This window comes from Strigops habroptila, chromosome W (genome assembly GCF_004027225.2).
Source record: "Strigops habroptila isolate Jane chromosome W, bStrHab1.2.pri, whole genome shotgun sequence".
Lineage (NCBI taxonomy): Eukaryota > Metazoa > Chordata > Aves > Psittaciformes > Psittacidae > Strigops > Strigops habroptila.
The window spans coordinates 28,147,099-28,291,277 of NC_044301.2; the positions used below are offsets into that span (position 1 = coordinate 28,147,099).

Genomic DNA, 144,179 nt, shown 5'->3' on the forward strand with positions numbered 1-144,179 from the left:
TTGGATGTGTTTACATAGGTAACATTTAAACTCTGCTTCTCATTAAACTTGCAGAGTTAACAACAGTTTTATGCATGTCTTTTTTATACTGTATCACAATGCAAAAGACTTGTATTTAACCTGAATCATCACATTAGCACTTAAGAAAATCCCTCATTCCTCTGAAGAGGCCCAACTTTTATTTTAATTTTATCCTTTTAAAAAGATCTCATTTTTGTCTTAGTCATTTATTTCATATAATAAGGAGATACTAGGTTATCTCTTCATGAAGGCCATAATAGCAAAATAGATATCTCTGTCTTATAACTTCTATCCCTTAACAAGAGCAGACATAACTAATTAATTTCTAGCTTTTTTTTTTTTTGCACTAATTAAAACCTTGTAGACCTAATGTTTTATCACATACTCTGAAAATTAAAAAATAAAAAGAAAAATTCCCTTGCTTCTTTATCAGCATCACCGGAAGTAGTTTTTTCTCACACCTGTAATGTATCTCATATTTTTCACAACCCATACCCAATGAGTTTTTTAGTGCATTAAATTACTGTTGAACACTAGGCATAATTCCTTGGTGTTGCTATGGTACCAAATACTTCAAATATTCCTACAAAACTACATTTTCAAAAGCAACCTAAGTTATTTAGGATCTTACATCCCGCTTTCTAAAATGACTAGGTATTTGGCTGCGAAGAAAGTAAAATTGACTTGGGGTCCTATGGCACTTAATCGCTTCATGAAAGCAATTAGATGATGTGGTTATCAGCAAGTCAGATACCAGGACACGGTGACCCTGACACTAAAATGATCTTAATTACAGTCACTTTCATTCTGGAACTCATTTGTACACACAAGAATTTAAAGCAGTTTAACTGTAAATTCACACTTTGAATTAGTATGGTTTAATTTTGCTGAGGCCCCTGGCTAGACAAACCCCTCTGTTCCTTTCAAAAATCCTACCTATAACAACAATTTACGTGTACATTGATACAACCCACACCGTCAGCAATGTAAGAGAAGAGAGTATTTGTCTGCCCCACAGTTCTCTCAACTTCAAACATGCTGTGGTAGTAAGGACAAGGAACAACTCTTTTCCCAGTGACCACATCGCCACTAAGTAAAACAGGGCCAAAAAGCCCTGAGCTTCTGAAGGCCATACAGACTAGGGAGTCTGTACTCCTCAAACTGCTCAGGTCCACACCAGCTGCCAGACAGACCCCGAGCACAGTTTGCACATAGTCAGGTTTAGTGCCCTTCCATCTCTATAGTCTTCCAAAATCACTCTACCAGGCTTTATGCAATCTGCAACCCTCCCGTGCCCATCTGAAACACTTCTGGGCATGCAATGCACATCCTTGCTTTTGTGCAAGGAGAATACTGCTCTGGTGGGTGGCAAGGCAGCCCTCAAATCACTGCAGGCATTTGGAACTGGAAAAGTACTCCATATAAAAGAGTAACTGTGTCTTACAGCTGCAAGGACACTGCATAGGCCCAGAAGAGATCCAGTGTCAATTCTATAACATGTAGATATGGTTCAGACCATAAGCCTTGGTGCCAAGGACTGTTTTATTTCACCATATAGATGTGACCCATGAGGCCGTTGCAGCTACAGGCTGATTCTACGGAGCTCAGTTGAGATCCTCAGCATTGCAACTACGGAGTAAAGACAGCCAGAGCTACACTCTGAGCAACTACAGCCACATATAGAGCAGTGAGGTGGCTAAAGGGACCTCTCCCAACCCTGTAAATCTGACATGCACCACATGTAAGGAGTGGAGATCCTCTGCACAAGCCTCTGTCTGCATTTCTAGGTACTGTCAAGGCTTAAACTGGGGTGCATTGTGCCTCTGCTGAAGACAGACAGCGTCAAATGTGAAAGATTTTCAAGTACTTATTTTAGATCTTAGTCGAACCTTCTGTCAGTGATACCACAGGTTATCTTAGTCTCTAAGACCTCTTAATGCTGATTCCTGTCTTACTTTCACAGCAAACACTGAATTTAGCAGAACAATCACTACAGCTGCAGGCCCTCGCAACTCCACTATCAGGAATAGAAAGACATGCTATGGAATGCCCTACAGAAATGCTCATATGCGATTAGGCAGTTGCATAAAGGTTCTGAATGATGACTATTCGGCCTCCGCCCAGCTAGTGGATTAGGTTATCTTACAATATCAAATAATAACTACTGGTGCAATTCATTTTTGCATTACAGTTGCCAGTTTGCTTATCCCAGTTAATACAACATGTATTAATTGCACAGTTACTCTAGGAGATGAACTGTCAGTTTACATGCTGACAACAAAGTAATTTTATTCCATTAAGGGAAAAGAAGCTACGTGAGAGCGTGGCAAATTTAATTAAGTTTAATTTGTCTCCTGTGATAGCCATACACTTACTTAGAGTCAATAGCCCAAACTAAACCATCTATGGAGCTGTCAGAAGTACTTTGAAAAACAAGCAGCAAGTCGCATGAACTATGTGATCACAGTAAACCATATATTGACTGCATAGGTTTGAATAGAACAACTTGCTAGTGAGTTGCAACATTTATCAGTGGATACTGCCACTCATGTTTGTTTCTATCTATCTATCTATCTCAGCCTTTTAAGCGAATGGAAGTTATAAATTTGCCTTGTTTAAACCAAATCTGAATTCAAGAAAAGACTAAATTTCTTGCACTATGTTGATCCTAGAATCAATTTTACTAAAAGGAGATTAAATGAATGGAATAAAAAAGAAATTTGATACAAAGGAAGTCTCTGATACTGGTGCTTTTTCTATGAACTGCAGGTTAACACTCAGAGAAAGCAGTCCCTATGTAAGTTTCTTTCTCCCCTATTGTAAAAATCACCAGTTTTTCTTTGAGGAAAAAAACCCCAAACACAGCACCTTCCCTTAATTCACTGGTGGTTTCCTTCAGCTTCTTTTGAGAATGATGCATAGGGCAGATGATTTGCAGTTGGACTTGACAATCTTAAAAGTCTTTTCCAACCTAAATGATTCTATGATTTGGCTCATAAGTCGGCTGGAAGTTAAAAAAAATAATAATTTATAGACCCTTTTTTCCCAGTTCAACAATTGAAGCAACAATTTCAAAGAAGAATATAAAGCTTTGCTCCCCACTTCTCTCACCTCCAGTTTACAGAACTCATCACAAACCCAACAGAGATGCCGAGAGTATGAAATTGTACGTGAGTTTTACTAGTTGTGATTTCACAGACAACATTCCATCCTTTCCTCGTGAAAAGGATGTCATGGTTTAAGCCCAGCTGGTAACTCAGAACCACACAGCCATTTGTTCACACACACACACACACACCTCCCCCGGGCAGGATGGGGAGGATAAGGAGAATTGAAAGAATGTAAACCCCACGGGTTGAGATAAGAACAGTCCAATAACTAAGGTATAATACAAAACTACTACTACTACTAATGATAAAGGAAAAAACAAGGGGAGAGAATATAAAACTAAAAAGGGAAAGGAAAAAACCAACAATAAACACAAGCAATGCACAATACAATTGCTCACCACCCGCCGACCGATACCCAGCCTGACCTGAGCAGTGATCTGCCCTTCCGGGTAACTCCCCCCAGTTTATATATTGGGCATGACGTGCTGTGGTATGGAATACCCCTTTGGCTAGTTTGGGTCAGGTGTCCTGTCTCTGCTTCCTCCCAGCTTCCCGTGCCCCTCTTCACTGGCAGAGCATAAGAAACTGATCAGAGTAAGCATTGCTTAGCAACAACTAAAATGCTAGTGTGTTATCAGCATTGTTCTCAGATTAAAGCCGAAACGCAGCACTGCACCAGCTACTAAGAAGGAGAAAAATAAATGTTACAGCTGAACCTAGGACATCGAGACTATGCCTGTGTGCCCTGACACTTTTAGAGAGCTTTTTTTTTCTCACATTGCGAGCTCTATTACACTTTCCCTGATAAGGTACCTAGACTAGAAAAAAAGTAGGACAAGCAGCATGATGTGAAGACATTTAAAATCCAGCTTACCTGAGCCTCCCTCTGTGCTGAACATTAAGCCCAGCACAAATGATTCCTAAAGTGCTGAAGTAGAATTAAACAAGAATGCTAAAATCTCTAGAGAGTACAGAAAGAAGGTGCTACACAATCAGTGTTGTCATGTAATTACATCAGTTATAAATTTCACTGTATTTCCTAAATAAAGCGAACATGTTAATTCTCAGTCGTACACAGTGATCAGATCAAAATTTGTATATTTAGGAAACTATTTTAACTAGCCTCTTAAAATTGAGGCAAATTTAATTTGAATGTATTGACTACATAAAAAAGCATTTGGCTTCAGAGAATGAACCCATATCTTATTTCTATACCTATTCTTACCATAGTGAAGGCCCTGCCCCCCTCTTTTTTTTTCCTTTAGCAAACTACAGAGTTAGATAACTTATTACAAGCATGAAGTGCAATTCAGTTTTAGGGTTTTGGTTTGTTTTGGGTTTTTGTCTGAGATGTTATGTTGTTTAAATAAAATTATTTTCTAATTTCCACTGTGGTTGCAGTCTCCCAGAAGAACAGTTTCCACTAATTTTGAGATGGAACCTTTTGCATTTTGTGACAGGAAGACAGAACATCATTATATCGCAGTGCCACAGAGTAAAATCTGCAAAGGCAAGAACCCTACAACCAAAGTTGTTCACAGTGAATGGACCACTAGTAATGTTACATTATTCTACTTCATTACTGACAAAATTTGATAGCTGTTTGGTGCCACTGTGAAATACTTTGATGCTGCTTATGAATTGCCAGTTGCGCACATCTCACCAAAGTGCTATTCAGCAACTTGAAATCATCTCAGCAGAGCCCCCATTATATGATCAAAACACTGATAAACACAAACTTCTTTCTGCCTGTACTACAAAATGTCAGTGGCATCTACAGTGACATTAAAAGAACTCAAAAGATGTGACACTTTAGGTACAGAAAGCTTCCCTAAAGCATAAAGCTGATGTAAAATTACAGGAAATGTTGATCTCTGGTTAACTGTATTCCCCATTTTATTCTTCAGGCTAACTCTTCCCTCAAAAAGAGAATATATGAAGTACTTCATATTTTTGACAGACAAAATATTCCACTTCTGTGTTTATGTGTACCTGCCCCTAACCTTTACCCATGTCTGCAGGGAGTAGGTCAGTGCTATTTAATTTCCACTGCAAGGGGTGTGCCTACCATAATGCAACAGAAAATAATCAACATGATACAATTATTTTCAATAACACAACTTCTGCAGGTGCATTCAGGCACATTCTGAAATGGCTTACAGTAAAGCAACTTTGGACTTGACTTTATGAGTGAGCTTTTATTCTAGTCTTCTGGGGACTTATGCTATCTGGATAAGAACTTTCACCTGGAGAGCGGGCCAAGTGAATGAAACAGCCCACCAGGGAGCCATGGTAGGGTGACAGCAATGCCAGTGTTGCTTCCATAGAAAACAGGAAGCACAGGATCATAATGTTGTCAGGAGGTACAATTTAAGGAAGGACCTGGTAAAGACAGCTTAGTGGATGAAATCCATCTTCCCCAGGTTTAGATGTTTGAAAGGTAAGAGAAGTAAGTATCCTCAGATGGCACTTCATCTGACCCATCTTGGGTGCCTATCTATCTAGGAAGAAGTGTATCGGGCACTATGGAAGCCCCTCAGGCATAATTTTTTGGCCCCTGTGTCACATGAGTGTGGCAGAATTTGTCAGTTCTCCACCGGAGAACCCAGGCCACAGCATTCTCCAAAGGAATCACTACCTTAACTAGGTTTACTTGTAAATCCTATCTCTAAATAAGGGAGAAATTATCGGCAATCTTAATTCATCTGACAAAAATGACACACTCCAGACTATCATACTAGTAAGAGAGCATAGATCTTTTGGATTAGATCAAGCTTTTTACTTCATGTGAAAATCAAAAGCTACTAGTCCTTGGTCCTACACAGCTACACAGTTTATGAAATTCGGTCAGCTCTATTCCAAATGAATTCTGGGGGAAAAAAAACCCAAACAAACCCTTTGATGAAAGTTATTTTTTCTATAAGGGATTAATTTAAATATGAAACAATTCTTTAAAAAAATATATTAAGTTAGTGCTCGTGCTATGAATTTTCAGTATAGAGTTTTCTAAAATGCTTTTCTGTTCTTTGCCAAACTTCAGCTTTTAAATATACATTCTTTCAAGAAGTGGGTTGTCCTGGGTTTGGCCGTGACAGTTATTTTCCTCCTGCTTAGTAGCTGGTGCAGTGCTGTGTTTTCAGTTCTTTTGAGAATAATGCATAGGGCAGATGATTTGCAGTTGGACTTGACAATCTTAAAAGTCTTTTCCAACCTAAATGATTCTATGATTTGGCTCATAAGTCGGCTGGAAGTTAAAAAAAATAATTTATAGACCCTTTCTTCCCCAATTCAACGCTTAATTGAAGCAACAATTTCAAAGAAGAATATAAAGCTTTGCTGTTGTATGGAATACCCCTTTGGCTATTTTGGGTCAGGTGTCCTGTCTCTGCTTCCTCCTGGCTTCTTGTGCCATTCACGTCATGTTCAGATCCCACATTTTTCAATATATTATCACTTTTTGTCTCATATATGTATACATACACACAAAGAGACAGATATCATTCTTTAGTCCACGTACCATCCCTATAGTTTGCTGAATTCATTCACTCCATGATGGCAGGCTCCATCTCTTGTAACAGTCTTTCAGGGCAGGAGAGACTGTGTGTAGTGTTAATTGTTGCCTGCTGATGACACCGCCGAACTCATCTGGTCACTGCTGAGTTCGTCTGGATTCATCAAAGTTCATTCTTTGTTGGGGTGATGATCGGAGGGAAGTCAGGGTCAGTCGATGGTGACCTGAGGACAGTGCTGCTGATGCTGGCTTTTCCCATGACTTTATTCTCTGCTGATGATCATGACAGCACATATCTTCTTTTCAAAAACCAGAGTGTCAGAGATGGCCATCTAGCTGAAGGGCTATAGAAGTGTTATAGAGCAGGCAACAGCATACAATTGAGTTCATTGGCTGTTTTCCCCCAAAATTAAATCCACTTGAGGTACACACCGGACTTCCCCACCTTCCCTCATTACCCACCAAGTATATCCAGGTCCCTGAGCAAAAGCAACCTCATGAGTGGGTTTGCCTTTACCTGAAGCAGGAATAACCCAGACTGTCTTCCCCAACAAATTCTTTATGTGCACCACAGGAACTTTATCCCCCTCTACAGTATGTAAAAGTTCTGACTGGGCTGGGCCAGCCCTGTTGGCAGATCCCCTACTGTTGACCAACCAGGTGGCTTTTGGTAAATGTGTATCCCAGTGTTTGAAAGTCCCACCACCCATTGCTCTCAGTGGAGTTTTTAAAAGACAGTTGTACCATTTGATTTTCCCAGAGGCTGGTGCCTGATAGGGGATGTGATATACCCTCTCGATGCCATGCTCTTTGGCCCAAGTGTCTATGAGGTTGTTCTGGAAATGAGTCCCATTGTCTGACTCAATTCTCTCTGAGGTGCCGTGTCACCACGAGACTTGTTTCTCAAGGCCCAGGATAGTGTTCCGGGCTGTGGCGTGGGGCACAGCATATGTTTCCAGCCATCCGGTGGTTGCTTCCACCATGGTAAGCACATGGCGCTTGCCTTGGCAGGTCGGTGGGAGTGTGATATAGTCTACTTGGGGTCAGGTGTCCTGTCTCTGCTTCCTCCCATCTTCCCATGCGCCTCCTCACTAGCAGAGCATGAGACTGAAAATGTCCTTGATCAGAGTAAGCATTACTTAGCAAGAACGAAAAACATCAGTGTGTTATCAGCACTGTTCTTGTGTTTTCCCAGGTACAAGACCTTACACTTTTCCTTCTCAATCTTCATGAAGTTCTTGTTAGCTCACTTTTCCAGCCTATCCAGACCATTGTGTAGGGTGGCTTTCCCTTCCAAAGTGTCCACTTCCACACTCCATTTGGTATCATCAGCAAACTTTGTCAGGGTACACTTGATCCTGTCATCCAGATCACTCATGAAGATATTGAACAGTGTTGTGCTCAATATCGATTCCTTGGGGACCCCACTTATGACAGGTCACCAGTTTGAAAAGGAGCTATTCACCACCACCCTCTGGGTGCAGCCTGCCAGCCAGTTCCCCACCCACCACACAGACCATTTGTCTAGACAATAATGCATCGGTTTCTCTAGGAGGAGGCTGTGGGAAACCATATCAAAAGCTTTGGAGAAATCCAGGTTGACAATGTCCACCACTCACCCCACATCAACCAAACAGGTTACTTTGTCGTAGCAGACGATCAGGCTTGTCAAGCACAATTTGCCCCTGGTGAATCTATGCTGGCTTTTCCCAATCATGTACTTCATTTGACTTGTGATAGCCCCAGGAGGATTTACTCCTTAACTTTCTCAGGGACTGAAGTAAGGTCCTACAATTTCCTGGATCCTCCTTTGAGCCCTTCTTGTAGATGGGGGTGAAATTTGCCTTCTTCCAGACTTCTGGGACATCCTCCAATCTCCACAACTTCTCAGAGATTACAGAGAGCAGCCTCACAACGTCAAACAGATCTCTTAACACTCTCGGGTGGATATTCTCAGGGCCCTTTGATTTGTAGGGGTCAAGCTCCTGTAATAGTTCACATACCAACTCTGCTTTCACTGACAGTGGATCTATGTCTGCATCAACCTGGATTTTTGTTCCCATGGCCTGGGGCTCAACAGTGTTGGTAAAGACAGAGGTGAAGAAAAGGTTAAGAACCTCTGCCTTTTCAGTGTTGTTGGTGACTAATTCACCTCTCCTGTTTAACAGCAAGCTGATATTTCCTCCTGTTTCTGCTTGTTTATATACCTGAAGAACCCTTTCTTATAGTTTTTGACATCTCTGGTCAATTTCAATTCAAGCTAAACTTCTGCTTTTGATAACCAATAATCTTCTGTGTTTTCATAAAGAAGCAACAACATATTTATACTTCTTCAGCTGTACTTCAGCTACACAGAATTTCTCAATATTTTTGTACATGGGTTAAAGTGTCCATAAGGAAGGAACTGCTCTTAAAAAAAGTTAATCGTAACTTTTTGTACAAGTTAACTCATAAAGCAGGTAACACAAGAGATTACTAGATCATTGGCAGGAATTAGTTACTATCAGTTTGTCTTGAAACTTCAACAATTAAGGAAATCACTTCAATGTGCATTTTAACACTACTGCTGAACATACATTAAGACGGTTTTTGGCACTTCATCATTATATCAGATTTAGACTTCATTCCTAAAGCAAATAATACATTGTGGCATATAAAAGGCATGGACTCAGAGCATCTTCATGCAGTGAATCACTTTATTGCCTATTGCTATAGCTTTTATACCATTCTAGCAAAAGCTATCTTTAGCCTATTGCTCTAACTCTTATACCAAGCTATTTTATCACATCATGTTTAGTTCCTGGTTTACAGTTTTGTTTTTTCAACATTCTTCGTCATTTCACAAACAGTCCCAAAATAACCAGTTCCTTATCTTTCTGTTCTCCTGCTCCTGTCCAGCTGGGTTGCTCTGCTTAATCACACAGTGTACTTTGCTGCTTCTTTAACTCTTTCTTCTCCAGCCAAGCAGTTACTTCTCTCTGGCAATAATCAAATAGTTTCCATCCTCTCCCACAATACATTACATTTGGCCTATAAGCATGTAGATGTATTAAGCATAGTTTGCAACATATGTGCCACTATACTTTTGTATAACTTTTCAACCTAAAAATCTCTATGCAATATTTTTTTGGATGTGCAGAGCTTAATTTAAAACAGTCGATCAATCTTTTTAATAAAGCATGGTATTAAGCCAATAACCTTTTAATGAAGAATAATATTCTGCAATTTCTACAACAGGCTTTTATTAGATTTTATTCTTGTGAAATAACTACTGGGTAACCAGTCTATATGTTCAAACAAGTACACTCATCGATGTGAAACGTATTTATTCAGCTGAATTTCATGAGGGCTTTGTTTCATTCTCTCTGTTCTCTCAGATTATTTCCCACGCTTCCATAGCAGTGGCCCGTTTTTCCCTTCTGAGCTGTTAGCTATTTTGTACAACCATTTTCAAATGAAATCTGTACTATCTGTTAAACAGTCTCTCATGAAAAAACAAGACTGTTTTCTTAATAAAATATGGTATTGGTAAAAGAAAGCAAGTCCCAGGTGTGTGAAAAACTGCAAGGACCACACACTCAGAACTTTGGCACTGCATCCTACTTTAGGTCCAAGTGATTTCCTGGGACCTCACCATTTGACAGGAGTGTATCCTTAAAAAGAGAAAATGCTATAACCGCAGACTATTAAAAAGGATACAACTGGTGCACTACATGTACTGACTGCATGGTAGCAATTTTCAACCTGCACTCCAAACTGCTTCTAAAGGGCTGCAAAAGATAGCAGAGAAAACCCACATGTATTTATATTGTACAGCAATGTATGCATAAGACTAAGACGATACATTTCCAGTGTAAAACATTTAGGGGGTCCACCAACTAGATTAAAAAAAAAAATCAAAGTCACTCTTGGATAACTTTTTCTTTTTAATGATCCATAGTTTTAAAGAGTATTCTTGCTAAATAATGCAAACAAGATCCCAAAAGAATAAGCCAGGTTTACCAAAACCATAAAGTCAAATCACAAAATTTAAATTTGCTCAGTTATCTAGGAAATGAAAAGATAATAACTTCACTGAGAAAGCTAAGTATGACCAAGGCATGTCATCTGTTTTATAGTTATCACTCGATTTCTGAAGGGCTGTGGTAATGGGAGTTTTCAGTATGCAAATAACAGAAAAAGTTAGATCCAAGTAAAATTATTCTCACTTTGAGTTTCAGTAAGAGTTAAGTACACCTCTACTCCTGGATTTTCAACTCCAAAACTAACAGTATATTTATTATAGAAGGAACTTACCATAATTAAACAGTATTAAATCATTAGTGTGGCCAATGACTAGTTCATGAAGAAATAAATGCAACATTTATTTTCCTTATCTACCTTGACTTCAGCAAGTTTTGTGCAGTTTTTGGGCAGTTTGCGTGGCAGTTCGCGCAGGCAGGGCGAGCGGGCAGCGAGCGGGATGGTGAGCACTCGCCTCAGGACCAGGGCCCGCCCTGGGAGCTCTGCCCCGGCGGTGGCCAGCGTAGGCACCCAGACAGAGATGATGAGAGGGGAGGCTGCGGAGCAGACCTCGGAGTGTAGAAAGTGCCTCGACTGGTCTCTTGAGGCGAGGGTGCACAATGGGCAGGGCTGCACTCAGTGCGCCCTGGTGGAGGTCCTCCTGCAGCAGGTGGCTGAGCTGCGGGAGGCTGTTGGAGAGCTAAAAGATGCCAGGGAAGCTGAGAGGAAGCTGGGCTGCTTGCTCCAGGCCCAAACTGCACAGGGGCTGCAAACGTCTAGCACTGCTCATATAGGAAAGAAGGAGGGCAGCAACCCAGGAAGCTGGGAATTAGTCACAAGAAAAACAAAAAAAGGAGGAAGAGGACAATTAACAACAAGAGGCTTCCTCCTAAATCTGATGTCCCCACCCAGAACCGCTTCGCGGTTCTGCAGGGGGCTAATGAGAAAGCACCCACCACACCTAATGAGCATCCTGCTGATGCACCAGTAAAGAGGATCGCTACTGGTGCCTCCAGGAAAAAGAGGAGGGTCATAGTAGTAGGGGACTCTACTTTGAAAGGCACAGAGGCACTCATCTGCCGGCCTGATCCAGTCTCGAGGGAGGTGTGTTGCCTGCCAGGGGCTCGGATCAGGGATGTTGCTGAGAGGCTGCCTGATGTAGTAAGTCCTGCTGACTATTACCCCCTCCTAGTGGTCCATGTGGGTGCTAGAGATATAGATAGCAGTAGCCTGGAGAACATTAAGAAGGACTACAGAGCCCTGGGAGAGGTGGTTAGGGGCTCTGGAGCTCAGATAGTTTTTTCATCGATTCTCCAGGGCAAAGGGGAGGACCTTAAAAAAGCTAGGCACATTTGGTAGGTTAATAAATGGTTAGAATGCTGGCGCCATAGTCAGGGGTTTGGCTATTTAGAACATGGGGCTCCATTTGGGAGGCCAGATCTACTGGAGGCTGGTGGAGCTGGTCTGACAAAGAAGGGGAAGAGCTGTTTTGGTAGGAGGCTTGCCAGGCTGGTCAGGAAAGCTTTAAACTAGATGTGTTGGGGGAGGGGAGCATTGATCCATCCCAACATTCCTGGTCAGTTGCCAGCACCTGTAATAAGTGCTTGGAGTGATGTAGAGATGTTCCAGCTGCCCCAGCCATTGAGTCGGCTTCATTTGGAGCTCGGCTAAGGTGCCTCTATACAAACGCCCGTAGTATGGGGAACAAGCAAGAGGAATTAGAGATGTGTGCAAGGCTACAGGGATATGATGTCATTGGTATCACAGAAACATGGTGGGATGGCTCCTATGACTGGAATGTTGGAATGGAAGGTTACAGGCTGTTTAGAAAAGACAGGCCAGGCAGACGGGGAGGGGGTGTAGCTATCTATGTCAGTGATAGGCTAGAGAGTATGGAACTCTGTCTGGGGACGGGTGATGAGGTAACAGAGTGTTTGTGGGTCAGGATCAAAGGGAAAACAGCAACAGGGGACATTACAGTGGGGATCTGTTACAGGCCGCCTGATCAAGAGGACTCTGTGGATGAAGCGCTCTACAGACAGATAGGAGCAGCCTCACGCTCGCAGGCCCTGGTCCTCATGGGGGACTTCAACCATCCTGACATCTGTTGGAGGGACGGTACGGCCCGGCACAAGCAATCCAGGAGGTTCCTTGATTGTGTGGAAGACAACTTCCTCTTTCAAGCAATAGAGGAGCCGATGAGGAGAGGTGCCATGCTGGACCTCGTGCTCACCAACAGGGAGGGACTGGTTGGAAATGTAACGCTCCAGGGCAGCCTTGGCTCTAGTGATCACGAGATGGTTGAGTTTGAGATCCTCAGGACAGTGAGAAGAGCGTGCAGCAAGCTCACTGCCCTGGACTTCAAGAAATCAGACTTTGGCCTCTTCAGGAACCTCCTTAGTAAGGTTTCATGGGATACAGTCCTAGAGGGCAGGGGAGCCCAAGACTGCTGGTTGGTATTCAAGGATCACCTGCTACGTGCTCAAGAGTGTTGCATCCCGACTAGAAGAAAGTGCAGCAGGAGGGCCAGGAGACCTCCATGGATGGACAAGGAGCTGCTGAGGAAACTTAGAGGGAAAAAAAAAGCTTATAGAAGGTGGAAGCGAGGACAGGCGGCCTGGGAAGAATATAGGAGCATTGCCCGGGAAGCTAGGGACCAGGTTAGGAAAGCTAAGGCCCAGTTAGAATTAAGTTTGGCAAGGGATGTAAAAGATAACAGGAAAGGATTCTATAGATAGGTAGCAAATAAAAGACAGACTAGGGACAATGTAGGCCCTCTCCAGAAGCTATCAGGAGAACTGGCTGCCATGGATTTGGAGAAGGCTGAGGTTCTTAATGACTTCTTTGCCTCAGTCTTCACCAGCAAATGCTCTGACCACACAACCCAAGTCTTGGAAAGCAAATGCAGGGACTGTGAGAACGAAGACCTTAGGCCCACTATAGGAGAGGATCAGGTTCGAGACCATCTTGAGAACCTGAACATGCACAAGTCCATGGGACCTGATGAAATCCATCCACGGGTCCTGAAGGAGCTGGTGAATGAAGTTGCTAAGCCACTGTCCATCATATTCGAAAAATCCTGGCAGTCAGGTGAAGTTCCCGATGACTGGAAGAAGGGTAATATAACCCCCATTTTCAAGAAGGGGAAGGTGGAAGACCCGGGGAACTACAGACCAGTCAGTCTCACCTCTGTGCCCGGCAAAATCTTGGAACAGTTTCTCCTGGAAAACATGCTAAGGCACGTGAAAAACAACGAGGTGGTTGGTGACAGCCAACATGGCTTCACTAAGGGGAAATCCTGCCTGACCAATCTGGTGGCCTCCTATGATGGAGCCACGGAACTGATGGACAGCGGCAGAGCAGTTGATGTCATCTACCTGGACTTGTGCAAAGCGTTCGACACTGTCCCGCACAACATCCTTGTCTCTAAATTGGAGAGACATCAATTTGATAGGTGGACCACTCGGTGGATAAAGAACTGGCTCGATGGCCGCACGCAAAGAGTTGTGGTAAATGGCTCGATGTCCAGTTGGAAATATGTAATGAGTGGTGTCCCTCAGGGATCGGTGTTGGGACCGGTCCTGTTCAACATCTTTGTCGGCAACATGGACAGTGGGATTGAGTGCGCCCTCAGCAAGTTTGCTGACGACACCAAGCTGTGTGGTTCGGTTGATACGCTGGAGGGAAGGGATGCCATCCAGAGGGACCTTGACACGCTTGTGAGGTGGGCCGATGCCAACCTTATGAGGTTCAACCAAGCCAAGTGCAAGGTCCTACACCTGGGTCGGGGCAATCCCAGGCACTGCTACAGGCTGGGCAGAGAAGAGATTCAGAGCAGCCCTGCAGAGAAGGACTTGGGGGTGTTGGTTGACCAGAAGCTTAACATGAGTCAGCAGTGTGCGCTTGCAGCCCAGAAAGCCAACCGTATCCTGGGCTGCATCAAAAGAAGCGTGACCAGCAGGTCCAAGGAGGTGATCCTGCCCCTCTACTCTGCTCTTGTGAGACCTCACTTGGAGTACTGCGTACAGTTCTGGTGTCCCCAACATAAAAAGGACATGGAGCTGTTGGAGCGAGTCCAGAGGAGGGCCACGAGGATGATAAGAGGGCTGGAGCACCTCCCATATGAAGACAGGCTGAGAGAGTTGGGGCTGTTCAGCCTGGAGAAGAGAAGGCTGCGTGGTGACCTCATAGCAGCCTTCCAGTATCTGAAGGGGGTCTATAAGGATGCTGGGGAGGGACTCTTCCTTAGGGACTGTAGTGGTAGGACAAGGGGTAATGGGTTCAAACTTAAACAGGGGAAGTTTAGATTAGATATAAGGAAGAAGTTCTTTACTGTGAGGGTGGTGAGGCACTGGAACGGGTTGCCCAAGGAATTTGTGAATTCTCCATCCCTGGCAGTTTTCAAGGCCAGGTTGGACAGAGCCTTGAACCACGTGGTTTAGGGCAAGGTGTCCCTGCCTATGGCAGGGGGGTTGGAACTAGATGATCTTAAGGTCGTTTCCAACCCTTACGATTCTATGATTCTATGATTCTATGATTCTAAGGCTTTTGACACTGTCTCCCATAATATCCTTGTAGGTAAGCTTAAGAAATGTGGATCAATAAGAGGCTAAGATGTTGCCTGAAAAAGCTTTTCCTTACTATAAACTTTACATTCGTTTGAAAAGTCAGCAATACTAAATTAATATGTGCATGTTTTACCATGCTGGACATCAGACAGTTTAGTCCCATTTGTACTAAGTCTCCTAGAGTGCATAACCTGAGGCTTAGCAGCGATTGCTATAAAAAAAGTGTTGAAGAATTTTATTTATTTTTTTAGTGTAGGTTAATTACAGGTTAATTTTCCCAGTCTGCACAAGGCAAACTCTCCTCTTCATCCTCTGATTCAGGTGATGCTTCCTTAATTCATCGCAATGCTTCATGGATGCTCCTTGTCAGAGGGTCAGTATTAGGAAGAACTGTAAAGGATTCTCTCAAAACATCTTTCTGCACTTTCTTCAGTTTCACCCCTCTCCTGATCTGTGCCAAGATGTTATTGCTATCATCTTCATTGGGAAAAGGAGGGAGACTTCTCTGCTCAACTTTTCTTAAGTGAAAGCTGCCATGCTTCAAGGAAGCCACCACTTCATCCATTGGGGAACTCACTGCAGAAAAATCAAAAGACCTTCAGTATTATTTTTACTAAATTAATTCAGTCTGGTTTTGTATTTCCCACAGATGAAAAAGTAGCCACATGCAATTAATGTGATACTCCCATACCATAAGTATAAAGGAGACTGTAGTAATTTTAATTTTCTCATTCTATAGCTCTATTATTGTTTTAGCCTCCAAATTTATCTTCCCCATTACCAAGTCAAAACTGGATTATACAGACAATTATAATTTCTGAAACCAAGTAACCTCCTATCAGTCAGGTAGCAGAACTTTTTGCACAAGAAGGCTTTCCTGTTTGCACTCAAGAAAATCAAGACAGCTTCAATGAATCCAGCATAATGAAAGTGTATATTACATTATATTTCTTGACTTTGAAACTCAGGTAATGAGTATGCATCTCAAATATCGGTCTGTGCACTCACAGAAATGCAAGCACAGAGAATACATTCTCCACACTTGCATTTTGTGTCTGATTTTACCTACTGTATTACTATTACTACATGCCAGTGAAGGAAGCAGCAGTACAGTCAATTGCAACAGCATTAATTTCCCTGCTCCTCTGGATTCATGTATCAACACCTAGTCACAGCATGCCTTCCTTTGTAATTAATGAAAACAGAGAAGTAAGAGTTAATTCTTTATCACAAATCCTTCCTTTATCGCCAATTTGAAACTAGTTCTCTGCAGAAATAAAAATCACGCTTTGGCTCTTTGAAGAGCTACAAGTAGGTGAGATCTCTATGTCAGAAAATGCAATGTAATAAAAGCACAACTCGAATAGCTCCCACGCATTAGCACATACAACGTGCAGCACATATCAATCAACAGATGGATATCAATCTCCAGGGTTTTTTGCATATTTAAAAAACCTGTTTTGGATTTTTGAGTAGACTTTGTCAATCAAACTAATGGCCCAGACAGTTTAAATAGACATGAGGAAAAGAGAGAAATGAAAGAGGAGAATAGGACTGCACACTTGAAGGAGGAAGCAAGGATTGTAAAATACTCATCTGTCAGAGACACAAATTTCTGAAGTCACTTAGAGACTTGGAACATCTCAGGGAATACAGAGCAGCAGGTAGTGCTGCTGCAGATATTAACTATACTCTTAAGAGGGAGGATATAATTTGATTTTATATTTGTCATTTTATGATGTATAATCAAATTGCACAAACAATATATGTTTTATATCAAATTGAAAAATAAAATGGGTATCAGAAAAATAAACAATAGGACTACAGAAAAACAATCATGGAGCACGGCAGCATCAAAATTGATAATGAACTTAAGACACTGTACCTGCGACTTGCAATAGTCGTAAGAGCTTAAAGTTCTGTAACTATTCAGTTGCTTCAAGGTTTTTCAGTCATTTAAGGACAATTCTAGAAGAAACACTCTTAGTTTCTCCCTGATAGATGAAAACAGTTCTAATTTTGATTTTATTTGGATGAGGGAAAAACGTCAATTCAGGGATGTTTTCCATAGTTGTAACTGATAAAGCCATATAGAACTTCTAATAAAAGGTTATTACAACCATATTACAGTAGTGTGAACTAAGGCTCACATGAAATACTTTTTTTCTCAGTGATTTCCAGTAAATCAGTTCAGCTGATCTCTTTTGAAAATCCCATCTCTGATTTTCAAATAAAAGCTTTGCTCTAATATAGTATGTTTCATCAAAACATAAAGATTATTTTGGTCAAATGTGGCTGCCATTCTCCCCATTTTATATATGAGATAAGGGATAAACAGTTAAAACCAAGTAGCACAGAATCACAGTGAAATTGTAACATCTCCCAGCTCAGTCCTGTACTCCATTCACTTGCCTCAGTTTCCAAATAAGTTTTTGTTCTTTTAATTATTTATTAACATGCATTGCTGAAAGATAATAGATTTAATTCTCAATTGTACTTAAATGTATATATATTCTTAATCAGCTCTCAAGGGCACTTAAGAGTTTGTGGATTTTTGTATGAAAATTTGAAGAAACCTTGAAGAAAGCAGTCTCAAGGTTTCCTATGTCCCAAGATTTTTACTAGGTCATTTTACTAGGTCATAAATTATGTGAAATTCTGTTATTAAAAAAAACCACTGCACCCTCAAGTGAAGCATATAATATTTGCAGTGCTTGCTGTAAACAAGATAGGAAAAAGATTCTTTTAGGCAACATTTAAATCCATTTTCCAGCTAGTCTAACGCGGTATATCATAGGATCAGTTTCACAAGTGTTTTCTGTCTAACTGAACAAGTATATCATCCGCTGTCATACAGGTCCTAACATTTGAGTTGTCAACATTTGTCAACTGAAAAGGATTTAACAACTTAACAATTATAAATAAATCACAGCATACACTTCTCTAAATAGCAATTTAAAAGAGGAATTGATGTGCATTACAATTAAATACACAGAAATTAAAACTTTACCTCTCCTCCTGTGTAAACCCTCTAGATCACTGGTCTTCTTAAGCTTCTTCTTGGCACTGACTAGCTGAGTGCTGTCAAACAGATGCGCTATTGGGACACTGGAAGAGTGCTGGACTCCCTTCTCCTCACTCTGATGTTTAACAAAGCTGTCACTTTTCTCTAAGGATTTGGTGTCATCTTCCTTGGAGGGCAAAGGTGGAAGCAGAGGTGGAGGTGGTGGAGGCAAAGGGGGTGGAAGTGGTACTATGGTAACTGTCTCTGGCTGAAACTCATTACTGGTGAGTGGAGAAATACTGACATGAGGCAGTTCAGAGGTAATGCCATTGGGAAGTAATGAGATATCTTGAAGTTGTTCTAAGCTTGTGGGTTCCTGCACTTGCAAAGGCTGAACTGCATTTTCCAATTCCACCTCTTCACTTTTCTCTTGGGTTTGTATGGTTGCTGGCAAAGAATAAGGCTGATCTACACAGAACACTGAACTGGTAGCACATTTTCTTCTTGCATGAGCCAGTTGTAGTTTGGTTGATTTAAGCATTACTTGCCCAGGGTACCACTAAAGTGAAGTAGTTAGTTACAATTAGATAAGTACATGCAACACACTATTTCAGATACTAAGTACTTGTCATTAGGGTTTGCCTTTCTGACAAGTAAAATTCATCTACTATTTTCATTCATTATTTATGGGCATAAAACCAAAGCAAATATATCCTCACCTTTATGCAAAAATGTTCCATTTTCTTATTTTTCATTCTTGGTTAAGATATAATTTACATGCGATTGGTCTAGTCAGGGATATACATGTGTTAAAGTTAGGATTTCACAAAGAACCAGATCGTATATTTGAAACTTTTTTCTGAAAACTAAAATTCAAAATTCCCTCTTGCATCCCTCTTCTAAAACTGGTCAGTAGCACACTCTGAAGCAAAGTCCTCTCTGACCTAATATGCTGGACTTAGATGTGAATCATACTGGTCAAAACATATCAAACTTTTTGAGAATTTCCAAAGTGTTTTTAATTTAGTTTTTAAATTTGCTGCTTCAATATCTGTCTTTTTAAATTAGCTTCATCCATAACTATTTCTATGTAAAAGTAAAAAAAGCTTCTGAAATGCAGGTCTAAAACATTTTAGACAATTGTGGCAGGCCTGAAGCAACAGAGGTCATATCAATATAAACATGCTCATACATAAAGTCAGTTCATTAATGGGTGCTGGTTAAAATAAGAAAATGTGCTTTAATTTACAGAAGCTATGCAATTTAAAAGTCTTGCAAACAATAAGGATATGAAAAGTGTATTGCTAAGTAAGACAGCTTTCCTGTAAAGAAACTTCTCATATTTATATATTTTTTTAATGCATTCAGCAAAACAAAACAAAAAAGTCTTCACTTGTTTTCTTGTATTTTCATCCCTCTCCTTATTCTCTCCCCTTCATTCCATCTTTATCCATTTTCTGATACTTATATTGTAATAGGAAGGGGCAGGTATTGGCAGATGTTATTGCAATCAGTGGTAGTGGGGGTATGTCAGATGATAATAGTCTTTGTGGGAAATACCATTTAGAATATACTTCTTTACAGAAAGTTTGCTACGATGTGTCTTGTCACAATGTATAGATGTGACAGCAAAAAGAAGCTTATTACGACAGTGGGAACACAATGGCCAGAGAAATTTGCTATCACCAATGCCAATTTTCCAAAGAACAGTTAACTATACAATCATAGAATCATAGAATAGTTAGGGTTGGAAAGGACCTTAAGATCATCTAGTTCCAACCCCCCTGCCACGGGCATGGAGAATAGCTAATGGTATAGCATAGTCCTAGAATGAGGGAAAATTTCTTTTGTGTCGTGGTTTGAGCCCAGCCGGTAACTCAGAACCACACAGCCGCTCGCTCACTCCCCCCCTTCCTCCCCCCGCTCCCGGAGGGATGGGGAGGAGAATCGGAAGAATGTAACTCCCACGGGTTGAGATAAGAGCAGTCCTGCAACTAAGGTATAATACAAAACCACTACTGCTACCACCAATGATAATAATGATTAGTGAAATAACAAGGGGAGAGGATACAATTGCTCACCACCTGCCGACCGATACCCAGCCCGACCCGAGCAGTGATCTGGGCCTTCCAGGTAATTCCCCCCGTTTTATATACTGGGCATGACATGCTGTGGTATGGAATACCCCTTTGGCTAGTTTGGGTCAGGTGTCCTGTCTCTGCTTCCTCCTGGCTTCCCCTCCTCCCTGGCAAAGCATGAGACCAAGAAAGTCCTTGGTTGGAATAAACATTACTTAGCAACAACTAAAAACATCAGTGTTATCAGCGTTGTTCCCAGGCTGAAAGTTAAAAAACACAGCACTGCACCAGCTACTAAGAAGGAGAAAAAATGACTGCTATAGCTGAACCCAGGACACACATTTATTCCTGAATCTTAATAAGCTTGTTCATTATTTTCCTTTTCTCTACAAAAGAAATCACTTGAATTGTGTTGTGTAAAGTATGTAGTTCCAGCTGTGTGCTCTATGATTCTCTGCACAGTCTTATCACAGAGAATAGGCTAGATAGATAGTCTGACCGTTGTGTTAGATTTTATCTAGTGATAGTTAGACTTTATCTTAAGGAATATTCAAATACTGGGTTTGGTCTTGGGAGCTACTTGTGAAAGACTGCACATGTTGGTATACTCTTTTAGGAAGTTAGAAAAATTGATTCCCCCCCCCTCCGTTCTTACAATAAGGCAAGGGAATTTGTTATGTGGATTGCAGTCTGTTTATCACTCTCTTAAAAATAAGTTGACAAAGCTGAAGGATGTTTTTTTCTGTAGCACTACAGGACTCTTTTTGATTATTTACTTCATGGAGTTGTCTGCTTGCACTTTATAAAAGAACCTTATGCTGAATTTTTTTTTTCTTTCTTTTCTGTTAATAATTTGACTGAAAATTTCTGCTATTATTATAAAATAAGTTTTCAGCCACCGGTTTTCATGAAGAATTTTGAAAAGTTAATCTCAAAGGTGTCTAAACCTGAAACCAAATAAGAATATGCACTGTACATATAGAATCATAGAATCATGCAGGTTGGAAAAGACCTTTAAGATCATCAGGTCCAACTGTTACCCCAGGACTTCCAAGTCCACCACTAAACCATGTCACCAAGGGCCCCATCTACACAGTTTTTGAACACTTCCAGGGACGGTGATTCCACCACTTCCCTGGGAAGCTTGTTCCAATACCTGACTATGCTTTCAGTGAAGAAATTTTTCCTAATACCCAATCTAAACCTCCCCTGGCACAGCTTGAGGCCATTACCTCTTGTCCTATCACTTGCTACTTGGGAGAAGAGACCAACCCCCACCTCACTACAACCTCCTTTCAGGTAGTTGTAGAGAGCAATAAGGTCCCCCCTGAGCCTTCCCTTCTCCAGACTAAACAACCCCAGTTCCCTCAGAAGTTCCTCATGAGACATGTGGTCCAGGCCCTTCACCAGCTTTGTTGCCCTTCTCTGTACCCACTCCAGCAACTCAATATCTCTCTTGTAGTGAGGGTCCCAGAACTGAACACAGTATTCAAAGTGTGTCCTAACCTGTAACTGTTCTATCACTTTTCATGATAACTTCTGAAGTTATAAATCCAAGATACAGCACTGTACCAGCTACTAGGAAGAAAATTAACTCTATCCCAGCCGAAACCACTTCTGAAGTTATATGTACAGTGACTTTTGTCATCTGATAACTAATGTCCACTTTCAATAAATTTGACTGAAGCATAGTGTTTTGTTTAAAGATATAGTAACTGTACCAAAGTTTTGTGAAAAAGGATAACTGTTTAAAGGTGTTGGGTCCAAATGTGTGTTTTCACTGAGGTAACATCCCCAGACAAGAAATATAACAACTGTCTTAACTGCAAGGGAGAGCTTCAAACCTTTATTTAACAATTACAGAAAATCAAGCTGGATTAAATAATGACTGCTTAAGTTAGTTAAATACAAAACTTTAGTTTATTAGTGTAAATTGGAGTGAAAATGTTTACTTAATTTGCTCAATATTGGCTTCAAAACTTTGTGGCACCAAGTTCTGTGATTTCTTGCACTATACAAAATTTATGTGACTTGTTTTAAATGTGCAACCTTGCAATTTGAACTGTCATTTTGCTTTTGGAATGAGAGAAAATGGATACTAGTTTGCTATCTGGCTAACATACAATTTTAAATTTATGGGATTTCTTTTCAGTATAATATACTTTTACATGTCTCATTATTTATCATCTTGCAAGGTAAAAAGTTCCAGTCTTCAAGTGCTCCAGTTCCAGATTGAAATCTTTCTTTATTGAACTTTGCATTTCTTAAAGATTATAAAATATGAAATGCATATTTTTATTATTTTATAAGTGCAAGGTGAAGACAACGTTTTGAAGGTCAGAAATGTGTTCATTTGAGAAGTAGATTGTTAGTTAATTCCTAACAATTAGTAGAAGAGATATTTTAATTCAGTTTGGGGGGTTGGGGTTTTTTTGTTTGTGGTCTTTGTTTGGTTGGTTGGTTTTTATGTTGTTGTTGTTGTTGTTTGGGGGGTTTTATGCTAGCCATAGCATTGGATGTAATATTTACATGTTTTCCATATATTTTCTCAGAAGCGAGATCAACTACAACATGAAGATGAAAGAAAGAGCTCCTGGGTTAGTCAGGAACGACAGAAAACACTGGACAGACTTTGCATGTTTAAACAGGTAACAGAAGAAGAGTTGGTTTTTTTCACCAATTTCTTTTGCAAAATGTCCTGGGTTCAGCCATAGCAGTCATTTTTCTCCTTCTTAGTAGCTGGTGCAGTGCTGTGTTTTTTAACTTTCAGCCTGGGAACAATGCTGATAACACTGATGTTTTTAGTTGTTGCTAAGTAATGTTTATTCCAACCAAGGACTTTCTCAGTCTCATGCTTTGCCAGGGAGGAGGGGAAGCCGGGAGGAAGCAGAGACAGGACACCTGACCCAAACTAGCCAAAGGGGTATTCCATACCACAGCACGTCATGCCCAGTATATAAACCGGGGGGAGTTACCCGGAAGGCCCAGATCACTGCTCGGGTCGGGCTTGGTATCGGTCGGCGGGTGATGAGCAATTGTATCCTCTCCCCTTGTTATTTCACTAATCATTATAATCACTGGTGGTAGCAGTAGTGGTTTTGCATTATACCTTAGTTGCGGGACTGCTCTTATCTCAACCCCTGGGAGTTACATTCTTCCGATTCTCCTCCCCATCCCTCCGGGGAGGGGGGGGGGAAGGGGGGGAGTGAGCGAGCGGCTGTGTGGTTCTGAGTTACCGGCTGGGCTCAAACCACAACAGTTCTTTTTGGTGCCCAACGTGGGGCACAAAAGGTTGAGATAACGACAGATCTGACCAGAGTGTGTTTAATCATATTTGTGATAAGCATTCATTGTTACTACTCATCACAATGGTGATTATTTGGCTCTCAGACTTGTTGCACTTGACCTCAGAGTTTCAGCATGTTGTACCTTACTTACAGCCACTATTTGCTGTTTTAGCGTTTATCGGCTGGGGGGCCTGGGCTAAGGTTCTTGTTTCCCTGTACTTCATGGTAATGACTTGTAATACAATAGACTCATTGATCATGAAACTGGTCTGGTTTGTGCTTCCAGCGTGGCCATCACCTCTGTACATTGGGAGGTATATAATGAAATATTTTAGCAATTGCATATCTTTTTTTTTCTCCTCGGGGGGTAAACTTACGAAGGAAGCATTCTCTTTCACCCCCCGTTCCCCCACCAGCCTATTTGCAACAGCAGTTGAGAGTTCTGAAGGTTTTAGGTGGCCTTTGAGTACCCTTGAAACCTGCCTGCTGATTGTGCTGGGGATCAGCATGTTGGCACACATACGGAGTGTGTTTTACCCACGGCCATCCCGTCGTAGGAACATCCTATTTCGTTTAATCTCAAAAATTCAGCAGTATCAGGTTCGAATCTGGTCTAGGATTAGACGACGATATAGGAGGACCACCAAGAGATTTTCCCTGAGGCTGGACAGTTATGAGTGGCAGGGTGTGTGGGATAGTATGGGCAAGTATCTAGGCCAGTGGGCCCCTCCAGTGCTTTGGAACTTCACCACTGAACAAGTGCAACATCCGGAAAAACTAGTAAAACACTTAAACGAGGTGTGCTGTCGTCCTGGTTATACCAGAGAGGGACAAATCATGGCAACGTGCTGGGGCTTTGCCTACGCCTACAGAGCCCTGCTCAACACTATCCAGCATCTTCAAAGGGAAAAAAATGTCTCTGGATCTGATGGCAAAGCAACAGACAACGCAGCTATGCCAACTACAAGCACAGCAGCTACTCAGACCCTGACCACAACAGACAATGCAACTACTCCAACTTCAAATACAGCAGCTACACCAACCCCAGTGACAAGCACAACAGCTACTCAAACCCCGACAGCAATAGACAATGTGGCTACTCCAAGCACCTCAGCTACACCAACCCCAGTGACAAGCACAACAGCTACTCAAACCCCGACAGCAACAGACAATGCAGCTACTCCAAGCACCGCAGCTACACCAACCCCAGTGACAAGCACAGTAGCTACTCAAACCCCGACAGCAACAGACAATATAGCTACTCCAAGCACCGCAGCTACACCAACCCCAGTGACAAGTACAGTAGCTACTCAAACCCTGACAGCAATAGACAATGCAGCTGTTGGTGTTACTCAACCCCCAAGCACAACAGCTGCACCAACCCCAGCAATAGACATTGCAACCACTGCAATCCTAGTGGCAGACACTGCAGCCACTCCAACCACAGTGACAAACACTGCAGCTAAACCAAATGTCCAGTTTGTGACAATGTCTGCTGCCGCTGTAAGCTAAAGCAGATGAGAGGCACAAAGAGCAACCCGCGAAGCGAAGAAAGATGAAGACCCAATGCCATTACTACACGGAACGGCATCTGAACAAGAGTTACTACTACGTGGATCAGAGGAAGAGGAAGAAGAAGAAGAGGTCACTTCTCGACCCCGGACCTCAACCGAACTGCGGAATATGCGAAAAGATTTCACCCGTCTTCCAGGGGAGCACACTGTCACCTGGTTGCTCCGATGCTGGGACAATGGGGCCGACGGTCACGAACTAGAAGGTAAGGAAGCCAAGCAGCTGGGATCACTTGCTAAGGAAGGAGGAACTGACAAAGCGATTGCAAGAGAGAAGCGAGCCCTCAGTCTCTGGAGGCGGCTCCTGGCAGCTGTGAAGGAAAGGTTTCCCTACAAAGACGATATTAGGAGTCGCTCAGCCAACTGGACCACGATAGAGAAAGGCATCCAGTCCCTGAGGGAATCAGCCATTATAGAGATGATATATCGTAGGCCGGATGCCAGGAACACATCCGTAGATCCAGATGAAGTCGAATGTACACGACCCATGTGGTGGAAACTTACACGGAGTGCGCCATCATCATATGCCCACACATTGGCATCAATGACCTGGAATGACGGAATATCACCAACAGTGGATTGCCTGATTCGTCAACTCCGAGAGTTCGAAGACAATCTCACCCCTTCCATCATTTCAGCTGTGGAAAAACTGTCCCAGGAGTTCAAACAAGTGAGAGACGATTTATCAGATCTATCCAGCTCCCCACGCGTACCAACCCATGTCTCAGCTATTAACAGAAGGCGCCCTACTGCTCGAGAGAGAAAATATAGGAGGTACACGCCACGGGCCACCCTATGGTTTTACCTGCAGGATCACAGAGAAGACATGAGAAAGTGGGATGGAAAACCTACTTCAGCTCTGGAGCAACGGGTGCGTGAACGGAAGAGGAGAACAATGGTCAAGGATGATCCTCCCAGGAAAGCTGCTGCTCCAGTCTCTGGCGAGCAGTTTCCCAGATGGACTGAAAGAGCTGATTTTACTCCCGCTCCTGTGATAAGGAATACTAATCCCTTTCTACAAGACAGAAGTGGAGAATTTTATGATCACTATTAGAGGGGCCCTGCCTCCAGCCAGGTGGAGGAGAAGGATAATCGGGTTTACTGGACTGTGTGGATCAGATGGCCTGGCACATCAGTCCCACAGAAGTATAAGGCTCTAGTAGATGCTGGTGCACAGTGTACTCTGATGCCATCAAAGTATCAAGGGGTGAAACCCATTTATATTTCTGGAGTGACACGAGGATCCCAAGCGTTAACTATACTGGAGGCTGAAATCAGCCTGACTGGGAGGAAGTGGCAAAAGCACCCCATTGTGACTGGTCCAGGGGCTCCATGCATCCTTGGCATAGACTATCTCAGGAGAGGGTTCTTCAAAGACCCAAAAGGGTATAGATGGGCTTTTGGTATCGCTGCCTTGGAGACAGAGGAAATTAAGCAGCTGTCCACCTTACCCGGTCTCTCAGAGGATCCTTCTGTTGTGGGGTTGCTGAAGGTCGAAGAACAACAAGTGCCAATTGTGACCACAACAGTGCACCAGTGGCAATATCGCACCAACCGAGACTCCTTGATTCCCATTCATAAGCTGATCCGCAGACTGGAGAGCCAAGGAGTGATCAGCAGGACCCGCTCACCCTTTAATAGCCCCATATGGCCAGTGCAAAAGTCTAATGGAGAGTGGAGATTAACAGTAGACTATCGTGGCCTGAACGAAGTCACACCACCATTGAGTGCTGCCGTACCGGACATGTTAGAACTTCAATATGAACTGGAGTCAAAGGCAGCCAAGTGGGATGCCACAATTGACATTGCCAATGCATTTTTCTCAATCCCTTTGGCAGCAGAATGCAGGCCACAGTTTGCTTTCACTTGGAGGGGCGTCCAGTACACTTGGAACCGACTGCCCCAGGGGTGGAAACACAGCCCTACCATCTGCCATGGACTGATCCAGACTGCACTGGAACAGGGGCAAGCTCCAGAACACCTGCAATACATTGATGACATCATCGTGTGGGGTGATTGATACAGCGGAAGAAGTTTTTGAGAAAGGGAGGAAGATAATCCAAATCCTGCTGAAGGCCGGTTTTGCCATAAAACGGAATAAGGTCAAGGGACCTGCACAGGAGATTCAATTTTTGGGAATAAAATGGCAAGATGGACGCCGCCAGATCCCCACAGATGTGATCAACAAGATAACAGCAATGTCTCCACCAACTAACAAGAAAGAAACACAAGCTTTCTTAGGTGTTGTGGGGTTCTGGAGAATGCACATCCCAAATTCCAGTCTGATTGTAAGCCCTCTCTACCACGTGACCCGGAAGAAGAATGATTTCAAATGGGGCCCTGAGCAAGAACAAGCCTTTGAACAAATTAAACGAGAAATAATTCATGCAGTAGCCCTTGGACCAGTCCGGGCTGGGCCAGATGTGAAAAATGTTCTCTATAGTACAGCCGGGGAGAATGGTCCTACCTGGAGCCTCTGGCAGAAAGCTCCAGGGGAGACTCGAGGTCAACCCCTCGGCTTTTGGAGTCGGGGATATAAAGGATCTGAGGCCAGCTACACTCCCACTGAAAAAGAGATACTGGCAGCCTATGAAGGGGTTCGAGCTGCCTCAGAAGTGATTGGAACTGAAGCGCAGCTCCTCCTGGCACCCCGGTTGCCTGTGCTGGGCTGGATGTTCAAAGGCAGGGTCTCCTCTACACATCATGCAACTGATGCTACATGGAGTAAGTGGGCCGCACTAATTACACAACGAGCTCGAATGGGAAATCCCAGTCCTCCAGGAATTCTAGAAGTCATCATGGACTGGCCAGAGGGCAAAGATTTTGGGATGTCACCAGAAGAGGAGGTGACGCGTGCTGAAGAGGCCCCACCATATAATGAACTGTCAGAGAGTGAAAAGCGATATGCCTTGTTTACTGATGGGTCCTGCCCCATTGTGGGAAAGCATCAGAGATGGAAGGCAGCTGTGTGGAGTCCCCTGGGACAAGTTGCAGAAACTGCTGAAGGAGAGGGTGAATAGAGTCAGTTTGCAGAGGTGAAAGCCATCCAGCTGGCCTTGGACATTGCTGAACGAGAAAAATGGCCAGTACTTTATCTCTATACTGACTCATGGATGGTGGCAAATGCCCTGTGGGGGTGGTTGCAGCAATGGAAGCAGAGCAACTGGCAACACAGAAGTAAACCCATCTGGGCTGCTGCATTGTGGCAAGATATCTCTGCTCTGGTGCAGAACCTGGTGGTGAAGGTACACCTCGTAGATGCTCATGTACCCAAGAGTCGGGCCACTGAGGAACACCAGAATAACCAGCAAGTGGATAAAGCTGCTAAGATTCAAGTGGCTCAGATGGACTTAGATTGGCAACATAAGGGTGAATTATTTTTAGCCCTGTGGGCCCATGACACCTCAGGCCATCAAGGCAGAGATGCAACATATAGATGGGCTCGTGATTGAGGGGTAGACTTAACGATGGACACTATTGCCCAGGTTATTCATTAATGTGAAACATGTGCTGCAATTAAGCAAGCCCAGTGGTTAAAGCCTCTCTGGTATGGAGGACGATGGCTGAAGCACAAGTATGGGGAGGCCTGGCAGATTGACTATATCACACTCCCACCAACCCACCAAGGCAAGTGCCATGTGCTTACCATGGTGGAAGCAACCACCGGATGGCTGGAAACATATGCTGTGCCCCATGCCACTGCCCGGAACACTATCCTGGGCCTTGAGAAACAAGTCTTGTGGTGACACGGCACCCCAGAGAGAATTGAGTCAGACAATGGGACTCATTTCCGGAACAACCTCATAGACACTTGGGCCAAAGAGCATGGCATTGAGTGGGTATATCACATCCCCTACCATGCACTAGCCTCTGGGAAAATCGAACGGAACAATGGGCTGTTAAAAACTCCACTGAGAGCAATGGGTGGTGGGACTTTCAAACACTGGGATACACATTTACCAAAAGCCACCTGGTTGGTCAACAGTAGGGGATCTGCCAACAGGGCTGGCCCAGCCCCATCAGAACTTTTACGTACTGTAGAGGGGGATAAAGTTCCTGTGGCGCACATAAAGAATTTGTTGGGGAAGACAGTCTGGGTTATTCCTGCTTCAGGTAAAGGCAAACCCACTCGTGGGGTTGCTGTTGCTCAGGGACCTGGATATACTTGGTGGGTAATGCGGGAAGATGGGGAAGTCCGATGTGTACCTCAAGGGGATTTGATTTTGGGGGAAAACAGCCAATGAACTCAATTGTATGCTGTTGCCTGCTCTATAACACTTTTATAGCCCACCAGCTAGATATCTTCAGGTCTCCAGCAACTGACCCTGACTTCCCTCCGATCATCACCTCAACAAAGAATGAATTTTGAGGAAACCAGACGAGCTCAGCAGTGACCAGACGAGTTTGGCGGTATCATCAGCAGGCAACAACCCAACACTACACACCGTCCCTCCTGCCCTGAAAGACTGTTACAAGAGATGGAGCCTGACATCATGGACTGGATGAGTTCAGCAGTTTTACAGGGATTGGTCCATGGACTGGGGAATGATATCTTTCTCTGTGTGCGGGTGTATATATATGTGTATATATGGGACAGGGGTGATGGTGTGTTGAGAGATGTGGGATCTGAGCATGACGTGAATGGTATGGAATAAGGGGTGGATACTGTCCTGGGTTCAGCTATAGCAGTCATTTTTCTCCTTCTTAGTAGCTGGTGCAGTGCTGTGTTTTTTAACTTTCAGCCTGGGAACAACGCTGATAACATCAATGTTTTTAGTTGTTGCTAAGTAATGTTTATTCCGACTAAGGACTTTCTCAGTCTCATGCTTTGCCAGGGAGGAGGGGAAGCCAGGAGGAAACAGAGACAGGACACCTGACCCAAACTAGCCAAAGGGGTATTCCATACCACAGCACGTCATGCCCAGTATATAAAACGGGGGGAGTTACCCGGAAGGCCCAGATCACTGCTTGGGTCGGGCTGGGTATCTGTCGGCAGGTGGTGAGCAATTGTATCCTCTCCCCTTGTTATTTCACTAATCATTATTATCATTGGTGGTAGCAGTAGTGGTTTTGTATTATACCTTAGTTGCGGGACTGCTCTTATCTCAACCCGTGGGAGTTACATTCTTCCGATTCTCCTCCCCATCCCTCCGGGAGCAGGGGGAGGAAGAAGGGGGGGAGTGAGCAAGCGGCTGCGTGGTTCTGAGTTACCGGCTGGGCTCAAACCACGACAATGTGTATGGTTTCTTTACCCATTTCAACATATCTGACACTGTACTCAGAGATGTCCAGAATCATCTGTGTGCACATGATAAACTGCATGCAGCCTAACCTTAGCAGTAATCGCTTAGACTGTGAACCTACTATTAGTAAACTGGTTTATTTGCTTGGGTTTAATGTCATCCTAACAGAGCTATATACTCCCCTTTACCAGCATAATATGATACAGAAATCCATGATCCAAAGGTCAAGGATACACACCATCTTTTTAAAACAGCTATCACTCCAAATGCTCTGCTAATTAATGTATAATGAGGAATGCAAGCTATTAACTAAAGGCTTAACTCAACAGCAGAAAATTCCAACTTACTATCTGAACAGTATGGTACATTTTGTATTCCTCCTCACTCTGGTGATGTTGCTGGCTCTTTTCATTATGCTTTGCAATACAGATCTCCTGTAGAGACATAAAATGTTATCTATAAAATAAAAAATTCAAATATCAATTTACATTGTATAATGTCACATTTAGCAAACAGCACTAAGAATTAGAAAAAAAAAAAATACAAAGCCTATCTCAGACAAGCTAATTTAACTTACAATAAAACTATAAAATGGAAACAAACCCAAGACAAACAAACCCAAACCTATTACTTTTAACTGTCAAAAGAATACATACGAGTAACAGCTGCTTGAAAAGTTTATTCTACAATCACAGTACAAAAGTGGCAAGGTCAAACAAACTCAGTGACTCTGAGCAAACTACTTTCCATAACTGGCTAACAAGAGACATTTCTTTTATAATAATTTATTTACAGTCTTCTTCATATTGTGTTAATCAAAGACAGTGACTGAAGAAATATAAAATCCAAAAATTTAAGATTTTCCAACTACTGTTTTGCTTCAGATTTAGGTATAGAAACAGATATATTACTCATGAAGGAGAGGAAAGATCTGAATGTTTTACCCTCAACCCACTAGAACTGTTTATATAAAGGTGTCATCTCCCTTATCAAGTGACATGACTAGGAACATATAACCATCCCAACCCCTGATCCTAATTTAGGATGAGGTCTCAACTGAGACTTCTACATAGCCTTAACAGTATATAGCATGGGGTGAAAACCTATTTTTTAACAAGTATGAAATTGCTCTCAAAACTTTGATTTATTCTACTCATTAAGCTATCTCATTCTGGAAAAAAGGAATGAACACGTTTACCTACATTTGATACACAATTTCAAAATATTAGCTATATTAAAACAATTTTTTGTACAACATCCCAACCATGTAACACAAAGTGGCCCTAAATTAAGAATATATACTGGATTTTGTGTATATTTCCTGAATATATAGAATCAGTGACACATGACATAAGTTTAAAAGGATGAGGTGAGAGAATGAAAATAGAACTCAGTAAGAAAACACCCTTGATTCTCTTCTGCAAATACTACTCTCTGTGAAAACATGCATTCTAGCACGTGCTTTCCACATGAAAGTATTATGATTAGTTAATAGAAACAAGTTTATTTGTTGACTTCTATGTGATTAAAGGTTCCTTCAAAACTAAAAGGTAAACTGAATCTTAAATATATCAATTTAATAATACATGCTATTGTACTTGGTACTCTGCAAAACAACTTTTAGTAAGTAGTAAATGTAATCCACAAAAATTCCAAGAGACTTAGAAGTTGTAGCTTAAATGAAATCTTTTGAAGTTTTATTGAAGCTGTTAATTATGCTAGAAATTTGCAATTTAGTAATACCTTCTTATTTCTGAGGTAGGCTTTCTTGGCTGAAATGCGTCCATGCCTTGCTTCCAGCTGGCAGATTTTTTGTTGTAACTTTTGCAACTCCTCTTTTTGCAAGTATACAGATGTTGCCATATCCTCTTTTTCAAGCATGGCTTCCATACTTTCGTAAGTGTCATAATATACTACTTCATCTCTCTTCTCTGTTTTAAAAATGTCAGCAATGAAAAAGTCAAATCAATAGTTTGTATTTCGTTAACATTTTGTTTTGTTCAACAACCTACCCCAATGAGTTGCAAGATTTAATGTAGAAGAATGCTATAGTCCTTTCAGAGGAAGAACAAAATCAAAAGGTCAGAGGAAAAGCACTGATGAACAAAGCACTGTACAGCTTTAAAGTTTATATGAAGAGAAATCAATACCAATGAAACACAGCCTGGTATCCAGTTAAGCTCAGAGCATTAAAGAACAAATGCAACTGTAAATGTACACTTGTGTCTGTAGTCTAAAATTGATCACAATGCCCACACATCTCTTTGGGTCTCTTAACTAATACAAGGGACCCACAACATGCAGCAATATCCTCTGGTCTTCACTACAAAGTTCAGAATACAGACTCTCTCAAGTCTTTGGCATGAGATTCTTCTGCCACAACCTACTATTAATTTCATGAAAGGGGAATTAGACAACAAAACACCAACAATCTTTTCAGGAGGTTTTTGACCTCCCAGAGCTCAGAGGCTGCAGTGAGAGGGTAACTTCGAGGCAATCCTTCAAAGCATTACAGGCCTGAAAAGGAGGTCATTAATAGTTCTATCAACACTCATAATTTTTAACCTCCTGACTGAAGCATTCAGTATAACATTGAGCTAATTTCTGAATGCTACCTTCTCATCTCTTGCCAAGAAAGAAAAAGTGATGATTATAAATCCTTGCAGAATGTTGGGATGAAGTGGCAGCAAAGACCTCTTGTTCCTTATTTCACTGTGTCATGGTTTAACCCCAGCTGGCAACTAAGTAGCACACAGCTGCCCACTCACTCACTCACATACCCACCCCCCAGTGTGTGAAGGAGAATCAGGAAAAAGTAAAGCCCATGGGTTGAGATAAGAACAGTTTAATAGGTGGGGGAAAAAAAGTAAAATGTCATAATAACAATAATGAAAAGGGGAGGGAGAGAGAGGAATAAAACCCAAGAAAAACAAGTGATGCACAATACAATTGCTCACTACCCACTGACCCGAGCAGTGATTGGTGACTCCTGGCCGACTCCCCCAGTTTCTATACTGAGCATGACATTCTATGGTATGGAATATCCCTTTGGGTAGTTCGGGTCAGGTGTCCTGGCTATGCTCCCTCCTGGCTTCTTGTGCCCCTCCTCACTGGCAGAGCATGAGAGACTGAAAAATCCTTGATCAGGGTAAGCACTACTTAGCAACAACTAAAACATCGGTGTGTTATCAGCATTATTCTCAGACTAAAGCCAAAACACAGCACTGTACCAGCTACTAGGAAGAAAATTAACTCTATCTCAGCTGAAAACAGGACACACTGGCATACCAAGTAGGATATTTTTGTAATATACCAAGAGGGATATGCATTACTGGTGGCTGAAACAGGTAGATACAGCTGGCATGACTGTTGATTGTCATCTACTCTGCAGCATCACCAAACCTTCTCATTTCACCTTCATCAAATACCATTCAGGAAGACACTAACTTCCTCCTACTTTTGCAACTAGATTATTTGGGGAGAGGGGCAGTGCTTTCTTCGGAATACTGTCCATTTTAAAAGCTGTTATCACTTAGTGTTATTTGTGTGTAAGGTCTCTGCTGCAATCAAAATTCTGATTGTCATGCTAATTTTAGCTCAGCACAGGATATGGCAGAACCAGAAAAGAAAGAACATCACTATATTAACCCTAAAATAAAACCTAATAGAATCAGACCTACTTGAATCTTTACTTTAGTGCTCAGTTTAAAAAAAAAAACACCACATAAAATTCCATCCATTCATAAAACAGGCAAGTCATTAGAACCTAATTTGAGACATCAGTGAGTAAAAACAAAACTCATGGCTAACAACTATATTTTGCTACACACTTATAAAATGGAAGAATATACATGCAAATTTTGTTTTAGAACACTTTCATGCAGAGGTAAATATAAGAATTTATAAGTGAAACCCCAATAGCTCAGCTGCAAATGAGTCAAATCTGTCAGTTCTAAAATATGTTAAATTATGTTTTACTGTTTGAAAATAACTTTGGCAATTCTATTGCAACCTCATCAAACATTCCAAGAGTTTTCTACAAACAGCTTTTGAGCTTTTCAAATGCCTATAAATTTGGTAAGTGCTTAAGCTTCTGACAACTCCATCACTTACAATAAAAAAATTAGAATGATTCCTCTTTAGATACGATCCACATCATTTGCACTTATTCAACCCACCCCCAACTAAAGCAGGAACCAACTATCACATTCTCTGTTGATAACAATACATCCACCACAAAAAAAAAACCAAAACAAAACAAAAACCATCTTACAAGGATGTATGGATAGTTTGTATGGATAAGACCCTTTTTAAAATTCTGACCTAAGAAATTCACATTTTGTGAATTACAATGCAGGTATTTGGTTAATGACAGTAAAAAGCTACTACTGTTGTTTATATGACAATCTATTATCAATTGTTATTTTTACAATGTGCTGAATTTGCAAAAGAAAATGTTTTACTTCTTGCTTATGACCTTGCAAATTCAAACTGGCAGTCAAATCCAATTGTGCCCTCAAAAATGCTCAGTCGGGACTTCATTAGTAGCTCTGACGATGTCCCTCAAATCAGAACAGAATCCAAAACTCTCCAAAATATCTCTGCAGAGCCAATACAGTCAGAGTAAAAAGAATAGCAGCAACAGCCTCTAGAAGTCACTAAGACACATGTATTTCAAATCATACAGATGTGCTCAATTAAAAGGCTGTTACTTTACTGACTATAATTACACTTTGAAAAGGAAGCATAACAGAAGATACAACAGACCATTCTTTTCTAATTGACTCCATAGGAAACAACATGTATTAAAAGATCACTATATTTTGGAGATGCTTTAACTTGGATTAGGTACAGAACAGTCTTGAAGAGATGTAGCCAATTCAGTGTCACAATCTTCACAAGATTGTTCTATTCCCCCTGTCTGAGTAATTCTGAAGAAGTAATTTCATCCCCTGAACAAAATACAATTTGGGAATTGTATTTTTCATTTTCTGTTTTATGGGATATATAACAGAGTTTTTAAAAAACAGCAATTCCTTCTAACATAGACAGCTGTCTGATGAAAAAAAACCAACACAACCTTTTAGATTTTATATTAAAGAATAGTTTAATTTAAATTAACAAATTTAAAAAAAACAAAGGAAGCCAGAACAGTGAACTATTTTGTTGTCATGGGGGAGAGGGTTGTTTGTTCAGCTGACTGAGGGGGTTTACTTTCAGTCAGGCTGGGGTTTTCTTCTGAGATTTCTGGAGAAAACATTAATGACAAGTCATGTTTTTACAGTAAGCTAATTCTCCAAGGCCCCTTAGGTTTTACTATCACTACATCAAAGAGAAAGGATCTTAATACACATTTCTTCTCAGCCTCCTGGTCAAGGGATTTCCTTTGGTCTGCAGGTAAGAAAACCATACAGTGTCCTCAGTACCAAAATTAAATGTCTGATTTCCCAATGACAAACAATTATCTATATCTAAAGCACTAACTAGCTCTCCACAGAGGCAAAGCTGCCACATTTCTTTCAAGTCATTTGCGGAGTTTCCAATCCTTATCCTCAGTACATGCAGTTAATGTTGTTGCCATCACAGGCCTGGGAGGAGGAGATTCACACAACAGTGAGAAGAATCAGTGATACCTGTGTTTTTTTCCAGAGGCAACTCACAATACAACCCAGTTTCAAATTCCTCTTAAGTGACTTTTCTATCCATAGCAAATTTTGCTATGCAAGCCCTATGCACTAAACAATAAAACAGAGCTTGTGTGAATAAAAAATTAAGTATAAAGAAGTCCAAAAGGACAGAACTGGATTCAAAATACTGTATGATTTACCTGTACCATTTCCATAGTTTGTAAGTACACAGGTTATGGTAGGTTCTCAAAACATAAGGTTTGCATCACTGTTCTAAATCAGTGACATGGCAAAAGCTTCAAAGTTTAGATGAAGGACTCTGATTTGCAGGAATACCTTTTGAAAACAAATCAAAGAAATGAATAATGCCAATGCAAATTTTTTTAAGGAGACAAGTCCAGTAACTAAAATTTCCTCCTCCCTAAATTTAGTTTTCCAAACCTTACACAGTATCTTATATGCTTATTTCCAAACAGAGACAATGAGAACCAGACCAAAACTTCTGTATGTGTACACCTTATGAAGAGGTGTAAATTTTAATTTAACAGTACTTATGCTAGAAGATCCAGCTCTTCACACGGTAAAGAAACTGTTCAAGGAAGAGAATTATCTTTTACAGATTATGTCAATTAAAATGCATAAAAAGCACCTGACATCAGCCTTCTCATGCTTTCAAGTTGTGTTGTCACCAGCAGCTCTTCACATTTCAAGATCTCAAACTGCACTTCATATAACTGAAGCTGTATATCATAATAATCAGCTTCTAACGGGTCCAAATGGACTATGGCTTCTGTACCACCTTTCAGACTCTGCATCTAAATGAAAAGAGGAAAAAATAAACACACAACTCCAGGATCATAAAGAGAACAAACCCACAGACTTTATGATTACAGCTAGATACAGTGTGGTATACTAAATATAACATGTTAAAATTGAACACAAAGAGAAGAAGGTTTTGATCAGCCACATATTTTCAGACATTTTTAATACTTGACATTTTTTCTGCATGGCAATAAAAAACCAAATTCATGACACTGGATTACTCTGTGACTGTCAAAGTGACAAGTCATATAGTGAGTAATGTGAAACATCCCTACCACTCTTACACTAACACTTGGTGTTTTGCTGACAGACAGGGTACGCCACAAAGTGACCACACACTAGCTGTATAATATGCAGAGTTTGTTAAACAAGCACACTAAAGCCAATAAGCACATTAAAAGCAAGCACACTAATGTGAATCAGGTAAATATCTCTCTCTATATATAGTGAATAAGTACAATAAGGCAAATCAGAGATATAAGTATATAAGTACTGAAGAAAGTTAGCAATGCATTAGATCATTACTGCATAGAAAGAACAGAGATTAAGAAGAAATGCATCACCGATTACCACTGAATCATCATCCAGGCCCACACTTCCAGCTGGGAAGCCCTGTTGCAGCCGATGCCAGGAGTCTCAGGTGAATTGGGAAAATTCCTATGCAGTGCATCCACCTGTAGGTGAGGCTTCTCTCATGGCCACCAGAGGGTCCTGCTTTCATACACTTATCAAAACAACTGGCTTTATGCCAGATCTCTGATTGTTTACTCGTGGGACCATGCAGTTTCTCATGATCTCACCATTGTCCACTCTGAGAGCATTGGCCAGACGCCCCAGTGTGGCCAAGTATGAAGGTCATAGAACAGCTGCACACCTATGTTTTCCTGCCTCATTTTGACAAACAGTCACGATGAACATAAACATATATACTCTGCCAAATACACTGTGGCAAACAACATCCTTTGTTATGGTTCTCAGTCATGAGAGGGAATCAACTCCCAGCTAGGTTCCTATCCATTACACTTGGTTCTCTAAAAATACATAATAAAATTAGTATTATCTTCAATGCAAAAACTCTAAAAGCTGATTTACTAACAGCATCTAGAAAACTACAGTTAATATTTTCAGTAGAGATTGGCAGAAGGCTTGTGATTTAATTCTTGCAATTTCTATTTTTAAAATTTCTTATACTATATTGCATACTTATTGAATGCATCTTTTATATATCAAATAATAACCTGAAAGAATCAATAAGTCTTTAAGTGAATATCATAAATCTTACAATCAATAACGTATAATTTATGTTTCAGCCCAGTGTGACAGGAAAATGCCTTGTTATGCCAATCTGCATCCATATTAAGTTACTAAATGTGACCAAAACAGTAAGTGACATAATGATAGCATATTTGGAATGAATTAGAGGCTAGTTTTCAAGCCAAAAGGACTGTTCTCTGGAACCTTTCAGCTTCTCATATGAGAGTGATAATGTTCATTTGCCAGGCAAGGTATCGTAGGTTTTGGCATTTTCAATGGATTTTTTCACTGTGTAGAAAAAACAAACAAAAAACACCCCAACCAAAAAACCCCAATCAACAAAAAAAAAAACCTGTCGAGGTTTAAGCACAGCTGGTAACTCAGAACTACACAGCTGATCAATCATTCCCCTACTTCTTCCCCGCTGCGCTGCCAGCGGAATGGGGAGGAGAATTGAAAGAATGTAAATCCCAGGGGTTGAGATAAGAACAGTCCAATAACTGAAGTATAATACAAAACCACTACTACTACCACAAATAATAATGATAAGGGAGAGAATATAAAACTAAAAAGGGAAGGGGGAAAAAAAACCAAACCAACAGTAAAAACAAGTAATGCACAACACAAATGCTCACCACCTGCTGACCAATACCCAGCCTGACCCAAGCAGCAATCTAGGCCTTCCAGGTAATTCCCTCCAGTTTACATATTGAGCACTGACATGCTGTGGTATGGAATACCCCTTTGGCTACTTTGGGTCAGGTGTCCTGTCTCTGCTTCCTCCAGGCTTCCCATGCCCATCCTCACTGGCAGAGCACAACAGACTGTAAGTCCTTGATCAGGGTAAGCATTACTTAGGAACAACTAAAACACTGGTGTGTTATCAGCATTGTTCTCAGACTAAAGCTGAAAACACAGCACTGCACCAGCTACTAGGAAGGAGAAAAAATAACTGTTACAGCTGAACCCAGGACAGTATCCACCCCTTATTCCATACTATTCAAGTCATGCTTAGGTCCCAGATTTTTCAATACATCATCCCATTTTGTCTCTTCATATCTTTTTGATATCATTCCTTGGTCCATGGACCATCCCTATAAAATTGCTGAATTCATTCAGTCCATGACGTCAGGCTCCATCTCTTGTAATAGTCTTTCAGGGCAGGAGGGATGGTGTGTAGTGTTGGATTGTTGCCTACTGACGACATGCCTGAATTCGTCTGGTCACTGCTAAGCTCGTCTGGTCTCAACAAAGTTCATTCTTTGTTGGGGTGATGATCGGAGGAAAGTCAGGATCAGTCAACGGAGAGTATAGGGAGACTCGCGCTGCTGCTGCCAGCTTTTCCCATGACTTTATTCTCTGCTGATAATCATGACAAAGCATATCTTCTTTTCAAAGAGCAGAGTGGCGGAGAAGGGCATCTAGCTGATGGGCTATAGAAGTCTTAGCAAACAGCAGCATATAATGGAGTTCATTGGCTGTTTTCCCCCAAAATTAAATCCCCTTGAGGTACACACCGGACTTCCCCACCTTCCCGCATTACCCACCAAGTATATCCAGGTCCCTGAGCAAAAGCAACCCCATGAGTGGGTTTGCCTTTACCTGAAGCAGGAATAATCCAGACTGTCTTCCCCAACAAATTCTTTATGTGCACCACAGGAACTTTATCCCCCTCTACAGTACGTAAAAGTTCTGATTGGGCTGGGCCAGCCCTGTTGGCAGATCCCCTAGTGTTGACCAACCAGGTGGCTTTTGGTAAATGTGTATCCCAGTGTTTGAAAGTCCCACCACCCATTGCTCTCAGTGTAGTTTTTAACAGCCCATTGTATCGTTTGATTTTCCCACAGGCTGGTGCCTGATAGGGGATGTGATATACCCACTCAATGCCATGCTCTTTGGACCAAGTGTCTATGAGGTTGTTCTGGAAATGAGTCCCATTGTCTGACTCAATTCTCTCTGGGGTGCGTGTCGCCACAAGACTTGTTTCTCAAGGCCCAGGATAGTGTTCCGGGCAGTGGCGTGAGGCACAGCATATATTTCCAGCCATCCGGTGGTTGCTTCCACCATGGTAAGCACATAGCACTTGCCTTGGCGGGTTGGTGGGAGTGAGATATAGTCAATCTGCCAGGCCTCCCCATACTTGTACTTCAGCCATCGTCCTCCATACCAGAGAGGCTTTAACCGCTTGGCTTGCTTAATTGCAGCACGTTTCACATTCAAGAATAACCTGGGCAATAGTGTCCATTGTTAAGTCCACCCCTCGATCATGAGCTCATCTATATGTTGTGTCTCTGCCTTGATGGCCTGAGGTGTCATGGGCCCACCGGGCTAAAAACAATTCACCCTTATGTTGCCAATCTAAGTCCATCTGAGCCACTTCAATCTTAGCAGCTTTATTCACCTTTTGATTATTCTGATACTCCTCAGTGGCCAGACTCCTGGGTACATGGACATCTACGTGGTGTACCTTCACCACCAGGTTCTGCACCCGAGCAGCGATATCTTGCCACAGTGCAGCAGCCCAGATGGTTTACCTCTACGTTGCCAGTTGCTCTGCTTCCATTGCTGCAACCACCCCCACAGGGCATTTGCCACCATCCATGAGTCAGTATAGAGATAAAGTACTGGCCATTTTTCTCATTCAGCAATGTCCAAGGCCAGCTGGATGGCTTTCACCTCTGCAAGTTGACTAGATTCACCCTCTCCTTCAGCAGTTTCTGCAACTTGTCACAGGGGACTCCACACAGCTGCCTTCCATCTCTGATGCTTTCCCACAATAGGGCAGGACCCATCAGTAAACAAGGCATATTGCTTTTCACTCTCTGACAGTTTATTATATGGTGGGGCCTCTTCAGCATGCATCACCTCCTCTTCTGGTGACATCCCAAAATCTTTGCCCTCTGGCCAGTCCATGATGACTTCTAGAATTCCTGGACGACTGGGATTTCCTATTTGAGCTCGTTGTGGAATTAGTGCGGCCCAATTAATTCACGTAGCATCAGTTACATGATGTGTAGAGGAGACCCCGCCTTTGAATATCCAACCCAACACAGGCAACCTGGGTGTCAGGAAGACCTGTGCTTCAGTGCCAATCACTTCTGAAGCAGCTCAAACCCCTTCATAGGCTGCCAGTATCTCTTTTTCAGTGGGAGTATAGCTGGCCTCAGATCCTCTGTATCTCCAACTCCAAAAGCCAAGGGGTCGACCTCGAGTCTCCTCTGGAGCTTTCTGTGAGAGGCTCCAGGTAGGAACATTCTCCACAGCTGCGGTGTAGAGCACATTTTTCACATCTGGCCCATCCCAGCCTGGTCCAAGGGTACTGCATGAACTCTCTCTCCTTTAATATGTTCAAAGGCTTGTTGTTCAAAGCCTAAAACACGTAAGAAAGTTTGTGTTTCTTTCTTATTAGGTGGTGGAGACATTGCTGTTATCTTGTTGATCACATCTGTGGGGATCTGGTGATGTCCATTTTGCCATTTTATTCCCAAAAATTGAATCTCCTGTGCAGGTCCCTTGACCTTATTCCCTTTTATGGCAAAACCGGCCTTCAGCAGGATTTGGACTATTTTCCTCCCTTTCTCAAAAACTTCTTCTGCTGTATCACCCCACACGATGATGTCATCAATGTATTTCAGGAGTTCTGGGGCTTGCCCCTGTTCCAGTGCAGTCTGGATCAGTCCATGGCAGATGCTAGGGCTGTGTTTTCCACCCCCGGGGCAGTGGTTTCCAAGTGTACTGGACGCCCCTCCAAGTAAAAGCCAACTGTGGCTTGCACTCTACTGCTAAAGGAATTGAGAAAAACGCATTAGCAATATCAATTGTGGCATCCCACTTGGCTGCCTTTGACTCCAGTTCATATTGAAGTTCTAGCATGTCCGGTACAGCAGCACTCCATGGTGGTGTGACTTCATTCAGGCCGTGATAGTCTACTCTTAGTCTTCACTCTCCATTAGATTTTTGCACTGGCCATATGGGGCTATTAAAGGGTGAGCGAGTCCTGCTGATCACTCCTTGGCTCTCCAGTCTATGGATCAGCTTATGGATGGGAATCAGGGAGTCTTGGTTGGTGTGATATTGCTGCTGGTGCACTGTTGTGGTCGCGATTGGCACTTGTTCTTCTTTGACCTTTGGCAACCCCACAACAGAAGGATCCTCTGAGAGACCGGGTAAGGTGGACAGCTGCTTAATTTCCTCTGTCTCCAAGGCAGCAATACCAAAACCTCATCAGTACCCTTTTGGGTCTTTGAAGTACCCTCTCCTGAGATAGTGTATGCCAAGGATGCATGGAGCCCCTGGACCAGTCACAATGGGGTGTTTTTGCCACACCTTCCCAGTCAGGCTGATTTCAGCCTCCAGTACAGTCAACTCTTGGGATCCTCTTGTCACTCCAGAAATACAAATGGGTTCTACCCCTTGATACCTTGATGGCATCAGGGTATGCTGTGCACCGGTATGTCCGGTATCTACTAGAGCCATATACTCCTGTGGGACTGATGTGCCAGGCCATCTCATCCACATGGTCCAGTAAACCCAATTGTCCCTCTCCTCCACCTGGTTGGAGGCAAGGCCCCTCTAATAGGGATCATAAGATTGTCCACTTATGTCCTCTTTTGATCCTGCAGGTAAAACCAAAGGGTGGCCCCTGGTGTGTACCTCCTATGTCTTCTCTCTTGGGCATTAGGGCGCCTTCTGTTAATAGTTGAGACATGGGTTGGTACACGTGGGGAGCTGGATAGATTGGATAGATCATCTCTCAATTGTTTGAACTCCTGGGTCAGGAGTTTTTCCACAGTTGATATGATGGAAGGGGTGAGACTGTCTTCGAACTCTCGGAGTTGATGACTCGCTTCATCCACTGTTGGTAGTGCTGCCTCACTCCAGGTCATTGATGCCAATGAGTGGGCATACGATGATGGCGCACTCCGTGTAAGATTCCACCACATGGGTTGTGTACATTTGAGTTTATCTGGATCTCTGGGTGCATTCCTGGCATCCAGTCTACGATAGATCATGTCTAGAATGGCTGATTCCCTCACGTACTGGATGCCTCTATCATGGTCCAGTTGGCTGAGCGACACATTTTACCAAGTTATAAGACAACTATGGCCATTCTCATGTGCTGTCATTTACAAACTAATTCTCAGTAAAAAAAAATAAAAATTATAATACTCTTCCCTAGTGATACATATTAACAGCTATTATTAAATTTTCTATTATCCAGTCTTTTAAGTAATCTGTTATTGTTCAAATAGAATTCAAAGTCATGTTTCAATCCACCTCATGTGAATCCTGACTGTTCTCCAATTCAAATATTCATTTTAATTCATCACTGTTGCTGTCTGAGAAATCTCAGAAAGGGAATAAAATTCTGAAAAAAAGCTAGGGTCTTAAAATGTGAATACGGAAGCTCATCCTCAAAATTAACAGAAAATAATTTAAAGATTTTCTAAAGAATTTTAATGGAAAAAAGGTGCACTTTAACTACTGATAAAAGTCAGGCTCTCACATCTAGCAACTTGTGGAAGAGAACTATTGCTCCAACCAATTAAGCGATTAGTAGGAAGGACTTCACTTCTCAAGCTTAAAGGAGAAATTATATAACTTAATAATTTTTTCCCCTGTCATCTCTTCCTTCCATCTCTTAATGTAATCCCCAAATATTTTCTTTATGATAAAACTGCAACCCTTTGTCCTGGGTTCAGGTGTAGCAGTCATTTTTCTCCTTCTTAGTAGCTGGTGCAGTGCTGTGTTTTCAACTTTAGTCTGGGAACAGTGCTGATAACACACTGATGTTTTTAGTTGTTGCTAAGTAATGTTTACTCTGATCAAGGACTTTTTCAGTCTCATACTCTGCCAGTGAGGAGAGGCACATGAAGCAGACAGGACATCTCACTCAAACTAGCCAAAGGGGTATTCCATACCACAGCACGTCATACCCAGTATATAAAATGGGGGGAGTTACCTGGAAGGCCCAAATCGCAGCTCGGGTCAGGCTGGGTATCAGTCAGCGGGTGGTGAGCAATTGTATTGTGCATCACTTGTGTTTATTGTTTTCTTTTCCTTTTCCCCTTTTAGTTTTATATCCTCTCCCCTTGTTATTTCCCTGTCCTGGGTTCAGCTATAGCAGTCATTTTTCTCCTTCTTAGTAGCTGGTGCAGTGCTGTGTTTTTGACTTTCAGCCTGGGAACAACACTGATAACACCGATGTTTTTAGTTGTTGCTGGGTGATGTTTACTCCGGTCAAGGACTTTCTCAGTCTCATGCTCTGCCAGGGAGGAGGGGAAGCTGGGAGGAAGCAGAGACAGGACACCTGACCCAAACTAGCCAAAGGGGTATTCCATACCACAGCACGTCATGCCCAGTATATAAACTGGGGGGAGTTACCCAGAAGGCCCAGATCGCTGCTCGGGTCGGGCTGGGTATCGGTCGGCGGGTGGTGATCAATTGTATCCTCTCCCCTTGTTATTTCCCTTACCATTATTATTATTGGTGGTAGCAGTAGTAATTTTCTATTGTACCTTAGTTACTGGACTGTTCTTATCTCAACCCATGGGAGTTACATTCTTTCGATTCTCCTCCCCATTCCACCAGCAGTGTGGGGAGGAAGAAGTGGGGGAGTGAGCAAGCAGCTGCGTGGTTCTGAGTTACCGGCTGGGCTTAAACCATGACTCCCTTCTTGTCCAATATGGGATTCACAGTCACTCTTGTGACATCCAACTCTGCATACTTAGGTCTATGACATTTCAGAACAGAAGTTGGTCCTGATATCTCCTCATCAACCATGTTTTGATCCAGAGATGTCTATACCTTGTAACACACTATCCCAAAGCACCATGCCCATGCACACCCATCAGTTGTTCCTCATTCCTCCTTCCCCAAAAGCCCCAATCTCTCAGTCCAGAGCCCTCCATCCTCACTATACTGCAACAAATCTCCTTTCTCTATCTAACCCCTAATGCTTCTGCACATCAATAGAAACAATCATTCATTTGCCATACTGAAATCTCATTCAACAAAAATACATGGGAGGACTTCACTGAGAGAAAAATGTGTTAGCAATGCATGGCTGCCCTAAACATCTGAACATATTAAATATAATATTTCCAATTGGTCCTGCTGGGTTATCTCATCAACTCTTAGCCAAGGCTGGCAGCAGCCTGATAAACTCAGGTTTCCAGACAACTCTTGGCTTTCTAAATAGTAAGAGCACTGAAATGAAGCAAACTTTTTACTTTTCTGCCCTGGGTCTTGCATGTACTCTCTTGCAAATAAAGCTGTCTTCTTGTTGTGGTTTAAATCCAGCCAGCACCAAGTACAATGCAGCAACTCTCTCACACACCCCACCCCCTTTCCCCCTCACCAGACAGAGATGGTAAAAACTGCAGGTTGAGATAAGAACAGTTTAATAATTAAAGTACAATACTACTACTAAGTCCATAGGAAGGAAGACAGATTTTCTTCATATTGCCAGAGCTGGCAAGCTAATTCATGCACCCTTGGTGCCTCTTCATCTTTCCAGTTCATTACTGCCAATGAGTTGGCATACGATGATGGCACACTTCGTACCAATTTCCACCACATGACTTGTGGACACTGGACTCTGGATCTGTGGGTAACTGCGCATTGTTCAGATCAAAATAAACCATCTCTAGTGCAGCTAATTCCCTCAGGTACTGGATACCTGTCTCTATTGTCATCCACTTCCCTGGGCTGCATACAACATCTTCCTTGAAGGGATAGCTTTCCCTCACAGCTGATAGAAGTAGTCTCCAGAGGCTGAGGGCTTGTGCTCCAATCGCCTTGCCAATGCCTGCTTCCCTAGAAAGTGATCCCAGCTGCTTGGCTTCCCTACCCTCTAAGTCCAGGCTACTAGCTCCATTACCCCAGCATCAGAGCAGCCAGATGATAATATGCTCACCCGGACGATGGCCGAAATTTTTTCATATATCTCGCAGCTCACTCAGGGACAGGGATCAAGAGGCTTCTGTTGCGTGAAAGGGTAAAATAATTTGGCAGAAAATAAACCCCCTTGCTTTCCAGCTGGTCCTCATATATTAGAGGGGCTGGGTGCGGCTAGGCTTAGATTCTGAGTGATGCCCAATTTGCCACTATCAGTCCGGTCGCATTCAATATATTGAATAATCACGATTCCAGATGCACTAATAGTGCACTGCACCTTCAGTCTAATCGTGATCACAAACTAGCACGGCCACACTGAGGGAGCTGGTCGCGTTCAATGAGAGATTTACGATTAGCTACTTAAACAGTGCAGTTTATTAAAGCAACAGATGATACAGGTTCTTGTGGATTGCCGGTGATAAATACACTGTCTGCAAAAGCATGTGCAAATAATAAAGTATACAACCACGCAACAAAGTTATGAATAATACAGCCTGGCTTTAAAGTATAAAAGTAAAAAGTAACTCTATATAGAGATTCCTAATTTTCCCGGGGAAGCACTGGATACAGTGCAAGTCTTACCCAAAGGCGTCCCTATGGGGGGGAAGAAAGGTCCAGCCCGTCGACCGGTCCCAGGAGTCGAGAGTAGTCAGCTGATGGGGTCTTCCTCGGCTCGTCCACGATGATGTCTTCCCTAAAGCCCCCCACTTTTTGGGGTCATTTTTATACTATTTTTCACTTTCAAGGTGGAGCTTGAGTGACTCTAGTCATACATACCTTTATTGTTATTGGTGTAAATTTCCTCGCTTCGCTTTTAAAGGTATATGCCACAAAAAATTCAAAGAGCATGCTCAAAGAGGGGTGGTCTCACTTTGGAGGCGGGTAGCATTGGAGGTGGAGGTGTGTTTTCGTATTAAAATGCATTATAATGAAGCAAAGTTCACACAAAGGACAGCATTTTGTCAAAAGATGACAGACTGTTGGCTCAGGGCAGCAAGTATGCAGCTTATCAGTTTTAAGTACCACCTAGTTCCCATCTCTGCTGGTGTTGGGACAGAGTTTGGCTGCAGAATCTCCACTCTGCTCCATCCTCTGTCAAGCAATGTTGCCACGGGAACCGCTGTGGAGTGAATTCCTGGCATACCACGTGCAGCTGCATCTTACCCTGAAAGTCCGTTTTTCCTTTATGTGTGAGCAATGCTACATTTTTAAATATAAGTTTAATTTCTAAATCATATTCAGTAATTATCCCACATATTCCACCCCGTGACTATAGTCACTCAAGCTTCACGATACTTAGAGGGAATTGGGAATATCCCATATAGTCTTTGAGTGAGGGTTGCCGAGTCCATATATATCTTGTGGGGATATCAAATGAGTTAAGCGTTTCATCATAATCCAAAGCCTAACATATAAAGCAATTGTCAAAGCAAAACATAATATAGTGAGCATTAGCAAGATCACAACAGGGTGGAGCATCCTGTTGAGAATCCCTGTGGCGGTTGGTGACCACCCAAAAAGAGTGTCCCATCATTCATGTCTTCTGTCTTTCTTGACTCTTTCTAGCACTTGATGGACTTCTTCCGCATCATGGTGGATGGTAATTAGAGTCTTTTGTCCACTCTCTTTGGCCTGGATCAACAACTGCTTCAAGTCATCATGGTGTAGCAGCTTTTTCACTAACTTAAGGTTCATTCTGATAGGAGCGAGTAGTAGATCATTAGTCAGTGTATAGTCAGATTGCAGCAATTGGTGAGATGTGACAGGAGCTGAATAATTAAAGTCACATCCAATAATGTTAGTAAAGTTACAAACACAAAGGTTCGAGTGGTTATTAATATCTATAACAATGTCGTCTATCAGTACAGAATTACAAAGAGTTCACATACAAGCACATCCTTTTCCAACATATATAAGCACAGATTTTTGAATTTCATGGGGATGTATTTCAAAATGACAAACATTTTGTTCAGTGTCAAGACAAATGTCTTGCGCTTTAATAGTATTACTCTCACAAATAAATCCTTGTTGGCTTCGTGTCGTGCATGCATCAACATTGACAGTTTGCCATTTATTTTCATATTGTGCCCATACTCTATGTTCTATTGGATAGAGTATAGTCCCGTGGTGATTCAACCCCAGCGCAATGATTGGGTATATAGTGTATACCAAAGCATTGCGTATCGTTAAGACAAAAGCAGTGACTTTACTCTCAGTGGGATCGTAAGTGAAGTTAACCAGGTACCACCAAGACTGAAATTTCCTCTCAAATTCAATTGCATTATCCCATATTATTTTCCGAATTTCAGTGGGCAAGGTGCCTTCTTCACCTTCCCTTATAATTGCAGCTGTCATTGATTGCATCCACAGTTGGGCTTGGATACAACTGAGAGCTAGAGAAACATTGTCTTGGGCTACACCAAGTGCATTTATGATCAGTTGGTGGTCTTTTTCACTCGTTTCTTCCCATTGAGGTAATATATTCGATAAAAGCCATTGGTGATTTCCCAAAGCTAGAAGAGAGGACTGCAAAGGGTATTTCAATTTGTTTAGATCACTGGTCGTTGTGACTAGTTTATTGGCAAGTACTTCAGCGTCTATGCTATTTAAGACTCCTAGTCCAGTTCCTAAGATACCGGTCACATCTCTCTTTGGTCGTCTTGAGGGGGTGAGGTTTCGTCCATTTAACCATGCTGACCATTCTGCATGAGATGTACCCAGGAATGGTGAGCAGGTGGGTTTGATCACAGAGATGTTAATCTGCATTGATAGTTCCACTCGCTTGAGGGAATATGATGGGTTAAACAATATTTGTTGTTGACCAGTATTTTTGATGACATAAGGACCGATATTGAAAATGTAAGGAGTTAGACTAATAGGAGGCCGAGTAAATATACTCTCAAAAATTGGTTGGGGTGTGGGTTCTGTGTCTTCTACATTTGGCACAGAGGCTGTTGTCATGGTGTTAATCTTGAATTTAAAGGATAACCCTATGCTGTTTTGTGCCCAGAGGCAGACCACAAAGACTGGTTGGACCAAAGTAAAATTGGACCAACAGTCCCATCGTTCCTCAGCACAGGTTTTTATTTGTTTCTCCTCAGTTTTTATTTCAGTTACAGAGATTTGAGTTACTCGTTGGTGAGTGGATCCATTGATAACCCTGCATCCTACCTTTATTCGTTCTCCCACTGACCCCAGCAACTGTGGAAGTCTGTTTGTGCTATCCCAGCCCCACTTGTTTTCCAAGTACACCTCCGTCCCGTGCATCACCACCATTGACAGATTTAAGCCTTTGTTAGAATTTAATCCCATGCTCCCTGCGTATTTTATGTGAGCTTGAGACCAGGGCCATTGCAAGTCTATAGCGAGAAGGACCTGCATTGTTAAGATAAGACATAATGTCGTTGATGCAATTCGTTGGTTCATTATCTTAAAACCTGGGTTTGCAAACAATCATGTACAACAGAAATAATATTACGGCTAAGATGAGTGACAAGATTCCCTGGATGCACTCAAGGTTAGCGTAGGCCAATCCGTCCGTCCACGTGCAGTTGATCTAGGGTTCCTATGAACACAAAAAGGGAAGAGAAACATGCTCGGTCTTATTTGACCGATGGGGTTAAAAAGAAGGTGAGATCCACCGGGTGCTAATCCGGTGTACCTTTCCTGAACAGTCTTTGGCTTCCCATGCATAGGGATTTTTGGGTGTAACTAGTACCATTGGTACTGTTCCAATCTGGGGCATCTTCACCAGTACCGGTTGTCCGGTGTGAAGTCCCGTAAGGTGTTCTTCTGGCTTGGTATGAACCTTTGGGGAGATTACATTAGCAGATGCACAAAAAGCTTTCATTTTGGGACAGCCATCTCCACTCCATCTGTTATTTAATTGATAGATGGCATCATTCAATTGCAAATGCCACCCAGATTCATGAGTTTTTGCAAAACGCTTAACCAATCCATTGGTGCGTTCCACAATGCCATTAGCCTGGGGATAGTAGGGGGTGTGGAATACCCACCAAATCCCTTCTTCTTTGGCCCAGTCTTGTACTATTGTGGCTGTAAAATGTGACCCGTTGTCACTTTGGATTTCCTCTGGAAGGGGAAGTGTGCTAAACCACTCCTTAAGGCCCTTTACTGTGTTTTCTCCTGTGGCTGATGTAAAGTCAGTGGCCACAGTGAGTCCAGAGATGATTTCTACTCCCACCAAGACATATTTCTTTCCACCTGATGGTCTCAATGGTCCAATATAGTCAATTTGCCAGGAATGCCACAATGTTTTCCTGTCCCGAATATGTAAAGGAGGGGCTTTACTCGGATGGTCTTTATCGAGTCGTAAGCGACATTGTGAGCAGGCAGTCACTACCTGTTCACACAGCTTAACCGATACAGGCCATCCTTGGGCTAAACCTTCCCGATATAAATCAGCCCGTCCGGTATGGCCACGTTTAACATGTAACCATTCGAGTAAGCATTCCCATTTCTGATCATCATTTGAAATATCAATTTGCCTCAGTCGCGTGAGGCTGTCTACCTGCTGGTTAAACTGAGCAGTGATTGAGTTTGAACGGTCATGTCCTTTTACCCAACCAATATGTAGTACTTTTTGTTCCCCTATCTCCAACAGTTGTTTCCAGCTATCGGTTTCCCAAACTGGGACCCTGTTCACCTGCCAGTCATTTGCTGCCCAATGACCCACCCATTCGGTGGCTCCTTTGAAAACAGCATATGAATCGGTGTAAACGTGACTAGCCCCGTGTTGTGCAGCTAGTAGGACTGCTCTAAGCTCCCCCACTTGTGCACTTCCTTCACCTGTTTCAGTTATTCTTTCCCCTGTTGCTACCTCCAGTGCTACAGCTTTGTATTTCCACATTATTCTCTCGATAAGATGAGGCATCTGTAAACCACACTCCAGTAAGATCACTACCTTCCTTCAGAGAGGGTGCTTCTCGAATCGGAGATGGTTTATTCGGTGGAGATTGGAATAACAGAGTGCCATCTATGTCCTTTTGCAGTTTGGATACTTTAACATTGCCTTCAGAGATTGGCATAATTTCATTAATGCCCTCTAAATAAGCATATCACTTACGAACTGTAGGTTTTTGGGCAATGCCAGCTGGTGGTGCCGTTCCTTTACGGACCACATCTAGGAGGCGAAAAGGCCTCCGAATGATTACACTCTGTTCTCTTCTTATTTGTTCTGCTCATTTCACCGCTCGCACTAGGGATAGTAGCTTTTCTCAGGATCCGAATACCTCCTTTCGGTATCATTGAAAGAGTGAGAGCTAAACTCCAGTGGTCTTTCTGGTCCTTCTGGCCCCTTTTGCCATAAGTCGCAGTGAAAGCCATGTTCACTGAACCCCCATTCTACATGGATAGGGTCAGTTGGGTGGATAGGACCAAGCTGTTGGAATAATCTTAGCTCTTTTATTAGTAATTCCAGTGCATTGGTGTGTTGTTCGGTCCATTCCCACTCTTTTCCCTTTTTGAGCAAACTATAAAGGGGACGGGCAATAATGGAGAAGCCAGGAATATGTTTACGCCAGTAACCTAGAGCTCCCAAAACTTGCTGTAATTCCTTTACGCTGGATGGATTTTGTCCATGTTCTAGGTTTTCTAGGGTGTCCTGAGGGATAGAAGCAGCTCCTTTAGCCCACCAGACACCCAGAAATTTGGCCTCTTGTGCAGGTCCCTGACACTTTGAGTCTGGGATTTCTAAGCCCAGTTCGAGTAATGTTCCCCGAATGTTTTCCATTGTGTCTTTTACACTTTCTTGGTTTTCTCCCGCTATTAGGATGTCATCAATGTATTGGTATACAGTGTTGCCAGGTGGAACAGGAATTTCTGCTAAGACTTTAGCCAAAGCATTGTGAGCAATGGTGGGGGAATGTTTATATCCTTGTGGAAGTCGGTTAAAAGTATATTGGATCCCTTTCCACGTGAATGCAAATTGCGCTTTGTCCTGCTCAAGGAGGGGAATCATGAAAAACATATCTTTAACATCTAAGGCAGCCATCCAAGAATGGGCAGCTCCCTGTATCATTGTCACAATTTCAGCAATATTTGGAACTGCCGCAGTTAGGGGTGCAGTATTGGCATTTAACTGTCGATAATCTACTGTGAAACGCCACTGCCCGGTGGGTTTCTTTACTGGCCACACCAGCGAATTATAGGGTGAGTGAGTTCTTTTAATGATGCCTCTTTTCTCCAATTCTGTCACCACCCCGTCAACCCCTGTAAGTGCTGCTGCAGGCAATGGGTATTGCCTGACATTGGTAACTTTAGATGCAGGTAAGGGTATGGATGTTTCTAGCAGACTTAACCTCATTGTGCCTGATTCCTTTTCATGTCCTGCAAAACTCCACATAGTTCCATCTGGGAGTTTCCACGTTCGTCCACACAATATGTCAAATCCTAGAAGGTTGGTATATGCGGCACCCACTAATACTTCTGCCCGGGTCAGTCTCTGTTCCTCTGGCAACCAGAGGGTTATTTTTGCAGTGGGACATTCCTTTATCACGCCATCAATTCCTGTGAATTTAACTCGGCGTTGGGTAGGTTTTATACCCAGGGTTTGTGCCATCTCATTAGTGATCACTGACATTTGGGCTCCAGTATCAACAAGAAAGTTTACTAATATTTTTCGGGGTCCAACTGGAATGGCAATAATAGGTTCAGAGTTTTTATTAGAGAGCCATTGTACTGCTAACACCCGCCGGGCAGGGTGGCTCACTGCCCTCCCCGGGGATGCAAGTTTTTTTGCTGGGATTCTGACAGATCGATCAGGTTGCATTCTGGTGCAGAGGGCACGCCTTCCTCATGGGTCGGGGATTCTCCAGTTAAACACTTTCCCCCTACTGGGTTATTCTTTCTAGATAGAGATCGGACCAATATACGGAGATCCTCTGTAGAGAAACCGTGTAGGAATTGTCGAGGCATACCCAGACTCAGGGCCCTACGCCACAATTCATTCCGTTCCTTGTTAGGTTTAAACCTCCCATCAGATTTAGAGCTTTGGATAGAAAAACGATCAGATTTAAAATTTTGAGTATGAGTTTGGTCAGATTTAGAATTTTGAGTGTAGACTTGGAGAACCCTTCGGGTGTGATCGGGGGTTTTTTCTCTGAATGAACTGACCCAGCCCATTTGGCATCCGTATTTGTCTACTTCTTGTACAAATTCGTTCCAGGTTAGTGCATAAGCCTGTTGGCCTCTCCTATGACCTTGACCTCGTATGTGGTCCTGAATATTGACAACGAATGTTTTAAGGCAATTAGGGAAACCCCAAATGAGAGGATTTAATTAATCCGGATCAATAGGTGCTGACATTGGGGATTTCTGCAACTCATCTCTATTATACATTGCTTGTATGCAAGCTGCTTTCTGTACTGCCTCAGCTAGATCAGTGTAGCTTGTGGTTTGGATCGATAGTGGTTCCCCTCTCTCCCGTGGGTCCATACCACCTGCCCAGTATGCAACTCGAGCAGTTAGGGAATAATGATGATTCCCTGGCAAGGAAGTTAAAAATACTCCGGGCCCCCAAAAACCTCCTGCTTCTTCCTCATTTAACATGACCATATCTCCTCCCTGAAGGGAGACTCACCATAGATACTCCGTCTCAGACTCTCCTGCCCGTCTTGAGTATTTTTCCTTTAATTTCAGTAATTCTGTTGGTGACCATGGAGTGGTATGCACAATAGTGTGGACCTCCTCATCACTATCAACAGCAGTCTCAGTTTTAATCAGAGGTCATAAGGGAATCGACTGAAAAGCAAGGGTCCCTTCCACCTCATCATCATCACTGTCAGACCAAAAATCTTCTGTCTGAGCTGGGCAACGCATTAACCTACGAATCTGCTGGACCGGAGCAGAAGGTTGCATTTTATCCAACAGCCCATTCACCTTTTCCAGTAGTAATTTAAGTTGATAATTTTGATTCATTAATCGATCAACTCGGGATCCTAAGATCTTATTTTCAACCCCGAATCGATCAGCTTGTGATATAAGTTCATCATTTCGAGCTTCTAGTTTTTCATTTTTGCTCGCAAGCTGATCATTTTGAGTTTTTAATTTTTCATTTTCACTTGCGAGTTGATTATTTCGAGTTTCTAATTTTTCATTTTCGCTCGCAAGTTCATCATTTCGAGCTCCTAGTTTTTCTCCTGTCTCCTTATGAAAAGCTAATGATGACTTCAGCAGCTCATTTTCTGATTTCAGAGTTGTATATTCTACAGCAGAAATCAGATTAGGAGCAGGGGCATTTTTAGCTGCTTGTTGCGCACAAGATAAACAGGCACCTAACACTGCACAAATAACATTTTTAGCTTTTCCCACTCTGATCTTTTGTAAAGCCTGACATTGTTCAATACGTTCTACCACTTTCTCTTCATCTTTCCAAAATTTTTGGGCCCACTCCTTCCCAGCCAGGGAAGGGGCACAATCATATTTTTGCAGCAGTTTATCCATGGCAATCCTGCCGACTACGCCAATTTTCTGTTGCGTGAAAGGGTAAAATAATTTGGCAGAAAATAAACCCCCTTGCTTTCCAGCTGGTCCTCATATATTAGAGGGGCTGGGTGCGGCTAGGCTTAGATTCTGAGTGATGCCCAATTTGCCACTATCAGTCCGGTCGCATTCAATATATTGAATAATCACGATTCCAGATGCACTAATAGTGCACTGCACCTTCAGTCTAATCGTGATCACAAACTAGCACGGCCACACTGAGGGAGCTGGTCGCGTTCAATGAGAGATTTACGATTAGCTACTTAAACAGTGCAGTTTATTAAAGCAACAGATGATACAGGTTCTTGTGGATTGCCGGTGATAAATACACTGTCTGCAAAAGCATGTGCAAATAATAAAGTATACAACCACGCAACAAAGTTATGAATAATACAGCCTGGCTTTAAAGTATAAAAGTAAAAAGTAACTCTATATAGAGATTCCTAATTTTCCCGGGGAAGCACTGGATACAGTGCAAGTCTTACCCAAAGGCGTCCCTATGGGGGGGAAGAAAGGTCCAGCCCGTCGACCGGTCCCAGGAGTCGAGAGTAGTCAGCTGATGGGGTCTTCCTCGGCTCGTCCACGATGATGTCTTCCCTAAAGCCCCCCACTTTTTGGGTCATTTTTATACTATTTTTCACTTTCAAGGTGGAGCTTGAGTGACTCTAGTCATACATACCTTTATTGTTATTGGTGTAAATTTTCCTCGCTTCGCTTTTAAAGGTATATGCCACAAAAAATTCATAGAGCATGCTCAAAGAGGGGTGGTCTCACTTTGGAGGCGGGTAGCATTGGAGGTGGAGGTGTGTTTTCGTATTAAAATGCATTATAATGAAGCAAAGTTCACACAAAGGACAGCATTTTGTCAAAAGATGACAGACTGTTGGCTCAGGGCAGCAAGTATGCAGCTTATCAGTTTTAAGTACCACCTAGTTCCCATCTCTGCTGGTGTTGGGACAGAGTTTGGCTGCAGAATCTCCACTCTGCTCCATCCTCTGTCAAGCAATGTTGCCACGGGAACCGCTGTGGAGTGAATTCCTGGCATACCACGTGCAGCTGCATCTTACCCTGAAAGTCCGTTTTTCCTTTATGTGTGAGCAATGCTACATTTTTAAATATAAGTTTAATTTCTAAATCATATTCAGTAATTATCCCACAGCTTCCTCTGGTTCTGCCTCTTCCTCTGTTTCTTGTGATGGTTCTGCTTCATTCTGTTTCACTACACGAGCTATCTTTTGTGTTCATTTCTTCTTCTTTATAGGGGGACTGATAGGTTCTTTGTATAGGGGCACAGATTGGTTCTTCGGTTCAGCTGCAGTGCTTGTTATGAGGGCTGGAGCAGCCACAGTGTCTGTTGCTTTGCCATCAGATCCAGAGACCTTCTTTTCCCCTTGAGGGTACTGAGTAGTGTTGAACAGGGCTCAGTAGGGATGGGCCAGGCCCCAGCATGTTGCAGTGATTTGTGCCTCTCTGGAATTGCCAGGACGACAGCATACTTTTTCTAAACGATTTACTGGTTTTTCTGGATTTTGCATTTGTTCAGGGGTGAAGTTCCAGAACACTAGAGGTACCCACTGGCCTAGGTACTTGCCCACTGGCCTAGGTACTTGCCCATACTATCCCACACCCCCTGCCACTCATCACTATCCAGCCTCAGAGAAGATCTCTTGGTGGTATTTGTAAATAGTTGTTTAACCTGAAACAAGACCTGAAACACATGCAGCAACATGCTGATTCCTAGCAATAGGGCCAGGCTGGTTTCAACATCCCAAGTATATTCAATATTTTCAAAATTCTCAAATGCTGCTGTAAATAGCCTGGTGGGGAAGGGGAAGATGGTGGAGGGTGTCTCCTTCATAGGTTGGCCCTCCGAGGAGAAAAGGAAAAAGGTATAATTATTAATAGCTCCCATTACATGGCTCCCAAAGTATAGAGGTGATGGCAATGCTGAGTACACATACCAGATTAGTTCCATGACCAGCAATTCTATCATATCACAAGCCAGTATTATAAAGTACAACCTTAGCCCAGGCCCCAAAGATGAGAAACACCAAAACAGCGAATGCAGGCTGCAAGTAAGGTATCACATAATGCAACTCTGAGACCAAGCACAACAACTCTGAAAGCAAGCAAATGAACATTGTGACCAGCAACTATTAAACCAATACAATGAATGCTTGTAACAAATTCGTTTTGACACACTATGGTAAGGTCCATTGTTATCTCAACCCTTCATGCCCCACGTTGGGTGCCAAAAAGGATTGTTGTGGTTTAAACCCAGCTGGCAACTAAGTACCACACAGCTGCTCACTCAAACCCCCTCTTCCACCCCCCACCCCCCCCCCCCGCCCCCAATTGCTCACCACCCACTGAGCATGACGTGCTGTGGTATGGAATATCCCTTTGGCTGCTTTGGGTCAGGCGTCCTGTCTCTGCTTCCTCCCGGCTTCTTGTGCCCCTCCTCACTTGGCAGAACATGAAAGACTGAAAAGTCCTTGATCAGGGTAAGTGCTACTTAGCAACAACTAAAACATCAGTGTGTTATCAGCACTGTTCTTAAACTAAAGCCAAAACACAGCACTGCACCAGCTACTAGGAAGAAAATTAAATTATCCCAGCTAAAACCAGGAAACTTCTACAAAAGCTCCTACAATAGGCAAATAGTCTATTGGGCTTGGAAACCTACCAATCTATACAGTGTTGAAGTAATGAGTTTTCTGCATAACTTTTTCATAACAGTTCAGTCATATTTTGCTGAAAGATTTGAAAAGAGCTTTAAAAAATAAACAACTGATTGGCTAAAATGTAAATTAACATTAGTATGACAGAAAGCTCTTAGCACAGAATATCCATATGACAGCAAATTTTAAAAGAGAATTTGTAGCATTTTTGCTTTTGAGGAGGTGTCAAAATCCAATAAATTTGCTTTTTTTCTGCCAAGACACAGTTTAATGCATGCACTCTTTCCTCGGGAAAGCTGTAGCTAGCACAACCCTGTCTGGAAGACTGTCTTAATAATTAGGGTAAGCAGAGACAAAAAGTGCAGTACAACAGGCTAGTCATCTGGATATTTACTAATGTTCAGACACCTTCCATCTGGAATGTCAGAACTACTTCAAAAAGGTGATCATGCCTCTGACAGCTAAAGTGGAGAGATTACATAACAGCAGATCTCTGTTCCTATCCCTTCTCTTCATTTTATTCATCTCAGTGGATAGATGTAAATATTAACAGTAAAAACTGTCTTCCTGGTTGACTAACCAGGAAAAGGTGAACAAAAAACATAAACAGGTGGCACAAAAAACACCACACCTACACTGCAACTCCATTTGCCTAACATGGTAGAATGTGGTAAACATTAAAATAGAGACTCTTATTATTAAAAGCTGAAAAATAATGACTTTCAAGTCTGTTGATTGTTGTTGTTTGTTTGTGTCCATCCCCCTCCCATCCCATCCTGTGTCATGTGTCCCCCCTGCTGTCCATCAACATCCTTCAAGGTTTGGGTTTTTTCCTGCGTGTTTTAGTTTTCTATTTATTGGTATTAAAAATTACCTCCTCCTTCAGTGCATGTTTCTTCTGCTCTAAACAGATTTCTTTAGCACGCATCAACTGCAAAGTCTCCTTAGAAACTTCATACTGAAGCTTTTCCATACGTTCCACTGCTGCTGCCCATGCTGCCTTACCAAATTTTTTCTGGTCTGCTCGCATGCAATCATACACAGCTAGAAAAGGGAAGAAAAAGCAGACAGCTTGCCAATCTATTCCTTAGATTACTAGTGATTCTACTGTAGAGACTATGCACACATTTATATCCAAAACTTACAAAGTTCTCTTAGCAGAGAGTAGTCATTCTACAGAGCATTAACTTTCATATCTAAGACGCAAGTATTCTTAGGATTTGTGTAAATATGCAATTAGCTATTTGTTGATAATTTAATCATTATAATTCCAATTTCTGTTACCCAGAGAGGAACCATTCTGAATACGCAGTACTTGAACCCCTGAAACATATTCAGATCTCTTGACTTAAGCAAATATTTTTATTATTACCATGGGGCCTTAAAGTACATCTCAAATTTTCCCTGCTTCAAAAAGCCCCAATCATCAGCTACTAAAGTCTCCAGTTTCCCTTGCTAACTTTTACAGTGCAGTCATAAATTTAACATAAATCTGCAGAGTAAAATAAAAATTACAATTTAAAAATAAAATTTCAGTTTGACCTCAAGCGTGATCCTGTAAGAATACTGAGTTAAATTTAACATCTATTTTGTTTACCTCAAAATGCAGGCTACTTTACAAAATTAATTCAGGTTAACTAAACAAAGTACAATCTGCCCTTAATATGCAGAGATGAATGAGAATCTTTTCAGCAAAGAGTTCAGAGTAGCAGTAGTCCCTTGCTTGATTCAGACTTTCTCTTCTTGAGCCCCAGACATCATCTAGGCTGACACACGAGAGTTTTACCACTTTTAATATACAGAATCATGTGACACTGTACACTTAGCTTTGCAAAACAAAAGCCATGAGTCACAGAACCAGAGGGGTAGCATTCAATTCCTAGGTGCTAGAAGATATTACATGCTGTTGTTAGGTAATAAAAAATACCTTTTTGTTCTCATCTGTTTTTCCTCTGTCATCTGTTAATATTTTGGTATGCAAGACCACCCTGCGATGAACAGGAGGTGAAAAGAAACCCAAAACATTAGAAAAAAGGCAAGATATCTGTACACCAAAGGTCTACAGTTGTCAACAGTCTCCAGGCATTTCATTTCCCAGTGTAGTGTTTTTCCCCACAATCCTGACTGCTATACATAAAACCAGCATGTAAACAAAATGAAAGTTAAGTAACTGTAAATATACATTCTCTATCAACTAATGGGGTATTGTACTTGTCTTTGTTATACTAGTAAAGAAACCAAATTGATTAAATACATTTAGAATTTTCTCCAATTAAATTCATTCAAACATGCTTGAACTGGTTGTCACTTTTTCAAAATAGGGTGCAGTTTCATGTTATCCTTAACTTGGGTCATCACTGAAAGGAATCACTTTGCAGTGACTGCTTCTCTTGAGACGGATCTAATAGTCATGCAGAGAGATGACAGGAAACCTACCCATCAAAAATAATTTTCTCCCATGGGTACAGCTCATTTATCTGATTGCACAATCACTATCACCAAGTCAAAGAAACAAAAAGGAACCCAAACTCAGGTAGGGAAAAGAGCAGGACAAACTCTGTCAGCAGCAGCCCACAGTCAAACTAAAAGAAGTGACGTGAAACCATATTCTCAAGTTTGTTTTCCCTAATAAACTGATTATTTAGGTTAAAATGACACAAGACTGAGAGCATAGATGAATATGCAAATCATATGACCTGGTTTAATGGCACCAACTCTTTAGTAAAACTACTGCATTATTCAAGTATAGAAATGCCAAGGTTATATTCATGAAGATTTCTGAACAACAGAGCAGCTTTCACTAAGTAATTAAACTGACTTGTTGATTAATATTTAGAGCTATGAAAAAAATTACTGAAAGGCAAGGGAGACAGGAAAAGCAAATTAACTGAAAGGTAATAAACACTTACTGTGGTGGTCTGCCATATCCAGTAAAGAAGACAGAATCCATAGAATCATAGAATAGTTAGGGTTGGAAAGGACCTTAAGATCATCTAGTTCCAACCCCCCTGCCATGGGCAGGGACACATCACACTAAACCATGTCACTCAAGGCTCTGTCCAACCTGGCCTTGAACACTGCCAGGGATGGAGAATTCACAACTTCCTTGGGCAACCTGTTCCAGTGCCTCACCACCCTCACAGTAAAGAACTTCTTCCTTATATACAACCTGAACTTCCCCTGCTGAAGTTTGAACCCGTTACCCCTTGTCCTATCACTAATGTCCCTGATGAAGAGTCCCTCTCCAGCATCCTTGTAGGCCCCCTTCAGATACTGGAAGGCTGCTGTGACGTCTCCACACGGCCTTCTCTTCTCCAGGCTGAACAGCCCCAACTTCCTCAGCCTGTCTTCATACAGGAGGTGCTCCAGCCCCCTTATCATCCTTGTGGCCCTCCTCTGGACTTGCTCCAACAGCTCCATGTCCTCTTTATGTTGAGGACACCAGAACTGCGCACAGTACTCCAAGTGAGGTCTCACGAGAGCAGAGTAGAGGGGCAGGATCACCTCCTTCGACCTGCTGGTCACTCTTCTTTTGATGCAGCCCAGGACACAGTTGGCTTTCTGGGCCGTGAGCGCACACTGCCGGCTCATGTTCAGTTTCCCATCAACCAACACCCCTAAGTCCTTCTGTGCAGGGCTGCTCTGAATCTCTTCTCTGCCCAACCTGTAGCTGTGCCTGGGATAGCCTCGACCCAGGTGTAGGACCTTGCACTTGGCTTGGATGAACTTCATGAGGCTGGCATCGGCCCACCTCTCAAGTGTGTCAAGGTCCCTCTGGATGGCATCCCTTCCCTCCAGTGTATCAACCGAACCACATAACTTAGTGTTGTCGGCAGGGACTCTATGCTCCCCAAATCCTTTGCAAATATACAGCCCAGACAATAAAATCACATTGAGAATGTGGTTGTGAAACTATATTTAAAAAATTCTATTCTGCCTCCTTCTGATGTTCTGAAAAGGCTTATTTGTTAAAAATTTGAATAGACACAGAAAAATAAAAACAAGTGAAAGTGATGACTGCATTTTCCTCACAGAAAACTGATGAAAAAATCAGTCACACAGTATGATACAGAACATGGTAAACATTAAATAAACTTTTAAAGATTTGTTATTTGAAGTATAGGATATTAGAAAATAGCTACCTTTCTGTGCTTTAGATGTTATTTCAAAGTATTTAACGGTAAGATCTTGAATAGAAAGCACAGCCATGTGGGCTTTTCTCTGCCAATCAGCATCTTCTTTTTGCAGACTCTCAATTCTTCTGGGGCCTAGAAAGTCATTCTCTACAGAGATCTGAAAATAAATCATAGAATAATTAGGGTTGGAAAGGGCCTTAAGATCATCTCGTTCCAACCCTCTGGCCATGGGCAGGGACGCCTCACCCTAGACCATGTCACCCAAGGCTCTGTCCATAATCAACACAATCATTGCTATTTTGCCAACAATAACCAGTTTCAGGGTGGCTAAGAAAGAAAAACATAAAGGAGGGAAAACTAATAGCAAATCATCATGGCTCCCATTCAACATAAAAAACTCTTTCAAGTGCTCCTTTCTCTTAAAAAGTACAACCATGGTTTCATTACTAGAAGCACGACAAACTCAAATATAAATTTGATCTGACAATAGCTTTTTGTTAAATATCTTAGCATCTTCAGATAACAAGCATGCCTCATCCAGGCTTTCTTCCAGCTTGAAATACTCACCTGGGAGGTGATTATCCCCCTCTACACTCACGGGTGCAGCCCCACCTTGAGTACTGTGTGCAGTTTTGGGCCCCTCAATATAAGAGAGACATCACACTATTAGAGTGTGTCCAGAGCAGGGCAACCAAGATGGTGAAAGGTCTCGAGGGCAAGACTTATGCAGAGCAGTTGAAGCCACTTGGTGTCCTGGGTTCAGGTGTAACAGTTATTTTTCTCCTTCTTAGTAGCTGGTGCAGTGCTGTGATTTTGACTTTAGTCTGAGAACAATGCTGAAAACACACCAATGTTTTAGTTATGCTAAGTAATGCTTACTCCAATAAAGGACATTTTCAGTCTCATGTTCTGCCAGTGAGGTGGGGCACGGGAAGCCAGGAGGAAGCAGAGACAGGACACCTGACCCAAACTAGCCAAAGGCGTATTCCATACCACAGCACATCATGCCCAGTATATAAACTGGGGGAAGTTATCCAGAAGGCCAAGATCGCTGCTCGGGTCAGGCTGGGTATCGGTCAGCAGGTGGTAAGCAATTGTATTGCGCATCACTTGTGTTTACTGTTTTCTTTTCCTTTTCCCCTTTTAGTTTTATATTCTCTCTCCTTGTTATTTCCCTTAACATTATTATTATGGGTGGTAGTATTTGTGGTTTTGTATTATACCTTAGTTATTGGACTGTTCTTCTCTCAACCTGTGGGATTTACATTCTTTCGATTCTCCTCCCCATCACTCCAGGAGAGGGGAGGAAAAAGGGAGGGAGCGAGCAAGTTGCTGCATGGTTCTGAGTTACCAGCTGTGCTTAAATCACGACAGTTCTTTTTGGCACCAAATGTGGGGTACAAAGGGTTGAGATAACAACAGATCTGACCACAGTCTGTCTAATTATATTTGTGATAAGCATTCATTGTTTCGGATTAATAGTCAATCGTCACAATGTTGATTTGTTTGCTCTCAGAGTTGTGGCAGTTGATCTCGGAGTTTCAGCATGTCATACCTTACTTACAGCCAGTATTTGCTGTTTTAGTGTTTATATCAGCTGGGGGGCCTGGGCTAAGGTTCTTGTTTAAGTGTACTTCCTGGTAATGACTTGTAATATAATAGACTCATTGATCATGAAACTGGTCTGGCTTGCGTTCTCAGCGTAGTCATCACCTGTATACTTTGGGAGGCATATAATGGCATTTTTTAGCAATGACGCACATTTTTCTCCTCAGGGGGTCAACCTATGAAGAAGAAATTCCCTCACACCCTCTGCTTCCCCACCAGGCTATTTAGAGCAGCATTTGACAGTTTCAAAGGTTTTGGATAGCCTTTGAATACCCTTGAAGCCCGCATGCTGCTTTTGCTGGGGATCAGCATGTTGCCACAAATACAGCATGTGTTTTACCCACGGCCATACCACCCTGAGAATGCCCTATTTTGTCTGATCTCAAAAGTTAAGCAGGGTTGGGCTCGCATCTTGTCTAAGTGTCCTGGGTTCAGCTATAGCAGTCATTTTTCTCCTTCTTAGTAGCTGGTGCAGTGCTGTGTTTTTTTAACTTTCAGCCTGGGAACAATGCTGATTACACCGATGTTTTTAGTTGTTGCTAAGTAATGTTTACTCCGACCAAGGACTTTCTCGGTCTCATGCTTTGCCAGGGAGGAGGGGAAGCCAGGAGGAAGCAGAGACAGGACACCTGACCCGAACTAGCCAAAGGGGTATTCCATACCACAGCACATCATGCCCAGTATATAAACCAGGGGGAGTTACCCGGAAAGCCCAGATCACTGCTCGGGTCGGGCTGGGTATCGGTCGGCAGGTGGTGAGCAATTGTATCCTCTCCCCTTGTTATTTCCCTTATCATTATTATCATTGGTGGTAGCAGTAGTGGTTTTGTATTATACCTTAGTTATTGGACTGCTCTTATCTCAACCCGTGGGAGTTACATTCTTCCAATTCTCCTCTCCATCCCTCCAGGAGCGAGGGGAGGAAGAAGGGGGGGAGTGAGCGAGCGGCTGCGTGGTTCCGAGTTACGGGCTGGGCTCAAACCACGACACTAAGGTTAAACAACGACCTAAGAAGATCACCTAAAGATTTTCCCCGAGGCTGGACAGTCATGAGTGGCAGTGTGCAGGGTGTGTGGGATAGTATGGGCAAGTATCTAGGCCAGTGGGCCCCTCCAGTGCTTTGGAACTTCACCACTGAACAAGTGCAACATCCGGAAAAACTAGTAAAACACTTAAACGAGGTGTGCTGTCGTCCTGGTTATACCAGAGAGGGACAAATCATGGCAACGTGCTGGGGCTTGGCCTACGCCAACAGAGCATTTTTGCAAAAAGATGTCTCTGGATCTGATGGCAAAGCAACAGACAAGACAGCTACTCAACCCCCAAGCACAACAGCTACACCAACCCTGACAACAGACATTGCAGCCACTGCAACCACAGCGACACACACTGCAGCCCCTCCAGCCAGTGATAGACACTGCAGCTAAACCAAATGGCCAATTCATGCCAATATCGGTTGTCCCTGTAAGCAAGGGGAAAAGCAAATGAAATCCACAAAGAGCAACTTGGGCAGTGAAGAAAGATGAAGACCCAATGCATGTACTACAGGGGACAGCACCTGAACAAGAGTTATTAATACAGGAATCTGAAGAAAAGGAAGAAGAAGAGGTAACTTCTCAATCCCAGACCTCATCCGAGCTGCGGAATATGCGAAAAGATTTCACCCGTCTTCCAGGGGAGCATATCATCACGTGGTTGCTCTGATGCTGGGACAGTGAGGCTGACGGTCACGAACTAGAAGGTAGGGAAGCCAAGCACCTGGGATCATTTGTTAGGGAAGGAGGAATTGACAAAGAGATTGCAAAAGAGAAACGAGCGCCCAGCCTTTGGAGGTGGCTCTTGGCAGCTGTGAAGGAAACGTTTCCCTACAAGGATGATGTTATGTGTCGCTTAGCTAATTGGACATTGATAGAGAGAGACATCCAGTACGTGAGGGAATCAGCCATTCTAGAGATGATCTATCGTACACCGGATGCCGGGAATGCACCCAGAGATCCAGATAAACTGGAATGCACACGACCCATGTGGTGGAATCTTACACGGAGTGCGCCATCATCGTATGCCCACTCATTGGCATCAATAACCTGGAGTGAGGCAGCACCACCAACAGTGGATGAAGTGACTCGTCAACTCCAAGAGTTCGAAGACAATCGCACCCCTTCCATCATTTCAGCTGTGGAAAAACTCCTGACCCAGGAGTTCAAACAATTGAGAGATGATCTATCCAGCTCCCCACATTCACCAACCTGTGTCTCACCTATTAATAGATGATGTTCTATTGCCCAAGAGGGAAGATATAGGAAGCACACGACAGGGGCCACCCTATGGTTTTATCAGCGGGATCACGGAGAAGACATGAGAAAGTGGGATGGAAAACCTACCTCAGTTCTGGAGGAACTTGTGTGAGAATTGAAGAGGAAAACAATGGTCGAGGATGATCCTCCCATGAAAGTTGCTGCTCCAGTCTTTGCTGAGCAGCTACCCAGATGGAGTGGAAGAGCTGATTTTACTCCAAGTCCTGTGATAAGGAATTCTAATCCTTTTCTAAAAGACGTAACTGGACAATCTTATGATTGCTATTAGAGGGGCCCTGCCTCCAGCCAGGTGGAGGAGAGGGACAATCGGGTTTACTGGACTGTGTGGATGAGATGGCCTGGCACATCAGTCCCACAGGAGTATAAGGCTCTAGTAAATACAATGCACAGTGCACCCTGATGCAATCAAGGTATCAAGGGGTGAAACCCATTTATATTTCTGGAGTGACAGGAGGATCCCAAGAGTTGACTGTACTGGAGGCTGAAATCAGCCTAACTGGGAGGAAGTGGCAAAAGCACCCCATTGTGACTGGTCCAGAGGCTCCATGCATCCTTGGCATAGACTATCTCAGGAGAGGGTACTTCAAACACCCAAAAGGGTACCGATGGGATTTTGGTATCGCTGCCTTGGAGACAGAGGAAATGAAGCAGCTGTCCACCTTGCCTGGTCTCCGAGGATCCTTCTGTTTTGGGGTTATAGAATCATAGAAGAGTTAGGGTTGGAAAGGACCTTAAGATAACCTAGTTCTAACCCCCCTGCCATGGGCAGGGACACCTCATACTAGACCATGTCGCCCAAGGCTCTGTCCAACCTGGCCTTGAACACTGCCAGGGATGGAGCATCCACAACTTCCTTGGGCAACCTGTTCCAGTGCCTCACCACCCTCACAACAAAGAACTTCTTCCTTATATACAACCTGAACTTCCCCTGCTGAAGTTTGAACCCGTTACCCCTTGTCCTATCACTAATGTCCCTGATGAAGAGTCCCTCTCCAGCATCCTTGTAGGCCCCCTTCAGATACTGGAAGGCTCCTATGAGGTCTCCACGCAGCCTTCTCTTCTCCGGGCTGAAATGCCCCAACTTCCTCAGCCTGTCTTCATACGGGAGGTGCTCCAGCCCCCTTATCATCCTCGTGGCCCTCCTCTGGACTTGCTCCAACAGCTCCATGTCCTCTTTATGTTGAGGACACCAGAACTGCGCACAGTACTCCAAGTGAGGTCTCACGAGAGCAGAGTAGAGGGGCAGGATCACCTCCTTTGACCTGCTGGTCACTCTTCTTTTGATGCAGCCCAGGATACAGTTGGCTTTCTGGGCTGTGAGCACACACTGCTGGCTCATGTTCAGTTTCCCATCAACCAACACCCCTAAGTCCTTCCGTGCAGGGCTGCTCTGAATCTCTTCTCTGCCCAACCTGTAGCTGTGCCTGGGATAGCCCTGACCCAGGTGTAGGACCTTGCACTTGGTTAAATTTCATAAGGTTGGCATCAGCCCACCTCACAAGTGTGTACAGGTCCCTCTGGATGGCACCCCTTCCCTCCAGCATATCAACCGAACCACGCAGCTTGGTGTCGTTGGCAAACTTGTGGAGGGCTCACTCAATCCCACTGTCCATGTCGCTGACAAAGATGTTGAACAAGACAGGTCCCATCAGTGATCCCTGAGGGACACCACTCGTTACAGTTTTCCAACTGGACATTGAGCCGTTGACTACAACTATTTGCATGCGGCCATCCAGCCAGTTCTTTATCCACCGAGTGGTCCATCCATCAAATCGATGTCTCTCCAATTTAGAGACAAGGATGTCATGAGGGACAGAGTCGAACACTTTGCACAAGTCCAGGTAGATGACGTCAACTGCTCTGCCCCTGTCCATCAGTTCCGTAGCCCCATCATAGAAGGCCACCAGATTGGTCAGGCAGGATTTCCCCTTAGTGAAGCCATGATGGCTGTCACCGACCACCTTGTTGTTTTTCATGTGCCTTAGCATGCTTTCCAGGAGAAACTGTTCCAAGATTTTGCCAGGCACAGAGGTGAGACTGACTGGTCTGTAGTTCCCTGGGTCTTCCATTTTCCCCTTCTTGAAAATGGGGGTTATATTACCCTTCTTCCAGTCATCGGGAACTTCACCTGACTGCCATATTTTTTCAAATATGATGGACAGTGGTTTAGCAACTTCATTCGCCAGCTCCTTCAGGATCCGCGGATGGATTTCATCAGGTCCCATGGACTTGTGCACGTTCAGGTTCTTAAGATGGTCTCGAACCTGATCCTCTCCTACAGTGGGCCTAAGGTCTTCATTCTCACAGTCCCTGCATCTTCCTTCCAAGACCTGGGTGGTGTGGCCAGAGCGTTTGCCAGTGAAGACTGAGGCAAAGAAGTCATTGAGAACCTCAGCCTTCTCCAAATCCAGGGCAGCCAGTTCTCCCGATAGCTTCCGGAGAGGGCCCACATTGTCCCTAGTCTGTCTTTTATTTGCTACGTACCTATAGAAGCCTTTCCTGTTACCTTTCACATCCCTTGCCAGATTTAATTCTAACTGGGCCTTAGCATTCCTAACCCGGTCCCTAGCTTCCCGGACAATATCCCTGTATTCTTCCCAGGCTGCCTGTCCTCGCTTCCACCTTTTATAAATTTCTTTTTTCCCCTCTAAACTTCCTCAGCAGCTCCTTATCCATCCATGGAGGTTTCCTGGCCCTCCTGCTGCACTTTCTTCTAGTCGGGACACAACACTCTTGAGCTTGGAGCAGGTGATCCTTGAATATCAACCAGCAGTCTTGCGCCCCCCTGCCCTCTAGGACTGTATCCCATGAAACCTTACTAAGGAGGTTCCTGAAGAGGCCAAAGTCTGCTCTCTTGAAGTCCAGGGCAGTGAGCTTGCTGCATGCTCTGCACTGTCCTGAGGATCTCAAACCCGACCATCTCATGATCGCTACAGCCAAGGTTGCCCTGGAGCATCACATTGCCCATCAGCCCCTCCCCGTTGGTGAGCACGAGGTCCAGCATGGCACCTCTCCTTGTCAGCTCCTCTATTACTTGGAAGATGAAGTTGTCTTCCACACAGTTGAGGAACCTCCTGGATTGCTTGTGCCGGGCCATACTGTCCCTCCAACAGATATCAGGATGGTTGAAGTCCCCCATGAGGACAAGGGCCTGCGAGCGTGAGGCTGCTCCTATCTGTCTATAGAGCGCTTCATCCACAGAGTCCTCTTGATCAGGTGGCCTGTAACAGATCCCCACAGTAATGTCCCCCATAGCTGTTGTCCCTTTGACCCTGACCCAAAAACACTCGGTTGGCTGATCACCTGTCCCCAGACAGAGTTCCATACTCTCCAACCTATCACTGACATAAATAGCAACTCCCCCTCCCCGTCTGCCTGGCCTGTCTTTTCTAAAGAGCCTGTAACGTTCCATTCCAACACTCCAGTCAATAGGAGCCATCCCACCATGTTTCTGTGATACCAATGATATCATGTCCATGTAGCCATGCACACCTCTCTAATTCCTCTTGTTTGTTCGCCATACTACAGGCATTTGTATAGAGGCATCTCAGCAGAGCTCCAAATGAAGCCAAGCCAATTGCTGAAGCAGCTGAAATATCTCTGCATCACTCCAAGCATTTATTACAGGTGCTGGCAACTGACCAGGAGTGTTGGGATGGATCGATGTACCCCTCCCCCAACACATCTAGTTTAAAGCTTTCTTGACCAGCCTGGCAAGCCTCCTACCAAAACAGCTCTTCCCCTTCTTTGTCAGACCAGCTCCACCAGCCTCCAGTAGACCTGGCCTCCCAAATTGAGTCCCATGTTCTAAATAACCAACCCCCTGACTATGGTTCTAACCATTTATTAACCTACCAAATGTGCCTAGCTTTTTTAAGGTCCTCCCCTTTATCCTGGAGAATCGATGAAAAACTATCTGAGCTCCAGAGCCCCTAACCACCTCTCCCAGGGCTCTGTAGTCCTTCTTAATGTTCTCCAGGCTACTGCTATCTATATCTCTAGCACCCACATGGACCACTAGAAGGGGGTAATAGTCAGCAGGACTTACTACATCAGGCAGCCTCTCTGCAACATCCCTGATCCAAGGCCCTGGAAGGCAACACGCCTCCCTCAAGACTGGGTCAGGCCGACAGATGGGTACCTCTGTGCCTTTCAAAGTAGAGTCCCCTACTACTATGACCCGCCGCTTTTTCCTGGAGGCACCAGTAGTGATCCTCTTTACTGGTGCATCAGCTGGTTGTTCATTTGGTGTAGTGTTGGTTTCCTCCTTAGCCTCCTGCAGAACTGCAAAGCGGTTCTGGGTGGGGACATCGGATTTAGGAGGAAGCCACTTGCTGTTAATTGTCCTCTTCCTCCTTTTTTTGGTTTTTTTTTTGTTGTTTTTTTTTTTTTTTTTTTTTTTTTTTTGTTACTAGCTCCCAGCTTCCTGGGTTAATACCCTCCTTCTTTCCTGTATGTGCTATCATGGACACTTGCGGCCCTTGCAGAGTTTGGGCATGAGGAAAGCAGTCCAGCTTCCTCTCAGCTTCCCTGACATCTTTTAGCTTACAAACAGTGTCCCGCAGCTCAGTCACCTGCTGCAGGAGGACATCCACCAGGGCGCACCAAGTGCAGCCCTGCCCATTTTGTACCCTCGCCTGAAGAGGCCAGTCAAGGCACTTTCTACACTCTGAGGTCTGCGCTGCAGCCTCCCCTCTCATCAGCTCTGTCTGGGTGCCTACGCTGGCCACAGCTGGGGCAGCCAGAGCAGAGCTCCCAGAGCGGGCCCTGGTCCTGAGGCAAGTGCTCGCCATCCCGCTCCCTACTCGCTCACCCTGCATGCGTGAACTGATGTACCACGCCCTGTTCCCCGTGCTCCTGGTCGCTCGCACTCCCTGGGGTGGGTTTTTACCCACTGAGGGCTGATGCCATCCCTCCCGGCGCCGCCCCCTGTGAGTCAGCTGCTCGCGTCAGCTGAGCTGCCGGCTCCTGGGCAAGTCCTGTCGAGAACTTGAGGCTCCCTCGGTGGCTCTCACCGCTCAGAACTGAGGCTCCTGGACGCTGTGCTTCCCTCCACTCCGGTGTTGAAGGCGTCCTCTCTGGAGATAATCACCTCGACAACTGACCAATTGCTAAAGGTCAAAGAAGAACAAATGCCAATTGCGACCACAACAGTGCACGAGCAGCAATATTGCACCAACCGAGACTCCCCGATTTCCATCCATAAGCTGATCCATAGACTGGAGAGCCAAGGAGTGATCAGTAGGACCCGCTCACCCTTTAATAGCCCCATATGGCCAGTGCAAAAGTCTAATGGAGAGTGGAGACTAACAGTAGACTATCATGGCCTGAATGAAGTCACACCACCATGGAGTGCTGCTGTACTGGACATGCTAGAACTTCGATATGAACTGGAGTCAAAGGCAGCCAAGTGGGATGCCACAATTGATATTGCCAATGCATTTTTCTCAATCCCTTTGGAAGCAGAATGCAGGCCACAGTTCATTTTTACTTGGAGGGGTGTCCAGTACAATTGGAACCGACTGCCCCATGGGGTGGAAACACAGCCCTACCATCTGCCATGGACTGATCCACACTGCACTGGAACAGGGGCAAGCCCCAGAACACCTGCAACACATTGATGACATCATCGTGTGGGGTGATACAGCAGAAGAAGTTTTTGAGAAAGGGAGGAAAATAGTCCAAATCCTGCTGAAGGCCGGTTTTGCCATAAAAGGGAGTAAGGTCAAGGGACCTGCACAGGAGATTCAATTTTTGGGAATAAAATGGCAAGATGGACGTCGCCAGATCCCCACAGATGTGATCAACAAGATAACAGCAATGTCTCCACCAACCAATAAGAAAGAAACACAAGCTTTCTTAGGTGTTGTGGGGTTCTGGAGAATGCACATCCCAAATTACAGTCTGATTTGTAAGCCCTCTCTATCATGTGACCTGGAAAAAGAATGATTTCAAATGGAGCCCTGAGCAACAACAAGCCTTTGAACATATTAAATGAGAGAGAGTTCATGCAGTAGCCCTTGGACCAGTCCGGGATGGGCCAGATGTGAAAAATGTGCTCTATACTGCAGCTGGGGTGAATGGTCCTACCTGCAGGCTCTGGCAGAAAGCTCCAGGGGAGACTCGAGGTCGACCCCTCGGCTTTTGGAGTTGGAGATACAAAGGATCCGAGGCCAGCTACACTCTCACTGAAAAAGAGATACTGGCAGCCTATGAAGGGGTTCGAGCTGCTTCAGAAGTGCAGAAGTGCAGAAGTGCAAGGTGCAGGAGCAGGCAGTTCCCATGTGCCAGAAGTTGAACTGTTGGGGAAGATGACCATCCTGGCTGAACAGTAGTAGTATAACACTACAGGCTTCAGGAAGAGTGGCTGGAAAGCTGCTCAATGGAAAAGGACCTGGGGGGTGCTGATTGACAGCCGGCTGGCTGAATATGAGCCAGCTTGTGCCCAGGTAGTCATGAAGGCCAATGGCATCCTGGCCTGTATCAGAAATAGTGTGGCCAGCAGGACTAGGGAAGTAATAATCCTCTTGTACTTGGTACTGGTGAGGCCGCACCTCGAATACTGGGTTCAGTTTTGGGCCCCCGCACTACAAGGTAGATATTGAGTTGCTGGAGCAGGTCCAGAGAAGGGCAATGAAGCTGGTGAAGGGCCTGGATCACAAGTCTTATGAGGAACATCTGAGGGAACTGGGGTGGTTTAGTCTGGAGAAGAGAAGGCTCAGGGGGGACCTTAGTGCTCTCTACAACTACCTGAAAGGAGGATGGAGCAAGGAGATGTCTGATCTCTTCTCCCAAGTAACAAGTGATAGAACAAAAGGTAATGGCCTCAAGATGCACCAAGGGAGGTTTAGTTTGGATATTAGGAAAAATTTCTTCACCAAAAGGATGGTCAGGCATTGGAACAGGCTTCCCAGGGAAGTAGTGGAATCACTGTGGGAAAATCACTTGGGGGAGAAAATTAGAGAAAACTGGGGTCTAACAAAAGTTGTAGTATTAGAGAAACCTTTTTAGGGTAAAACACAGTTGCCACATTCAGGATGGTTAGCATGCACAGAATCTACTCCACCATGGTTCACTAGGCAACACAATCTGCTATCATAGAGGCACAATGGAGGGTGGAGCAGAGTGGGGACACCACGGCCAGGCTCCCTTGGACCTCCTGCAGGATTGGGAGCTTCATGGTACCATGCAGCTGATAAGCTGCATAGCAGCTGTCTAATAGAAAAGATAAGAGAAAATATCCATTGTTGAGCCAGCAACTGTGGCAAAATCACTTTCCTTAAATGAACCTTGCTCATTATAATACTAACTGTCGTGGTTTGAGCCCAGCCAGTAACTTGGAACCACGCAGCCGCTCGCTCACTCCCACCCTTCCTCCTCCCCCGCTTCCTCGGAGGGATGGGGAGGAGAATCGGAAGAATGTAACTCCCACGGGTTGAGATAAGAGCAGTCCAGTAACTAAGCCTAAGGTATAATACAAAACCGCTACTACCACCACTAATAATAATAACGATAAGGGAAATAACAAGGGGAGAGGATACAATTGCTCACCACCCACCGACCGATATCCAGCCCGACCCGAGCAGTGATCTGGGCCTTCCGGGTAACTCCCCCCGGTTTATATACTGGGCATGACGTGCCATGGTATGGAATACCCCTTTGGCCAGTTTGGGTCAGGTGTCCTGTCTCTGCTTCCTCCCGGCTTCCCCTCCTCCCTGGCAAAGCATGAGACTGAGAAAGTCCTTGGTCGGAGTAAACATTACTTAGCAACAACTAAAAACATCGGTGTAATCAGCATTGTTCCCAGGCTGAAAGTCAAAACCAGCACTGCACCAGCTACTAAGAAGGAGAAAAATGACTGCTATAGCTGAACCCAGGACACTAATGCATACCTCCATCCCAAAATTACCTGCCTCCAAGGTACAACCACCCCTCACCAAGCATGCGCTTTATATTTTTTATCAGCTATATCTTTAAATGAGAATCAAGAGAATTCTACACTAATCAATAATAAAAGAATATATGACTAGATTCACTCAAGCTCTACCTGAGAGTAAAGAAAAGTATAAAAGTGAATGAGAGAGGGGAGGAGATATGTAAGACTCCATCATAACTTCTAAGATCAGTCAGACTGAACCCATCTTCTCCCCCATAGGGATGCCTATTGGGTAAGAACTTGATCTTATGTGCACTTAATGACTAACTCACACTAGATGCTCTTAGTGATTATAGTCTGGTTGTGTATCACTTAAAGCTTTGTTTTTGCAGACAGTCCCTATCATTGGCAATCGCGAACCTTAATTTGTCATGATTTTATATTAATAAAGAGTGTTATTCCATAAACTGTTAGTGTTAGTCCTTCATGGGTGCTAGCAGTCACCAGCAGCAGGTAACATATTTGAATAAAAGTGGGCAGACCCACTGAAGGGTCCCCCTTATGCTGTTGGCGTGTTTCCCTGAGCAAGTCAGTTGAATCACCCTCTGATCCAGCAGGACTGTTCAGCGAAGAGTCCCTATAACGGGACGCTGAATTCCCCTCCCTTCACATGACATGGATAAACTGCTGCAAAACCATAAATATGCCCCTTCCCAGGCTGGGAAGGAGTGAGCTCAACAGTTTTGGAAAGATGAAGAGAAAGTGGTTGAATGTATTAAACAGTGTCAGGCTGAACAGAAAGTTAAAGGGGGATAAGGTAAATGTGGCATTTGTGCAGTTAGGAGCTAGAAAGAAGCTAGAGATGCCCCTGCTTCCAAATGCATTTCTGATGTAGAATATGCTGCTTTGAAATTGGAGAATGAGGTGTTAAAGTCATCCTTAGCCTTTGAGAAGGAAGCAGGAGAGAAACTTGTGACTGAGAATAATAATTTTAAAACTGAAAACTCAGCTGGACCACCTTAAAAATGAAGTGGACCACCTCAGAGCTCTGCTTGATCTAGCAGAAGGCATAGAGAGGCAAGAGAGGCAGTTGTTGGGGGGACAGTCCTCTGTTGCAATCAGGCGGATTTGTGAGCCACTGAATTACTCGAACCCCAAGACTCAGGACAGGGCTGGTTGGTGTTAGAGTGATGATGAAATCACAGATAACCGCCATTCTACCTCTCGTCTGGTTCCCTCGCAACTGTTAGTCAAGACAGAGACTGCTGTTGATAGCGAAGACGAAATTTGTACCATGACACATACAGTCCCCTGGATGCGTGCCAAGCTATTAAAATTGCAAGAGAAATATTCAAGTCGGTCAGGCGAATCTGAAGTTGAGTATGTGTGGCGCATTTCTCTTACAGGAGGAGATCAGGTGTTGTTAAGTGAGGAGGAAGCAAGAGGTTTTTGGAGTTGTGTTTTTAATTGCTGCACTGGGAGACCATAATTACTCTTTAACCACACAGGCTGCACACTGGGCAGGTGGTATAGATCCTCAAAGAGAGAGGAGACCCACTGGTAATTGAAACCAACAGTCTCTCTGAGTTAACTACATCAGTGCAGAAGGCAGTGTGCATATAGGCAACGTATGAGAGAGGTCCTACAAAGAAATCTCCAATGCAATCCCTCATTGATCCAGCAGAGGTTAACCCCTCTCATTTGTGGATTCCCTGAAAGGCTTAAGACATATGTTGCAGATATTCAGAACCATCTGCAAAATAATAGATATAGTACTTGTAGTCGCAGATGGGGCCAGTGTGACCCCAACCTTACTTGGAACAAGTCTGTACAAGAAGTAGTTGATTATGGACATCACATAGGCTGGACCATAAAGTCAACTACAGAAAAGCTGCCAGACCGTACACAGCAAGTATGCCAGCTCAACACTCCACAGTCCAAATTTGATGAATGGTTTAAAGACCCAAATTTGATAAGGAGCAGAGTGACCTATGGCATCAGGCTTGGGAAATGGGAGTCCCCCCAGTTCTGGTTACATGGTGCCTCTAAGGACACCCTCCGTAAATTAGTCCAATCTTTAAATGCAGTAAAGGGAAATAGTGGAAATGAGGGAAAACAGAAAACTGGTGTAGTCTTCTCACAATTTCAGGAAAAATTTCTTCCTCAAAACAAGTGCTTACCTTCTGCACCAAGACAGGACTTAACTGATCTGGCAGAATCCCCAACAAAAAATGTGTATCCCCGGGTAGCATTGTGAGCCACCCTACCCAGTGGATACGACCAGTATATTGGTTCTCTGGTAAATACTCTGAACCTTTTCTTAGTATTCCAATTAGACCTAGGAAAATTTGTGTGGACTTTTTAATGGACACAGGAGCCCAGATGTCAGTAATCACTACTGAAATGTCCAGGGCATTGAATGCATGACCCAGATGCCACAAAGTGAAATATATGGGAATAGAAGGAATAGTTAAGGAAAGCCCAGTGGCTAAAATTAATTCATGGCTACCCAGAGAAAGACTGATGACCTGTGCCGAGGTATTGGTTGGTGCAGCTGATACTAACATTTTGGCATTTGATCTGTTGTATGATCGGCATTGGGAAACGCCTGATGGGACTGTGTGGAGTTTTGCTGTTCCAGGGATGGGAGATGAGGAAGATGAAAACCTTCATATAATTTCTGAGACAACATGGGGAAAAGATGGAATGGTGAAATTAATTTGTCTATTGCAACCATCCATACCTCTTCCTTGTTCTTGAGTTACTAATGTAAAATAATACCCCTTTACCAGCAGCAGCAAACTTGGGGATCAACAGGGTGGTAGTAGAGTTGGAAAAGAGATGTATCATTGTTCGAGCCCACTCTCCATACAATTCTCTGGTTTGGCCTGTCAGAAAGCCTAATGGTCAACAGTGCCTAACTATTGATTATAGGAAATTAAATACTAATACTTCCCCTTTGACTGCAGCATTGCCTAATATTGCCAAACTGGTAACACAGGTACAAGGAGCCTCCCATACTTGGATGGATGCCTTAGATGTTAAAGATGTGTTTTTCATGATTCCACTCCATGAACATGATAAAGCACCATTTGCTCTTACCTGGAAAGGGACTCTGTATGTTTTCAATAGGCTTCCGCAAGGATACAAACACTCCCCGACTATTGCTCACAATGCTTTGGCTAAAGTCTTAACAGAGATCCCCATTCTACTGGGTATCACAGTGTATCGATATATTGATGACATTCTGATAGGGGGAGATGATAAAGAAAGGGTGAAAGAAACAATGGAAAAAAATCAGGGACACAATAATTGAATTGGGATTGGAAGTTCCAGAATCAAAGTGCTAAGGACCAGCACAGGAGGTTAAATTCCTGTGAGTCTGGTGGATTAAAGGAGCTGCTTCTGTCACTCCAGATACTCTGGAAAAGATAGAGCACGGACAAGATCACGTTGGTGTGAAAGAGTTACAGAAGATTTTGGGAACTTTGGGCTATTGGCACAAACATATTCCTGGTTTTTCTATTATTGCTCATCCCCTATATAATTTGTTAAAAAAGGGGAAATCATGGGAGTGGACTTAACATACAAACGCACTGGAGTTTAATAAAAGAACTGAGAGTATTCCAGCAGCTTGGTCCTATCCATCTGACTGATCCTATCCATGTAGAGTGGGGGTTCAGCGAACACGGCTCCCACTGCAGCCTATGGCAGAAGGGGCCAGAAAGGCCACGAGAATTTAGCTCTCACTCTTTCAGTGATACTGAAATTGAGATATTCAGATCTTGAGAAAGGTTTGGTATCCCTGGTGTGAACAATGAAGCAAGCAGAACAAACAAGGAGGGGACAGAGTGTGGTTGTTAGAGGGCCTTTCCATCTCTTAGATATAGTTCGTAAAGGCACAACCCCACCTGCAGGTACTGCTCAGATACCTACAGTCTGTAAATGGTATGCTTATTTGGAAGGCATTAATGAAATCATTCCAATTACTGAAGGTAGTATTAAGGTATCTAAGCTACAATAGGACAAAGATGGTAAACTGTTGTTTCAACCAACACCGAGTAAGCCCTCCTCAATTTGGGAGGCACCTTCACTGAAAGAGGATAGTGACCTCAAGGGAATATGGTCTACTGATGCATCATCTTACAAGCAAGACAATGAATGGCATTATAAAGCCATGTAACTGAAGGTGGCCACAGGGGAAAGGTTAAGTGAAACAAGCAAAGGAAGTGCATAAGTAAGAGAACTCACAGCAGTTCTACCAATGGTTTGGTAAAAAGATTTGCTAAAACTCATGAAACCGGGTAGCACCTGTGACTGTCTAGTGCCATCTACCAGCTGAACAACAGATGGAGTGGAGATGGTAGCCCAAAAAAGAAAGTCTTTTGTACATCTGCTAACACAATTGTCCCAATTGTCCTGGGTTCAGCTATAGCAGTCATTTTTCTCCTTCTTAGTAGCTGGCGCAGTGCTGTGTTTTTTAACTTTCAGCCTGGGAACAACACTGATAACACTGATGTTTTTAGTTGTTGCTAAGTAATGCTTACTATGACCAAGGACTTTCTCAGTCTCATGCTCTGCCAGGGAGGAGGGGAAGCCAGGAGGAAGCAGAGACAGGACACCTGACCCAAACTAGCCAAAGGGGTATTCCATACCATGGCACGTCATGCTCAGTATATAAACTGGGGAGAGTTACCTGGAAGGCCTAGACCACTGCTCGGGTTGGGCTGGGTATCGGTCGGCGGGTGGTGAGCAATTGTATCCTCTCCCCTTGTTATTTCCCTTATCGTTATTATCATTGGGGGTAGTAGTAGTGGTTTTGTATTATACCTTAGTTACTGGACTGTTCTTATCTCAACCCATGGGAGTTACATTCTTCCGATTCTCCTCCCCAGCCCTCTGGGAGCGGGGGGAGGACCAAGGGGGGGAGTGAGCGAGGGGTTGCGTGGTTCCGAGTTACAGGCTGGGCTTAAACCACGACAGTTCTTTGTGGCACCCAATGTAGGGCCCGAAGGGTTGAGATAACGACAGATCTGACCAGAGTGTGTCTAATCATATTTGTGATAAGCATTCATTGTTATGACTTGTCAGAATGGTGATTATTTGGCTCTCAGAGTTGTTGCGCTTGATGTCAGAGTTTCAGCATGTTATACCTTACTTACAGCCACTATTTGCTGTTTTAGCGTTTATCGGCTGGGGGGCCTGGGCTAAGGTTCTTGTTTCACTGTACTTCATGGTAATGACTTGTAATACAATAGACTCATTGATCATGAAACTGGTCTGGCTTGCGCTTCCGATGCGGCCATCACCTCTATACTTTGGGAGGTATATAGGGAAATTTTTTAGCAATTGCATATCTTATTTTTCTCCTCGGGGGGTCAACCCTTGAAGGAGGCATTCCCTTACACCCCCTGCTCCCCCACCAGGCTATTTACAACAGCATTTAAGAGTTCTGAAGGTTTTGGATGGCCTTTAAACAGCCTTGAGACCTGCCTGCTGACTGTGCTGGGGATCAGCATGTTTGCAAACATACGGAGTGTGTTTTACCCATGGCCATCCCACCCTGGGAACACCCTATTTCGTCTGATCTTGAAAGTTAAGCAGTATCGGGTTCAAATCTGGTCTAGGGTTAGACGATAATATAGGAGGACCACCAAGAGATTTTCCCTGAGGCTGGACAGTCGTGAATGGCAGGGTGTGTGGGATAGTATGGGCAAGTATCTAGGCCAGTGGGCCCCTCCAGTGCTTTGGAACTTCACCCCTGAACAAGTACAACATCCGGAAAAACTAGTAAAACACTTAAACGAGGTGTGCTGTCGTCCTGGTTATACCAGAGATGGACAACTCGCTGCAAAGTGCTGGGGCTTGGCCTATGCCTACAGAGCCCTGCTCAACACTATCCAGCTCCTTCAAAGGGAAAAAAAAAGTCTCTGGATCTGATGGCAAAGGAACAGACAACGCAGCTACTCCAACTCCAAGCACAGAAGCTACACCAACCCCAGTGACAAGCACAGCAGCTACTCAAACCCCAAGAGCAACAGACAACGCAGCTGTTGGTGTTACTCAACCCCCAAGCAAAACAGCTGCACCAACCCGGGCAACAGACACTGCAGCCACTCCAACCCTAATGGCAGACGTTGCAGCCACTCCAATCCTAGTGGCAGACACTGCAGCCACTCCAACCAAAGTGACAAACACTGCAGCTAAACCAAATGGCCAATTTCTGAAAAATATCTGTTGCCCCTGTAAGCAAAAGCAAACGAGAGGCACAAAGAGCAACCGCTGCAGTGAAGAAAGATGAAGTCCCAATGCAATTACTACAAGGAAGAGGAGCTGAACAAGAGTTACTACTGCGTGAATCAGAGAAAGAGAAAGAAAAAGAAGAGGTGACTTCTCGACCCCGGACCTCAACCGAGCTGCGGAATATGCGAAAATACTTCACCCGTCTTCCAGGGGAGCATACTGTCACCTGGATGCTCTGATGCTGGGACAATGGGGCCGACGGTCACAAACAAGAAGGTAGGGAAGCCAAGCAGCTGGGATCAATTCCTAAGGAAAGAGGAATTGACAAAGCGATTGCAAAAGAGAAGCGAGCCCTCAGTCTTTGGAGGCGGCTCCTGGCAGCTGTGAAGGAAAGGTTTCCCTACAAAGACGATATTAGGAGTGGCTCAGCCAACTGGACCATGATAGAGAAAGGTATACAGTCCCTGAGGGAATCAGCCATTCTAGAGATGATCTATTGTAGGCTAGATGACGGGTACACATACGTAGATCCAGATGAAGTCGAATGTACACGACACATGTCGCGGAAATTTACAGGGAGTGCACCATCATCATATGCCCCCTCATTGGCATCAATGACCTGGAATGACGGAACACCACCAAAGTGGATGAACTGATTCATCAACTCCGAGAGTTCGAAGACAATCTCACCCCTTCCATCATTTCACCTGTGGAAAAACTGTCCCAGGAGTTCAAACAATTGAGAGACGATTTATCAGATCTATCCAGCTCCCCACGCGTACCAACCCATGTCTCAACTATTAAAAGAAGACGCCCTACTGCTTGAGAGAGAAAAACTAGGAGGTACACGCCACGGGCCACCCTATGGTTTTACCTGCGGGATCACAGAGAAGACATGAGAAAGTGGGATGGAAAACCTACCTCAGTTCTGGAGCAATGGGTGCATGAACTGAAAAGGAGAACAATTGTCAAGGATGATCCTCCCAGGAAAGCTGCTGCTCCAGTCTATAGTGAGCAGTTTCCCAGATGGAGTGGAAGAGCTGATTTTACTGCAGCTCCTGTGATAAGGAATACTAATCCCTTTCTACAAGACAGAAGTGGAGAATCTTGTGATCACTATTAGAGGGGCCTTGCCTCCAGCCAGGTGGAGGAGAGGGATAATCGGATTTACTGGACTGTGTGGATCAGATGGCCTGGCACATCAGTCCCACAGAAGTATAAGGCTCTAGTAGATACTGGTGCACATTGTACCCTGATGCCATCAAGGTATCAAGGGGTGGAACCCATTTACATTTCTGGAGTGACAAGAGGATCCCAAGAGTTGACTGTACTGGAGGCTGAAATCAGCCTGACTGGGAAAGTGTGGCAAAAACACCTCATTGTGACTGGTCCAGGGGCACCATGCATCCTTGGCATAGACTATCTCAGGAGAGGGTACTTCAAAGACCCAAAAGGGTATAGATAAGCTTTTGGTATCACTGCCTTGGAGACAGAGGAAATGAAGCAGCTGTCCCCCTTGCCCAGTCTCTCAGAGGATCCTTCTGTTGTGGGGTTGCTGAAGGTCGAAGAACAACAAGTGCCAATTGCGACCACAACAGTGCACCGGTGGCAATATCGCACCAACCGAGACTCCTTGGTTCCCATCCACAAGCTAATCCGCAGACTGGAGAGCCAAGGAGTGATCAGCAGGACCCGCTCACCCTTTAATAGCCCCATATGGCCAGTGCAAAAGTCTAATGGAGAGTGGAGACTAACAGTAGACTATCGTGGCCTGAATGAAGTCACACCACCATGGAGTGCTGCTGTACTGGACATGCTAGAACTTCGATATGAACTGGAGTCAAAGGCAGCCAAGTGGGATGCCACAATTGATATTGCCAATGCATTTTTCTCAATCCCTTTGGAAGCAGAATGCAGGCCACAGTTCATTTTTACTTGGAGGGGTGTCCAGTACAATTGGAACCGACTGCCCCATGGGGTGGAAACACAGCCCTACCATCTGCCATGGACTGATCCACACTGCACTGGAACAGGGGCAAGCCCCAGAACACCTGCAACACATTGATGACATCATCGTGTGGGGTGATACAGCAGAAGAAGTTTTTGAGAAAGGGAGGAAAATAGTCCAAATCCTGCTGAAGGCCGGTTTTGCCATAAAAGGGAGTAAGGTCAAGGGACCTGCACAGGAGATTCAGTTTTGGGGAATAAAATGGCAAGATGGACATCACCAGATCCCCACAGATGTGATCAACAAGATAACAGCAATGTCTCCACCAACTAACAAGAAAGAAACACAAGCTTTCTTAGGTGTTGTGGGGTTCTGGAGAATGCACATCCCAAATTACAGTCTGATTGTAAGCCCTCTCTATCACGTGACCCAGAAGAAGAATGATTTCAAATGGGGCCCTGAGCAACAAGAAGCCTTTGAACCAATTAAATGGGAGATAGTTCATGCAGGAGCCCTTGGACCAGTCTGGGCTGGGCCAGATGTGAAAAATGTGCTCTATACTGCAGCTGGGGTGAATGGTCCTACCTGCAGGCTCTGGCAGAAAGCTCCAGGGGAGACTCGAGGTCAACCACTCGGCTTTTGGAGTCGGGGATATAAAGGATCTGAGGCCAGCTATACTCCCACTGAAAAAGAGATACTGGCAGCCTATGAAGGGGTTTGAGCTGCCTCAGAAGTGATTGGAACTGAAGCACAGCTTCTCCTGGCACCCCGGTTGCCCGTGCTGGGCTGGATGTTCAAAGGCAGGGTCTCCTCTACACATCATGCAACCGATGCTACATGGAGTAAGTGGGCCGCACTAATTACACAACGAGCTCGAATAGGAAATCCCAGTTGTCCAGGAATTCTAGAAGTCATCATGGACTGGCCAGAGGGCAAAGATTTTTGGGATGTCACCAGAAGAGGAGGTGATGGGTGCTGAAGAGGCCCCACCATATAATGAACTGTCAGAGAGTGAAAATGCCTTGTTTACTGATGGGTCCTGCCATGTTTTGGGAAAGCATCGGAGATGGAAGGCAGCTGTGTGGAGTCCCCTGTGACAAGTTGCAGAAACTGCTGAAGGAGAGGGTGAATCGAGTCAGCTTGCAGAGGTGAAAGCCATCCAGTTGTCCTTGGACATTGCTGAACAAGGGAAATGGCCAGTACTTAATCTCTATACTGAGTCATGGATGGTGGCAAATGCCCTGTGGGAGTGGTTGCAGCAATGGAAGCAGAGCAAATGGCAACACAGAAGTAAACCCATCTGGGCTGCTGCAGTGTGGCAAGATATCGCTGCCCGGGTGCAGAACCTGGTGGTGAAGGTACGCCACGTAGATGCTCATGTACCCAAGAGTTGGGCCACTGAGGAACACCCGAATGACCAGCAAGTGGATAAAGCTGCTAAGATTGAAGCGGCTCAGATGGACTTAGATTGGCAACATAAGGGTGAATTGTTTTTAGCCCTGTGGGCCCATGACACCTCAGGCCATCAAGGCAGAGACGCAACATATAGATGGGCTCGTGATCGAGGGGTGGACTTAACAATGGATACTATTGCCCAGGTTATTCTTGACTGTGAAATGTGCTGCAATTAAGCAAGCCAAGCGGTTAAAGCCTCTCTGGTATGGAGGACGATGGCTGAAGTACAAGTATGGGGAGGCCTGGCAGATGGACTATATCACTCTCCCACTGACCCGCCAAGGCAAGCGCTATGTGCTTACCATGGTGGAAGCAACCATCGGATGGCTGGAAACATACGCTGTGCCCCACGCCACTGCCCGGAACACTATCCTGGGCCTTGAGAAACAAGTCTTGTGGTGACACGGCACCCCAGAGAGAATTGAGTCAGAAAATGGGACTCATTTCCAGAACAACCTCATAGACACTTGGTCCAAAGAGCATGGCATTGAGTGGGTATATCACATCCCCTACCATGCACCAGCCTCTGGGAAAATCAAATAGTACAATGGGCTGCTAAAAACTACCCTGAGAGCAATGGGTGGTGGGACTTTCAAACACTGGGATACACATTTACCAGAAGCCACCTGGTTGGTCAACACTAGGGGATCTGCCAACAGGGCTGGCCCAGCCCCATCAGAACTTTTACGTACTGTAGAGGGGGATAAAGTTCCTGTGGTGCACATAAAGAATTTGTTGGGGAAGACAGTCTGGGTTATTCCTGCTTCAGGTAAAGGCAAACCCACTCGTGGGGTTGCTTTTGCTCAGGGACCTGGATATACTTGGTGGGTAATGGGGGAAGATGGCGAAGTCTGGTGTGTACCTCAAGGGGATTTGATTTTGGGTGAAAACAGCCAATGAACTAAATTATATGCTGTTGCAGCTATAGCAGTCATTGTTCTCCTTCTTAGCAGCTGGTGCAGTGCTGTGTTTTTTGATTTCCAGCCTGGGAACAACGCTGATAACACTGATGTTTTTAGTTGTTGCTAAGTAATGTTTACTCCTACCAAGGACTTTCTCAGTCTCATGCTCTGCCAGGGAGGAGGGTAAGCTGGGAGGAAACAGAGACAGGACACCTGACCCAAACTAGCCAAAGGGGTATTCCCTACCATGACACGTCCTGCCCAGTCTATAAACCAGGAGGAGTTACCCGGAAGGCCCCGATCACTGCTCAGGTTGGGCTGGGTATCAGTCAGCGGGTGGTGAGAAATTGTATCCTCTCCCCTTGTTATTTCCCTTATCATTATTATCATTGGTGGTAGCAGTAGTGGTTTTGTATTATACCGTAGTTACAGGACTGCTCTTGTCTCAACCCGTGGGAGTTACATTCTTCCGATTCTCCTCCCCATCCCTCTGTGAGCGGGGGGAGGAAGAAGAGGGGGGAGTGAGCATGTGGCTGCATGGTTCCAACTTACCGGCTGAGCTCAAACCCCAACAGTCCACACTAAACACAGGGGATACCTTACTGGGTTTTTTGCTGGACCATCTATATCATTGAAAATGCCTCAAATTGTAATAGCACCAATGGTACTAGTCACCCCTAAAAACCTCTATGCTTGGGAAGCTAGATATTGCTCTGGAAAAATATATAGCATCAGCACTTGCTGGATTTTACCCTCATTTTAATCAATTCTGCCTCTTGCCTTTTCAACTGAGTATATCCTATCTTTTGTCTTAGAGGAACTCCAAATGAACTGCACATGGACACGAACTGCACGTAGACAGAATGATTAGCCTATGTCAACCTTGAATGCATACAGGGAATATTGTCTTTCAATTTAGCTGTAATATTGTTTTCTTTGTTTATGTTTGTCTGGAAGTCTAAATTTTAAGAATGACATACTGATTTGTGTTATTATCTCTTGCCTTGACAACACAATTCCCCTTGATTTGTAATCCAAAGGATGCAGAATGGCCATGGTCCCAAGCTTATATTAAACATACCACAAGTGTTGGGATTCCATCCTGAACCTTGCTGTTGTGGCTGTACATGAAGATGAATTATATCTCATGAGTGAATGGGAATGGTGAAAAAAAAAAAAAAATAAAAAAAAAATGCCGGGGGGGGAAGGGTGCCAAGCAATCAATGGGTCTACTCACAGAAAATGCACTGACATTAGATTATACTGACTTTACTAAACCAAGTAACAAAAATAAATCCTGCCAACAGGCATTCAAATCAGATTGTTAATACAATTTTACATTTATATGACCCATGCTTGCATTTTGCTCCTGGGGAAAACAGGGTGTAGAACTTTAAGTTGATTTCTAATTGCAGAACACAAATTCTGGAATTTGTGTACAATGGGGTGGCCATAGATAGAAAAATATGTACTTCTCAATGTACCTATGCCTGGCCTAAATATTTCTGCAGTAGCATTGCACAACAACATCACCTTTTATAGGCAAGAGTGGACCATCACAAATGATAGTAAAAATCAACACATTTCATCTCTAAAGGGAATTAAAAGAGACATCATTTCAATAGGATGCTGAATTCAAAACAATACTGAATGCATGACAACAGTCCTACACATTGTAGCAAGCTATGTTGAGGGAGAAGGCATTGTAAACTATGCTGAAGGGAAAAACAATGTACATACCTGCTCTTTTAAACATGAGTGCTGGCATACCTTTAAAATATCTCATCCAATGCTTATAATGTGCTTTTGGACAAATCCCAGCTCTTGGTTGAGCTTGGGCCTTCAATTCGAAGTTGTTGTTGAAGAACCATATCTAATAACCCAGCCTCCAACAACTCAGCTTCCTATCAAGCTGTCTCCTCACATCTATAACATTGGCCCCTACTTAATAAAAAATACAGGTCAACAGCAAATGTTATTTAACCAAACATGGTCCCTCAAATGAGTCGAATTGTTAATGCAAATTAACATTTCTGCAATTCAACCAGCTTGTTCACCATTTTTGAGAACTTCTTACACAGGATGGAGAACATGGTTGCATAAACTGTGAGAGAAACAGTGTTGTTTTCCCATATTGGGGATGGGGCTTTGCAATATTAAGGTTTTGTAATATTGGGGCTGAGGCTAAGTTACTAATGAAACAAAACAAAGGGTTTGAGATACCATAACTTAGAAAGACACACTCTGTGGTTAAAGACAACATCATCTCTGGATGAAAGATACACTGTGTGGTTAAAAAAAATACTATCTTTGTACAACCTATGAAACTAAGCCAGTGCAGGCTGGTTAAACAGTAAGTTGGGGTACCGCATGTCTGCCAGAGTTATGAAATTGAACCATAAAAGGAGATAAATAAATAAGAGGAAGGGGCATACGAAACTGAGTAAGGGGAGATGTAAAGAGAGGCAGACAATTAGCATGTAGATTATACATGTCAGATAGGCTGTAAACCTTGGAGTACCCAACCAAGGGGGAAACAAGGGAGGGAACTTGCAGACAGGATAGGAAATATAAATGATCATTTTGATTTTGCTGTGTGTGCCTACTTGCTAGGACACCCGTTTTTGCAAAAATGTTACTAAATTGCTGCTTCACTGTTGTGTCTACCCTGAGCTTTTACAAAAAAAGTTTTTATCTAGAGACCATTTCTCACATAAACAAACCCTCTTTTCTCAAAAGCAGGCTAAAAGAGATGTGACTGCTATTTTGGGAACAGGACTGGGAGTTCTACATAGTATAGACTCTGAAATATTAATGAACTAACCAACCACGATAAGCAGTGATTTGAACTGAAACATCCTCTACAATCTGCCCTTTTGGCTCTGGGAACTAACCAATGGCTTCTATCAGATATATTACCTCAATGGGTAAAAAATAATGAAAGAGACCATCAGGTGATCATAGACTCACTTGGTGTAGTCCAAAACTATGTTTCTTAACCTCTCAGTTGTATCCAAGCTCAACTATGGATGCAATCAATGACAGCTGCAATCATAAGAGAAGGTGAAGAAGGTACCTTACCCACTGAGATCCAAAAAGTGATCTGGGATAACAAAAGAGAATTTGAAAAGGAATTCCAATCCTGGCGGTATTTAGTCAGTTTTACCTATGACCCTATGAACAGCACAGCCACAGCTTTTGTTTTGACTATACGCAATGCTTCGGTATTGTCCTGGGTTCAGCTATAGCAGTCATTTTTCTCCTCCTTAGTAGCAGCTGGCGCAGTGCTGTGGTTTTCACTTTCAGCCTGGGAACAATGCTGATAACACTGATGTTTTTAGTTGTTGCTAAGTAATGTTTACTCCAACCAAGGACTTTCTCAGTCTCATGCTCTGCCAGGGAGGAGGGGAAGCCAGGAGGAAGCAGAGACAGGACACCTGACCCAAACTGGCCAAAGGGGTATTCCATACCACAGCACATCATGCCCAGTATATAAACTGGGGAGTTACCTGGAAGGCCCAGATCGCTGCTCGGGTCGGGCTGGGTATTGGTCAGCAGGTGGTGAGCAATTGTATCCTCTCCCCTTGTTATTTCCCTTATCACTATTATTATTAGTGCTAGTAGCAGTATTTTTGTATTATACCTTAGTTACTGGACTGTTCTTATCTCAACCCATGGGAGTTACATTCTTCCGATTCTCCTCCCCAGCCCTCTGGGAGCGGGGGGAGGACCAAGGGGGGGAGTGAGCGAGGGGTTGCGTGGTTCCGAGTTACAGGCTGGGCTTAAACCACGACAGTTCTTTGTGGCACCCAATGTAGGGCCCGAAGGGTTGAGATAACGACAGATCTGACCAGAGTGTGTCTAATCATATTTGTGATAAGCATTCATTGTTACTACTCATCACAATGTTGATTTATTGGCTCTCAGAGTTGTTGCGCTTGATGTCAGAGTTTCAGCATGTTGTACCTTCCTTATAGCCAGTTTTTGCTGTTTTAGTGTTTATCGGCTGGGGGGCCTGGGCTAAGGTTCTTATTTCACTGTACTTCATGGTAATGACTTGTAATAAAATAGACTCATTTACCATGAAACTGGTCTGGCTTGTGCTTCCGATGTGGCCATCACCTGTATACTTTGGGAGGTATATAGGGAAATTTTTTAGCAATTACATATCTTTTTTTTTTTTCTCCTCGGGGGGTGGGGTGTGTGTGTGTCAACCTACGAAGGAGGCATTCCCTTACACCCCCCGCTCCGCCACCAGGCTATTTACAAGAGCATTTGAGAGTTCTGAAGGTTTTGGATGGCCTTTGAATACCCTTGAGACCTGCCTGCTGATTGTGCTGGGGATCAGCATGTTGGCAAACATACGGAGTGTGTTTTACCCACAGCCATCCCACCCTGGGAACACCCTATTTCGTCTGATCTTGAAAGTTAAGCAGTATCGGGTTCAAATCTGATCTAGGGAAAAAAGGACCAGGACCAGCCCTGGTCATGCTCGGACTGGGCATGACATGCTGTGGTATGGAATACCCCTTTGGCCAGTTTGGGTCAGGTGTCCTGTCTCTGCTTCCTCTCAGCTTCCCCTCCTCCCTGGCCGAGCATGAGACTGACAAAGTCCTTGGTCAGAGTAAACATCACCCAGCAACAACTAAAAACATTGGTGTTACCAGCATTGTTCCCAGGCTGAAAGTCAAAACCACAGCACTGCACCAGCTACTAAGAAGGAGAAAAATGACTGCTATAGCTGAACCCAGGACAGGTATATACCATATACTGAATCATTGCATTAGGATTAAACCATAATGGGGCTATACTCTATCCCTTGGAGCATAGAGTATGTGCCTGGAAGGATAGAAATAAATGGCATCAGCTACTGGTCTGATTCCTGGAGTAAGAGTCTTCAGCCAGAGGAATCTTTGTCACTCATTGGTTAGTCTAGTTAATTTCAGGATAACACAGCATGGCCATTTGCTGCCACCAGAAGGTATCTCAGACCATTCATGGGGCAGCAGGAGTCAAATGAATCAAACGAAATTCAGTAAAGTTAACTGTTTATCAGCATACATTGTGTATTACAAACACAGTCTTATCCAGAGCAGCCAGAGATATTCTCATGCAAAGGGAAGGAAAGCAATCAAGTTACCTTAATATTTTACTTCATGAGAGGATCTCATTTTGTGGAAAGCAGACTCCACAGATGTATTCAATGAACACTCTGCACTGTGTCCTTAAAAGGCAGGACCTTGCTTCCCATCTTTGTTTCTATTAGGTCAATGGCTTCCTGAGTGGTAGCAAACCACTTTGGTACCTTGGAAGTTGCAAACCACTCAAAGTCATTGACCTAATAGAACAGAATAGAGATTGCAATTTCCAAGGTACCAAAGTGGTGTTCCTGCCCAAGCTCAAGGCTTTCTTTTCTGGGATTGCCTGACATACACACTCCATGGCCTCTGAGAGCCTCCCCATTGACCTGAACGTGCTCCAGTGCTCCCCAGGGGAAAAGCAATCTCATCCCATCCAGCCAGTGCATTCTGCCTGATTCAATTTCTCCATCAAGAAACGTAGCAAAGAAAAATTGAGTTAAACACTAACAAAAACAGTGTAAAAGAAAATACTGCTAGCAACCTTTCCAAAGGTAATTAATGTCATTCTTTATAGTCTAAGATCAAGAACTGTGATAAAATAAACGATAGAGGGCACACAAACAGACATTTTTGGCCATGCACCTGACACACATAAAACCACCCAAACCCAAACAAGAAAACACAGCCATACTGTGAATGTAAATACTAGCAATTACCAATTGCTTCAGAGCAGGAGTTATCAGTTTTCAAGTGCGACCTACCTAGAAAATTATTATAATCTCTGTCATTAATGAAATTTATGCCTGCATCTTTACAGGGCAGAACAGACATTCACCAGAGGATAACAAAGGCAAACACCTGAGACACAGTGGTAAAATATACATGGTCCTCCTTGCCAAATGGCTGGCTGAGCATTATGTTCCAGTGTCTTCATTTAGACTATCCTTTCTTGACAGTGGATTCTGCTTAGCCCAGTACAGTGCCACTACAGCAAACATATATAAAAGCATAGTATTCAATTTAAATAATATAATTTGGGTATATTTATATAGGAGATATAAATTAGAGTTTTATCTTCTCATAGGAACTATGATAAAGGTAGTTTAATTAAGAGAAGACCACAGCTGTAATAAGGAGAAAAGCTGAGGAGGAAAGAGAGAAAAATCCGCCTCCGAAGGTTGTACCTTATGAAGAACATATGGCAGCTTGCCTTCCCACCTACAACACCTCCATGAAATGGAGGAAGAGACTGACCACTCTCTCAAACCTACGGTTTATCCTAGCTGAGAATTTAAAGAGGAAAAGGGAAACGCACACAGACCATTAAACAGAAACATGAAGAGGCTCATGAGTTTTGAAGACTTTGTTAGTTTAAAATATCATTACATTATCTCACAGAAATTTCATTTCAGATTGCTGAACTTTGTGAAAAAATACTTTATAGACACAGCAATAGCTCAAAATAAAGCTAGGTTTGGAATTGTAAATCCCTCTTGCCTGCCTCCCTCAATCTATACTCAAACACAGAGAAAACCACTATATTTTTAAATTGAAAACAGTAAAAGCAATGTTGGCTAACTGAACAAGGTGCCAAACAGATAAACTGACATTTGCAATACAGATTAAATGAAACAAACCCATTTTAGCTTCTATGTTACAATACATATTTTTAAAGAATCAGAAGGCTATGGTCTTAATCTGCATAGGAACTGCCAATTTTATCAAAAGTACTTCTGAGATGCAATAAAGATGACATTTGTTGTTTTTGGTTAAGTATTTAAAATTAGAATTGTTTTGAAATAAAACAAACGTGTTATAAAACAGTTTTACCAAAATGTAGTATTCTTCAGCTAGCTAAACTTTTTTTATCTCTTAGGAAAATATACTGTTAAAGTGTTACAACAAATTACATACTTTTAATATGCTTCCATATTTAAGTTTTTCACAACATGAGATGAGAAGCTACTGACTTCTCATGGCTTATCAGATTATCTTAGAAAACTAGTCTGGAAAGTAACTTCCTGTAAAATCTTTTAAAAGAATTAGCAGTCACATAGATGTTATACAATGTGCCTCTCTGTTTTATGTATTAGTCAGTATTCCCAGTAATCACAAAATTGTAAGTGTCACCTATTAAATTCAACAATTAATTTAAATAGTCAAATGTAGTAAGTTAAACAGTTGATGGTTAGCTACATGTCAGACATTCTCACTCTTCAAAAGCCTTCCTCTGAGTTAAGGAACCAGAAAAATACAGTCAACGTTTAGTGGAGAAAACCATCACCACATACATGATGTAATAAAAGTAGTAGATAGTAGCTGAAAAGCATGATTTCCCCATTAGTAAAAAGTTACCTTTAACATACCTTTATCTGCTGTCTTCTAAGCATCGCAAGTTCCCTCATATCTCGAAATGGCTGTAATAAGTACTGGTACAGCTCCCTGGTAGCTTCCACAAGACTACTACAGGCTTCATCTTCCATTTGATACAGTTCAAGCAGCTCTACCATGCTTTCCATATTCTTATGTTTTTCCAGAAGCTTTAAAAAAAGTGCTAATTTTAGTAAATGTGTTCAAACATTCCTACTAAGAGACAGTAATTAAAAAAAAACCAAAAACCAAACAAACAAAAAAAGCACAAATACAATCACCACCACCCACCCCCCATTTTTTAAGCCTATCCTTTTATATTATCTTCTCTGCCCCACAGAATCATTACTCAGACACAAAACACAACCAACAACACAACCACAAAACCACACAACAAACTTTAAGCCCCACCCACATCTTGAATTTAGCCAGTCAAGCATGAGCACAGCTCTGATAAGCTTGACTCAAGATGTACACCACTATTAATTTTTTATTTTCAAAAATCTTTAGAAAGCAATGAGTATGAGCACAAAGACAGCACAAAAACCAGCTTAGTACATGAATCTATAACATAGTAATCAGAAACTACTTCACACGTTTCCCTGGTATGAAGGGAGGAAGAGTGATAGGAAAGGACACTAAAGAGAAGTCACTTATTTTTTTTGGCCTATCTGTACTTTGGACCTGCACAGTCCCATTACATCAGTACAGATCCAGACACAAGAATTCATGTGAAACAAAACTGTGATCTGCATTTCTGATAATTTTGTCTTCCATTTTATTATTTTTCCATAGACAGTTTAGGCATAAAAAGTTCAGATCTACAAAGTTTCCATTAGATTATTTTTTTAAAGGAAATGATCTAAGTATTATAAGCTTTAAATAATTTATAATATAAATATTCTATTTCATTAATTAATTGTTTTAATTCATATAAGAAAATACAAAGTTCTTACGAAGCCAAAGCTTCTTTTGTTGGCACAAATTTGCTACAATAGATGTTTTTAATTTATGTTTGTTTTGCATCTATTTCAGGCATTTGCCTAGGCAGACCTCACATACTGCTGGAAATCTTTTACCATTTCTAAAAAAAATTCAACTGTTTAACAAAAACTAATCTCAGACAGACATATGGAGTACTTGATGTATTTACAAAGATGAGATAATCTGAAATTAATTCCCCTCTTATGTAATTTTCAAAGTCAAAAATCTCTTGTCCTTTATTATTATCATCTGAAAAGCATATATTTGCAGTCCAAGTTTATTTAAACTTAACATAGACTAGGAATACTATGGAATAAGCACATCATATCTTCTATCTGTTCATTCAAGTTGATTGCCAAACGTACATGAAATATTCTCCACATAGTCAACTGCATCAAGTATTATTATTGAAAGACAAAATAGAGGAAACTGTGTATTAGAAACTGAAGCTTTGATCAACAGTCCTTTGGGGTCTGGTTCATTTATATCCTAGGACAGTCAAGAGAAATCTTGATTACCATGTTGGGTAACACATCACACAAAAAAAACCAAACCAAAAAAAAAAAAAAAAAAAAAAAAAAAAACAACCACGCAACACACACAAGACCAAACAGACAAAAAAAAAAAACCACCGAAAAAAACCCCCAAAAAACCACACACAAACAACACACCACAAAACAACAAAAAAACCAAACCAAACCAAAAAAAAAAAAAAAAAAAAGAAAACCCACAAAAAAGAAAAACCCACACACAAAAAGAAAAAAACACACAAAAAAAACCCCACCAAAAAACACCCACCCCAAAGACACAAAAGTCAGGGCAGGTTATTTTAACAGAACATATCTATACAGACACACACATATTCTTCAATTATTAGCACAATATAAGCAACCATTCTTCCTTCCCAAGGCAATCCACGCAGATTCTATTTCCAGGATCTAATGAAGACCTTTATGAATGAAAATGGTGATGAAGTTCCATTTAAATTAGAATTGTCAGAAAAGACATAACAAAACTGGAAAACTTATTTGGAAATAAAAAGAGTATCACCTTATCTGGTTTCGAGCAAAGACCAAAGAGCTATCAAATAAGGATATTCTTCAAAACAGGTAGAAAGGTTACCAACCTGCAAGCACTGGTTACTAAGCCATCCATCATTACACCTATACACCTATTAACTTGTTCTTATAAAGGCTCATTGAAACAGTGTTTTGGGGACAAATATCTATAATGCTAATATTTTGTACTGTCGTGGTTTGAGCCCAGCCGGTAACATGGAACGACGCAGCTGCTGGCTCACTCCCCCCCTTGGTCCTTCCCCCGCTCCCAGAGGGATGGGGAGGAGAATTGGAAGAATGTAACTCCCACGGGTTGAGATAAGAACAGTCCAGTAACTAAGGTACAATAGAAAATTACTACTGCTACCACCAATAATAATAATGGCAAGGGAAATAACAAGGGGAGAGGATACAATTGATCACCACCCGCCGACCGGATACCCAGCCCGACCCAAGCAGAGATCTGGGCCTTCTGGGTAACTCCCCCCAGTTTATATACTGGGCATGACGTGCCATGGTATGGAATACCCCTTTGGCTACTTTGAGTCAGGTGTCCTGTCTCTGCTTCCTCCCGGCTTCCCCTCCTCCCTGGCAAAGCATGAGACTGAGAAAGTCCTTGGTCAGAGTAAATATTACTTAGCAACAACTAAAAACATCAGTGTAATCAGCATTGTTCCCAGGCTGAAGGTCACAAACACGGCACTGCACCAGCTACTAAGAAGGAGAAAAATGACTGCTATAGCTGAACCCAGGACAGTATCCACCCCTTATTCCATACCATTCATGTCATGCTCAGATCCCACATTTTTCAATATACCATGGCTTTTGTCTTTTATATATATATATATGTATACACACACACATACACACGCCAACACACCCAAAAAGAAAGGTATCATTCCGTAGTCCATGGAGCAATCCCTATAAAGTTGCTGAATTCATCCAGTCCATGATGTCAGGCTCCATCTCTTGTAACAGCCTTTCAGGCAGGAAGGACGGTGTGTAGTGCTGGGTTGTTGCCTGCTGATGATACCGCCAAACTCGTCTGGTCACTGCTGAGCTCGTCTTGTTTCGTCAAAATTCATTCTTTGCTGGGGTGATGATCGGAGGGAAGTCAGGGTCAGTGGCTGGCAACCTGAAGATATCTAGCTGGTGGGCTATAAAAGCGTTAGAGAGCAAGGAACAACATATAATTGAGTTCATGGGATGTTTTCCCCCAAAATTAAATCCCCTTGAGGGATTAAGTACTGGCCATTTCCCTTGTTCAGCAATGTCCAAGGACAACTGGATGGCTTTCACCTCTGCAAGCTGACTTGATTCACCCTCTCCCTCAGCAGTTTCTGCAACTTGTCACAGGGGACTCCACACAGCTGCCTTCCATCTCTGATGCTTTCCCACAATACAGCAGGACCCATCAGTAAACAAGGCATATTGCTTTTCACTCTCTGACAGTTCATTATATGGTGGGGCCCCTTCAGCAGCATCACCTCCTCTTCTGGTGACATCCCAAAATCTTTGCCCTCTGGCCAGTCCATGATGACTTCTAGCATTCCTGGACAACTGGGATTTCCTATTCGAGCTCGTTGTGTAATTAGTGCGGCCCACTTACTCCATGTAGCATCGGTTGCATGATGTGTAGAGGAGACCCTGCCTTTGAACATCCAGCCCAGCAGAGGCAATCCCGGGTTGCCAGGAGGACGTGTGCTTCAGTACCAATCACCTCTGAAGCAGCTCAAACCCCTTCATAGGCTGCCAGTATCTCTTTTTCAGTGGGAGCATAGCTGGCCTCAGATCCTCTATATCCCCAACTCCAAAAGCCGAGGGGTTGACCTCTAGTCTCCCCTGGAGCTTTCTGCCAGAGCCTGCAGGTAGGACCATTCACCCCAGCTGCAGTATAGAGCACATTTTTCACATCTGGCCCAGCCCAGACTGGTCCAAGGGCTCCTGCATGAACTATCTCCCATTTAATTGGTTCAAAGGCTTCTTGTTGCTCAGGGCCCCATTTGAAATCATTCTTCTTCTGGGTCACATGATAGAGAGGGCTTACAATCAGACTGTAATTTGGGATGTGCATTCTCCAGAACCACACAACACCTAAGAAAGCTTGTGTTTCTTTCTTATTGGTTGGTGGAGACATTGCTGTTATCTTGATCGCATCTGTGGGGATCTGATGATGTCCATCTTGCCATTTTATTCCCCAAAACTGAATCTCCTGGGCAGGTCCCTTGACCTTACTCTGTTTTATGGCAAAACCGGCCTTCAGCAGGATTTGGATTATCTTCCTCCCTTTCTCAAAAACTTCTTCTGCTGTATCACCTCACACGATAATGTCATCAATGCATTGCAGGTGTTCTGGAGCTTGCCCCTGTTCCAGTGCAGTGTGGATCAGTCCATGGCAGATGGTAGGGCTGTTTCCACCCCTGGGGCAGTCAGTTCCAAGTGTACTGGACGCCCCTCCAAGTGAAAGCAAACTGTGGCCTGCATTCTGCTGCCAAAGGGATTGAGAAAAATGCATTGGCAATATCAGTTGTGGCATCCCACTTGGCTGCCTTTGACTCCAGTTCATATTGAAGTTCTAGCATGTCCGGTACGGCAGCACTCAATGGTGGTGTGACTTCGTTCAGGCCACAACAGTCTACTGTTAATCTCCACTCTCCATTAGACTTTTGCATTGGCCATATGGGGCTATTAAAGGGTGAGCGGGTCCTGCTGATCACTCCTTGGCTCTCCAGTCTACCGATCAGCTTATGGATGGGAATCAAGGAGTCTCAGGTTGGTGCGATACTGCCACCGGTGCACTGTTGTGGTCACAATTGGCACTTGTTTTTCTTCAACTTTCAGCAACCCCACAACAGAAGGATCCTCTGAGAGACCGGGCAAGGGGGACAGCTGCTTAATTTCCTATCTCTGCAAGGCAGCGATACCAAAAGCCCATCTATACCCTTTTGGGTCTTTGAAGTACCCTCTCCTGAGATAGTCTAGGACAAGGATGCATGGAGCCCCTGGACCAGTCACAATGGGGTGCTTTTGCCACTTCCTCCCAGTCAGGCTGATTTCAGCTTCCAGTACAGTCAACTCTTGGGATCCTCCTGTCACTCCAGAAATATAAATGGGTTCTACCCCTTGATACCTTGATGGCATCAAGGTACAATATGCACCAGTATCTACTAGAGCATTATACTCCTGTGGGACTGATGTGCCAGGCCATCTGATCCACACAGTCCAGTAAACCCCATTGTCCCTCTCCTCCACCTGGCTGGAGGCAGGGCCCGTCCAATAGTGATCACAAGATTGTCCTCTCATGTCTTGTAGAAAGGGATTAGTATTCCTTCTCACAGGAGCTGGAGTAAAATCACCTCTTCCACTCCATCTGGGAAACTGCTCACCAGAGACTGGAGCAGCAGCTTTCCTGAGAGGATCATCCTTGACCATTGTTCTCTTCTGTTCATGCACCCATTGCTCCAGAACTGAGGTAGGTTTTCCATCCCACTTTCTCATGTCTTCTCCGTGATACCGCAGGTAAAACCATAGGGTGGCCCGTGGCGTGTAACTCCTATATTTTCTCTCTCGAGCAGTAGGGCGTCTTCTGTTAATAGTTGAGACATGGGTTGGTACACGTGGGGAGCTGGATAGATCGGATAAATCGTCTCTCGATTGTTTGAACTCCTGGGACAGTTTTTCCACAGCTGAAATGATGGAAGGGGTGAGATTGTCTTTGAACTCTCGGAGTTGACGAACCAAGTCATCCACTGTTGGTGGTGTTCTGTCATTCCAGGTCATTGATGCCAGTGAGGGGGCATATAATGATGGTGCACTTCATGTACGTTTCTGCCACATGGGTCGTGTACTTCATCTGGATCTACAGATTTGTTCCTGGCATCCGGTATATTCATTATATACCTCCTAAGTATAGAGGTGATGACCACGCTGGGAACGCAAGCCAGACCAGTTTCATGATCAATGAGTCTATTGTATTACAAGTCATTACCATGAAGTACAGTGAAACAAGAACCTCAGCCCAGTCCCCCCAGCCAATAAACACTAAGACAGCAAATACTGGCTGTAATTAAGCTATGACTTGCTGAAACTCCAAGATCAAGCACAACAACTCTGAGAGCAAACAAATCAACATTGTGATGATTGACTATTAATCCAAAACAATGAATGCTTATCACAAATATGATTAGACACACTCTGGTCAGATCTGTCATTATCTCAACCCTTCGGGCCCCACGTTGGGCGCCACAAAGAACTGTCGTGGTTTAAGCCCAGCTGGTAACTCAGAAGCATGCAGCCACTCGCTCACTCCCCCCCTTCTTCCCCCCACTCCCGGAGGGATGGGAAGGAGAATCGGAAGAATTTAACTCCCACAGGTTGAGATAAGAACAGTCCAGTAACTAAGGTATAATACAAAACCGCTACTACCACCACTAATAATAATGATAAGGGAAATAACAAGGGGAGAGGATACAATTGCTCACCACCCGCTGACTGATACCCAGCCCGACCCAAGCAGAGATCTGGGCCTTCTGGTTAACTCTCCCCAGTTTATATACTGGGCATGACGTGCCATGGTATGGAATACCCCTTTGGGTAGTTTGGGTCAGGTGTCCTGTCTCTGCTTCCTCCCGGCTTCCCCTCCTCCCTGGCAAAGCATGAGACTGAGAAAGTCCTTGGTCGGAGTAAACATTACTTGGCAACAAGTAAAACATCGGTGTTATCAGCATTGTTCCCAGGCTGAAAGTCAAAAACACAGCACTGCACCAGCTACTAAGGAGGAGAAAAATGACTGCTATAGCTTAACCCAGGACATCTACAAAGGTTGCAAACCAGCTCAAAAGCACATTGAATTTATTTTGTCCTGGCAGATCAACACCATAAAATTGCTGCCTCACATTTCACTTGGGTTAAAAGTTACATGAGGGAAAGAAGAGTCTGAAGAATTATGAAAAATTCCAGTTTTGCAAGAGGAAAAACAACACAAATTATTACATGCATTTGAAATTATGGTTATGATATACAATGTTTAAGGGAATATAGAAGGGTCAAACTGTTCTCTCTCACTTTTTGGAACCAATGTGATTACAGTCTTTGCCAATACAGTGTGGTATGCAATGAAGAGTCCAGGCTGCTTTAATGCTACCAGTCCTAAATGGGCCACTGACATAGGAGACAGATGGTGCTAAGCCAGCTGTGTAGAGGACCTCTCCTACTTTGCTCTATAAAGCAGTCCAATAGAAGTTATCGTGTTCTGGACCAAAGTCAGCTGAAGCAATTTTATTTTAGTTGGCTGGCTTCAAGACAGTATTCAGACTATCAGATAACAGTAATGCTACCTCTAGCACAGAATCCACTAAATTGATAATGTCATAGGGCAAACCAGGCCCTCCATAGATGCACAGGTAGTTTATCTGTGTATGTTCCAATTTTCACACAGGTAGTACCTACACAATACACTATTAGAAGTATCAAAAATTCAGCTAAGACCTTTTAGTAAAGTGGAGACATTGGTTAATCTGGCCAAATGCCTAAACCAACCCGTTACCTTAAAACGGTGCAGTTTTCATGCTGTTAGCATAAAATATATGAACAATTTTTGTGGCATATGTTATGCCCCACTCACATTCTCAATACAGACATTTAGTGTTACTATTCATTTAACTTAACAGTCTTGGTATCATTCTTTTACTTTCACAACTATCAATGATACTACTTAAATAAGTTGGTGAAGGAGGGCAGAGTAATGTCCTATACAGGCCTGGCTAGCGCTATACCTATTGAAAGCTGCATTTATTTAAGAATCATGTTTCACAGATGTTACATTCTTCACAGCTAAATGAATCTGTATATTTTAGGGAACTATTATGCAGATAGACTCTAGTCAGCAGGAAACACATTTCTGTCAATTTAACAGTGCATATATTTCAACTATATAGTTCAGGCCTCCTGGAAGAGAGGGATATGTATCTCTTAAAATGCCTGTGGGCCAAACTAATCCATGGTGTATCTTCGCTGGGAGATGACACAGAATAGAATATTTTTCAGTTGGAAGGGAGCTACAACGATCATCTAATCCAACTGCCTGACCACTTCAGGGCAGACCAAAACTTAAAGCATGTTGTTAAGGGCATTGTCCAAATGCCTATTAAACTGCGACAGGCATGTGACATCGAACACCTCTCCAGGAAGCCTGTTCCAGTGTTTGACCACCCTCTTGGTAAACAAATGCTTCCTAATGTCTCATCTAAACCTCCTCTGATGCAGCTTTGAACCATTCCCATGCATCCTATCACTAGATACCAGGGAGAAGAGCTCAGCACCTCCCTCTCCACTTCCCCTCCTCAGGAAGCTGTAGAGAGCAATGAGGTCACCCCTCAGCCTCCTTCTCTCCAAGCTAGACAAATCCAGAATCCTTAGCCACTCCTCATAGGACATGCCTTCCAGCCCTTTCACCAGCTTTGTTGCCCCCTTCTGGATGCATTCAAGGACCTTCGCATCCTTCTTAAATTGTGGAGCCCAGAACTGCACACAGTACTCAAGGTGAGGCTGCACCAATACTAAATATAGTGGGATAATCACCTCTCTTGACTGGCTGGTTTGATGCACCCCAGGATGCGGTTTGCCCTCTTGGCTGTCAGGGCACACTGCTGACTCCTGTTGAGCCTGCTGTCAACCAGCACCCCCAGATCCCTTTCTGCAGGCCTGCTCTCCAGCCACTCCTCTCCCAATTTATACTTGTCTCAAGCATTACTCCATCCCAGGTGCAGAATCTGTCATTTGTTCTTGTCAAATTTCATGCCACCAATGATTGCCCAGTGCTATCTAGATCTCTCTGCAAGGCCTCTTGTCCCTTGAGAGAGTCAACAGCACCTCCCAGTTTGGGATCATCAGCAAACTTGCTAATGCTCCATTCAAATCCTGCATCATTGATAAAAATATTGATCAGAACTGGCCCTAGAATTGAGCCCTGAGGAACACTGCTGGTGACCAGCCACCAGCTGGATGTAGCCCCACTCACTGAAACACTTCGAGGCCTGCCCTTCAGCCAGTTCTTCACCCAGCACACAGTGAACCTGCTCATCCCACAGTCCAGAAGGATGCCGTGAAGGACAGTATCAAAAGCCTTACTAAAGTCCAGAAAAAACTACATCCACTGCCTTCCCTTCACCCACTAGGCAGGTGACCTTTTCATAGAAGGACATCAAATTAGTTAGACAGAACTTTACTTTTGTGAACCCATGTTGACTGTGCCTGATGATTGCATTGTTCTTTAAATGCCTTTCAGTAGCATCCAGTACGATGATCTCTATAATTTTTCCAGGAACCAAGGTTAGTCTAACAGGTCTGTAGTTTCCTGGGTCTTACACCTCACACCCTTCTTATAAACTGGAATAAGATTAGCTAGCTTCCAGTGAGCAAGAACCTCCCCAGACTCCCAAGACCTTTGGTAGAGGATCGAGAAGGGTCCTGCCATAACACATGCTAGCTCCTTCAGTACTCTGGGATTAATCCCATCAGGCCAATTGGACTTGTGAACATTCAGCCAACATAGCTGGTCCCTTACAATTTTACTTTCCACAAACAGAAAGTCACTGTTCCCACAGTCATGGTCCTCTGACTCAGAGGACCAGGCAGCCCAAGGTCTATCTGTAATACTGAAGACTGAGGCAAAAAAAAACTTTGAATGCCTCTGCTTTTTCTTCATCCCTATTAGTCAGGTGATCATCTTCAAGTATCAGTCCAATGTTTTCTTTAGACCTCTTCTTGGTAATAAACATATTTTAAAAAGCCCTTCTTGTTGTCCGACACAACACTGGCCAGTTTCAACACTAGTTCAGCTTTGGCCTTTCATGTCTTCTCCCCACATATACAAACCACAGTTCTGTAATCTTCCTGCAAAGCCTGACCTTGCTTCCAGAGATCATACCATTTCTTTTTCCTCTTGAGCTCCACAAGGAGTTCCCTGTTCAGCCATGCTGGTCTTCTGCCCTGCTTGCTTGACTTACGACACAGTGGAATTGCCTGATCCTGTGCTTCTAAAAAGTGGTTCTTAAAGACTGACCAGCACTTGTGGACTCCTAAGCCCTCAAAAGCAGATTCCAAGGGTACTCTTCTAAGTAGCTCCCCGAATAGCTTAAAGTTTGCTCTCCTGAAGTCCAGGGTTGCAACTCTGCTGACCTTTTTTTCCTCATTACACTGAAAGTTTTAAACTCAACCATTTCATGATCACTGTGGCCATGACAGCCGCCTACCATCAAGTCCCCCATGAGTCCTTCTGCATTCACAAATAGCAAGTCTAGGAGGGCATCTTTCCTAGTTGGCTCCCTGAGTACTTGTGTCAAGAAGTTATCATCTTCCACAAACTTCAAGAATTTCCTAGACCTGCTTGTCACAGAAGCATAATATTCCCAGTTGATGTCTGAGAAGTTGAAATCTCCCATAAGGACAAGGGCTACCGATCCAGAATTTTTTCCTAATTGCCTATAGAATAACTCATTGGTGCTTACATCCTGGCTGGGCAATCAGTAGTATATACCCACTACATCATCTCCTTTGCTTTCCATCCCTCTAATTATCACTAACTTTAAGGGGTGTACAACCAAACCTCTCCCTTACATACAGTGCAATTCTTCCACCTTGCCTGCCCTGCCTATCCCTCCTGAACAGCCTTTAGCCCTCCATCCCAGCACTCCAATCATGGGACTCATTCCACCAAGTCTCACTAATACCAATGACATCAGAGTTCTGGGAGCTGACCAATGCTTCTAGTTCATCCTGTTTGTTTTTCACTGTATGCATTGGTGTACAAGCATTTTGGATACGCTCCTGAGTCCTCCCTGCTCCCAGGAGCAATGTAAATGTTCCCACTAGCATTGACACCCTCAAGCAATGCCATGCCAAACCTTGGCTTACCAACAGGAGAACTGAAGGCATCCCCTTCCCCCATCAATTCTAGTTTAAAACTCTCTCAATCAGTCCCACCAGCTTACATCCAAAGATGTGTTTTCCCCATCAGGACAGGCGGATCCCGTCAGGCCCCAGCATACCTTGTCTCTCAAAGACTCTCCCATGGTTGTAAACCCCAAAGTTTTGGTGGAGGCACCAGTCCTGGAACCAGGTATTGATATCCTGAGTTTGCCTGTTACTTTTAAAGTCTACCCTAATTGCTGAGAGGATTGAGGTAAACACTACCTGTGCTCCCAAGTTTTTTAGCATTCTTCCCAGGGCTCCGAAATCTCTTTCAGACTTTTCGTTGTGTGCATCGGTACCCACACGAAAAAGCAGGAATAGATAGTAGTCTGAAGATTGTACTAAGCTCTTCAGCCTTGTGGTGACATCCCCAGGGAGGCAGCAAACTTCCCTGAAAAAAGGGTCTGGTCTGCAAACAGGTGCTTCCATTCCACACAGGAGGGAATCACCAGTGACCATAACATGCCATTGTTTCTTTTCCGCCCTGGTCCTCATGCATGTTTTGTTGTGAGGGATTGATCTTCTTGACCTTGACAGGACTGCTTGCATAGGTTCCTCCTCTACCTAATTATGCACTCAGCCTACCGTACCCAGTGCCTTGTACCAATTCTGTAAGGTTAAGGAGAGGTTTCTCTTACTGCTCTGTCCTGTAACCTTCTTCCACCCCTCCTTGTCCCTTATGATACTGCCTTCCTCCTGGCACAAAGCAGATCTTGGTCCTGCCTCCATAGTGGCCACACTGAGTTGGTTTCTATGCATCAGAAATGGCAGAGTACAGCTCCATAAATATATATGCTTCTCTGTTGCAATCAAGTGGGCTGATTGTTTTAGCCTGTTTAAAGGTCCCATGCTGCCAGGTGCAGGCTCTGCCCCTTGCTGTCTCATCCAATTGGCAGGTCTAGGATCAGGTGCTTGGAGAACATCGCCTTTCAGACAAGCCTCTCCTAGTCCGCATGTATCCCTCCTGTGTCCCCAGCTGCTGCTCCTCACACTGCTCCAGCATCTGTTGCAATCAGCTGGGCCAATATAACAAATATTTGACTTGGGTATTTAAAAAAAAAACAAAAACCAAAAAAACTTGTCCATAAAGCTTTAAAAGCATTACAGAGGACAGTGCAATTACGTGCAAGTTGCTCTCAGTTGGGAGCATTATCCAAAACTTGATTTAATCAATGAAGAGTCGAGTCTTTTCTTTCCTATTATTCCCAAAACTTTTGCTGTTGTTCCCATTTTGTGTATTTTATAAAAACATTGCAATATGACATTTTGTCATGGTTTAAGCCCAGCCCCGGTAACTCAGAACCACACAGCTGTTCACTCACACACACACACCCCCCAGACGGGATGGGGAGGAGAATCAAAAGAATGTAAATCCCACAGGTTGAGATAAGAACAATCCAATAACTAAGGTATAATACAAAACCACTACTGCTACCACCAATAATAATAATGATAAGGGAAATAACAAGGGGAGAGAACATAAAACTAAAAAGTGAAAGGGGAAAAAAAACCAAAACAAACAAAACCACAACAAACCACAAAACAAAACCAATAAACACAAGCGATGCACAGTACAATTGCTCACCACCCGCCGACCGGTACCCAGCCCAACCAGAACAGCAATCTACCCTTCCGGGTAACTCCCCCCAGTTTATATACTGGGCATGACATGCTGTGATATGGAATACCCCTTTAGCTACTTTGGGTCAGGTGTCCTGTCTGCTTCCTCCCAGCTTCCTGTGCCCCTCCTCAGTGGCAGAGCATGAGACACTGAAAAGTCCTCAATCAGAGTAAGCATTACTTAGCAACGACTAAAACATTGGTGTGTTATCAGCATTGTTCTCAGACTAAAGCCGAAACACAGCACTGCACCAGCTACTAGGAAGGAGAAAGATAACTGTTACAGCTGAACCCCAGACACGTTTTAACTAAAACAAGCCCTAACTAAAATTCTGTTTAACTAAAACAGAATACCCTATTCTCCTATGAATTTAGGTTCTCAGAAGCCTGATAGTATTACTTGCCATTTCCAGGAAAAAGTCTAAAGATTTTTAGTTAGAGAAGCATATTTAAGATCAAAGGTAAAACTAAAGATAGTTGTTTTCAGAGAGGAATACTGCAGATGGAGTAGATTTTAGATACTCCATCCTTTCCACTGAACAGGAGTCCCAAGTATAAAATATCAAATCCTGCTGAGACACTTGCAATGAGCTCCAGACAATGAATTCCAAAGAAGTAAAGCTCCAGAGTATATAAAATTTGGATGCAAAATTTTAGTAACTGAACTTTGACTGCAAGTTCTTATATTAGAACATGCTTAAAACTGCTTCTATTCTCTCTAAGTTATCTTTAAACAACAAAGAAATCTTGTTAAAAAAAAATACACTCCCACATGTCCTGGTAATGAGCAGGATTCTCAAGTACATAAAATCTGTACCATAGGCAAACTACATATATGTCCAGCATACAGCTAGACAAGTCCATAATACAATGGGTGAACACTTGGCTGACAGGTTGGGAGAAAATGGTTATAGCAAATGAGGTTACATCAGGCTGGCGACCAGTGGGGTTCCCCAGGGCTCAGTTCTAGGGTCAGTGTTCTTTAATGTTTTTAAAAATGATCTGGATGCAGGAGTTAAAAGTACATTAAGTAGGTTTCCTGTTGATACTACATTAGGAGGAGCCGTGGACTCCCTTGAGGGTAGAGAGGCCTTACAGAGAGATCTGGATAGACTAGAGAGCTGAGCAATCGCCAACCACATGAAATTTCACAAGAGACACTACTGGATTCTGCACCTGGGATGGGTTAATCCTAGTTATACATACAAATTGGTGAATGAGAGGCTGGAGAGCAGCCCCACTGTGGAATAATTACTGAATATGATTTAGAAATTAAACTTATATTTAAAAATGTAGCATTGCTCACACATAAAGGAAAAACGGACTTTCAGGGTAAGATGCAGCTGCACCTGGTATGCCAGGAATTCACTCCACAGCGGTTCCCGTGGCAACATTGCTTGACGGAGGATGGAGCAGAGCGGAGATTCTGCGGCCAAGCTCTGTCCCAACACCAGCAGAGATGGGAACTAGGTGGTACTTAAAACTGATAAGCTGCATACTTGCTGCCCTGAGCCAACGGCCTGTCATCTTTTGACAAAATGCTGTGCTTTGTGTGAACTTTGCTTCATTATAATGCATTTTAATATGAAAACACACCTCCACCTCCAATGCTACCTGCCTCCAAAGTGAGACCACCCCTCTTTGAGCATGCTCTTTGAATTTCTTGTGGTATATACCTTTAAAAGCGAAGCGAGAGTTTTACACCAATAGCAGTAAAGGTATGTATGACTAGAGTCACTCAAGCTCCACCTTGAAAGTGAAAAATAGTATAAAAATGACCCAAAAAGTGGGGGGCATTAGGGAAGACATCATCATCGATGAGTCGAGGAAGATTCCATCAGCAGATTACCCTTGACTCCTGGGACTGGTCGACAGGCTGGACCTTTCTTCCCCCCCATAGGGACGCCTTTGGGTAAGACTTGCACTGTATCCAGTGCTTCCCCGGGAAAATTAGAAATCTCTATATAGAGTTACTTTTTACTTTTATACTTTAAAGCCAGGCTGTATTATTCATAACTTTGTCACGCGGTTGTATACCTTATTATTTGCACGTGCTTTTGCAGACAGTGTATTTATCACCAGCAATCCATAAGAACCTGTATTTGTTGCTTTAATAAACTGCACTGTTTAAGTAGCTAATCGTAAATCTCTCATTGAACGCGACCAGCTCCCTCAGTGTGGCCGTGCTAGCTCGTGGGCATGATTAGACTGAAGGTGCAGTGCACTATTAGTGCATCCGGAATTGTGATTATTCAATATATTGAATGCGACCGGACTGATAGTGGTAAATTGGGCATCACTCAGAATCTAAGCCTAGCCACACCCAGCCCCTCTAATATCTGAGGACCAGCTGGAATGCAAGGGGGTTTATTTTCTGACAAATTGTCTTACCTTTTAACGCAACAGAAAATTGGCATAGTCGGCAGGATTGCCATGGATAAACTGCTGCAAAAATATGATTGTGCCCCTTCCCTGGCTGGGAAGGAGTGGGCCCAAAAATTTTGGAAGGATGAAGAGAAAGTGGTAGAACGTATTGAACAATGTCAGGCTTTACAAAAGATCAGAGTGGGAAAAGCTAAAAATGTTATTTGTGCAGTGTTAGGTGCCTGTTTATCTTGTGCGCAACAAGCAGCTAAAAATGCCCCTGCTCCTAATCTGATTTCTGCTGTAGAGTATGCAACTCTGAAATCAGAAAATGAGGTGCTGAAGTCATCATTAGCTTTTCATAAGGAGACAGGAGAAAAACTAGGAGCTCGAAATGATGAACTTGCGAGCGAATATGAAAAATTAGAAACTCGAAATAATCAACTCGCAAGAGAAAATGAAAAATTAAAAACTCAAAATGATGAACTTGTGAGCAAAAATGAAAAACTAGAAGTTCAAAATGATCAACTTATATCACAAGCTGATCAACTCAGGGGTGAAAATAAGATCTTAGGATCCCGAGTTGATTGACTGGTGAATCAAAATTATCAACTTAAATTACTACTGGAAAAGGTGAATGGGCTGTTGGATAAAATGCAACCTTCTGCTCCGGTCCAGCAGATTCGTAGGTTAACGCATTGCCCAGCTCAGACAGGAAATTTTTGGTCCGACAGTGATGATGATGAGGTGGAAGGGACCCTTGCTTTTCAATCGATTCCCTTACGACCTCTGGTTAAAACTGAGACTGCTGTTGATAGTGATGAGGAGGTCCACACTATTGTGCGTACCACTCCATGGTCACCAACAGAGTTAATGAAATTAAGGGAAAAATACTCAAGATGGGCAGGAGAGTCTGAGATGGAGTATCTGTGGTGAATCTCCCTTCAGGGAGGAGATATGATTATGTTAAATGAGGAAGAAGCAGGAGGTTTTTGGGGGCCCGGAGTATTTTTAACTACCTTGCCAGGAGATCGTCATTATTCCCTAACTGCTTGAGTTGCATACTGGGCAGGTGGTATGGACCCACGGGAGAGAGGGGAACCACTATCGATCCAAACCACAAACTACGCTGATCTAGCTGAGGCAGTACAGAAAGCAGCTTGTATACAAGCAATGTATAATAGAGATGAGTTGCGGAAATCCCCGATGTCAGCACCTATTGACCCAGATCGATTAAATCCTCTCATTCGTGGTTTCCCTAATTGCCTTAAAATGTTTGTAGTCAATATTCAGGACCGCATATGAGGTCAAGGTCGTAGGCGAGGCCAACAGGCTTACGTACTAACCTGGAACGAATTTGTACAAGAAGTAGACAAATACAGACCAAATGGGCTGGGTCAGTTCATTCAGAGAAAAAACCCCCGATCACACCCGAAGGGTTCTCCAAGTCTACACTCAAAATTCTAAATCTGACCAAACTCATACTCAAAATTTTAAATCTGATAGTTTTTCTACCCAAAACTCTAAATCTGATGGGAGGATTAAACCTAACAAGGAACAGAATGAATTGTGGCGTAAAGCCCTAGATCTGGGTATGCCTCAGCAATTCCTACACAGTATCTCTACAGAGGATCTCTGTATATTGGTCCGATCTCTACCTAGAAAGAATAACCCGGTAGGGGTTATTATAGGAATGTGACCGGACTGATAGTGGCAAATTGGGCATCACTCAGAATCTAAGCCTAGCTGCGCCCAGCCCCTCTAATATCTGCAGACCAGCTGGAACGCAAGGGGGTTTATTTTTGGCCAAATTGTCTTACCTTTTAATGCAACACCCACAGAAAGAGATCTGGGGGTTTGGTTGATGGCAAGTTCAACACGATTAAGCAGTGTGCCCGAGCAGCCAAAAGGGCCAACCAAGTCTCGGTGTGCCTCAAGCACATCATACCTAGTCAGTTGAGGGAGGCAATTGGCCCCCTCTACACTGCACTGGTACAGTCCCACCTCAAGTACTGTGTGCAGTTTTGGGGGCCTCAACAGAAGGAGGACATCACACTATTAGAGTGTGTCCAGAGGAGGGCAACCAAGATGGTGAAAGGACTCAAGGGCAAGACTTATGAGGAGCGGCTCAAGTCACCTGGCTTGTTCAGAGTTCAAGGAGTGTCTGGATGATGGTCTTAGTCATATGGTTTTAGGTAGTTCTGAGAGGAGCAGGGAGTTGGACTCAATCCTTATGGGTCCCTTCCAACTTGAGATATTCTACGATTCTACTTTTACAGGCATGGTCCTGTATTTGAATTTCACCTGTTGTGGTTGAAAGATCAAGCCTTGCCAGAACACTTTTTGTTTGCATGACTTCATTGCCATCAACATCCTTACCTATGTAGTATAAAAAGACCATTTGCATTATTCTAACAGGTGAATACCCCAGTAACAGACCAAAACCTGACTCTCCAGTACAGATCTAAAATATATTTTACCCTTGGGACAGAAATCATCTAAGTGAATACAAAAGATGGACACAGAGTTGGGATAGCATAAACAAATAAGGTAATACCACCCAGCATAAGAAGTGCTGGAATCAGCACTACATCTGTCTAACCTCTTAAGATTAAAAGAAGATACAAATAAGTTACATATTAAAATGAATTGGGAACCACACAGTTTATAAGTGGTACATAAAGCAATCATCCACCTACTGAGTGGATGAAAATGTTAAATTTTTTAAACCAGCTTTTTGAAGATAGGGAATTGAAGTATATGCCAATGCATAGCAAAGGTTATTGTCTGGTTTTGGGGGGGTATTTTCTGAATAGCTGTTTAGAGGAGCTAATTAATCAAATGTTCACATAAAACTCAAACAAGTTTACTGTTTGTTTTTTAGAGTAACTGCAAACACATGCACACACACAAAAAATATATATAGGGAAGTAAAACACGGGGTGTTTAAAACACAAGAACTAAAAAGGAACACTTTCATAAGATGTTTCATGCTGTCTTCTAGACCTGTGAAGAGCTGCTCATATCAAGTGAGCCACATTATTCCTCTTTAAACCCTAAGACAGTCTTTTACCTGCATGCAGAGATTCTGCATACCCAAGTACCTGAGTGCAGAGAGCACACTAGAGGGCTAAGACCAGCACACTGCAGATTGACAGTCTTGGCCTCCTTTCACTCATATCCGTTATCTTTGTTTACACTTAGGTTAACATCTCCTAGGACAGTAACAATTACCCACCAAAATGCACTACCTGTAATACAAGTCTGCAGAAAAGGAAAAGTACTGAACTACTGGGTAAGAAAAATTGCAATCTTTTAATGTAGCCAAGTGAGCCAAGACATTATTTCCATATATACATTATTACCAAACAATGCATCTTCTCTCCTCCCACACAAAATTCTTAATAGAAACCTCATCAGAACTGTATGCGTGTGTGTATATATATATATATATAAAACTTATTGGAATATCAAAAGGCTCAGGCTTAAAACTGCCAACTCTGACAACAATGTATGGCACACCAGATCTCTTCTGAAAGATCAAGAGGGAGATGACAATAATTAAAAGCCATGTGTCTCCTTTTCTGTAAGGGAGACAGATGTATGTGTAACATCATGGCAAAGTTGCTTTTATTTTAAGATAGTACTTCCCTGATCACCTTACTGTGCAATTTGGCTGTGCCACTCCCGAGTTACACTATCATGCCAAATGACTGCCCCAAAAAAAACAGGCATTTGCTTGAATTTCATATATTACTTGGAATAGCACAGCCACAAATAAGCTACAGAAATCATAGCAAACAAGGGCTAATTGTATAGGACTGCTCATTATATAGAGTGCTAGGCTTTTTTTTCTGCTGTTAGTTACAATGTAAATACTTATTTCTGTGTTCTGTAACTTCATTAATAGATGTGTTTGCCATATTTCAAAGTTTATATGGTATCCTGGGACTCCTTCCCTTTGGAAAGGGGCAATATAAAGATAAAATCACTAATGAATCGCTGTTCAGTTGGAACATGGTAACTGAATGAAAAGACTTCTAGGCAACACTTTACCCCAAAGGCTTGGCAAAGAGCTTTATTTTACTCACGTCCTAATGAGTTCTAAGTAACTTTTTCTGCAGGAGTCCAATGGGGGGGGGACTGGACGGGGGGACACACCACAAATCCAAACCCAGAAGACTGAGAACATACATAAGTATTCATGCTGTGCCATAAACTACATTAACTTTTGGTCCACGTACCCTCTTCTTCCATGCTTCTGAACTATGCTATTACTCTGGAAAACATATTCAAGAGCCTCAAAACTGACAACCATCCAGACAAAGTAATACTAGCATACAATGAAAACATTTACTTAGCAGGTATTATGACTCTACTCTTAAAACCCCTTTCTTTGTGTAAGCTTTGCAATGACAGGACACATAGGCCTAGCCAAACACCCACTCCACTAAAGAACAAATATTCTTCTACAAAACCAAAGGTGAAAATTTGATGGGGGAGGGAGGTATAATTAACTTCTGAATGAAGTTAACTGAAGGGAATCACAACATCAGCACTTCAGCACTGACTTAGTACTCTTATCAGTTTTACAATGCATTTGGCACAGTAGAAAATATTCTCAGATGTCCGATATTAATCTAATATTAAGACATTTAAAAGTCTAATTCAAAAGGGAGTAAAGCATTCTGACAATACCAGATTCAAAGCACTGGTAAAGGTGAATTTACTTTTTAAAGCAGAGATGACCTAATGGATTGCTTCTACTGAAAGGAGATCCCACTTCCCATCTCTCTTCCTTTTCTTCCAACTCAGTTCCTTGTTCCTTCTACTCTCAGGTGCACTCTTCTTCCTCCACTGTGCTGGCTTTGGTATTTCTCAGACCCTTCAACAAGCTAGCTTTCTACCAGATGCTCAGTTATTTCTGTAGTTTCTCTTGGACTAATTTACTGAGGTTTACTGAGTTGAATCAGCACACTGCAAGGACAGAAAAGCACAACAGGAAGGAACACAAAGCTGAAAACAGAAGGACAAAAAGAGATAGGATCCCTCCCTTTAAGCACCAGCAAGCTGATGAGCAACTCCCTTCAACAGCACAGCTGATGAGCCACCTTTAAACCTTGGACAACAGCTGATAGGCAACTCAAATGGCCCCCTCTCTGATTTCCCAAGGCTGGTAGAGTTCAATATGTTTTCAACCACTACAGCACTTTATATAATAGTGAAATGATGGAAAGCCAGGTATAAGGAGGAAACAGTATTATATATATTAAAAAAAAAAAAAAAAAAAAGGCATCCCAAAAGAAAGAATGCATTTACAGCCCACTTTGCCTAATTAAAGGCTTGATAAGATACCAATCATAGAATCATTTAGGTTGGAAAAGACCCTTAGGATCGAGTCCAACTGCAAACCCAACACTACCAAGTCCACCAGTAAACCATGTCCTTAAGTGCCACATCTACACATCTTTTAAATACGTCCAGGGATGGTGACTCAACCACTCCTCTGGGCAGCCCGTTCCAATGCCTGACAACCCTTTCAGTGAAGAAATTTTTCCTAATACCTAGTCTAAACCTCCCCTGGCACAACTTGAGGCCATTTCCTCTCATCCCATCACTTGTTACTTGGGAAGAGAGACCAACACCCACCTCGCTCCATCCTCCTTTCAGGTAGTTGTAGAGAGTAATAAGGTCTCCCATCAGCCTCCTTTTCTTCAGACTAAGCAATCCCAGTTCCCTCAGCTGTTCCTCATAGGACTTGTTCTCTAGACCCTTCACCAGTTTTGTTGCTCTTTTTTGGACACGCTCCAGCAGCTCAATCTCTCTTGTAGTGAGGGGCCCAAAACTGAACACAGTGTTCGAGGTGCAGCCTCACCAGCGCCAAGTACAAAGGGACAATCACTAGTACTGCCAGCCACTATTTCTGCTACAAGCCAGAATGGTATTTGCCTTCTCGGCTACCTGGGCACACTACCAGCTCATATGGACTGTCGACCAACACCCCCAAGTCTTTTTCTGCCAGGCAGCTTCCCAGCCACTCTTCCCCAAGCCTGTAGCACTGCATGGAGTTCTTGTGACCCAAGTGCAAGACCTGGCACTTGGCCTTGTTGAACCTCACAATTGGCCACAGCCCATAGATATGGCCTGTCCAAATCCCTCTGCAGAGCCTTTTGATCCTCAAAATCAACACTGCCACCCAACTTGGTGTCATCTGCAGACTTACTGAGAGTGCATGCAATCCCCTCAGCCAGATCACTGATAAAAGATATTAAACAGAACTAACCCCAATACCGAGCCCTGGGGAACACAATTTGTGACCAGCTGCCAACTTGATTTAATTCCATTTGCCACAACTCTTTGAGCCTGGCCACCCAGCCAGTTTTTTTTACCCAGCAAAGAGTACACCTATCCAAGCCATGAGCAGCCAGTTTCTCCAGAAGAATGCTGTAGGAAAGAAACATCAAGAAACTCCTGAAATCCCATATCATGCAGACTATTTTTCCTCCAAGTCTAACAGCAAATACTGTATAAATGGCAAGCTATTAAATCACTTTCATAACAGCACATTTCAGAAGAGAGCAATTTAAATTAGTATCAGGCGAACACAGATTTGTCATCTGTGGTGTTACCTGTTTGGGTTGGTTTTGTTCCTGTTTTCATAGGGAAATGAAGGGTGGAAAGGATACACAGATTAAATATTATGGAGAAATAAAATCCATGCATGATAAAGCAGCAGAACAAAACACAACTGAAATAATACATGCAATTCACATATTAATTCAACTCTTCTACAGTTGTTCCAATATTGCAAGAAGTTTGTGATTTTTTTGACTCCATCCACATAGGGATTTTTTACCAAATTATACTACTCTGAATCAACAAAAGAGCACAGTGTAAAATTATGATGTCTGGTGATTATAAGCAAATATCACACTACTGAAGGCTGAAAAATTTGAACTCTGAAACCACAGTGCTATATGTAGAAAAATTCTAAACTCTCAGAAACTTCTAAAACTGATCTAAAGATTTTATCCCTCAAGTCTGTTTTTAATTTTCTTAAACCAGATATAAAGCACAGTGTTATTTAAGGATGTTTGTTTTGTCAGGTCTTTTTTTTTTAAAAAAAAGCCCTAATCTAAATAGTTCTACTTTAAGCATGAAGTTACACTAGAAAACCCGCAGAGGTTCCTTGTAACATCATAATCTATGATTCTAAGATACTGAAAAATCTTTATAATACCCTCTCCCCTGAAGTAGCTGAAAACAAGCCATGATGCAATGCTGTTATGCAAAAAGTTGTGCTGCTACTTCTCGTTTTAAATGACCTGTGTGTAAGTCATCACAAACAAATGCTAAATGATTATTTTAAACAACATTTTTCAAAGGAAAAGAAACATCCAGTTTCCTCACACCAATATCATACCTTTTTTTTCCCAAAAGAAGGTCGTTTAACTATTTGTCTACAAATGCACTTTGAAAACTACTATAATGCAAGTATAAAACAAACAACAATATTCAGTATCACTTCAGAAAGCAGAGGTACTCAATTTACTTTCAGAAACAATGAAAAAGGTTGAGATAGTCTACGATCCTATTTAGAAGATAATCTCTACTGCTAAAGCAACAGGCTCAACATCCCACAATGCAACCTTATTCTTCCAACTCCTATTTTGCAGACAGCATTCCGTATCGGGTTTAAGTGCAAGGTGGGGGGGACGACTACAGAGGGGGCTTCTGTGAAAAGATGCCAAAAGCTTCCCCTGTGTCTGCTAGAACCAGTTCCAGCCAGCTCCAAGATGGACCAGCTGCTGGCCAAGGCTGAGCCAATCAGCAATGGTGGTAGCACCTCTGAGATACCATGGGGGGGGGGAGAAATGTACTGAGCCACACTTAGAGGACTAGGGAAATCTGCGTCTTAAATTTTGGCCCTAGAGACAGACCTTGGAAATGTTAAGCCTCGTTTTCTTACTTTGATTCTCAAAGTACTTTGGGTTTTTTTTTGTTTAAACTAGACAATTTTTGTTTGTGGTGTTTTTGTCCCATGGATCGATCAATTCTTCAAAAGTAGAGGTGAGCAGATAGAACAACTAAAGATGATGTCCAGTAAGGAAAAGGCAATAGTAAGGGGGAAGATATCTGGACCACACAGTAGCCTCACCTCCTGGATTCTCCTGCAGGCCCACTGCAGCACCTCCTCGTACCCCTTTCGTCGCAGCTCACTTAGGCTCTCGTAATACTCTTCGGGGTCGTCAGTCTCAGTGAAGAGCACCTGTGAAAGAATCTTCCAGCCACAGATATCCAAGCTATGGAGCAAGTAAACTTGCAGTTTGTAGCAGAGAGCGTCCATCTCCTGCTCGGATAGCTCCGGAGCGCTGAAGAGCACCATCCACACGCCCGAAGACTCCTCGGGGAAGGCAGGTAGGTAAGGTTCCAGCTCCGAGTTCACCAAGCACAGCTGCTGGTGGACAGCCCGCAAGTCTTGGAAGGAGAAGAGGCCGGCCCAGCTGCACTCCTCCCCCACGGGCTCTGCGTCGGGAGCGGCCGACTCGGCTGCATGCAGCGGCGAGGGCGGCAGCGACGAGGCAACCTTCTCCTCCTTCCCCAGCACTTCTATCTTTTCTTCAGCGACACCTGCCACCTCCGGACCCCGCAACGGCCTTCAGGCTGGGCTGCTCTTGGCGCGCAGTGGGCTCTGCGACAGCGCCTCGGCTATCGCACCCCGCTCAGAGCCCCGCAGCCCCACCTCGGCACGGAAATGTGAGGAGCCGCGTGCCAGGCCGGAGCCCGGGCCGCTGCTCAGCATAGGGATGCCGGCCTTGGGGGCGGCTCTGTCCTCCGAGCTGGCGGGGCCACTGTGCCTTGCGGTTGTGGCAAGCGATAGCAAACTTGCCCTCAATCTCATTCCAGGCCATGATGAAGACGAATTTTTGCTTCTCCCGCTCCTGGAAGGCGTGAGGTCTCACGGCCACCCAGTCGGCCTCCAGCGTTTCCTCCAGAGCGAAGTCAGACATGGCGCTGAGCGGCTTCTCCACACACACCACCCCCCACCCCCCCCGTCTCATCCACCGCCTTCGCCTGCCTAGCCACGCGCCAGCCGGCAACAGCTCTCCGCAGCCCCACCTCACTGCCCACCATCAGCCATCCTCGCGACAGGATCTTTGTCGTGGTTTAAGCCCAGCCGGTAACTCAGAACCACGCAGCCGTTCACTCACTCCCCCCTTTCCCCACCCCTCTGCTCCTGGAGGGATGGAGAGGAGAATTGAAAGAATGTAAATCCCACGGGTTGAGATAAGAACAGTCCAATAACTAAAGTATAATACGAAATTACTACTAATAATAATAATGATAAAGGGAATAACAAGGGGAGAGAATATCAAACTAAAAAGGGAAAAGAAAAAAAAACAACCAATAAACAAGTGATGCACAATACAATTGCTCACCACCTGCCGACCAATACCCAGCCCGACCTGAACAGCGATCTACCCTTCGGGGTAACTCCCCCCAGTTTATATACTGAGCATGACATGCTGTGATATGGAATACCCCTTTGGCTACTTTGGGTCAGGTGTCCTGTCTCTGCTTCCTCCTGGCTTCCCGTGCCCCTCCTCAGTGGCAGAGCATGAGACACTGAAAAGTCCTTAATCAGAATAAGCATTACTTAGCAACAACTAAACCACTGGTATGTTATCAGCATTGTTCTCAGACTAAAGCCGAAACACAGCACTGCACCAGCTACTAGTAAGGAGAAAAATAACTGTTACAGCTGAACCCGGGACAATCCCGACCGAGGCTGCAGAGATGAGGAGGGAAGACATTGCGAATCACTTCCTCTTTGCTCGGTGCTTGCCGCGCGACCGCTGTCGGGAAACCCCGCCGCTGTCGCCTCTGATCATCAACCTGCCGCCACGGCGGATAATATCTGGTGCCCTAACTTCACACGCATTACGCAAGGCAGAATCTGTTTACAAGTGGCGGTGGCGGTGCGGCAATTCAGCGCCAGCCCCGCCCCATTGGTTATCGCCTCGATTTCCCCGGTGGAGGTAGGTGGGCGGTGCCTGACACCTCGCCCCGCCCCTTCTCCACCGGCCACGCCCGCGATCTCCCGCCCTCCCTTCTCCCTGTCCCGTGGTGGGCGGGGGAAAGGGTGATGCCCCGCCCCTTCCTTCAGGGATGTTCGGCTGCCGCAAATTGAGTGCTAGGAAGGGCGTATGCCGGGCCGCAGCCTATAGGGGACTGGGAGGTTCCACGGAAGGCGAAGGAGTTGGGGCTGCTGCCATCTGATTTCCCCTGGGGTCAAATGAGCGGCGGCCGCCCGGCGGAAGTGAACAGTTCAGGGTGAAATCTGCCACCCCTGTCGTACTTGCGTCGTGACTCCCGGGGGCAGGCTGGGGGGTGCAACCTCTACTTCGGACAGCTTATGAGGCAGTGCTAGCTTTGCCTGCCGCGGTTCTGGCCTTAACTCCCTATCAGCCCATCATCTCAGTGGGGCCTGTTGGTCTCTGCAGCCCTGCATAGCAGCTCCCCCGACTATTCTTCAACGTGCAGCTAGTGCTTTCTAGGGCCTCTGCCCTCAAGCTGCCAGAGGGTTTATGTATGGAGGTTTGCAAAGGTGACAAATCCACTCACAGGGAAATTATACGTGCAGAGGATTTGTTTCATCTTTTCCTGTTCCCTAAAGCGGTTTTCTGCATGGTTACAGGAAAGGATGTGGTGCTTCAGCAGCTTGTTTTAGTTGTATGACTTCATTCTGACTAGAGGTTGAACCAAAGTATTTAAAAATTAATTAATGCCTAATGTCATGCCATGCAGCAGAAATTTACAATTGTGGTTAGGCTGCAAAATAGCTCAGCATCTGTGATGAGACCTGGAGATGAGGGCATGGTCTAAAATAGCTGTTTGGGGCAATTCTGTAGTTTTATAACTGAGGTTAAATGATTGCACTGAGACATGGCATTTTATGCTCACGTTGACCTGTCCTACTTAAGAACTGGCAATGCCTGAAGTGCTCTTGGAGGTTTCCAAGTGTATTTCAGAGCACATAGGTTACAGTAAGCCAGCATAGACAACTCCTATAAGCATGTTGGAAAGGAATGATTAATCACCTGTGATTCTAAAGCCAATGATCTGTTTCTTGGTGCTCCATTTCTGTTGGTCTTCCATTTCTTGTATAAATTTAAAAAAAAATATTTCTTAGTATAATGATTCTGAAATACTTGCATCACAAATAAGATCAGTAGACAATATGCATTGTCCCATCTGTGATATTGTTGTTCTGTTCCAAATTAGAGGAAGCACTGGGGAAATAAAACATTCTCAATTGAGTTTGCCAGAGAAGCAGAGTGAGCAATAGCTTTTTTTCTAAAGTTACTATATTGACTAGCATCCTGTCCTCGGAAGCTAAAGTATTTGAGGAGAGCCTCTGGCAATCTAAACATTCTCTGGTCATTGTGGCAGGTACACCCAACCTGACAAAATCCTGAGAAAGCTTCCCCCCACAGACAAAAGCCTGGGAGAGCTTCCTGCATACGCAGTTGTCGTCCCACCCACATGGTGGCAGTTGGTGGGTGCAGGGGCAAGGAAGTTGGGGTCCTGAGATAATGGGGGGGCTACATGACCATATTTGACCACAGGTCAGATTTGAATAGGGTATAAAAGGAACCCTGCCAGAGAGCCATTTTGAGTTGGTCCTCCTCAGAGCAGCGGGTTTGCAGTTGGGGACTCTTCCCTTGGGTCGGGACACCATCCAAGGCAACTCCTTGAGGTCGAGAGCCCTCCCTCCCTTTTTGATCATTGGCCATAAAGTTTAAGGTTCAGCAGTGTAGTGATGAATCCATGTGACATCCCAAATCTGGAGTTAATGTTGGTGGTGCTTTAATTGAGTTTGAACAATAAATTTCATTTTGCATGTATTTATTGGTTCCATGACAGTCATTAACAAAGCAACCTTGTATAATCAGGAGAATCATGATTATGTCTTTTATTATTAATACCCAAAGTCACAGCTGTTAGAAAAAAAGAAGGAAGTTATGGCTCAGCAGCCAGAGGAATGACTATACCTGTGTTCCAAAGGTGATGTATGCTATACATCTCAGAGAACAACATTCTTTCCTATTACCATAAATTTAGGCATCAGATCAAAGCAATCCTAGGCCAGTTGGCCCCTCCAGTGCTTTGGAATTTCACTCCTAAACAAATGCGGAATCTGGAAAAATTATCAGAACACTTAGACAAGATGTGCTGTTATCCTGGCAAAACCAGAGAGGGACAACTCGCTGCAACATGCTGGGGCTTGGCCTACGCCTACAGAGCCCTGTTCTGTAAGGAGCAGGAAAAAGATGTCTCTGGATCTGATGGCAAAGCAACAGACAATGCAGCTACTCGAACCCCAATCACAGCAGCTACATCAACCCCAGTGACAAGCACAGCAGCTACTCAAACCCCGACAGCAACAGACAATGCAGCTACTCCAACTCCAAGCACAGCAGCTACACCAACCCCAGTGACAAGCACAGCAGCTACTCAAACCCTAACAGGAACAGACAATGCAGCTACTCAACCCCAAGCACAGCAGCTACCCCAACTCCAGCAACAAGCACAGCAGCTACTCAAACCCTGACAACAGGTACTGCAGCCACTCCAACCCCAGTGAAAGACATTGCAGCTGAACCAAAGGATCAATCCATGCCAGTATCAATTGCCCCTATAAGCAAGAGGAAAAGCAAACGAAGGGCATGAAAAACAGCTCATACAGTGAAGGAAGAGGAAGATTCAGAGTGTGAACTACAGGGGGCGACATCTGAAGAAGAGGAATTAGTACAGGAATCAGAGGAAGAGGAAGAGATAACTTCTTGATCCCTGACCTTGACTGAACTGCAGAATATGCGAAAAGATTTCAGCCGTCTTCCAGGTGAGCACATCATCACCTGGTTGCTCCGATGCTGGGACAATGGGTCCAACAGTCACAAACTAGAAGGTAGGGAAGCCAAGCAGCTGGGATCATTTGCTAGGGAAGGGGGGTGACAAAGCAATTGCAAAAGAGAAATGAGTCCTCAGCTTCGGGGGGTGGCTCTTGGCAGGATGCTGACAGACTGGTTGGTCACAAGGGTCTTGGCTTTCCTGGGGCACTGATAGACAGATCAAACACTAGGGGTCAAGAAAATCTGTCCCATCCCCCGTCCCCCCCCTCACATGACAAAGAGGATGTGGAATTATTGGTTGGGCCAAAAGGTAGAACAGGGGAACGAGAGCAGGGGGCAGATTCAGATGAGGAGGAAAGTCACAGTGCTGGAAGTGACAGTTTTAGCCCTGAACAAGGAGAGGTGCTCCCCTAAGTATTCAAGCTCCCTTACGCCAGGGAGTAGGGGCAGAGGGACCCGTGACTATCAAGGTGCTGTTTTCTGTGTCAGATTTACGAGCCTGGAAAGAGTTAGCCAAGACCTATACGGAAGATTCTGAGAAAGTATCTAAGGTACTGGAGAGGATTATTAGAACGCAAGATCCAAATTGGAATGATTTACAAGTAATACTGGATACATTGGTAGCATGTGATGAGAGAAGTATAGTGCTGGCAAAAGCAAGGGAGGAGGCAGAAAGGATCCATGCTCAGCGGGCCCAGCAGGGGTCAGTGGACGACCACTTTCCCTCCATAGACCCTAAGTGGGATCCAAATGTCCAGGCCCAGCGGGATTTATTAACCAGGTACTGACGGTTGACTTGGTTTGCAATGAAACATGCAATTCCTAAAGCAAAGAATTGTTCAAAATTATATCAAGTAGAACAGAGTAAAGAGGAATCTCTGTCTGCCTTTTATGAAAGACTTATGGCAACGGCTAGGAAGTATACTGATTTGGACCCCAAAAAAGAAGACGATGCAGTGCAATTATCTCATATTTTTATTGGACAGTCAAATCCACACATTAAACGCAAGCTGCAAAATCTGGAAGGGAATGATTCTCGGTCTCTCAATAAACTGCTGGAGACAGCCTGGAAAGTATAATAACAAAGGGGAAGTCAAAAGGGAGAAGGAAAAGAAGGAAAAAGATTTCAGCCATCTTCCAGGGGAGCACATCATCACCTGGATGCTCCAGTGCTGGGACAATGGGGTCAAGAGTTTCAAATTAGAGGGTAAGGAAGCAAAGCAGCTGGGATCACTTGCTAGGGAAGGGGGAATTGACAAAGTGATTGTAAAAGAGAAAAGAATCCTCAGCCTCTGGAGGCGGCTCTTAGCAGCTGTGAAAGAAAGGTATCCCTCTCAGGAAGATGTTATATGTTGCCCAGGCAAGTAGACCATGATAAAGAAAGGCCTCCAGTACCTGAGGGAATTAGCCATTCTAGAGACAATTTATCCTAAGTCAGATAACAAGGAAACATGCATAGATCCAGATGAAGTCGAATGTACAAGACCCAGAAATACTGTCCCAGGAGTTCCAGCAATTGAGAGACAATATATCCAGCTCCCGACGTGTACCGACCCATGGCTCAGCTATTAACAGAAGGTGCCTAATTGCCCGAGAGGGAAGATATAGAAGGTACATGCCACAGGGCACCCTATGGTTTTACCTGTGGGATCATGGAGAAGGCATGAGAAAGTGGGATGGAAAACCTACCTCAGCTCTAGAGGAACGGGTACATGAATTGCAAGGAAAACCAACAGTGAATGGGGATCCTCCCAGGAAACTTGCTGCTCAAGTCTCTGGTGGGCAGTTTCCCAGATGGAGTGGAAGAGCTGATTTTAATCTGACTCCTATGAAAAGGAATTCTAATCCCTTGTACAAAAAGTAAGTGGAGAATCTTATGATCACTATTAGAGGGGCCCTGCCTCCAGCCGGGTGGAGGAGAGGGACAATCGGGTTTACTGGACTGTGTGGATCAGGTGGCCTGGCACATCAGTCCCAGGGGAGTATAAGGCTCTAGTAGATACCGGTACAGAGTGTACCCTGATGCCATCAAGCTATCAAGGGGTGGAACCCATTTGTATTTCTGGAGTGACAGGAGGATCCCAACAGCTGACTGTACTGGAGGCTGAAATCAGCCTGACTGGGAAGGAGTGTCTAAAGCACCCCATTGTGACTGGTCCAAAGGCTCCATGCATCCTTGTCCTAGACTATCTCAGGAGAGGGTACTTCAAAGACCCAAAAGGGTACCGATGGGCTTTTGGTATAGCTGCCTTGGAGATGCAGGAAATTAAGCAGCTGTCCACCTTGCCTGGTCTCTCAGAGGATCCTTCTGTTGTGGGGTCGAAGAACAAGTGCCAATCGTGACCACGACAGTGCACCGGAGTGTGAGACAAAAAAATGATTGTATATTGGAAAATGTGGGACCTGAGCATGACCTAAATGGTATGGAATAAGGGGTGGAAACTGTCCTGTTTTCAGCTGTAACAGTTATTTATTTTTCCTTCCTAGTAGCTGGTGCAGTGCTGTGTTTTGGCTTTAGTCTGAGAGCAATGCTGATAACACACTGATGTTTTAGTTGTTGCCAGGTAACACCCTGATCAAGGACTTTTCAGTCTCTCATGCTCTGCCAGGGAGGAGGGGCACAGGAAGCCGGGAGAGAGAAGAGACAGGACACCTGACCTAAACTAGCCAAAGGGGTATTCCATACCATGGCACATCATGCTTGGTATATAAACTGGGGGGAGTTACCTGGAAGGGACCCGATCGCTTCTCAGGTTGGGCTGGGTATCAGTCAGTGGGTGGTGAGCAATTGTATTGCGCATCACTTGTGGTTTTTTTTTTCCTTTTCCCTTTTAGTTTTATATTCTCTCCCCTTGTTATTTCCCTTTTTATTATTATTAGCAGTAGTATGGTTATATTGTATTGTACTTTAGTTATTAGAATCATAGAATCAACTAGGTTGGAAAAGACTTTTAAGATCATCAAGTCCAACCTTCACCCCAGGACTGCCAAGTCCACCACTAAACCATGTCACTAAGGGCCTCATCTACATGGTTTTTGAACACTTCCAGGGATGGTGATTCCACCACTTCCCTGGGAAGCCTGTTACAATACCTGATCACCCTCTCTCTGAAGAAATTTTTCCTAATATCCAATCTAACCCTCCCCTGGTGCAGCTTGAGGACATTACCTTTTCTTCTATCACTTGTTATTTGGGAAAAGAGACCGACCCCCACCTCACTCCATCCAACTTTCAGGCAGTTGTAGAGAGCGATATGGTCCCCCCTGAGCCTTCTCTTCTCCAGACTAAACAACCCCAGTTCCCTCAGACGTTTCTCATGAGATGTGCTCTAGGACCTTCACCAGCTTCGTTGCCCTTCTCTGGACCCGCTCCAGCAACTCAATATCTACCTCGTAGTGAGGGGCCCAGAACTGAACACAATATTCAAGGTGCGCCCTCACCAGTGCTGAGTACAGGGGGATTATTACTTCCCTAGTCCTGCTGGCCACACTATTTCTGATACAGGCCAGGATCCCATTGGCCTTCTTGTCTGCCTGGGGACACAGCTGGCTCATGTTCAGCCAGCCTTCAATCAGTGCCCCCAGGTACTTTTCTGCTGGGAAGCTTTCCAGCCACTCTTCCCCAAGCCTATAGCGTTGCATGGGGTTGTTGTGGCCCAAGCGCAGGACCCAGCACTTTGCCTCGTTGAAATTCATACCACTGTCCACATCCCACCGATCCAGCCCTCTGCAGAGCCTTCCTATCCTCCAGCAGATCAACACTCCCACCCAGTTGGTGTTGTCTGCAAAGTTACTGAGGGTACACTCAATCCCCTCATCCAGATCATCAGTGAAGATATTAAATAACACTGGACCTAACACCGAGCCCTGAGGGACACCACTAGTGACTGGTTGCCAACTAGATGTGACACCATTTACCACCACTCTTTGGGCTCTGCCATCCAGCCAGTTTTCAGCCCAGCAAAGAATACACATATCCAGGCCATGAGCAGCCAGTTTCTCCAGAATGTTGTAGGAGACAGCGTCAAATGCTTTACTAAAGTCCAAATGGACAATGTCCACATCATTTCCCTCATTAACCAGGCAGGTCACCTTGTTGTAGGAGATCAGGTTGGTCAAGTAGGACCTGCCCTTCACGAATCCATGCTGACTGGGCCTGATCCCCTGGTTTTCCCTCATGTGCTGTGTGATCTCACTTAGGATGATCTGCTCCATGACCTTCCCTGGCACTGAGGTCAGGCTGACAGGACTGTAGTTTCCAGGGTCCTCCTTCCTGCCCTTTTTGCAGAGAGGCATCACGTTGGCCAACCTCCAATTGTCTGGGACCTGCCCACTAGACCAGGACTGCTGCTAAACGATGGAAAGTGACTTGGCGAGCTCCTCTGCCAGCTCCTTCAGCATTCTTGGGCGGAACCCATCTGGCCCCATAGACTTGTGTACGTCTAAGTGGAGCAGGAGGTCACTAACCATTTCTTCCTGGATTATGAGGACTTCAATCAGCTCCTCATCTCTGTCATCCAACTCAGGGGACTGAGTACCCTGAGGGTGGTTGATTTGACTCTTAAAGACTGATGCAAAGGTGGCATTGAGTATCTCAGCCTTTTTCTCATCCTCAGTCACTGGGTTAAACTGTTCTTATCTCAGCCGGTGGGTTTTACATTCCTTTGATTCTTCTCCCCATCCTGCCCAGGGAGGGGGGAAGGAGGGGGGTGAGCAAGCAGCTGCATGGTACTTAGAAGCTGGGGTTAAACCATGACACTTTGTCTGTCCGCCAGGTGCCCACCAAGCTGCTCTCTCACTCCCCCTCCTCAGCAGGACAGAGGGGGAGAAAATACGAAGGAAAAAACTTGTGGATTGAGATAAAGGCAGATTAATAAAAACAATACAAAGGCCACACACATAAGCAAAGGAAAACAAAAACATTTAATCTCTACTTCCTATCAGCAGGCAATGTGCAGCTACTTCCTGGAAAGTAGGGCCTCCATATGTGTAGTGGTTGCTCTGGAAGACAAAAGCCTTAATAATGAATGTCCCCTCCCCTCTTCCTTTCTCTCAACTTTTATTGCTGAGCATGATGTCATTGGTCAGCATGGGTCAGCTGTTCTGGCTACGTCCCCTCCCAACCTCTTGCCCACTCCCAGACTACTTGCCTTTGGGGGTGGGGGTGGGGGGTTGGAGACGCAGCCTTGATGCTGTGCACTGCTCAGCAGTAACACTGATGTGTTATCAACACCTTTCTAGCTACTAATACAAAGCACAGCACTATGAGGGCTGCTATGGGAAAGTTGAACAGGAGGGATAAAAGTTGGAGTAAAGGGAAGGGAGGGTAGACAATGGCAATAAGGGGGAGCTACAGAAAGAAACTGTTGCAGGTTGGCCTGTCCAGCACCAAGTTGGAGCACTGCTCCCGGCAGACCTGGACAGCAAGTGCCAGGCATTCTACCCACTGAGCCTGCCCTGTATGCCCAGTACTGGATTTTAGAAGTGAGAAGATAAAAATGAATCATTTGCTATGGTTCTGCAAAGACAGCTCCCATTTTAAAGTCAGTGATTGCTTAAGGAAAAAAATTAAACAATTATGAAGTGGAAAATATAAGCAAATGGCTACAAGTGGTTGTTTTTCTGGTTGTCCCTACCATTCCTTGCATCCATGTTTCTGAAACCTCTGAGTTTTCTGCAGGTGAAAGATTTTTCTTTCGTACTGCTGCTTAACAGCACTACAGACCATATGATCAAAGCATAGAGTCGCCAAGTGTTACCAGATCAGAACAGAGGCATTTTACACAGACTTGTAATCTAAGAGGCATTTTTTGACATCAAAATGCAGGCAGACACTGAGTAGGGTTGGTGGAGATGAGACAGAAATAGTGAGAAGCAGACAGGGAAAAGAGCAGGAATCAAAGGAGAAGGTTAAAAAAAACCCCAAACAGCAATACAACAAAAACGTGCTGGTAAAGCAGACCTAAGAAAAAATGAAGGGAGAGAGATTCTGGGTATTGTATAACCTGGAAAGAAGCTTGGAATGGAGGACAAAGAAACTGCCCTAGTAAATAAACAGAGTCCCTGATAAAGTTATTTCCTCCTAGTGGGGGGGGGGGGAGAAGTTAAATTTGAGCTAAGCACTCAAGATCCAGGCCTGGAAGAGCACACTAGAACAGAGTCCCAAAGGATTTCCATGATCTACCGCATTCTCTTCCCAAATCGCAATGAGCTGTTCCTGCAGAGAGTGCCCAGAAGATGGCAGTCTTGGATATAGCAAAGCAAGTCGCAAACCTACAAAAAGTTAACTAAGGAATTTTCATAGACTCATAGAATAGTTAGGGTTGGAAAGGACCTTAAGATCATCTAGTTCTAACCCCCCTGCCATGGGCAGGGACACCTCACACTAAACCACATCATCCAAGACTCCATCCAACCTGGCCTTGAACACTGCCAGGGATGGAGCATTCAGAACTTCCTTGGGCAACCCATTCCAGTGCCTCACCACCCTCACAGTAAAGAACGTCTTCCTTATATCTAACCAAAACTTCCCCTGTTGAAGTTTGAATCCCTTGTCCTATCACTACAGTCCCTGATGAAGAGTCCCTCTGAGGCATTCTTGTAGGCCCCCTTCAGATACTGGAAGGCTGCTATGAGGTCACCACGCAGCCTTCTCTTCTCCAGGCTGAACTGCCCCAACTTTCTTAGCCTGTCTTCACACGGGAGGTGCTCCAGCCCCCTCATCATCCTCGTGGCCCTCTGGACTTGCTCCAACAGCTCCATGTCCTTTTTATGTTGGGGACACCAGAACTGCACACAGTACTCCAAGTGAGGTCTCACGAGAGCGGAGTAGGGGGGCAGAATCACCTCCTTCGACCTGCCGGTCATGCTTCTTTTGATGCAGCCCAGGATACGGTTGGCTTTCTGGGCTGCAAGCGCACACTGCTGGCTCATGTTAAGCTTCTCGTCAACCAACACCCCCAAGTCCTTCTCTGCAGGGCTGCTCTGAATCTCTTCCCTGCCCAACCTGTAGCTGTGAGTAGCTGTATGCTCTTGATGACTGTTAGCACAATTGGATTCACATGGAAAACCCTTCTGAAAGAGTTAATTTCTGTGAGCTACTCAAAATGACGTGGAGATTTTTCACTTTAACATGAAGTTTATTGGGACCTCTGGTCCATTATGCTCAGGAGAAAAATACTGAATTTGCTTCTAATAATCAACCACTTGAGAAGACAGGAAAGGCACATGCTAGCAGGTTTTGAAGATGTAAGCAGCTTCTGAAATAAGGAAGGAAATATTTTTTTTCCTATATGAACATAATAGCTGGTAATAAGTTTAAAGTGTGACAAGAAAACATTTTCAGACATAAGGATAGTGAATCATTAGAATGGAGTTGTGTTGGGGGAGGGGAGCATTGATCCATCCCAACACTCCTGGTCAGTTGCCAGCACCTGTAATAAGTGCTTGGAGGGATGTAGAGATGTTCCAGCTGCCCCAGCCATTGAGTCAGCTGCATTTGGAGCTTGGCTAAGGTGCCTCTATACAAACGCCTGTAGTATGGGGAACAAGCAAGAGGAATTAGAGATGTGTGCAAGGCTACGGGAATATGATGTCATTGGTATCACAGAAACATGGTGGGATGGCTCCTATGACTGGAGTGTCGGAATGGAAGGTTACAGGCTGTTTAGAAAAGACAGGCCAGGCAGACGGGGAGGGGGTGTTGCTATCTATGTCAGTGATAGGCTAGAGAGTATGGAACTCTGTCTGGGGATGGGTGATGAGGTAACAGAGTGTTTGTGGGTCAGGATCAAAGGGAAAACAGCAACAGGGGACATTACGGTGGGGATCTGTTACAGGCCGCCTGATCAAGAGGACTCTGTGGATGAAGCGCTCTACAGACAGATAGGAGCAGCCTCACGCTCACAGGCCCTTGTCTTCATGGGGGACTTCAACCATCCTGACATCTGTTGGAGGGACGGTACGGCCCGGCACAAGCAATCCAGGAGGTTCCTCGATTGTGTGGAAGACAACTTCCTCTTTCAAGCAATAGAGGAGCCGATGAGGAGAGGTGCCATGCTGGACCCTGTGCTCACCAACAGGGAGGGACTGGTTGGAAATGTGACGCTCCAGGGCAGCCTTGGCTCTAGTGATCACGAGATGGTTGAGTTTGAGATCCTCAGGACAGTGAGAAGAGCGTGCAGCAAGCTCACTGCCCTGGACTTCAAGAAAGCAGACTTTGGCCTCTTCTGGAACCTCCTTAGTAAGGTTTCATGGGATACAGTCCTAGAGGGCAGGGGGGCCCAAGACTGCTGGTCGATATTCAAGGATCACCTGCTACGTGCTCAGGAGTGTTGCATCCCGACTAGAAGAAAGTGCAGCAGGAGGGCCAGGAGACCTCCATGGATGGACAAGGAGCTGCTGAGGAAACTTAGAGGGAAAAAAGAAGCTTATAGAAGGTGGAAGCGAGGACAGGCGGCCTGGGAAGAATATAGGAGCATTGCCCGGGAAGCTAGGGACCAGGTTAGGAAAGCTAAGGCCCAGCTAGAATTAAGTTTGGCAAGGGATGTGAAAGGTAACAGGAAAGGCTTCTATAGATACGTAGCAAATAAAAGACAGACTAGGGACAACGTGGGCCCTCTCCGGAAGCTATCAGGAGAACTGGCTACCATGGATTTGGAGAAGGCTGAGGTTCTTAATGACTTCTTTGCCTCAGTCTTCACCAGCAAATGCTCTGACCACACCCCCCAAATCTTGGAAAGCGAATGCAGGGACTGTGAAAATGAAGACCTTAGGCCCACTGTAGGAGAGGATCAGGTTCGAGACCATCTTAAGAACCTGAACGTGCACAAGTCCATGGGACCTGATGAAATCCATCCACGGGTCCTGAAGGAGCTGGCGAATGAAGTTGCTAAGCCACTGTCCATCATATTTGAAAAATCCTGGCAGTCAGGTGAAGTTCCCGATGACTGGAAGAAGGGTAATATAACCCCCATTTTCAAGAAGGGAACTACAGACCAGTCAGTCTCACCTCTGTGCCTGGCAAAATCTTGGAACAGTTTCTCCTGGAAAACATGCTAAGGCACATGAAAAACAACGAGGTGGTTGGTGACAGCCAACATGGCTTCACTAAGGGGAAATCCTGCCTGACCAATCTGGTGGCCTTCTTTGATGGAGCCACGGAACTGATGGACAGGGGCAGAGCAGTTGACGTCATCTACCTGGACTTGTGCAAAGCGTTTGACACTGTCCCGCACAACATCCTTGTCTCTAAATTGGAGAGACATCAATTTGATAGATGGACCACTTGGTGGATAAAAAACTGGCTCGATGGCCGCACGCAAAGAGTTGTGGTAAATGGCTCGATGTCCAGTTGGAAACCTGTAACGAGTGGTGTCCCTCAGGGATCAGTGTTGGGACCGGTCCTGTTCAACATCTTTGTCGGTGACATGGACAGTGGGATTGAGTGCGCCCTCAGGAGGTTTGCCGACGACACCAAGCTGTGTGGTTCAGTTGATACGCTGGAGGGAAGGGATGCCATCCAGAGGACCTTGACACACTTGTGGGGTGGGCCGATGCCAACCTTATGAAGTTTAACCAAACCAAGTGTAAGGTCCTACACCTGGGTCGGGGCAATCCCAGGCACAGCTACAGGTTTAGCAGAGAAGAGATTCAGAGCAGCCCTGCAGAGAAGGACTTGGGGGTGTTGGTTGACAAGAAGCTTAACATGAGCCGGCAGTGTGCGCTTGGAGCCCAGAAAGCCAACCGTATCCTGGGCTGCATCAAAAGAAGCGTGACCAGCAGGTCCAAGGAGGTGATCCTGCCCCTCTACTCTGCTCTTGTGAGACCTCACTTGGAGTACTGTGTACAGTTCTGGTGTCCTCAACATAAAAAGGACATGGAGCTGTTGGAGCAAGTCCAGAGGAGGGCCACGAGGATGATAAGAGGGCTGGAGCACCTCCCGTATGAAGACAGGCTGAGAGAGTTGGGGCTGTTCAGCCTGGAGAAGAGAAGGCTGCGTGGAGACCTCATAGGAGCCTTCCAGTATCTGAAGGGGGTCTATAAGGATGCTGGGGCGGGACTCTTCCTTAGGGACTGTAATGGTAGGACAAGGGGTAATGGGTTCAAACTTAAACAGGGGAAGTTTAGATTAGATATAAGGAAGAAGTTCTTTACAGTGAGGGTGGTGAAGCACTGGAATGGGTTGCCCAGGGAGGTTGTGGATGCTCCATCCCTGGCGGTGTTCAAGGCCAGGTTGGACAGAGCCTTGAACCACGTGGTTTAGGGCAAGGTGTCCCTGCCCATGGCAGGGGTGTTGGAACTAGATGATCTTAAGGTCCTTTCCAACCCTTACTATTCTATGATTCTATGATTCTACGAGTGCCCAGAGCGACTATAGAATCATCAGGACTGTCCTGTTTTCCCAGCACAGGCAACCGGGGTGCCAGAAGGAGCCGTGCTTCAGTGCCAATCACTTCTGAAGCAGCTTGAACCCATTCATAGGCTGCTGACACAAGGAAGTACAAAATGAAATATAATCCTTTGTAAACAAGGACATTCAGTTTTAAGTAACTTTAAGCTCGGTGGCTTTGTACATAACAACAAAACTTTCCAAATCTAAAAAGCCCAACCAAAAGAACCTTATAAGGATCCTTGTATAAGATTAATCGTTGTAGCTGACATAGTTTTAGAACCTTATGACCTTCATATAGAATTTATTTTAAGCAAAATAAGGACTGTAGATAAAGAGTGTCTGAAACTAGCAGATGTTCAGGATGTGCTGTAGCTGAGTTAACTGATAAGTAGAAGGACAAGAAGAAATCACTCACTTATGTCAGCAGTGTTACCGAACTAATTAAACTGGCGTAAGCACTTATCTACTGCGCAGACCTCAAAGACTACCAGAACAAGAATTCAAGGAAAAGATAAGGTGACGAAGAGGAAGATGACGAAGAAACGACCACCAAAGGTCCCAAAGACCACTACCATAATAAAGTGTGCATGCGGGAAGAATGTTCTAGGAATGTGATGTCATGTATAAACAACTTCATGAATATGTATACAATATAATGAATATGTATGACTAACGACAATATAATCACGGTTTGGTTGATGCTCGGACAGAACACGCTAGGAGGAGCTATCCTCCGTGTTCTCCGGCACTGCAATAAAGAATACCTGCTTGTCAACTAAAAAACTTTGTTGACAAGTTCCTAACAAGTTCTACCAATCAGCTGCCAGTATCTCTTTTTCAGTGGGAGTGTAGCTGGCCTCGGATCCTCTGCATCCATGACTCCAAAAGCTGAGGGGTCGACCTCGAGTCTCCCCTGGAGCTTTCTGCCAGAGGCTGCAGGTAGGACCATTCTCCCCGGCTGCAGTATAGAGCACATTTTTCACATCTTGCCCTGTCCAGACTGGTCCAAGGGCTACTGCATGAACTATTTCTCGTTTAATTTGTTCAAGGGCTTGTTGTTGCTCAGGGCCCCATTTGAAATCATTCTTCTTCCGGGTCGCGTGATAGAGAGGGCTTACAATCAGACTGTAATTTGGGATGTGCATTCTCCAGAACCCCACAACACCTAAGAAAGCTTGTGTTTCTTTCTTGTTAGTTGGTGGAGACATTGCTGTTATCTTGTTGATCACATCTGTGGGGATCTGGTGACGTCCATCTTGCCATTTTATTCCCAAAACTGAATCTCCTGTGCAGGTCCTTTGACCTTACTCCATTTTTTTGGCAAAACCATCTTTCAGCAGGATTTGGATTATTTTCTTCCCTTTCTCAAAAACTTCTTCCACTGTATTGCCCCACACGATGATGTCATCAATGTGTTGCAGGTGTTCTAGGGCTTGCCCCTGTTCAGCGCAGTCTGGATCGGTCCATGGCAGATGGTAGGGCTGTGTTTCCACCCCTGGGGCTGTCGATTCGAAGTGTACTGGATGCCTCTCCAAGTAAAAGCGAACTGTGGCCTGCATTCTACTGCTAAAGGAACTGAGAAAAATGCATTGGCAATATCCATTGTGGCATCCCACTTGGCTGCCTTTGACTCCAGTTCATATTGGAGTTCTAGCATGCCCGATACAGCAGCACTCAATGGTGGTATTACTTCATTCAGGCCACAGTAGACTACTGTTAGTCTCCACTCTCCGTTAGACTTTTGTACTGGCCATATGAGGCTGTTAAAGGGTGAGCGGGTCCTGCTGATCACTCCTTGGCACTTCAGGCTACGGATCAGCTTATGGATGGGAATCAGGGAGTCTCAGTGTGATATTGCTGTCGGTGTACTGTCGTGGTTGTGATTGGCACTTCTTTGACCTTCAGCAACCCCACAATAGAAGGATCCTCTGAGAGACCAGGCAAGGTGGACAGCTGCTTAATTTCCTGCATCTCCAAGGCAGCTATACCAAAAGCCCGTTGTTACCCTTTTGGGTCTTTGAAGTACCCTCTCCTGAGATAGTCTAGGACAAGGATGCATGGAGCCTTTGGACCAGTCACAATGGGGTGCTTTAGACACTCCTTCCCAGTCAGGCTGATTTCAGCCTCCAGTACAGTCAGCTGTTGGGATCCTCCTGTCACTCCAGAAATACAAATGGGTTCCACCCCTTGATAGCTTGATGGCATCAGGGTACACTCTGTACCGGTATCTACTAGAGCCTTATACTCCCCTGGGACTGATGTGCCAGGCCACCTGATCCACACAGTCCAGTAAACCCGATTGTCCCTCTCCTCCACCCGGCTGGAGGCAGGGCCCCTCTAATAGTGATCATAAGATTCTCCACTTACTTTTTGTACAAGGGATTAGAATTCCTTTTCATAGGAGTCAGATTAAAATCAGCTCTTCCACTCCATCTGGGAAACTGCTCACCGACGACTGCAGCAGCAACTTTCTTGGGAGGATCATCGCTGACCGCTGTTTTCCTTTTCAATTCACGTACCCTTTCCTCCAGAACTGAGGTAGGTTTTCTCATTTCGAAAATTTCATAGAATCTTAGAATCATAGAATCATGGAATGGTTTGTGTTGGAAAGGACCTTAAGATCATCTGGTTCTAACCCCTGTGCCATGGGCAGAGACACCTCTCACTAGACCAGTTTGCTCAACGCCCTATCCTACCTGGCCTTATTTGTGATAGCAATATAGATTGTCTTCTCTCTAGCTTGGAGTAGAGGTGGTTTTTCTATGAAGAAAAATGTGAAATTTCAACTGTAAAGCTTAAGCTTATATAAATGTGTGAGGAAACGCAGCACATCACTGATTTTCAAATGTGATCTGCTCAGGGTCTGTGTTGAGTTTTCCAAGACCTTTTTCTTTAGAATACCCTATAGTGTAAATATATATTTTTAATGAACAAAAGGCCAGTTCTGATAACCTTTGTGGTATTTGCTGCAAAATCAATGTGAAGAATTATTTTTTTTATTACTGTGTATTTGTCAAAGCTTCTTGAAAATGTAATGCTGTAGATCTGTGTATTTGTTTTTCTCAGTTACTCTGTACTTCTTTTTGTCTGTCTCTACTGCAATGGATTGAATTCAGAGCATTATGAAGCAGCTGAAGTCCTTTTAATTCATATTCTCTTTCCATCATGCTAAATATAATACAGTATGCTCACTCGATGCTTTTTCACACTGTTGCATTTGCTGTTCCATTGCTGTTTATCATCTGTTTATAATGCCCTTAAGCTTGGTCTCTTATTGTGACTTCATTACATGACCTTTTCTTATCAATTATTCTGACTTTACACACACACACACACACACACACAGACACAGACAGATTTCAGTTAACAGTTTAAATTAGAATAATAGTACCACCCCTTAAAATCTTAGGGCATAAATACTCTGGTGATTCTCGCAGGGAGTTACACTTGCTCTATGATAGCAGAATTGACCCTAGATCACACGTTAACACTTACAGCATTGATCCCCACTTTTTACCGATGATAGGACTATATTTATTAAAATTGTTTCATTGTTGAGTTGATGAAACTGTTAATCTTGTTTGCATAACAGACAGAATTGGGTTGGGAGCTCTATCATAGAAAAGAAGGTTACGTAACTCTTTACAGTGCAATCATGGAAGCTGGCCAAAAAGAGGGAAGTGACAGCTTCAGGACATATGCTCTGAATGCTTTAAGGTTGGAAAAGGGTTTTCAAGCCTGGGGGAGCAGAGGTCAAGAAATATAACTTCTTTATTATTCTTTCTATCTTCTTTATTTCATTATGATTATATAGCTTTGAGTCAGAGCTAACAGAGATATTATTTGTTCCAGTTTCTAAATTTAGCATGAAAAGAAAATTTACCTTGAGCAGGAAAAGCTGCTATAATTCTGAACAATGTCTTTTCTAAATAAAAATAACTAGCATACTGCATTGCACTGCTGGCAGAGATGCTTATTTTGATTCACTGACATTTTTGCTTCATGTATGTAACAAAATTATAAGGATTTTGCTAAGTTCTGGTGTTTTGAAATCAAAGGTTTGGCTAATAGATTCTGAAAATGTTTTATTTCTGTAATAACTATGGGATGAGAGCCCAATTATTCTTGTTTCATAATGTATTTGGAACTTTTTCATTTCCATTACCTTGTTTCTGTTGAAATTGCTCATTCACAATAAAGAACTATTCAGGGGTGTGTCCTGGGTTCAGCTGTAGCAATTATTTTTCTCCTTAGTAGCTGGTGCAGTGCTGTGTTTTCAACTTTAGTCTGAGAACGATGCTGTTAACACGCCGATGTTTTGAGTTGTTGCTAAGTAATGCTTACTCCAATCAAGGACTTTCTCACTCTCATGCTCTGCCAGTGAGGAGGGGCACAGCAAGCTGGGAGGAAGCAGGGACAGGACACCTGACCCAAACTAGCCAAAGGGGTATTCCATACCACAGCACGTCATACCCCATATATAAACTGGGGGGAGTTACCCAGAAGGCCCAGATCGCTGCTCGGGTTGGGCTGGGTATTGGTCAGCAGGTGGTGAGCAATTGTGTTGTGCATCACTTGTGTTTATTGTTTTCTTTTCCTTTTCCCCTTTTAGTTTTATATTCTCTTTCCTTGTTATTTCCCTTACTGTTATTATTGTTGGTGGTAGTAGGAGTAGTTTTATATGGTACCTTAGTTACTGGACTGTTCTTATCTCAACCCATGGGATTTACATTCTTTCAATTCTCCTCCCCATCCCTCTGGGAGCAAGGAGGGAGGGAAGAAGGGGGGGAGAGAGCAAGCGGCTGCATGGTTCTGAGTTACTGGCCAGGCATAAAACCATGACAGTTTTTTTGTCACCCATCATGGGGCTTGAAGGGTTGAAATAATGACAGAACTGACCAGAGTGTGTCTATTCGTATTTGTGATAAGCATTCATTGTTTTGGATTAATAGTCACTCGTCACAATGTTGATTTATTTGCTCTCAGAGTTGTTGCGCTTGGTCTCGGAGTTTCAGCATGTCATACCTTATTTGCAGCCAGCATTTGCTGTTTTAGTGATTATCAGCTAGGGGGCCTGGGCTAAGATTCTTCTTTCGCTGTACTTCAAGGTAATGACTTGTAATACTGTCATGGTTTAAGCCCAGCCGGTAACTTGGAACCAGGCAGCCACTCGCTCACTCCCCCCCTTCTTCCTCCCCCCGCTCCCAGACAGATGGGGAGGAGAATCAAAAGAATGCAAATCCCACAGGTTGAGATAAGGACAGTCCAGTAACTAAGGTATAATACAAGACCACTACTACCACCACTAATAATAATAATGATAAGGGAAATAACAAGGGGAGAGGATACAATTGCTCACCACCCGCCGACCGATACCCAGCCTGACCCAAGCAGCGATCTGCGCCTTCCGGATAACTTCACCCGGTTTATATACTGGGCATGACGTGCTGTGGTATGGAATACCCCTTTGGCTAGTTTGGGTCAGGTGTCCTGTCTCTGCTTCCTCCCGACTTCCCCTCCTCACTGGCAGAGCATGAGAGACTGAGAAAGTCCTTGGTCGGAGTAAACATTACTTAGCAACAACTAAAAACATCAGTGTTATCAGCGTTGTTCCCAGGCTGAAAGTCAAAAACACAGCACTGCACCAGCTACTAAGAAGGAGAAAAAATGGCTGCTGTAGCTGAACCCAGGACAAATACAATAGACTCATTGATCATGAAACTGGTCTGGCATGCGTTCTCAGCGTGGTCATCACCTCTATACTTTGGGAGGCATATAATGGAATTTTTTAGCAATTACACATACAGCATGTGTTTTACCCATGGCCATCCCACCCTGAGAATGCCCTATTTCATCTCATCTCCAAAGTTAAGCAAGGTCAGGCTCGGGTCTTGTCTAGGATTAAACGACAATATAAGAGGACCAAGAGATTTTTCCCAAGGTTGGACAGTCATGAGTGGCAGGGTGTGTGGGAGAGTATGGGCAAGTATCTAGGCCAGTGGGCCCCTCCAGTGCTTTGGAACTTCACCACTGAACAAGTGCAACATCCAGAAAAACTAGTAAAACACTTAAATGAGGTGTGCTGTCATTCTGGTTATACCAGAGAGGGACAAATCATGGCAACGTGCTGGGGCTTGGCCTACGCCTACAGAGCCCTGCTCAACGCTATCCAGCACCTTCAAAGGGAAAAAAATGTCTCTGGATCTGATGGCAAAGCAACAGACAACACAGCTACTCCAACTCCAAGCACAGCAGCTACACCAACCCCAGTGACAAGCACGGCAGTTGCTCAAACCCTGACCACAACAGACAACGCAGCTACTGCAACTCCAAGCACCGCAGGTACACCAACTCCAGCAACAAGTACAGCAGCTGCTCAGACCCCAACAGTAACAGACAATGCAGCTATTGGTGCTACTCAACCCCCAAGCACAGCACCAACCCCGGCAACAGATACTGCAGCCACTCCAACCCCAGTGAAAGACATTGCAGCCACTCCAACCCTAGTGGCAGATACTGCAGCCACTCCAACCACAGTAATAGACACTGCAGCTAAACCAAATGACCAATTCATGCCAATATTGGTTGCCCCTGTAAGCAAGGGGAAAAGCAAATGAGAAGCACAAAGAGCAACCCATGCAGTGAAGAAAGATGAAGACCCAAGGCATTTACTACAGGGGACAACATCTGAACAAGAGTTATTACTACATGAATCAGAGGAAGACGAAGAAGAAGAAGAGGTGATTTCTCGACCCCAGACCTCGACTGAGCTACGGAATATGTGAAAAGATTTCACCCCTCTTCCAGGGGAGCACATTGTCACCTGGTTGCTCCGATGCTGTCAGAGCGTCTTTGGAAAACGATGTCTCTGGGTCTGATGGCAAAGCAACAGACAATGCACCTACTCAACCCCCAAGCACAGCAGCCACTCCAACCCCAGCAACAGACACTGCAGCCACTCCAACCCCAGTGACAGACTGCAGCCACTCCAAGCCTGGTGACAGACACTGCAGCCACTCCAACCACAGTGATAGATACTGCAGCTAAACCAAAGGACCAATCCATGCCAGTATTGGTTGCCCCTGTAAGGAAGGGGAAAAGCAAACGAGAGCCACAAAGAGCAACTTGTGCAGTGAAGAAAGATGAAGACCCAATGCACTTACTACAGGGGACGGCATCTGAACCTGGTTGCTCCGATGCTGGGACAATGGGGCCGACGGTCATGAACTAGAAGGTAGGGAAGCCAAGCAGCTGGGATCATCTACTAGGGAAGGGGGAATAAAGAACTATTCAGGGGCGGTATAGAATTTGGGGAAAATCAGTATAATTTCTGTTTACCTGAATTTTGTCCTAAGTTCTTTGGAAAGGACTCAGGGCTGTGAAATGTTGGGCATATGGAGTCCTTTTCATTTGCCCACTGATAATTATTTTAATTCTTGCTTCAAATACTGCCTAAACCCCTTTCCCCCTTCACCTAATGGGAAGATGATAAATAAAATTGGTCTTGTATTTTAATTTCCTCTCCAGCTAAGGCATTATGGTGTGTTGCAATTAATGTGTATACCTCTGATTCATAGAACTCGTTAAGAACTTGCCAACAAAGTTTTAAGTTGACAAGCAGGTATTCTTTATTGCGGCACTGGGGAACACAGGGGATGGATAGCTCTTCCCAGCGTGTCCCCTCCAAGCATCAAACAAACTGTGATTATATCGTCGTTAATCATACATATTCATTACATTACATGCATATTTATGAAATTACTTATACATGACATCATATTTCTAGATTATTCTTCCTGCATGCGCACTCTATTATGGTAGTGGTCTTTGGGACCCCTGGTGCTAACATTACTTAGCAACAACTAAAAACATCAGTGTTATCAGTGTTGTTCCCAGGCTGAAAGTCAAAAACACAGCACTGCACCAGCTACTAAGGAGGAGAAAAATGACTGCTATAGCTGAACCCAGGACACTCACACACGGGTGTGACGTATGAAAGGCACAGACTCAGAGCATCTTCATGCAGCGAATCACTTTATTGCCTATTGCTCTAGCTTTTATACCATTCTAGCAAAAGACATTTTTAGCCTATTATTTACCTGTTATACCAAGCTAGTTTTAGCACATCATGTTTAGTTCCTGGTTTACAGTTTTGTTTTTTCCAACATTCTTCGTTGTTTCGCAAACAGTCCCAAAATAACCAGTTCCTTATCTTTCTGTTCTCCTGCTCCTGGCCAGCTGGGTTGCTCTGCTTAATCACACAGTGTACTTTGCTTCTTTAACTCTTATACCCTTATACTGAATTAAGGTGAAACCACACCGAACAACCAGTTTTACAATTTATTAATACAAAATACAAGGCATGTGGTTAGATATAACTCAACAATGATTACTTTAACTGGATAAGCAAGTCCTGTGCCACATGTTTTTACTTAGTCAATATTCAATAAAGAGGAGAGGAGAGGAGAGGAGAGGAGGGGAGGGGAGGGGAGGGGAGGGGAGGGGAAGGGAGGAGGGGAGGGGAGGGGAGGGGAGGAGAGGAGGGAGGGGAGGGGAGAGGAGAGGAGAGGAGAGGAGGGGAGGGGAGGGGAGAGGAGAGGAGAGGGGAGGAGAGGAGAGGAGAGGAGAGGAGAGGAGAGGAGAGGAGAGGAGAGGAGAGGAGAGGAGAGGAGAGGAGAGGAGAGGAGAGGAGAGGAGAGGAGAGGAGAGGAGAGGAGAGGAGAGGAGAGGAGAGGAGAGGAGAATCACCACCTGTGGATCCAGCAATGTCTCATTGGTCCTCTTCACCCAGGGTATTGCCAGTGGTGGGAGCTCACCCTTTGACCTGAGCCCTGCCCTTTTATGTTCATGTTCTCTGGGGTGTTATCCATAATTTGCATATGAAGCATAGAGAGGCATTACTCTGATAATGATGGGTGTAGTTTAGTGAACACATGCACAGTTCCAAAGTTGGGGTTTCATGAGGGTCCTCCGGGTGATCGTTGTCCCTCATATCGTGGTGTCTGCTATTTGACCCCATCCTTTGAGTCAGCTCAAGTTATCCAATAAGTCCAGTCACACTCCTGTGGAGGCTTATCAGCTTCAAACAAGGGGGTCAGAACAATCCTGCCTATGTAGTATTGAAAGCTAACATCCTTCTTGTTTGCTTTGTTTGTGATAATTCTTGCAAGGCCTCCCATTGTTGAATGCAAATGGTGCCTGAGACAAGCTCAGTTTCCTGTCCTGACTCTCACACCTGCTTCCTATGGAATGTAAGCAGTGTTTGAGACAAACTCAGTTTCCTGTTCTCACACTATGGAATGTAAGTGGTGTTTGAGACAAGCTCAATGTCCAGGCTCTCACACACACCGGGTGTCCCCATTACCCACCAAGTGCACCGGTCTTCAAGCGAAGACAATCACACCAATGGGCTTGCCTTTTCCCAAGGGAGGAGCAATCCACATCGCCTTCCCCAGCCACTTCCCTATGTGCACTATGGGGACCTTATCTCTTCCCACAGTACGTAGGGACTTTATTTGGGCAGGACCAGGATGGTTAGCAGATGCTAAATTGATATCCCAGTGCTTCCATGCCTCATTGTCCAACGCTCTCAACATAGTCTTTAACAGTATCTCTCAGTCTTTCCAGAGATTTTACTCGTGCTTGATTGCAACACGTTTCACATTCATGAGTGATCTATGTGATGGCCTCCACGGTCAGGTCCACCCCTCGATCATGAGCCCATGTTGCATCTCTCCCTACATGTCCTGATGTTTCGTGGGCCCATCAAGCTACAAATAGCTCACCCTTATGCTCCCAGTCCAGGTCCGCTATATCTACTTCAATTTCAGCAGCCATGTCTGTCTGTTTCTTGAGTCTATGTTCTTCAGTGGCATGGCTTTTGGGCATGTAAGCATCTACATGACGAGCCATGTTTTCTACGTGGGCAGCAATGTCCTGCAACAGTGCAGCAGCTCAGATGGGTTTACCCCTGTGCTGCCAATTGATCTTCTTCCACTGCTGTAGCCATCCCCATAGGGCATTAGCCACCATTCAGGAGTCAGTATAGAGATAGAATACTGGCCATTTTTCTTGTTCAGCAAGCCCTATAGCTAGTTAGATGGCTTTCACTTCTGCAAACTGACTTGACTCACCTTCTCCTTCAGTGGTCTCAATTACTTCTCATGTGGGACTCTATACAGCAGCTTTCCACTTCCAGTGGTTTCCTACCACATGACAGGATCCATCAGTAAACAGAGCAAAGTGCCTTTCATCTTCTGATATTATATGGTGGGCATGAGCAACCTCCTCAGGTGATGCTCAAAAATCTCTGCCTTCTGGCCAGTCCACGGACTCTTCCAGGATTCCTGCACAGTTGGGTTTCCCCAGTCGAGCTCGATGTATGATCAGTGCTACCCTCTTACTCCATGTAGTGCTGGTTGTGTGATGTGTAGAGGGGATGTTTCCTTTGAACATCCAGTATAGCATGGGCAATTGCAGTGCCAAGGGGAGATATGCTTCTGTGCCAACAATTTCTGAAGAGGCTTGAACCCCCTCATATTCTGCTAGTATCTCTTTTTCAGTCAAGGTTTAGTGGGCTTCTGTTCCTCGATATCCCTGGATCCAAAACTCTAGTGGTTGACTTTGGGTTTCTCCTGGTGATTTCTGCCAGAGTCTCCTGGTGAGACCATGCTCCCCAGCTGCAGTGTAGAGTACATTATGCACAGCTGGTTCTGTCCAGAGATGCCCAAGAGCTATCTCCTGTTCAATCTCCTGAAAAGCTTGTTGTTGCTCAGGGTCCCACTCAAAATAGTTCTTTCAGGTCACTCAATAGAGAGGGCTCACAAGCTGGCTATAACCTGGAATATGCATTCTACAGAATGTGTTTATTTTTTGTGAGCTGGCCAAGACACAGTTGCTATCTTGTTGATCACATCCATAACGATGTGAAGATGTCCATCCTGCCATTTTATTCCCAAAAACTGAATCTCCTGTGCAGGTCCCTTGACCTTGCTTTTTTTTTTTTTTTTAATGGCAAAACCAGCTTTCAGAAGAACCTGAATTACTCTTTTTCCCTTCTCAAACACTTCCTCTTCCGTATTGTCCCACACAATGGTGTCATCGATGTATTACAGATATTCAGAGGCATCACCCTTTTCCAGTGCCATTTAGATTAGTCCATGACAAATGGTAGGGCTGTGCTTCCACCCCTGGGGCAGTTGATTCAAGGTGTATTGGACACCCCTCCACGTGAAAACGAACTGTGGCCTGCATTCTGCTGTCAAAGAAATTGAAAAAAACACATTGGCAATGATGTCAGTTGTTGCATACCACTTGACAGCCTTCACTTCCAGTGCATATTAGAGCTAGTAGCTTGTCTGGTACAGCAGAACTCAGTGGTGGCGTGACTTCATTCAGGCCATGACAACTCTACTGTTAACCTCCACCCTCAATGCACTGGCCATATTGGACTATTAAAAGGTGAGTCTTCCTGATGACTCCTTGGCCCTCCAGTTGATGATTCGGTTCATGGATGGGAGCCAGGGAGTCTCGGTTGGTGCAATATATCCACCAGTGCACCGTCCTGGTAGCAATTGGCACCTGACATTCTTCCACTCACAGCAATTCCACAATGAAGGGATCTTGCAAGTGGCCAGGCAGGGTAGATGATAGCTGTTTGATCTTCTCTGTGCTTACAGTGGCTACATCAAAAGCCCACTGACACCCCTTTGGGTCCTTAAAGTAGCCTCTCCTGAGGTAGTCTATGCCAAGGATACAAGGGGCCCCTGGATGGGTCACAATGGGGTGCTTTTGCCACTTGTCCCTTGTTAAGCCCATCTCAGCCTCCAGTACAGACAATTGTTGGCATCCCTCTGTCATTCCAGAGATCCAGACGGGTTCTGTGCCCCTCTAACCTGATGGCACCAGTGTAAACTGTGCAGCAGTGTCTATCAAAGCCTTATACCTCTGTGGGTCTGATGTGCCAGGCCACTGAATCCACACAGTCCAGTATACTTGGTAATCCCTTTACTCCTCCTGGCTGAAGGCAGGGTCCCTCTAATCCTCTTCCTCATCAGACTGACCCTTTCAGTCCCAGACCAGAAGTCCCCTCACCAGGATCAAGGGGGGTGATTTCAGTTCTTATATGTCTGGGAGATAGCTGATTGCCGCCTTGTGTCTCTACAGCAACCATGCTTACAGCCTTCTTGGGTGACACCTTCTTAACAACTGTCTTCCCTCTAAGTTTGAGTCCACAGGCTTCCAGCTTAAAGGTGGGTTCGCCATCTCACTCATCCACACAGGCCTTCTGGCATTCTTGACTCGATTCCTCCTTGTTGGGATGCATCACTCCTGAGCTTGGAGGAGGTGATGCTTGAATATTAACCAGCTTTCTTGGGCCCCTCTTCTCTCCAGGGCTTTATCCCATGGTACCGTACCAAGCAGATCCCTCAAGAGGCCAAAGTCCACTCTCCTGAAGTCCAGGGTAGTGAGCTTGCTGCGTACCCTTCTCACCACCCCAAGGATCTCGAACTCCACCATTTCATGGTCACTGCAGCCAAGGCTGCCCTCCAGCTTCACATTCCCCACCAGCCTCTCCTTGTTGGTGAGGACAAGGTCCAGTACAGCCACTCTCCTTGTTGGCTCTTCCATCATTTGGAGAAGGAAGTTATCATCAACACACTCCAGGAACCTCCTGGATTGCTTATGCCTTGCTGTGTTGTCCCTCCAAGAGATATTAGGGTACCCCATGAGGACCAGAGCTTGTGAATGCAAGGCCACACCTATCTGTCTATAGAAGGCCTCATCCAATTCAAAACAAACTGTAAAATCATCATGGCCACAATTTCAGTTTACACCTGTAAAACATATTCACATATTCATTTTATCATGCTAGTGTCTGATTTCTATCACCATATCTACTTGTGTCCTAGTGTCATGATATAAAATTTTGAGGTGCTATGGAGGCTGTACTGAAAAGAAAAACTTGCGGCTGAAACATTTCTTTTGTTTGTTCATTTTATGACAAATTTGAATGGTCATGCCAGTTCAAGAAAATGGAAACTTATATGGCACAGCTGGTTGTTCCACTGTTTCATGAAAATGACAATTCTTTTGACTTAGAAATGTTATCTTAAAACATATATGAGCTCCTCAGAGATTTTTTTTTAAACTTTAGCCTAGATGTTTCATAGGTTTTTCAAAATGTAGTTACCAAAACCAAAATAAAATTAATTTATGTGGTAGTGTAGGCTTAAATTATAGGTTTTAACTAACAGTAATGTGTGTGTGTGTCATGGTTTAAGCCCAGCCGGTAACTCAGTAAACCATGCAGCCGCTCACTCACTCCCCCCCTTCTTCCCCCTCCCCCCCCAGCTCCCGGTGGGATGGGGAGGAGAATTCAAAGAATGTAAATCCCATGGGTTGAGATAAGAACAGTCCACTAACTAAGGTATAATACAAAACTACTACTAATACCACTAATAATAATGATGGTAAGGGAAATAACAAGGGAAGAGAATATAAAACTAAAAGGAGAAAGAAAAAAACCAATAAGCACAAGTGATGCACAATCCAATTGCTCACCACCTGCCGACCGATACCCAGCCAGACCCAAGCAGCAACCTGGGCCTTCCAGGTAACTCCCCCCAGTTTATATACTGGGCACGACACGCTACATGGTATGGAATACCCCTTTGGTTAGTTTGGGTCAGGTGTCCTGTCTCTGCTCCCTCCTGGCTTCCTGTGCCCCTCATCACTGGCAGAGCATGAGAGACTGAAAAGTCCTTGATCGGGGTAAGCATTACTTAGCAACAACTAAAAACATGGGCGTGCTATCAGCATTTTGTTCTCAAAGTCAAAAACACAGCATGGCACCAGATACTAAGGAGAAAAATAATTGTTACAGCCGAACCCAGGACAGTGTTGCTTTAAACTAACATAGTAGAATAGAGCAAACTGTTCTAACTTGATAACACATAGGGAGTAAGGAACATCCGGCTGATGGGGGAAGGAACATCACAGAACTGATAACAACTAAGGAGACAGTAAATAAGACCAAGACCAGCCTTCAAGATAACAGAGTGGCGCCCAATGTGGAGAGAGACTGGAACAGAACAGAAGCAAGGACATACCAACTGCTAACTCAGCACTAGGACTTTGCGAGCATGCGCAAGCATTGAGGTCATTCAGTAAACACAGTGAGGAAGACTATTGACGACCACCAGAGACCCCCACTCAGCAAGAAAGTGCATGTGTAATTAGAATGCAAATATAATAATTAGTTAACAGAAATCTCATGAATATGTAAATCATTTCATGGAAAAGCTGTGAATATACATGAGTATGCTAAATATATAGCTGCTGCTGGCAAGTAACAGGTATGCTAACCTTTGCGAAACTATTTGCATGTGCGCCCAGCGCTGCAATAAAGAATGCCTGCTTTCTAAAACTCAAAATTGACTCTTAGAGTTTCTCGGACTGACTTTTGCAGTAACAATTTGGTGCCCGAACAGGGACCCTCTGCTGTGTTTCCCATGGATTCGGGGAGTCTCTCAGACCTTCACGCCGGCATCGGGGGAATTTCCCTGAAAGGAACTACAGATCCCCGGACTGACTCGGGACCTTGGGAAGATCCCTGATTTTACTTTCTTATAAAGGTATTCTTTCAGGTCCTGTACCCCGTTAGTCGCAGGGGATGCCCTGAGGTCAGGATCATGAGTACCACTACTTCCAAAGGGGGAGTCCTGAAAAGGTCCCTGCTGGGTTGCATTTTGCAACAC

At 44.1% G+C, this 144,179-nt stretch overlaps 1 protein-coding gene across 1 annotated transcript; it reads right to left on the minus strand.

The window, feature by feature from the left end:
• Positions 1–15,474: 15,474 nt before the first annotated feature.
• Positions 15,475–115,121, minus strand: LOC115618987 (junction-mediating and -regulatory protein-like). The gene is given in 10 exon segments (XM_030511005.1): positions 15,475–15,788; positions 18,223–18,775; positions 30,743–30,829; positions 32,139–32,326; positions 36,672–36,837; positions 58,055–58,224; positions 61,323–61,473; positions 91,111–91,284; positions 114,269–114,953; positions 114,955–115,121. Coding segments are annotated over 10 exon segments (2,580 nt in total). The 3' UTR covers positions 15,475–15,549.
• Between the last annotated feature and the right edge of the window lie 29,058 nt (positions 115,122–144,179).